Source organism: Hemicordylus capensis, chromosome 14 (assembly GCF_027244095.1).
Source record: "Hemicordylus capensis ecotype Gifberg chromosome 14, rHemCap1.1.pri, whole genome shotgun sequence".
NCBI lineage: Eukaryota > Metazoa > Chordata > Lepidosauria > Squamata > Cordylidae > Hemicordylus > Hemicordylus capensis.
The window spans coordinates 21,105,607-21,249,199 of NC_069670.1; the positions used below are offsets into that span (position 1 = coordinate 21,105,607).

The following is a 143,593-nucleotide window of genomic DNA, read 5'->3' on the forward strand; positions in this document are numbered from 1 at the left end:
GAGGAGGGATCCAAACAGGCCTTAGCCCAGCCAAGCCTAACACTAGCCACCACACCACCTTTGCCTTTCTACTCCTAAAAGCCTTTGCACAAATGACTAGAAGGAAAATTCAGTGATCACTTGTGAATCTCCAAGTTGCATCTTCACTCCCCCTATGTTTTTGATTATTGAGTGAGAAATTTACACAAGTGCAATCTATATTTATTTGAAGTATTACTAGGGGTTTTAAACAACAGCTTTCAAGAGATATTCTCCCCACCCTTTCATACAATAGAGAATGCCTCTTCTAATCCCATCTTGGAAGAGGTATTCCCTCTGTCACTCATAAAACAAGAGCACTATAATGGCACCAACTGCTATCTATGTATGGGAATGATCTACAAACAAAGAAAGTATTATTTTAGTCCCCACTTCTTAAATCTTCATAGATCATGGATTTTCTTTAATGGGGTGAGCACCCACGTTGAACCAGACATGTAAATCTACTTTCCTACCGTGTCTTCAATTGATTTGAAAACTGGGTCCCAGTTGCATTTGAAACATTCAGACATGTGTCCAATTTTTTTATTTAAAAAGTGTTCATTATTTTTTAGGCTGGGGATTTATAAAAAGTCAATCTGTGTTTCTTTCAAATACTACTGGGGTGTTAGGCACCATCTTAGAAGAAGCATTCACTCTCATGCAAAAGGGGTATATGTGATCTGATCTCTTCTGATCTTATCTGAGAAGAGGAATTCCCCTTGGTATCAGGTGTGAAAGCACCCTGAAAAGCTAGAGCAGTTTCCCAAAGAGAGCCTTACCTCTGGCATCTCTAAAGAAGTTGTTTTGGAGACTCTGGGCTGGCATCCTTGCAGAGCAAAAAAGAGTGAAGAGAAAAAGAAGGCTGGGGAGAAAAATTACTGTTTCCCTCCTCCTGCTTTCCACCCTTTAGTTTTCAGATTCCTTCCACACTAGCCTTTTTTTTTTAGAACTGCCACAAGAGAACTGCCACAAGTCCCCTCAGTCTTAACATTCTTTTCAGAACACTTTTGTTGCAGCTTTATAACCTCTGAATGCAACTGCAGCACCAGCCTGTCCAGTGTGGCCTGGCAAACAACTGTGGCCACAACTAGCAGGCATTCTCATCCCATGAGGAAACTGATGACGTCCTGCCTCTCTGCATTCCTTTCCCTGCATCTCCTCGTCCCACTGCTTATACACCATAGAGAATTATATAGATATAGATATAGATATAGAAATAATCTCTTTTTAAACATTTCAAAACCTCTGGAATTACAATACATAAAAGACAAAGCAGCAGGCGCAGCAAAAACATTTATGAAAAACTAATCTCATTTAAAAGCCTGTGTGAAGAGCCACATCTTTGCTTGTTTTCTAAAAACTGAGGTGGGTGCTAAAAACTGAGGTGGAAGCTGAGTGGGTTGTTCTCATTTTGTCTGGCAAACACAGGGAGGCTGGAGCTGTGAGGAGGGGAGGTCCTCTGCTTCCGACCGTCCTGGGAGCCCAGCCCAAGGGAATATGGTGCTGTCCATAGCATGTCATGGATTCCCTTTGGCCTGTGCTGGCCAACCGTGGCTGCAGGAGGGAGGACCTTCACACATGACACGGGGGGAGGGGCTAGAAACCAGCAGGACCACTCTCTGTCTTGTGGCGAGGGGTGCTCATGAGAACCAGCTTCTGGACGGCTTCTGGAACATAGGAACATAGGAAGCTGCCATATACTGAGTCAGACCCATGGCCCATCTAGCTCAGTATTATCTTCACAGACTGGCAACGGCTTCTCCAAGGCTGCAGGCAGGAGTCTCTCTCACTTCTATCTTGGAGATGCTGCCAGGGAGGGAACTGGGAACCTAGATGCTCTTCCCAGAGTGGCTCCATCCCTTAAGGGGAATATCTTACAGTGCTCACACTTCTAGTCTTCCATTCATAAGCAACCAGGGCAGACCCTGCTTAGCTAAGGGGACCAGATACCCCTGCTAACTGGGCAAAGAGGCACCTTTTTCATGTGGCAATTCTCTTTATTTAGCAGGGGGAGAGTAACTGGCCCTATCCACCCCCAGCACAGGACCTGCAGTGACTGTTGCTGGTGTCTATCTTATGTTTCTTTTTGGAAGGGCAGTATAGAAATCAAATCAAATCAAATCAATGAGTCATGCTTGCTGCCACAAGACCAACTCTGGAACTTCCCTTTTCCAAGGTGCCCATGGCATTGTGCCCAGTTTGATCCAGTATCGCTACTGCAAAGCTCAAGCCATCTTCCTTACATCCAACAATCAGCGAAGTAGTCCCATTGCTGAAAGACAATGCCTAGATTCTCTGTGCACAGAAATAGAGGCCAGAATCAGCAGTTTGAGAACTGGAGATTTCCAATGTCAGCTTATGTCCTTCAGCTTGGCAAGCAAATTTGCTGTCAGTATCGCCCTCCTTGCAGCCATCTATTAAAAGAGAAATCTCATCCTTTCTTCTTCTGTACCAACTGAATGATGATCCCCAGGCCTCCATTTTTGTTTCCATGGGGTGTGTGTCCCTGAATCCTCCCCAGATTTTAAAACTGATTTTAAAAAGTGTTTATAAATTACTTTGTATTGCATTTTTGTAGTCCCCCCCCCGCATTTTTGGGTGAGGGCGGGGGTCTGTGATGCTTTAATGTGTGATGTGTTTTTATATTGCGTTTGAATGCTGTTTGAAGGGGCAGCTAAGAAATAAAGTGAATTGCTAAGTTTATTATTGCTCCCTAGTCAGTGCCTGTAGGATTCACATTTTAAAATCTGCCACTGGATTAATCAGGAATATATCTTTAGTATATATCAAGGGCTTTGAACCCAGTAATCTAACCAACGAAGTGTTACCACCTTAATGAGAGGTTAAACAGAATCCCTCAGTGAAATGTTTTCTAACGCATGTGATTGATCTTGTTTCCTAAGTTGGGATGGAGTTTGGTTTCGAAGACTTCTGTGGAGGAACAACTGCCTATTCCTCCTATCCTTTTGCCGCTGCCACCACCAAGTAGACTTTTTGTATGGCTGGGTCCACTACAAAACCCCTTTGTCAAAAGTATCCAACCCACAAAAAAACTCACTCGTGTGGAAAGCTGGTGGCGAGAACCACACGGGGATCCTCTCCTGGGGGGAAGACAGTGGAGCCCTCTCGGGGGAGCTCGGCTGGCTGTTGCTGTTGAGGCGGAAGCATCTCTTGCTCCTGTCGATGCTGCTTTGGGTGAAGGCGCTGCTCCTCCTCCAGAGGGCGCTCTACCTCTCGCTACTTTCTCTCCCGCTTGAGCTGCTCTGCCTGTTCTTGGCGGAGTTGGGCAACCCGCTTCTTGCAGTGTTGTGTCCCCTGCGTACAAAGATGGTCTCCTTGTCCCCAGCTCCCAGCCCAAGAAAACACATAGACTTATTATGGGTAAAAGGGCCACAACTTTATTAACAGGAACAATAGACATGGCGGACTGGAACGCCAGGTGATTAATCACCCTTAGAGAACAGTGCGGGCCACTAGGCCCGAGTTAGGACTCTAACGTCCTACCCAGCGCCTCACTGGGCGACACACCATGGCTCAGGAAACGGGCAGGAACGCCCCGCCCAATTCCTTCAAAGCCAACCCCCCCTTTAGAAGAGGGGATCAGGATACTTCAAGGTCTTCAACCACCCAGGACTGCACAGCCCAAAGGTTGGTGAAGTCCTGAAGCAGGTTTCATGGCAATCCATTCTCCCCGTGCCGCACAGGCCACAAAGGAGCAATTGACCAATCAACCTTTTGAATCTCCAAGGGTGCTCACCGATGTTCTATCCCTCAACCTACCCCCCAACCCACACTGTTACTGCCATTGTGACCGGCCTAACTCTAACTAAACACCTGGGTACAGAACGGAGTAGGCGAAAATACCCCCAACAGTGGCCAATGCGTTGGGAGCAAAAAATTCCTACTCGATCCCCTCGGGCGACCAATCACTAGACCCGCTCTGCACCAAGGAAGGGAGGGAGGGGAATGCCCAGGCCGAACTGAGGAGCCTGGGGCGTGGATCGGCCGATCCCGGCCAAAACCCCGCCCCCAAACCTAAAGGGCCAATCGGCCTGCTTCTTGGGCCTCGTGCAGGGCAGGGCTGGGACAAACTCCCTCCCCTCTGCACGAGGCCAAGGGGAGGGGGATTCTAGGTGTCGTCGTGCCTCCAGCTGGGCAAGACCCTCCTCATCTTCTTGGCATAGATGGAGATCTTCTTCTTGTCCTGGGGCTTGCAGTGGAAGGGGGCTGCTCTTGGAGAAGGTCACCAAAATCCAGGTCCTCTCAGGGCTCGAAGAGGTCTGCTTGTTGGGAGAGAAGATGGGCATGGCTTAGTTTACAAAAGGGGCCCTACCTGCCCCTGAGAAAAGAAGGAGGCTTCTGGTCAGGGATTCCCAAAGGGAGCAGCAGAGAGGGCTTCCCCAGGTGCAGTTTGGCTTCAAGGCCTTCCTCAGGGAGCGCCATGTTTCCCTGGGGCAGGATTGGGGTGTGCAGGGCTGGCTCTGGAGAAGGCTCTGGGGGACCAGGAAGAGGGAGGACGTGGGCTCCTCGGAGACCCATGGTGGGCACAGAGCGGGAGCTCCCCAAGCCCAGAGCAGGGAGGGAGCTCTGCCGGCCCCATTTCCTTCAGGATGGACATTACCTTCATCAGAGGAATGGCTCCCATCGCCCTTGGCCCTGGATGTTGTTCGGCCCACCCTGCGAATGCCCAGTGGCAGGAGTGGCTTGATCTGCTCTGCCTGTAGAGAGAGGGAGAAAAGAAGGCCCTTCAGAGCTCTTCTGGGGACCCTGGATCCTGGAGGGGGGAGCTGGGGGGTGCCAGGCCACCATGGGGGAGCCAGGTGGAGCCAGGGGGAGTCAGGCCAGCATGGGGGAGACTTACCTCAAAGTAGAAAGGGGGCCCAATGGCCATGTTGAGCAGTAAGAAGCCAACGTTCTCTGCCATGGCTGCCTCCTCCTCATCCTCGCTGAACATCTCAGCATCAATGGCCTGTTGGACGAAACAGTCCCTCTGAATGAGAAGCTGGAGAGGACCTGAGTGAGTTCCATCAGGGATGTGAATGGACCCCAAACAAGAGCCCACCACCATGTCATTGGCTAAAAAGTGATGCTTCCCAGGGATGCCTGCACTCTGGGAAAATATCCTGTCTATGGCTGGTGGAAGTATGCTAACACCATGGAATAAAAAGAGAAGATAAAGCGAACGTGGAATAGGCCATCTCATTTACCACATCAAGGGGAACAATGCACATTCAAGAAGTCAATACAGGTCACAAGGAAAAACATGGCATTTTCCGGTTAAATGAGATGGCTTACTCAATGTTTTTCTTCCCCTTGTCTTTTTATTCCAAGGTGTTTAGAGGTATTGCATACTTCCCCCATCCATCGACTCGATAATTTCCCCAAACCCATACATACTTTTAAAGCAGAACTTTTGGGGCTGTTATATGGCGGTGGCTACTTTTGGAGTCCATACAGCCCCCCCCCCAATGCCACAGCCCTAGACGGAATCCTCCAGCCAGCAGCCCCCATGCCAGGCTGCTGAGAGCTGGGAGCCAAGACGGCGGAAGACCGAGGGGGTGGGGGGGCTTCTCTCCCATGTCTTTGTGGCAGCCTCAGGAAGGAAGCGTCCCCCAATGTCCAGAAGCGAGTCTCCTGGGGGGGGGTCACCCACTGGGTCAGGTGAGCCAGGTGGGGAAAAAGGGGTCTCCTCAGGGCGGGGACCTGCCTGTGGGCTGCCCTCCCCTGGCCGCTCAGAGAGGGAGGCGGCCCCACAGGTGCCAGGAGGGGGCTGCATGTGTGGACGCTGCTGACCGGGAGGGAGCTGAGGCCTCTCCCACTGACATGCCCCACCCAAGCCCAGCAGGGTACGGCAGGGGACCCCTTCTGCTGACCCCCAGACTGGATGTCTCTCCTTCTCGAGAGGGCACCACCCTCTCCCAAACTTACCTTAGCAATCCTGATGAGATGGGTCAGGGTGGGCTTTTCAGCGAGCATTGCTTGCAGCATCCTCCTCATGGACCTCTCCGGGGGCAGAAATGGGCTCTATAGGGGAGAGAGAGAGAGAGAGCCAGAGTGTGGCTGCTGCTGGCCTGAGGGGTTTCCCGGCCCCTCCTCAGGGCCCCCCAAAGCCCTGCCGGTCCTCTTCCCTCATGGGGGATCAAGGCGTCTGTCTGTCTCCATTGGGGAGGGGGTCTTATGCAGGCCCCCCTACCAAGAGAGCACAGGCCCAGCCAGAGGTGTCGATATTTACTTCTCGGTCTTCCTCCGGCTCTCCTCCAATCATGTGGCTCATCCAGAAGATTGACTCTGAGATGAGCTTTTGTTCTGTTTTTGCTCCCAAGCAGGGCTTCATTCCACTGCCAAACGAAAAGGAGAAAGATTAGAAAAATAGCCGGGGTGGGGGGTGGGAGATAATGCCAGGAAGAAACTGGCACAGGCGGGGGAAAGGATCAACACCCTAATCTGGGCCCCAATCCCTGTCCCGCCCACCTTAAGGAGGCAATGGCCTCTGTGCAGAGGGAGAAGAGGTGGTGGGGTACGGGGTCCTCCCAGATGTAGGCTATCTCCTCCTGGGAGGGAACAGAGAGCAGGAGGGAGTCACCCCAGAGGCCCTGGGGGGCTTCCCTTCTCCTGCCCCAGAAGCGCCGAGCCCCCTCTCCCGGCTGGGGTTCACCCTGTTCCAAGGACGGCTGCCTCCTCCCCGCTCACCCCCAACCAGGCCTCCCCTCCCGCCAGCCGACCCCTTTGCCTCAGAGTTCCCTGCCCCAAATCACTCACCAGCACGGCCTGGGCGGCCAGCCCTTTCGAAAACGGAAGGCGCTGCTCCCCCCTCCAGATGGCTTCCTGGCAGGCCTGGATCAGGGCCATCAGGAAAGTGATCCTGCCCCTCCGCTCCTGAAAGGGGCAAGCGTGGGGCTGTTAGGTGGGGAAGGATTTCCCCTCCGTCCTCCGGAATGGACCAGGCAGGCCCCCTTGGATGAGAGGCTGCCATCCCACCATTTCCCGGTACCCTGGACAAGGATCTGGGCTTCCTGGGGACCGTACTGGGTGAGGGTGGTTCCCTACCTTCCCTCCTCCTCCTTCTTTCAGCGTTCTGACTTGATGTACCCTCTGCAGCCTGGCGTGAATGAGATGGCAGGGGGTGGAAGCTGCCGAGTGGGGAAGAGAGGGAGAAGGCAGGACCGTGAGCGAGCTGTCCTTCCAGCCGGGCCACCCCCTCTCCTTCTGCCCCACCATCCCCCCCAAAAGGGGCTCCTCCTCACCTCCAGCATCCTGTACGGGGGGCGCTGACGGCCCGGGCTTGCTGCTCTCCCCAACTGGCGGCAGCGAGGGAGGCAGCACGGTGGGAGCAGGGGCCACCCGGTTCTTCCTCCCACAGATGCACCACCAACAGGGGCGGGCAGCTGGCTTGGAGGCTGTGGGCTCCGCTGGGGCATCCAGGGGGGCCACCCGACTGCTCCTCCTGGAAAAGAAGCCTCGGATCCTGCGCAACCTAGAAGAGAGCAGGAAGACAGTGAGAACGAGGCTCTTGGGCAGGAATGTTGGTGGGGTGTGGGGGGGGGCGAGAGGGAGCAGATGGAGCACATTCCAACTATTATCGGACTGTGGAATTGAGGCACCAAAGCCCACAGTGATGTTTGAGGATAACCAAGGTTGTATCCAGATCTCCCAAATGGAGAAAAGGAGGTCTCGAACCCAGCACGTTCCTATCAAGTACCACTATGGTCGAGACTTGCAAGAGAAAGGGGTGGTCCAGTCGAAGCACAGCCCAGCAGAAGAGATGCTGGCAGATGGATTAACCAAGGCATTGCCCAGAGGAGAGGTCTCGGAAACAGGATTCAGTGCATTGACCTTTTGCATCAACTTTGGGGTATCCTCAAACGGTTCAACCTGTCTCTACTCTATGACCCTTCCCCCTTTTAAATTTTTATTTAATCAGACAATACGTCAACATGAATAGTAAAACTGATACATAATGACATCCATTAACCATCCTTCCAGAGATGTAAATCATTAGATGGAGGAGAATGACTGAAATTATCTTGATTTGTGAACACAATATAATCCGACCATATCATGAAAAAAGACCAATAATATGGGTCAATTTTTCAGATAGGGCAATAAGCCACATAGACTGATACCAAGATGTCAAAGACATGGTTTTATGCTTCCAGTATTGGGCAATGGATAATCTAGCTGCACTTAACATGGAAACTGTAAGATCCTTAAACAATAGTGCCAAATTAGCTCCTGAAAATACATTTAATAGAGCCAACTCTGCTCTCATATCTAATCTCTGTTGTGTAATTTTACCCATTTTTAAAAATACCTCTGTCCAAAAGAAGAAAATACTGGGACAAGACCACCATAAATGCAAGTATGTTCCCCTATTTCCACAGCCGTTCCAGCATAGCGGGGACAAACTCTTATGAATGTGGGATAATCTGGAAGGGGTCAAATACCACCTGTGAAAGAGCTTCACAAAATTCTCTCTAAGGAAGAGGTAGAAAACACCAGCTTCCATTTCAGTATTCAATTCCATTGTGAGTTGCTAATAGTTTGTTGTAGGTCATTTTCCCAGGCCAACCTAAGGCCAATTAATGGATCAGATGTTTGAATTATTAGAATCTCGGATAATCTAGAAATAAATCCCTTAGACACTTATGAAGCCTTTAATATTAATTCCTCAAACATAGTCAAATTCCTCTTAGCCTGCTTAACTATATCAGGATGCAAAATAAAGGACTGAAACAGAAGAAAATTTAACCAAGAGTAATGCTTATTCATAAACTTCTCCCAAATAGTTTCGAAATCAATTGGCTTATCCAAATAATAAAAATCCTTTAATCTATTTGCAACACCTCCAAAAACACCAAGAAATCGAGAGGGTGAGTCTGAAGCTGGAAATTTAGGATGACTACATATGGATAACAAGGGGGAATATGGAGGTAGGAATTTTATGCCATTTCCCCCAGATCTTAAAAGTGGTTCTTAAAAACGGATTGATAACAGATTTAGAACTCTTAATAAATTCAAATATCAACAGTCTTAATATTACCGAGATGTTCTTCAGGAACCTGATATGACTCCTCAGCTATTTCCTGTTGAGTCACAGAATCCCTTCCTTTCCTCTTAGAGAGCAGATGGACACCTCTCTCTCTTCCGACCTATTCCTTATGTAGACCTTTGGATGGTCTTTCCTCTCCAAAGGTGTACTTCACTAATCAACTGAGTTAGTATTTTATTCTACAAGAATCTCCCGTGTCTTCTGTAAATAGCTGCAAGAACTAAACTCTGCAAAACCACTCTGTTAACTGGAGTGGGTAGCTCTGCTTAGTGCTCTGCTTATTAACTTTGGGATAAATATTACAACCCTCAACATGCCATGCCTTGAGATCAGAGTATTAGGTGCTTTCTAAATGAAATGGAATGGAAGAATTAAATCAATACTTACATAATCAGCAGGATCGCTGTTCCTCGACGATAAAAATTTCCAACACTAACACCAACACTAACACCTAACTAACTCAAAAAGAAAAACAAAAACCAAAAAAACTCCCCAAACTAAAACAGACACAGCCCAACCCCCTCCCAATCCCTCCCTCTCCAACGAATACTTTGAAACCCAAGAAACCTAACTCAATCTAACTACAATCTAACTAAATCTAACGCTATCAGAAAAACAAAATCTAAAAACTAACAGAAACTAGAACCAATCCCAACCACCTCCCCCCTCCCTATCCCAAACAAATCCCCGCTTCAAATCGCTTCGATATCCTTCCTCTACACTCTACTCAATCTCTCTCTCTTTCTCTCTCACAATCGCGCCCAATCTCTCTCTAAACGACTTTCGCTGCCACAGCCTCTCTCTCAGACACCTGCTCTCTTTCACTCTCACATTCATTCAAGGGAGCCAGAGATAACGGCTGCCCCAGGACCCAGGAGCGACAGGTGATGTCACAAAGGGGGACGCATCACCAGCTAACTGCCAACTCAACGGCCGCTGGTCCAAGGGTCTCTCCTTTCCAGGCCACGTCCTTGTTCCCCCCAAGAGGCCTCCGCCTTCCCCACTCTTGCTAGAGGGGCACTGTCCCAAATCCCTTCTGGGAGACCAGTGTAGACCCCCAAACATGGATGTAAGAAAAAACAAAAAGACCTTTGAAAGTTTAGAGTAGACCAACCAACTCAGCGACTCACGAGTAGACCCCAGCTGCCATACTTGTGAGTTGGTTTACTCCTGAGTATACCCTGGTAGCCTTACTCACAAGTAGACCCCGCTAAGCTTATTCGTGAGTAGACCCCGGGTGGCTTACTCATGAGTAGACCCCGCTCAGCTTACTCGTGAGTAGACCCCAGTTGGCTTACTCGTGAGTAGACCCCAGTTGGCTTACTCGTGAGTAGACACCCTGTCCGCTACTCACGCCGACCCCCCACCCCTTCCAGCTCCATGCTGTTTGAGCAAAGGCTTCTCCCAAAATCTTCCTATGATATTGTTAGTTCTAAAGGTGCCACCACGAACGCACTTATCGACAGAGCTTAAATCAACCCCTCACGTGGAACTCCCAGGGAAATTCTCCTGCTTTTGCAACTGAAAAAGGATAGGAAAAACTACCATGTGCAAGCTTACACGTGGTGATCAAACGAGAAGTTTCTGAACAGATGAGGCCTGTTGCAGCAGAGAGAAAAGCCCCCTTTGCTAGACGTAAAAATCAGCTTGGATAAGCTTGTAAAATGTAAAGAACAAGATGGGGGGAGCTTCATTCAAATGCTACACACTTCTTCAGTCTTAGGCCCCCTCAGCTTTTAGTTACCAGTAAAAATGGCAGACTTTAAGAATTGTGTTGACGCAGTTGCAAAAAACATGGATGTAAGAAAAAACAAAATGACCTTTAAAAGGTTAGAGTAGACCAACCCCCTCAGCGACTCACAAGTAGACCCCAGCTGCCATACTTGATAAGCTTGTAAAATGTAAAGAACAAGATGGGGGGGAGCTTCATTCAAATGCTACACACTTCTTCAGTCTTAGGCCCCCTCAGCTTTCAGTTTTTTAGTCTGTTAGTTTAGCTGCATTTTTCACATTTCAACCTGTCCAAGGTTGTTCATGGGTTTTGTTTTGTATTCATTGACTTGTTATCTGTGATTCCTGGTTCTTTATCTATACATTTATCAACTACTGCTGACCACTTAATACAGCAAGGTCTTATATATGCTGTTAAATTTAACTGTGTCTCACAGTTAGCATCTCTGTCTTTAGATGCCGTGTTCCTGGAAAATGGCCACTAACAGCTCTGAGGCAGCTTTCACTGCAGGTGCCTCAAGCCTCCATGAGGAGAGGAAGCTCTGGAAAATTATAATATAATCAATTGTACTAGCCTCAGAGTTTGATATGAATGTGAACATCCCTATTTTAACCCCCATCCACCACCCCATTCAAAATAAAAAGCCTGCTGCTGAGAGGGTAGGGGATAAGCCCCATCATATTCAGGGGTAAGGGCATGAAAGTGTGTATAAAGAGCTCCATCATCACCCAGGCATTAATCACCTGCTAAGACTATTAATAATGTACTCTTCCAATTTGGACATCTCCTTAATCTGCGATTGCAGTAGCTGTGGGGGAAGATCAACAATCCAGAAATTGCTAGATTTGAACTTGATGGCCAAAGATGTTGCAAAGTGGGCAAAAGAGTCAAGTCTGGTAATGGAGGCCTGCAACCCAGTGGAAATAAACCACCCTAGACCAGAACAAGACCATCCTCCTTTGGAGCTAGGCAAAGCCTTAAGCAAATATAAGGCAAAGCTATTAAGCTCAATATCCTCCATGGTCCAAGTTTCTAGGAGCTAGGATAGCCATATAGCTATATTCCAGGAGGTGGGCATGGGGCATATAATGAAACATGCATTGTTAGTTGGGGAATAAATCTCATAAGGGTGTTTATCAGCCCTTGACTCGCCAACTGCACTGGCTGGTGTTATGCTTTCCCCTGAGGCACTCTGATCCTTTTTGGACTCATTGAGCCTTTTGAGAAGCTATAGTTTGAGGTGAATCAGATTTTGTTGGCGGACTACTACCAAGAAGCGTTTGGTGTCTCATCTATTAATTGGTTTTTTGTTTGTTTTAATTGGTTATTAATTTCACAGCACCTGGGGAAAAAAAGTGGTGGCAACGGGGGGGGGGGCGGCATTGAGGTTAAAGGGTTATTAGATTTATGAAACAGAAATGGGGGCAATGGATGGCAGGCCATTTTGGGGATGGAGGGCTTGCCACCCCTATGGGGCTGCTTTTGTGTGCAATGTCACAAATTGTGCTCACTTAAAACTTGCCCTCCATGCATCCTTATTTGTTCTTGGTCTTTGAGGCCCAAATCAAGACAGGGAGGATAGAGCACAAGCAAAGATACTCCACTTTGTCTTGGTCCTATACTGCCTTAAGAACATAAGAACAGCCCTGCTGGATCAGACCCAAGGCCCATCTAGTACAGCATCCTGTTTCACACAGTAGCCTACCAGATTCCTCTGGGAAGCCCACAGGCAAGAGCTGAGGGCATGTCCTCTCTCCTGCTGTTACCCCCCCCCCCCGCAACTGGTATTTAGAGGTAATACTAAATATAGGCCATCTCTGAGTCTGGAGGTGGCCTATAGCCCTCAGACTAATAGCTGTTGATATACCTGTCCTCCATGACTGTATCTAAACCTTAAAGCCAAATAGGCTGCAGGCAATCACCACATCCTGTAGCAAAGAATTCCACAAGTTGATTATGCTTTATGTGAACAAGTACTTCCTTTTGTTGGTTCTAAATAGGAGCAGTTTCATTGGATGACTCCTGGTTCTACTGTTATGAGAGGCGGAGAAAAACAGCGAGCGCATAAGGGCATCCTGGAGAGACCCCTGAGTCCAGCCTCCCGTTTGGGGGTCTACTTGTGTGTTGCTGTGAGCTGCAGTGACACACAAGTAAAAAAACCAAGGCTAGCAGAGCGATTGCTCCGTTTACCTTGTTTAAGGGGAGGGGGATTTAATGAGGCTAGCTGTTGGGAGCTGCGCAGCTCCCGTTGCAGCAAACGATCGCCCCAAAGTGGGCTGGGCTCCCTTAGCCCACTTTTGGGTGATCGTGGGAATAGCCTCAGTCTCTCTCCATACCATGTCTCAGTCTCTCTCCATACCATTCTCTCCATACCATGCATGATTTTATAGACCTCTATCATGTCTCCCCCAGTTGTCTTTTTATAAAGTAAAAAGCCCCAGGTGTCGTGTTGTAGCCTTACCTCATAAGGAAGGTGCTCTAGGTCCCTGATCATCTTGGTTGACCCTCTTCTGTACTTTCTCCATTTCTATAATGTCCTTTCTGAGGTATGGTGACAAGAACTGTGCAGGACCAGGACAGTGTGGGGCATCTTTCTGCAGACACTTTCTTCACTGCTACAAAATAGACTCTAGCCTGTGCTTGGTTGGATTAACTACAATTAAGTAATTGACCTAATTGCTTCATCAGCAACTCTGTGTACATAGGGAGCCATTCAGGCTTTGTGGTTTGGTCAGGGTGGTTGATTGATTGACTGATTAAGTGTCATCAAATCGGTGTCGACTCTTAGCGATCACAGGATGATCTGTCTTCAACTTGGCATTTAAGGTCATTCAGTGGTGCATTCATTGCTGTTGTAATAGAGTCCATCCACCTTGCTGCTGGTCGTTGTCGTCTTCTTTCCTTCAACTTTCCCCAGCATTATAGACTTCTCAAGGGAGCTGGGTATTTGCATAAAATGTCCAAAGTATGATAGTTTGAGCCTGGTCATTTATGCCTCAAGTGAAAATTCTGGATTGATTTGTTCTATGATCCTTTTGTTTGTTTTCCTGGCTGTCCATGGTATCCTCAAATGTCTCCTCCAGCACCAAAGTTCAAAAGCGTCAATACTTTTTCTATCTTGCTTCTTCAAAGTCCAGCTTTCACATCCATAGAATGTCATGCCAAAAACCATTGTCTGAATGACTCTAATCTTTGTAGGTTATAGCATCTAAATATCCTTTCCAAGGCCTTCATTGCAACCCCACCTAGTCTGCAGCATATTTCTTGACTGCTGGATCCTTTATTGTTGACAGTCAATCCTAAAAGGAAGAAGCTATCCACCACTTCAATGTGTTCATTATCAATTCTCAGGCTGGTTGCTGTACCCGTTCTCATTAGTCTTCTTTACATTTTGTTGTAGTACTATTTTTTACTGTACTCCTTGACTTTCATTACTAGAGCTTGCAGATCATCCACATTCTCAGCTATCAGAGTACTGTCATCAGCGTAGCACAGATTATTGATGTTTCTTCCTCCAACTTTAAAACCACACTCATCTTGAATAAAGAAGGAGAAAGTATACAGTCTTGTCTTACTATTTTGCCTACCTGGAACCAGTCTGTTTCACCATGTTCCATCTGTACTACTGTGGCTTCCTGTCCAGTGTATAGGCTTCCCATGAGAACAATGAGATGTTCTGGGATGCCCATTTTCCTAAGGTCAGGATATCTAGGAGCAATTAATGGAATGAGATTACCCTCATTCCAAGGCATCAGCAGGTCTGCAGGGGTGTAACTATAAAAGGGCAAGGGAAGACTGTTGTCTTGGGGGGCCCTGCCTCGGGGGCCCCTGCCTCGGGGGGGTGCCCCAGAGACATGTCTCCCCCACCCAACGCCCACCTGAGCTTCCTTGAATTAAAAAAATGTAGAGGAAGGCAGTGATGGGGGCATTTTAAAATTTTGTCTCTGGGCCCACTCCAACCTTGTTATGCTCCTGCAGGTCTGCCAGACATTTCAGCAGGAAAACCCTTTGGAGTCATTTTATTCTCTTGGTCCTTATAGCAACTTGCAGTACTATTCAGCATGGTATCCTTCTGGGCTGCCCCACTGGAATGGGATTTGGAAGGAGGGGCCAGGTAATGGTGTCCTTTCGGGGGGGGGGGGTCAATCCTAGAAGGCGGTATTAGAGGACTACGATTCCATCTCTTGTTTCCCATTCTTTTCAGCATCTACTTCCATGTGTAGCAGTGAGAGAGAGATACTGAAACTGGACTGCATGATTTGAAGAGAGTATGTCTGGGCTGCTCAGACATTAAACTATAGCTATAAGAAAGCTGAATGTTGCATGTTTTCTATCTGAGTAACAATGTACTGCTTCCATTACTGGAGAACATAGGAAGCTGGCATATACTGAGTCTGACCATTGGTCCATCTAGCTTAGTATTGTCTAGCTCAGTATTGCTCAGTTGGAAGACTACTCTGAAGAGCAGACACAGCTGAGGAGTTGAGCAAGTTTTTCTAAACATCTAGCCTTTCCCCCTTCAAACTAACAGGAAGAGGGGGGATTTTTAGGGGCTGGTTTCTCTTTAAGGGGTAAGTCTTTGTGTGTGTGAGAGAGAGAGGGAGAGAGAAGGAGAGAGAGGGAGAGAGAGAGATTTGCCAGGGCTAGCAAACTCCAGTGTTCTAGTTTGTCTCTGCCTGGAGGGGGTGGAGTCAGCTAGGGCTGAGGGAGGCCCCACATTCTTTTGACATTCCTTTGGCTCACATCCTGTGTCTCAGTTGGAAGACTACTCTTTACATAAGAGGTGAAGGCCCGAGAGCACAGTGAACAGGGATAGCAAACAGGACATAGGAGTTTTGCAGGAGTTTAGCAGGAAGTGTGCAGGGGAGCCTGGAACATGCCCCTGTGATCACAAGGAGCCTGGTGGAGAAGAGAACGTACATTACACACCTTCATTTCTTCTACTCATTTTGACTGTCTTTTCAACAGCGCCAACTGTCAACTGCCATGTGCCAACTACACCCCACTCTCACCCGCAAGGCAGTGAGGTACAACTCAGTTTAAGTTAAGTGCCTAATGGGTAGAGGCTACCACCCAAATTGCAGAGGAATTGGGCAAAGGGCTGATTTTTGGTGAATTGTTGAAGTTTTAGTGTCTCTGGGGTAGATTTGGGGCATAGAGTGGGATCAGGGGGCAGAAGGGTGGGGTGGTAGTGCATAATGGGTGGAGGCTACCACCAAAATTTCAGGGGGATTGGGCAAAGGGCTGATTTTTGGTGAATTGTTGAAGTTTATGCATCTTTAAGGTCTCCCCCCATAAGGTATAATGGAGGTATATCGCTTCATGTCGGGGGGACAGCTGTGGCCTGGAGTGGTTGGTGGTAGTGTCCAAGGAAGGCAAGGTATCAACCAGAATTTTTTCAAAGGATTTGGGCAGAGGGCTGATTTTTGGTGATTTGTTGAAGTTTACGCATCTTTAAGGTTTTCTCCATAGGGAATCCATGTAGGTTTCAGCAGCCCCATAATTGCAATTGGGGGGCGCTGGGGTGGCCCAGAGTGAGTGGCGGTGTAGTGAACAGAGTGTGTAAGCCTCCTCCATGGGTTTCTGGGGTACAGAAGAAGGGTTCTATTGTACAGGGTACAACAGAAACCTGTACCCCATGGGTTCATGGGGTACAGGGTTCTTTTATTTCTGAGGTGTTCTGAGTGTAGATTCTCTGTTAGCAAATAAGAGTTGATTCATGGTTTGTATTGAAAATCTCATTTGCTACCAGAAAATCTACGCTCAGAACTTCAACAATTCACCAAAAATCAGCCCTTTCCCCAATCCCTCTGCAATTTGGGTGGTAGCCTCCACCCATTAGGCACTACCACCCCACTCTTTTGGCCCTGGGACCCATTTTTTGATCCAAATCTATTCGGATTGGGATTAATTCAGATCCAAATAGAATCTGGTTAGCTTAACGTCCGTTCCAGGCAAATTGATGGAAAGCATCCTCAAGGCTAAAATTGTAAAGCATATAGAAGAACAGGACCTGCTGGGAGTCAACAAGCATGGTTTCCGCAAAGGTAAATCCTGCCTCACCAACCTTTGGAGTTCTTTGAGAGTGTCAACAAGTGTTTGGATCAAGGTGATCCAGTTGACATAGTATACCTGGACTTCCAAAAAGCTTTCGACAAAGTTCCTCATCAAAGACTCCTGAGGAAACTTAGCAGCAGTCATGGGATAAGGGGACAAGTACATGTGCGGATTGCTAACTGGTTGAAAGATAGGAAACAGAGGGCTCGTATAAATGGAGAGTTTTCACAATGGAGGAAAATAAGAAATGGAGTCCCCCAGAGATCTGTACTGGGACCGGTGCTTTTTAATTTATTAATAAATGACCTAGAAGCAGGGGTAAGCAGGGAGGTGGCCAAATTTGCAGATGATATCAAGCTCTTTTGGGTAGTGAAATCCAAAATGGATTGTGAGGATCTCCAAGAGGATCTTTCCAAACTGGGGGAGGGGTGACAAAGTGGCAAATGCACTTCAATGTTGGCAAGTGTTAAGTGATGCACATTGGGATGAAAAATCCCAACTTCAAGTATATGCTGATGGGATCTGAGCTGTCCGTGACTGACCAGGAGAGGGATCTTGGGGTTGTGGTGGACAGCTCGTTGAAAGTATTGACTCAATGTGCGACTGCTGTGAAAAAGGCCAATTCCACGCTAGGGATAATTAGGAAGGGGATTGAAAATAAAACTGCTAATATTATAATGCCCTTATACAAACTTATGGTGCGACCACACTTGGAGTACTGTGTACAATTCTGGTCACCACATCTAAAAAAGGACTTTGTAGAACTGGAAAAGGTGCAGGAGAGGGCAACCAAGATGATCAGGGGCCTAGAGCACCTTTCTTATGAGGCAAGACTCATAACACCTGGGGCTTTTTAGTTTAGAAAAAAGGCAACTGCGGGGAGACATGATAGAGGTCTATAAAATCATGCTTGGTTGGTGTGGAGAAAGTGGAGGGAGAGAAAATCTTCTCCCTCTCACATAACACTAGAACCAGGGTTCATCCCATGAAATTGATTGCCAGGAAATCTAGGACCAAGAAATGGAAGCACTTCTTCACACAACACATAATCCACTTGTGGAATTATCTGCCACAAGATGTGGTGGCAGCCAACAACCTGGATGGCTTTAAGAAGGGTTTGGATAACTTCACGGAGGAGAGGTCTTTCAATGGCTACTAGTCGGAAGGCTCTGGGCCACCTCCAGCCTCAAAAGCAGGATGCCTGAGTACCAGTTGCAGGAGAGAGGGCATGCCCTCTACTCCTGCCTGTGGCATCTGCTGGGCCACTGTGCAAAACATGATGCTGGACTAAATGGGCCTTGGGCCTGATCCAGCAGGGCTGTTCTTATGTCTTCACAGACTGGCAGCGGCTTCTTCAAGGTTGCAGACAGGAATCTCTCTCAGCCCTATCTTGGAGATGCCAGGGAGGGAACTTGGGAACCTAGATGCTCTTCCCAGAGCGGCTCCATCCCCTAAGGGGAATATCTTACAGTGCTCACACTTCTAGTCTCCATTTCATATGCAACCAGGGTAGACCCTGCTTAGCTACGGGGACAAGTCATGCTTGCTACCACAAGACCAACTTTCCTCTCCTAAGTGCCTTCATCTTTATACAGACATACATGTTTTTCTTTCCCCCACTGTGTGTGTGAAATACTTATTTGTCTGATGGAAAACCCTAAAGTTTACATCATCTAAAACTACATCAGAGCTCACCCACTGGGCCTCAATATTTTGAATGGCAGGGATAAGTGAATTGCTGAGCATGTACAGAATGCCTTTTGTTCACTACTGAGTAAAACACATCTCTCAAACCTCTCAAACACATCTGAGATTAGAAGACAAAGCTCCTAGGCCACAGGAGGCCTAGGCATTCTTATTTAGGCATTCTTATTTAGAATGAAGCTGTTAACTTCTTGTTTCATCCAGAATGATGTCAATTTTGTCCCTATTTATTTGAAACCCACAGAATCACTGACTCTCTAGATGCAGTTTTCAGTTTTTTTCTATGGCCTCTGTAGCCACAATATGTGAGTGAAGTTTCACAGAATAAAGATAAACATTACCATCTTTGTTACATATTAAGTTGTGTTAAATGCACAACTACAATGGCTGGTCAAAACTTGGCAACCCTACCTAGACAGCTCAATTATACTTTGTTAAGATATTTTTTTCCTAATGTGTTGCCGAATCAACTTTCCCCAATGTAGCCCAAGTCTGATTTCTACTGCCCTTCACATCATGTTTCCACCTTTATTTGGCTTCCATCATGACTGCTTCTGACTGCTTTTGAGTCAAAGTAGGCTGCAAAGCAAACAATAGTTTGGATTTGCTACAAGCCAATTGTCTACAAAGCCATTATTCTGGCAAGGATGGTTGACAAATTTTATTTATAGCATTCAACAGCAGCTCCACTTTTATTTGTAACTCTCAGCTGGAAGACTGCCAGGGTGAAGAGCACTGTGTGAACAGAAATAATAGAATGAGAGACTTCAGGTAATTATGTCTCTAAAGCTGTTAACAGGATTGGCCATTTGATAAATGAGGGGATTTGGGACTGTTGTGGCTGACAAGCAGCTGTAAAATAGTTGGAGAACTGATGAGCTGTTTATCTCCATTGTACTCTGGAGAGGGCAGCTCTGTGTTCAGTTTTACACCCTCTTCATGTTAATTTAATTTCTCATGAATAATGTGCCAGCAGGACCAGTTCTAGAAATTGTGGTGCCTACTGCAAAATTAGGTTTGGGGGTCCTTAGTACAACTAATTTTCTTTGGGCTAAAGTGTGGGGAGGTTGTCAGAGCCTTGATCTTTCAGTTGCTCCTCTGCCTCAGCTAAGTTGGCAGCAATCTAAAACAAAATAAAAAGAACAGCCAGCCTCCAAGCAACTTCTTTCCTCATTTTTATTTGCTTCATTTTCATTGCTTGTCCAATCAAGCTGATTGGCAGGAGATTTAGGATGGAGAAAATGGAAAAAAAAGTCCTGACTCAGTGCAAAGCAGCCTACAATGTCCAGGGAAAATGTATGGGATAGAACTCCTGCTTTGCACACAAGGTGCCAGATCTTTCAGCTCTGCCCCATGGCTCTTACCTCTCCTCCTCTCTCGGTATTGGCAGAGGGCCGGGCTGTCAGAAATTCCTGCTCAAGGGTAAGGCTTCTGAGACTCTCTACCTCCCACCCCAGTTGCTGTTCTTCTGCACAGACATCAGCCCAGTATGAGCAGCCCCCCACAAATGCTGTGGCCCCCTGCAGTTGCAGTAGTTGCAGTATGTTTCCCAGTGTGCCCGCGGAAAGAGTGCTGATCTTTATGGCCAAATATTAGCTTAGAATTTCCAGGCCTGTTCCCTCATCCCTGTTTGCAGTTACTCTGCCAAACTAAAGATTTCAATCAAGCCCAATGTAAAGAAATGAACAATGCAACCCTGCACAAACAGTTATTACTCTAGTAAAATTTAGGAGGACTTATTGCTGAGTAGATGTATTTCGGAATGGACTGTAAGGTGTCTGTTGGGGTTTTGTGATTATTTAGCAAAGCACCAAGGAAGTTACCACTCCAGTTACTCCAGCAGAGTTCAGTTATTGCAGCTATTTCGAGTAACACACATGGAGATCACTGTAGAGTCTTAAGTTAACTAGTTTATTGGTGAAGTACATTTGGGATAGGAAAGACCTATTCTATCTGTCAGCTACATAATGAATAGGTCGTGAGAGAGAGCAAGGTGTTTCCATCTTCACTCTAGAAGGAATGGAAGAAGACTGACTTACTACAGCAAGTATCTGAGGAGTCAAGGCAGGGGTTTTAGAGTAGAAGCAATCAGGGACAGGTAAGGAGACCCTCACTATCTACCTCTACTCCTAATGCCCCTAGTGGTCATTAGGATAGTTGGTGCAAAAGGTCGATGCACTGGAACTCCATATCCAACAGTGTCTACCCTTTCTCACTGAAAGAAACATGAGATTTGCATAATGAGTTCACATTCAGTAATGTGTGCTGTCGAGTTGGTTTCGACCCCTGGCAACCACAGAGCCCTGTGGTTGTCTTTGGTAGAATACAGAAGGGGTTTACCATTGCCGCCTCTTGCGTAGTATAAGATGATGCCTTTCTGCATCTTCTTATATCGCTGCTGCCTGATATAGTACCAGTGGGGATTCGAACCGGCAACCTTCTGCTTCATGCGTCAAGCATTTCCCCGCTGCACCACTTAACGCTTGAGCCATTATGGCCAGTCTTTAATAGGATTATTATGAGCACCAGGTTTGGCCTCATTGCAAGATAGCTACTTGTGCAACTGGCAATCTAGTACCCCATTTCTAGCCTCCTGTGGGACACCAAGTGCAGTAGCTAGATTAAATGTTCCTGCTACTACAGTCTATCAACTACTTAATGCCAATCTGTGCATCTAAAACTAAAGCTTGTAGGTGTTCTTATAACAGCTGATCACTTTTTGATATTGAATTGATCACTCAATGGAAGGAATGTATATTTCCTTTAGGATTTCCCATACAAAATAACAGACCAAAAAAGCCGTAGCAACTCCAGATATTATAAAGTGAAGGCAATGAACTAAGTTCATCTTGGCATACTTGAATTTAGTAAGCTGTCGTCACCATCTCCTTACATAGGAAATTGCCTTATACCAAGTTAGACCATTGGTCCATCTAGCTCAGTATTCTCTTCCCTGACTGGCAGCAGCTGTCTAGCATTTTATTATTATTACAAGTAAATTTTAGCCCGTTGAATAACGGGCGCTAGGAAGGGAAGGGGCCCAAATTCGCCCTTCTGCCCGGATCTGGCGGCATCGCAGCCAGGCTTCGGCGGCAGCTCTGCCACCACCTTGGCCAGCTTCCCCCGCCGCCTCTTCCCCCTTCAATCAGCGGCCGGGTGGACTCTGGGGGCGCCACTGCCGGTCCGGTCCGGGCCGCCCCCACCTCACATTCCTGGCCGGTCTCCCCGGCCGGGCAAGGGCCCCAAGGACTCCCAGCTGCCCAGCTTCGGCGGCGGCGCCAGGTCTCGGCGGCGGCTCCGCCGCCACCTCAGCCAGCTTCCCCTGCCGCCTCCTCCCCCCGCCCGGCTTTGGCGGCGCGGCCAGGCTGCGGCCATGGCTCCGCCGCCGCCGCTTACCTGGCTTCTTCGGGGTGGCCGCTTCTGGCCGCCCAAGATTGCCACCGGGTCCTGCTGTTCGTGCCTCCCTTGCTCTGTTCTGGACATGCGCTTCACGCATGCCCAGAACAGGCAGGCACGAACGCACGCTTGGTGTCCATCCACAGATGGACACCAAGCGTTTTATTAGAGAGGATTATCATTATTATTACATTTCTATCCCGCTCTTCCTCCAGCGTGGGCAGAGCTCCTGCCCAGAGTGGTGTACTACATACTTAAGTTTCTCTTTCATAACAGCCCTGTGAAGTAGGCTAGGCTGAGAGAGAAGTGACTGGCCCAGAGTCACCCAGCTAGTATCATGGCTGAATGGGGATTTGAACTCAGGTCTCCCCGGTCCTAGTCCAGCACTCTAACCACTACACCACACTGGCTCTCCATTTCTAACAGGTATTTCCTCAGCCTTACTTGGATATGTTGGGTCTTCTACATATAAAGCAGATGCTGTTCTATTGAGATGGTACTCTATTGTTAACCTGATACAGGAGGACATTAACTTCTTCAGGTCTCTGCATTTTTAAAGGAAAGGTCAGATTGCAAGCTAAAGATTAGAAATGGCTGAGTTACAGTTCCTTGAAATGGTGATTTGACAGTAAATTTTCATTCAACAGTTTTCTCAGTGCAGGGGCCATTTTTATTTACAGGGTCCGTTGTATTGATTCCAGAAAGTGTGGAATCACATGCTTCTGGGCAAGCGTGGCCCTTGCAGTTTTTAGCTTTTAAAACAACAACAACTTTTTTTCCATGTCATATTAGCAGCACCTGACCTCCCATGGCTGTCTCATATTTGGCACAAAGATCGCAACTGTCTCTCTTCGGCCCAACGTTGAGGCTTTACACATGATCGGTGTGTAGAGCCTGCAGGGCTTCTGTGGTGAGAGCAGGCCATGGAGCTGCACTGTGGCAACTCACGATCACCAAAACGGGTCATGATCATGATCACCCCAACATCACTCTCATCTTGGGAGTTACAGTCTGAATTGGGTGGCAATTGAGGTAGGATAAAGATAGGCAAGAATGTTTCAAGTAAAACTTTGCTGAAGAAGTGAATTTTAAAAACAGAAAGGGAAGTGGCATTGCCAAGTTCCAGACCAATGGAGCAATATGCAGAAATATGGAGAATGAGAAAGTGAAAATAAGAGAACATTGGAAGCTGCCTTATACTGAGTCAGACCATCTCGCTCAGTATTGTCTACGCATCCTGGCAGCAGCTTCTCCAAGGTTGCAAGCAAGAATTTCTTCCAGCCCTATCTTCCCCATATCCTATATCTTACAATGCTCACACATGTAGTCCCCCATTCAAATGCAACCTGAGCAGACTTTGCTTAGCAAAGGGGACAATTCACACTTGCTACCACAGGACCAGCTCTCCTGACAGAGGCTGAATACTTAAAGTAAGGACTTTGAGTAGGAAGTGCCAAGGAGCCAGTCCAGAATTACAGAGTGAGATGACATGATGAGAGTGACAAGAGAGAAAGACGAATTGAGCAGAGGTAGTTCAGAATGAACAAAAGAAAGGAGATAACAGTAAAGGTCAAGGAGGACAAGGCCACTGTTACTTAAATGTGTGACAACTTGAGCATGAACAAAAATTCTAGCAGGAGGTAACAAGGACAGACAGGAGGTAACATATAGGCAGGGGTGTATCTAGGGAAAATAGCGTCTAGGGCAAGCACTGAAATTGAACCCCTGTCCAAACATCTGACATCCATCTTTCAGATAACCTTACCATAATATCAGCTCAAAAAAACAACTCCAGACACTTTAAGGAGAAACAGGTTGTAAGTAACACACATGAATACACACATACAACCACACATGTGGCACATGCGTGCCAGTCGCCTTCCCGAGGAAACGCAGTACATCCATGTACTGGGCATGCCTCCATAGAGCTAAGCAGTAAAAGCTCTCATTAGCAAATGCTCTGCCACCTCAGCACACCTCACTACAGGTTGCTGCCTCCAAGAAATTCAGGACAGCTTTCGCTTTAAAGGGAGATGGTTGCAATGGGAAAGCAACAGGCAGACTGGTCAGTAAACTTTATATCTAGTTTATCAAATGCACTAGTCAATCAGAATCGCAGCATGACTATTCAATATGTCTTTTAAAAACAATTGTGTTCAAAGTAAAAAGGGAGTTGCATTGATTTTTTAAAAGACATTCTAAAATATAACTTTTTTTAGAAGGCAAGGAAACTTAAGCACATCTATGTGGTATAGTGGTTAGAGTGCTGGACTAGGACTGGGGAGACCCGAGTTCAAATCCCCATTCAGCCATGATACTACTTGGGTGACTCTGGGCCAGTAACTTCTCTCTCTCAGCCTAACCTACTTCACAGGGTTGTTGTGAGGAGAAACCTAAGTATGTAGTACTCTGGGCTCCTTGGAGGAAGAGCGGGATAAAAAATGTAAAATAATAAAAATAAATAAATAAAAACTTGAGTACAACTCAGCTAAATTAAAGGCAATAATTTGCAGCACATTAACCACTTATTTCAAAAGACAAGCCATTTATCAGTATGGTAAGACTGCACAACACAGGGATGGCAGTACATTGCAAATGCAACATTTCTGGGTATGAATTCTTACAGCAGTGTTTTTAAAAATTTTTTTTTTTAAAACCTCACAAGTTAAAGGCAGGCACTTTCCAGGTTTGAAATCCCACAAACCTTATAATCAGATAGCTGGACAAATATGCAGATTAAGCTAGAGCTCTGTATAGAGAATTAAACAGCATGCCAGTGAATATTTCCATTTTATTCCTTGCCTCTCCCCACCCTTCAGTTTTGCCAGCTTACAAGGTATTAAACCGGGATGTTTTGTCCACTTACTTTTATGCCATCTATATCTGTTTTTTAAATGATCAGGTCCATGGCATTCTTCTGACTCCCTAGATCAGGGGGAAAAACTAGACTAGGGCCTGACAGGGGGCATTTGAGCATGTGTGTTGGCCATTTTTTTTAAAAGGCCACTGCACATGCTCAAATGGTCCCTGCGAGGTGTCCTATGACTTGCGAGGCCTCACAGAGGCCTTTTGAGCATGTGCAGTGACCTCCAAAATGGCTGTTGCACTGATCTTTATAGGCCTGAACAGGCCTGAAATTAGACCGGGATGAGCTACAGCGGAGTTCTAAGAGGCCGGTGGGGGGGGGGACCTTTACAGACCCCTCCCCCACGGCCTTTAGGAAGCCCCCCCAAAGGGGCTACAGGTTTAAAAAAAATTGGGGGGGAAACACACACCAATAATTCATGAATTGGGTGTGGGGTAGCATGGCACTGGCACCCACACAAGTGGCACCTAGGGCATGTGCCCTGGCTGCCCCCACTAGTTTTACCTATGGATATAGGAGATACTAGTTATCACCGACAGTGACAAAAAGAACAGCTCCTGTGTAAGTGGATTTGTACTAAATTATTTCAATTTAGGCCTTACAATTTTATAATTCTGCAACCTCAAAGGTTCTCAAGAGTTTAAAATATTAGCTACTGAATAGGTTTGGGATCTGTCTGTGCAAAGAAGGGGTGCATGGTGCCATAGTTAAAAGGCACACTGCAATATATTTTTTTACACTGTTTGAGCTTTTAATGGCATTTTACAAATGTCTCAGTGGTCAGTGTTTCAAATATACTGTAATATAAATAACAAAAGGAGAAAAATGACTACCACATCAGATTAGAAGCATATTGAGTATACCAGAGATAGGCAATGAACAATTTTACCATAGATATATAAATTTCTAAATATAACAGTACTGGAAAATAAAGATATATAGTAGAAAACAATATATGAATATATCAGATGAAAGATGATACGTTAATCAGTTACCAGAAATATAATTACCTAAGTTCTCCTGGTGAATTAGCTATGTCCTTGTTATTCACTACATAGTTCCAGTAGGGTTTCCATTTTAAATAAGATAAATTATCTCTGTTTTGGTGTGCACTTGTTTTTCACATTTTGTGTGCTTCACATTTTCCTAAATATCTGTTCTTTGCAACTAAGTAATCAAGATTTTTAAAGTGTGCTGCCCCAGCATAATTCGGGGTGCTTTTGAAGTATTCTTGTAACCAATCAAGAATTCTGAGTGTCTTTAAAAAGCTAAAAGCCTCAGGTGGAACTAGTCTGTAGTAACTGAATTTTAAAAATGTCTTTGTGCTTTACCTTTTCCAAGCCTCCAAGTGTGGTTATTGACCCAGCAGGAGGAGGGGGAATTTCTCTGGTACAAAATGTGCGTCTCAATAAGAGCTTGACCAAATGAACAATTAGCTCCATATGCAGGCAAAAACGCATGGGAGGAAAAGTTTTTTTCTTTGGTCTTGCCTGCTAGCAACAACGGGGAGCAGGTTTTTGTAACTGCCCAGTACCCAGCTTTAGAGGGACCTTGGACCAATGCACTAAATCCAATGGTCCAGTGCTAGGCAAGTCTTAGAGTGCTTGGTGGCTAGGAGTGTGCCCGGACCGGTCCGGCGGCTCGGCACGGAGGGGGGTTGTAGCTTTAAGGGCGGGGGGTAGTACTTACCCCCCCACCGCTCTTCCCCCTCCGGTGCTGTAGTTCTTGTAAAAGTTCCTGGGGCGGCAGCGTTCCTCCCTGCCGCCCCTGGCCCTGTCGTTAGCCCTCCAGTGCTCCAGTAGGCTACACGCATGCGCCTGTTCTGGCGCGCACACTTGTCGCCGCCGTGTGCGCGCTCCGTACGCATCACTCATCGACGTGTGACGTGTACGCAGCGCGCGTGCGCAGTTGCCGCCGTGCGCGCTGCGTACACGTCACACGTCGATGTGTGATGCGTACGGAGTGCGCGTGCGCACGCGGCAGCGAGTGTGCATGCACGCCAGAACGGGCGCATGCGTGTAGCCTACTGGAGCACTGGAGGGCTAACGATGGGGCCAGGGGCGGCAGGGAGGAATGCTGCCGCCCCAGAAACTTTTACAAGAACTACAGCGCCGGAGGGGGAAGAGCGGCGGGGGGGGTAAGTACTACCCCCCGCCCTTAAAGCTACAAACACCCCCCCGTGCCCATCCGGACCGGTTCGGAGGGATGCACATCCCTATTGGTGGCATCAGGAACCTACCAGAGCTTCTGGGTTTTCCCAGAACCTTTTTCTTAACTTTTGGGTCTTGAAAGTTGCAGAGTTTTCAACCAGCCAGTCTGTGTCTCAGAGCACAGGACAGGTATGACTCAGCACTAAAGTCTTCCACATGCTGTAGAACTGGTTTAGATCAGTCAGGGAAATTATCCATTAACCTGGCCTGAGTCAGGAAGGAAAAATTTTCCACTACCCACAATTCATTACAAGACTTTTCTCCCTTTGGGCACATATTGTGAGGTTTGCAATGGTGGCTAGAAGGCTCAAAAGTCTGTTCTGATTCTTGAAAAAATGTTTTTATATGCTGTAATGTTACCTGGATTCCCTGACTCCAATGCCCTTCTTTAAAGCTTTTTCCAATATAGAATTTTAAAAGCTATCTTGAACTTCTGCTTATACACAGGTTCACCAGGCATTGGCTTTGGAAGCTTATGGCAAGGACTAGGCATGTAGGTGGAACGCAGGTGGAACACAGACTTCACACTTCATGTAAGAACTATACTAAAGTTTTTGTTTACGAGTGTGATTGAAGGTTTCTGAGTATATATAAGCACAGCTCTGCTGGATCAGACCCAAGGCCCATCTCGTCCAGCATCTTGTTTCACACAGTGGCTCACCAGATGCTGCTAGAAGCCTACAGACAGGAGTTGTGGACATGCCCTCTCTCCTGCTATTACTCCCCCACAACTGATATTCAGAGGCATCTTGCTTCTGAGGCTGGAGGTGACCTTTAGCTCTCCAACTAGTCGCTAGACCAGGGTGTTGGCTGTCACCACATCTTGTGGCAGAGAATTCCACAAGTTGATTATGTGTTGTGTGAAAAAGTACTTCCGTTTCTTGGTCCTAAATTTCCTGGCAATCAATTTCATGGGATGACCCCTGGTTCCAGTGTTATGTGAGAGGGAGAAAAATTCCTCTCTATCCACTTTCTCCTCTCTCTATCCACTTTCTCCACACCATGCTTAATTTTATAGACCTCTATCATGTCTCCCCGCAGTTGCCTTTTTTCTAAACTAAAAAGCCCCATGTGTTGTAGCCTTGCCACATAAAGAAGGTGCTCTAGACCCCTGATCATCTTGGTTGCCTTTTTCTGCACCTTTTCTTGTTCTACAACGTCCTTTTTTAGATGTGGTGACCAGAATTGTACACAGTACTCCAAATGTGGCCACACCATAGATTTGTATAAGGGCATTATAATATTAGCAGTTTTATTTTCAATCCCCTTCCCTAGCATGGAATTGGCCTTTTCCACAGCTGCTGCACAGTGAGTTGACACTTTCAATGAGCTGTCCACCATGATCCCAAGATCCCTCTCCTGGTCAGTCACCAACAGCTCAGATCCCATCAGTGTACACGTGAAGTTGGGTTTTTTTGTTCCAATGTGCATCCCTGTACACTTGCCAACACTGAACCACATTTGTCATTTTGTTGCCCAGTCCCCTAGTTTGGAGAGATCCCTTTGGAGCTCCTCACAATCTGTTTTGGATTTCACTACCTTAAATACTTGGGTACAATGCGGTCAGTGACTGACTAATACCGATTAGATTTTGTGGACAACCCTTTAACATGACAGTTCAAATCTGTGCCCCAACAACTGATGCAGAAGAAGAGGAAGTTGATAAGTTTTATGCTCAAGTTCATTGACAGAACATGCAAGCAAGATGTGATGCTGGTGACTGGAGACTTGAATGCCAAATTGGAATAGGTAAGGAGGAAAACACAGTCAGCCTACAGGCCTAGGAAACAGAAAGGAAGCAGGGGAATGACTTAATAGTTTCTACCAAGCCAATGTTCTCTTCATTACTAACACATTCTTCTAACAGCCAAAGTGGCACCTATACACATGGACATCACCGGATGGAATACACAGAAATCAAATTGATTACATTATTGGTGCAAGGAGGTGGAAGAGTTCAGTTATAACAGCAAAGACATGGCTGGGGGCCAATTGTGGAACTGATCACAAACTGCTCATGTGCAAGTTCCAAGTCAAGCTAAAGCACGAAAACAAAGCTATCCAGCTTCCACAATATGATCTTGAGAATGTACCCACCATTTTCAAGGAGAACATCAGAAACCTCTTTGAAGTTCTAAACCTCATCGATAGGGAACCAGAGGAACTGTTGAATGAAATCCTTGTTAAGGATGAATGTGAAAAAAGACTGCCAAAGACCAAGAAACAGAAGAAAGCAAAATGGATGTCAGAACAGACGGTGGAAATTGCCCAGAAGAGGAGAGAAGCCAAAGTCAAGAAAAATAAAGACCTCAGGAAGGAACTTAATAGGGAATTTCAGAAAGCTGTTAGAAGAGACAAGGAGCAATACTACAATGACATTGGTAAAGACCTTGAGGATGGAAATAGACACGGAAAAAGCAAGTTTTCTGAAAGATCTCTGAACTCAGAGGGAGGTTCCAACCTTAAATTGGTATGTTAAGGGATGCCAAAATCTGTACAGCAGGGACGTCAACATCCAAGAGACTCTAGAAGATAATCCCTACTTGCAAGAACCTCTAGTACGGGAAGATGAAGTTAGATCAGCAATCCGGTCATTACCAAGCCGAAAGGCTACAGGAATCGATGGAATAGCTACAAAAATATGGCAGGCAACAGAAGAAGAATCAGTCACGGCTCTAGCCAAACTATGCCAGCAGATTTGGAGAACAACACAGTAGCCAACAGATTGGAAGAGGTCAGTCTACATACCCATACGAAAGAAAGGAGACTTAACAGATTGCACAAAACATCACACAATATCCTTAATTTCACATGCTAGCAAAATAATGCTCAGGATCATCCAACGCAGATTAGGGCCCTATGTGGAAAGGGAAATGCCGGATGTTCAAGCTGGATTCAGAAAAGGCCAAGGAACAAGAGACATCATTGCTGATGCACGCTGGATAATTGAGAAAGCCAAAGAATACCAGAAAGAAGTCAATATGTGCTTTATTGACTACAGAAAACCCTTCGATTGCATCAACCATGTCCAGATGTGGAATATCCTTAGGAAAATGGGCATCTCAGAACATCTAATTGTTCTCATGAGAAACCTATATACAGGACAGGAAGCTACAGTCCAGATGGAACATGGTGAAGCAGACTGGTTCCAGATCGGCAAAGGAGTAAGACAAGATTGTATACTTTCTCCTTCTTTATTCAATTTATATGCTGAAAATATTCTGAGAGAAGCTGGATTGGAAGAAGATGATTGGAAGAAGATAGATTGGCTCAAACTATCATGCTTTGGACACATTATGCGAAGATCCAGCTCCCTTGAGAAGTCCATAATGCTGGGGAAAGTTGAAGGAAAGGAAAGAAGAGGATGACCAGCAGCATTACGACAGCAATGAATGCACCACTGAGAGACCTTAAAGGCCAAGCTGAAGACAGATAATCCTGGAGAGAATCTATCTATGTGGTCGCTAAGAGTCGACACTGACTTGATGGCACTTAATCAATCAATCAATCAATCAATCAATCAATCAATCAATCATTCAATCAGTTTGGTGTGATCTGCAGATCTGGCCACTTCACTGCTTAGCCCAACATCTAGATAATTTATTAATAAATTAAAAAGCACTGGCCCAGTACAGATCCCTTGGGGTCCCCACTTCTTCCCTCCATTGTGGAAATTCTCCATTTATACCTACCTGTCTTTCAACCAGTTAACAATCCACACATGTACTTGCCCCCTTAACCCATGACTGCTATATTTTATCAAGAGTCTTTGATGAGGAACTTTGTTGAAAGTTTTTTGGAAGTCCAAGTATACTATGTCAAATGTATGTCCAAGTATACTATGTCAAATAATGTCAAACAGATCACCTTTATCCACACACTTGTTGACACTCTCAAAGAACTCCAAAAGGTTGGTGAGGCAAGATTTACCTTTGCAGAAGCCATACTGGTTCTCCCCCAGCAGGGCCTGTTCTTCTATGTGCTTTACAATTTTATCCTTGAGAATGCTTTCCATCAATTTGCCTGGAATAGATAGTAACCTAAACGGCCTGTAATTTCCCAGATTGCCCCTAGATCCCTTTTTGAACATTGGTGTCACATTTGCTATTTTCCAGTCCTCCAGTACAGAGCCTGATTGTAGGGATGGGTGAAATATTTTTGCAAGGAGGCCAGCAATTTCACATTTGAATTCTTTAAGGACTCTTCGATGGATGCTGTCTGGCCCTGGCAATTTGCAAGTTTTCATTTTTTCCAGACAGTTTAGAACATCATCTCTTGTCACTTCTATCTGACTCAGTTCTTTAGCCTCCATCCCCCCACAAACTGGTTCAGGAATAGGTATATGCTCAGTATCCTCTGCTGTGAAGAGAGATACAAAGGACTCATTTAGCTTCTCTGAAACCTCCATATCCTCCTTAATAATCTTTCACTCCATCATTGTCTAATGGTCCAACCACCTCCCTGGCAGGTGTCCTGCTTCTGATGTATTGAAAGAAGTTTTGGTTATTCCCCTTGATTAGCAGTATCCAGGGATATATCCAGGGATATGAACATTAGCTACTGTAAATGTTCTACAAACTCTCTTTTCCCCTCCCTTGCATTTCTTTTGCCAGAGTTTGTGTTCCTTTCTGTTCTCTTCATTTGGGCAGATCTTCCAATTTCAGAAGGAAGTCTTCTTCCCTTTTATGGCTACCTTGATGGTACCTGTTAGCCTTGCTGGCATCTTCCTGGACCTTTCTTCTTTTTTGGTATACCTTTCCCCCTTTGGTATACCTTTCCTCCTTTTTGGTATGCATTCTAACTGGGCTTCAACTATTGTGGTTTTGAGTAAACTCCATGCATTCTGGAGCAAAGTGACTATCCTGATTTCCCCTTTCAGTTTTCTTTTCACCATGCTCCTCATTTTGGAGAAGTTTCCTCTTCTGAAATTCAAAGCATCTGTGTTAGACATCTTTGGTGATTCTCTCCCCACATGTATGCTGAATTTGATCATACTATGGTCACTGTTCCCTAAAGGGTCCATGACACTGACATCACACACCAGGTCCTGGGTGCCACTCAGAATTAAGTCCAAAGTTGCCTTCTCTCTGGTTGGTTCCATGACCAACTGTTCCAGGGCACAGTCATGCAGCGTATCTAGAAATCTGACCTCTTTGTCATTACCTGACTGTTAATTTACCCATTCTGTGTGTGGGGGTAATTGAAGTCACCCATTATTACTGTCCTGCCTCTCCTTGACGCCTCCCTGATTTCCTTCTGCAACTCCCAGTCACTGTCGGCATTTTGATCTGGAGGGCGATAGCATGTCCCCAGTAGCACATTTCCTGTCAGGCCTCGTATTGTCACCCACAGGATCTCTGTGGAGGACTCCTAGGTTTTCTACCTTGTTAAATACTATCCCTTCTTTAACATACAGTGCTACTCCACCTCCAAGGTGCCCCTCCCTATCCTTTCTATAGAGTTTATATCCAGGGATAACAGTTTCCCACTGGTTCTCACTGTTTCACCATGTTTATGTTATGCCCACTATATCTATTTCTGTGTTAGCAACCAAGGACCCCAGTTCGTTCATCTTGGCTTGGAGGCTTCTGGCATTGGCATATAAGCACCTATACACTGAATCTCTTACTTGATGTATGCTGTCTTTCTTTTGACTCTTTGATCTCTTTGACCAGTTAGCATAGCCTCCTGTCTGCTCTTTATGTGGTTCTGCTCTGTCCCCTTCTGTTTTATCTGAATCTTTTATACCCTCGCACCTTAAGGGACGACATTTACCAAACTGGATACTGTCCAGCTCCTGTCAGCTATTCCCCAGGCATCATTTTAAAAGCTGATCTGTGACTTTTTTGATATTAAGTGCCAGCAGAATAGCTGACAGGAGCTGGACAGTATCCAGTTCCATCTTGGTTCAAGTGCAGCCCGTCCCTTTTGTGCAGGCTTTGCTTGCTCCAAAATGTATCCCAGTGCCTAACAAATCTAAACCCCTCCTCCCAGCATCAACGTCTCATCCACGCATTGAGACCCCTCAGCTCTGCCTGTCTCACTGAACCTGTGTGTATAACAGGTAGTATTTCTGAGAATGCTACCTTGGGGGTCCTGGACTTCAACATGCTATCTATCAGCTTAAATTTGGCTTCCAGGACCTCTTGACTACATTTCCCCACATCATTGGGGCTGACGTGCACCACGACAGCTATCTCCTCCCCAGCACTGCCTAACAGCCTAGTTATTTATATATTATTTTATTTATTTATTCACTTTCTATACCACCCTTTCCAAGATGGCTCAGGGCAGTTTACACAGAAATAACAAATGCATGATGCATTTGATGTCCACAACCTTTGCACCAGGCAGGCAAGTCAACATGCAGGTCACAAACCTATCTCTCTATACCTCTGATTGATTTGCCCACTACAAGGAGGCCCCCACTCCTTGTAATCCCAGAGGAGTATCCCCTGTGCAAGAGGATATGGGCTCATCATCTACAGAAGGGGTCCCTTCTGAAGGAGCATTCCCTCTTCCTCAGACTGATGTCCTCCTTCCCCAAGACCTTCATTCTCCCTGACAACCAAGGAGCTATCAGCCTTGGAGTGGGATGCCTCTACCACATCCCTGAAGGTCTCATCCATATGCCTCTCTGTTTCTCTGAGCTTCTCCAGACCCAACACCTTGGTCTCAAGGGAACAAACTTGTTCTCTGAGAGCCAGGAGCACACACCCATGATTTCTGCCCATAGAGCAAATAGTCATACATGTGAAACTCTATGCAATACGCTGGGAAGTGCCCCCTCCCCTGCTGGCTTTCTATCTTCATAACTGGTTTTGTTGACTATTTACAGTATTTAGAGATCATTTATTAGGAAGTTAGGTCTTAACTATTTAACTAGTTGAACTTCCTTTCTCAAGAATATGGAGAAGGGAGTAGTACTTAACTTCTCTTCCCACTGGGTTCCTTGTGATCAAGGGGACTCATTTCAGACTCCCCCACACACCTCCCTGCTAAACTCCATGCAAAACCCCAGCGCCCTGTTTGCTATCCCTGTTGGCTAAGCTCTGTTGGCTAAGCTCTCAGGCCTTCACCTCTTATATAGAGAGCAGGCTTCAAACTGAGACACATGAATGTGAGCCCTCCCACCAAGTGTGACTCACTACAGCCCTAGCTGACTCCTCCCTCTGACATCCTCCAGGCAGAAAGAAACAACAACTAAATGCCACAGAGCCCCCAATGCTCACCCTGGCAAATGCATTTGCTAGCCCTGGCAAGAAACAAACAGACACACACACTCGGACTTTTCCCTTAAAAAGAAACCAGCCCCTCAAAATCTCCTCTCCTCCTGTTAATTTGAAGGGAAAAGCCTTGATGTTTTGTTTAGAAAAGCTTGCTTACCTCCTGAATCCACTTCTGCTCTTCTCAGAGTAGGCTTCAAACTGACATAAATTGGCCATGTGGTACATTATTCTTCAGAAAACCCAGATATGTAAACATCTATAATGTAAATATGAATTTTTAGCTATGGGCTTTATATAATAGGACACAATAAATTTATCATGTGTTTGTGTAACTATTACATCTAAAAATGGTATGTTGCTTTTATCTGTATGACTTGTAAATTTTATATGTATATCCACTGTACTAACATCCATATCATAAACTGCTGGAAAATCGCCCGATTATCTTCAAATAGGATGAAAACATCGTCTATATCTCCCATAATGCCTAATCTTAGAAAAATATGGATTCACTGATGGATCTAATATGTTCCTAGATTCTAGCCTAGACATATATACATTTGCTATAGAAGTGCTACTCTACTGCCCATTGATACACACTGCTGTTGCAAGAATATTTTAAATCTAAAATCATTGTTTTCTAAGAATGTTTTAACAGGTCCAACAAAAAATGAGTGGGACTCGTTTGTTCTTAAATTTGTTTGTTTCTTTCTTCAGCCACTAATCTTGCACAATCATGTGGTACAGAAGTATACCTCCTCACACTAGGACTTCTCCCTTAAAGAGAAACCAGCCCCTCAAAATGGCTTTCCATTTGCTCACAAAAGATGTATCATTTTAAAATATTGCTGGACCTTTATTAATTCCAAACTCCTTGGTATTCTCTGTACTTTTATGTACTCTGTGGGATGGCTCAACGGCATAGGTTGTGATGATGTCATCCACCCCAATTCAAGATGGCAAACATTTGAACATTTAAGGCTGAAGAGGGCTAACTTGTGAGGATAGTAATTATAAATTAAGAGTACAGAGAAAGGAAAGTAGGCATATCTTACCAGAACATGTTTTGTTCTTTTTTCAGCTACTAGAACTTTCTGACGTGCATGATGTGGCTGGAAAACTACTATTTCAAAAACTCTGAAATGATAGACAGTGATGGTGACATTGGAGGTGGACCGTGTATGTTGAAGATGGATCCTCCAAAAAGAAAAAGAAGTCAATACAATTAGTAACATACTGCATGTTTAGTATTACTCATTGCATGCACTGACAGATATGAAACTATTAAAAGAATATCTACCTATTTTAACTGCATTAAAATGGTAACAATTGTTTTTTCCAAACATGAGAATACAATTGCTTGAGAAGCCCACCCAAATACTAATGGCCAGGGAAAACAGGCAGTCTCTTAGACAAAAACAATGTGAAAAGAATATTTATTAACCTGAAGGTCCTACTCCCTTCTGAATCTTCAAAACAGGAGCACTTTTCATTATGCTGCTGCATTCAGGCTTTGCATTTCTTTGTTGCACTGTTTACATTTTGTATGTATGCCTATCTTCCCCACAGGTACAGGAACTTCATTAAAATATTCTCAAATTGCTGCCATGAGAGGTGTTTCCCTTCTATAATGGAGTCAGAGTTCACTCAGAATAAGTTTCCTGAGGACTGCATGAATGTATGTAATGTAATTTTATTTACAGTCATTGACCAAACAGAGAGTAAAAACCAGTAAATGTTCTGCTCACTTTCTGTTTCACTTTTTATTTCTTTCCCCATCGCTTGCAGTTACATACAGACTTCTCCTCCTTGCTAAGATCTACTTTATGCCATCAAATTGTTTGTTGACTTTCTTTGTCTTTGCACTTTTAGATAGAGAGGTAAGGGCTTGACTTTGCACACCACCGTACCATCTACAGAATAGCAGTGATCAGGTCTCTCATCTCCATATACTGCTGTTAACAAGTATGTTCACAGAATATAATTAGAAGTTATGATTACTATTCATGATATCTTGACCCGAGTTCTTTTTAGCCTACTTTCCAGTAGGCTTATGAGATCACCTGGCACTGTGTGTATGTGTCCCCCACTACTTTGAAACGCCTAGACAAATATGAACCGAAGCAGGTACAGTTGTAGGGACACCTCAGCAGTGTAGTTTGTGATGATGTCATCCACCCAGATCCAAGATGGCAGACACAAACTTCTGAGGCGCAAGTGGGCTAACTTGTGAACCGCTTAACCAATTTGAACCAAATTTGCTACAGCTATAGGGACACAATGATGTAGTTTATTTTATTATTTATTATTTATTTATTTGATTTATATACCGCCCTTCCAAAATGGCTCAGGGCGGTTTACGATTAAAACAAGCCACTAAAACAATAAAAACTAAAACAAATTAAAAACAATATAGCAATTAACAATATAAAAACATTTTAAAATAGGATTAAACAGTTTACAGTAATTAAAAGCCCCAAAATCGGGTTAAAATTTTAAAAACCCTGGAAAGCCAGGCCAAACAAATACGTTTTAAGGGCTCTCCTGAAGACTAACAGAGAATTCAAATTACGGATTTCCGCAGGGAGCGCATTCCACAGCCCCGGAGCAGCCATAGAGACGGCCCGCCTCCGAGTCGCCACCAGACGAGCTGGTGGTAACTGGAGGCGGACCTCCTCAGATGACCTTAATGTGCGGTGGGGATCACGCAGAAGAAGGTGCTCTCTAAGGTAACTCGGGCCTAAGCTGTTCAGGGCTTTAAAGGTAATCACCAGCACTTTGTATTTTGCCCGGAAACATATCGGCAGCCAGTGCAATTGTTTCAAAATAGGTGTAATATGGTCTCTCCGGGTTACCCCAGAGACCAATCTGGCTGCCGCATTCTGAACTAATGGAAGTTTCCGAACTACGTACAAAGGCCAAGTAGAGCGTACAAACCACGTAGAATTTGTACGTACAAACCACGTAGAGTTTGTACGTACAAACCACGTAGCGCTCTACGTACAAACCACGTAGAGCGCATTGCAATAGTCAAGCCAGGAGGTTACCAGCTGGTGCACCACTGTTTTGAGGTCATCCTCCTCAAGGAATGGGCGCAACTGTCGAATCAGCCGAAGCTGATAGAAAGCACTCCTGGCCATGGCCTCCACCTGAGAAACCAGGGTGAGGCCTGGGTCCAGGAGTACTCCCAAGCTGCACACCTGCTCCTTCTGGGGGAGTGTGACCCCATCCAGCACAGGGAGATCTAACTCACTCCTCAGATTCTGAGCCCCCACAATGAGCACCTCCGTCTTGCTTGGATTCAGCTTCAATTTGTTCTCCCTCATCCAGCCCATTACTGCCTGTAGGCAGGCATTTAAAGAGTGAGTGCCATTTCCTGAAGATGAAAAGGAGAAATAGATTTGGGTGTCATCAGCATACTGATAACACCCAGCACCAAATCTCCTGATGACCTCACCCAGCAGTTTCATGTAGATATTAAAAAGCATTGGTGACAGAATGGAGCCCTGAGGGACTCCATATAATAGCTCTTGCTTTGAGGAGCAACTGTCACCAAGCTCTACCATCTGGGATCTACCCGAGAGATAGGAACGGAACCACTGCAAAGCAGTGCCCCCTATTCCCGGCCCCTCCAGGCGACCCAGAAGGATACCATGGTCGATGGTATCGAACACCGCCGAGAGATCCAAGAGGACCAACAGGGTCACACTCCCTCTGTTGATTCCCCGGTAAAGGTCATCCATCAGGCCGACCAAGGCTGTCTCAACTCCATAGCCAGCTCTAAAGCCAGTTTGAAATGGGTCTAGATAATCAGTTTCCTCCAAAACCACCTGGACCTGGTTAGCCACCACCCTCTCGATTACCTTGCCCAGCCAGGGGAGATTGGAGATTGGCCTACAACTATCCATCGCTGAGGGATCCAGGGTAGGCTTCTTAAGAAGAGGTCTAACTATTGCCTCCTTCAGACAATGGGGCACCCTACCCTCCCCCAGCGATGCATTTATGATATTAACTAGGCCATCTCCAACAATCTCTCCACTAGATCGAAGCAGGTAGGTCGGGCAAGGATCCAGAGAACAAGTGGTAGGCCTCACCGCTCCAAGCAGCTTGTCCACGTCATCAGGAGTCACAGATTGAAACTGATCCAACCTAACACTGCAAGAGGGATTGCTGGATACCTCCCTCACAGACCCTGCAGAAATAGTGGAGTCCAAGTCAGCTTGAATACAGGTGATGATGTATTTCATCATGTTTGTGATGATGTCATCCACCCTGATCCAAGATGGTGGGCATGTGAACATTTGAGGTGCAAGTGCACTAACTTGAGGACTGCCCTACCAATTTGAACCAAATTTGGTATAGTTGTAATGAGTGAAACACAGGGACATTTCAATGGTGTAGTTTGTAATGATGTCATCCACCTCAATCCAAAATGGCAGGCAATTTTGGTGCCTGGACCACACCCATCGTGAGCCCCCCTCCCCGGCGCAAGGCCCCCTGAAACCTACTTTTGGGAGTCCTCATGCCACACCAAACCTCTGTTTTGTTTTGTTTCAGCCGCCACACAGCCGAGGGTTGGCTGCTGGGGGGTGAGCCCTTCTCTCCCTTCCCGTAGTGGCCAGAGCGACGCTGGGCCTGTCTGTTTGGCCCAGCATCTCTTTCTAACTGTGAGGCATGCCTGTGCAGTTGAGAGAGATTGTCGCAAGCCCATGACATCACAGGCTTGTGAAGATCTCTCTCAACTGCGCAGGCACACCTTGCAGTTAGAAAGAGACACTGGGCTGAACGGAGAGGCTCAGCGTTACTCTGGCCACCACCACCGGGGGGGGGGAGGACCACTGGGCTCACCACCTGGCAGCCACCCCTCAACGTGGCAGCTGGAATTAAAAACAAAACAGAGGTTTAGTGGGGCAGGCACAGTGTGGCTGCCAGAAGCCCCCCCCCCGGCAGCCACATACTGGGGCCACAAGATCCAGGGGTTAGAGTGCCTCTGTCCTCTATTGTTTGTTTATTAATTAGTTGGTTTGAAGGGTCTGTGCTTCCACACTGGAATGGGATTTAGAGCAATTACATACATAGTAGGATTTAAACAGCTTCAGTAGACATGAGGAGGTCTTTCACATGATCAGAAACTGTGTTCTAGCCAGGTTTGGGAGCTGTGTGTGCTCCCAATTTTCGGTTGTGTGAAAGCAAGATAGGAGGAAACCCTGGATAGTTTCTCCTCCTACCCTGCTTCCACACAATCACTTCTACCCAGGTTTTCCGCTCACCTTGCTTCCACACAACTGAAAATTGGTAGCACACACAGTTCCCAAACCCGTGTAGAACATAGTTCTTGATTGTGTGAATGACCTCAGTGAATGGATCAGTCATCTTTTAAAGGCAGCTATTAAGATTGTCTGCCCGAGAAGGCTGCTGGATCCAGTAGGATTCCAAAAAGCCTTAGAAGCTTTCAATGCTGGTGCTGCCAGTGATTCTGTTGATGCCCTGGTGGGAAACTGGAACAGGGAACTCACCAGGGAAGTAGACACGACCATCCTTCTGACCTGCTTTAAAAGTGGCCCTTTGGTGTACAGAGGAGTTTCAGGGTCTGAAGCAGCAAGGTAGGTGACTGGAATGCAAGTGGAGGAGAACTTGGCTCAAAATTGAGAGGACACAGTAGATATTTGTAGTTTAGGCTCACTGTTGGTCTTCAAGAGAGCCCTAAAAACTAATTTGTTTGGCCTGACCTTCTAAGGTTTTAAAATTGTTTTAAGTATTTTAATTGGTTTTCAAGGGTTCTGAACTGTTTTAAACTTGTTTTTATATTGTTTTAAGCAGTGAATTTTAAATGGTGTTTGTTTTGTGTGTTTTTAAAACCTGTTGTGCACCGCCCAGAGCTTTTGGATGGGGCTGTCTAGAAATGTAATAAATAAATTAAATAAATTAGATAGAGAATTTTTATGAATCCATTTAATGAGGACTAAGTAGAGATGAGAATGATGAGAACATAGCCACTTTAGATATAGGTCACTGAAGCAAACAAGCCACTCGCATTTTAACAGTCCATTGGATACATTGGAGGCAGTTTGTAGGGGGTTAGACATTGTTGCAGTAGCTTAAGAAGGTTTATCCACTGTAAGAGACAACCTGCTGTTTTCTTTCTCTCTGTCTTGTGCTATGCAACCTTAGGGCACTTTATTGATTTATTTAACAAAATTGTCTCATTTATTTATTTATTTATTTGATTTCTATACCGCCCTTCCAAAAATGGCTCAGGGCCATTACACAGAGAAATAAATAAGATGGATCCCTATCCCCAAAGGGCTCACAATCTAAAAAGAAACATAGACACCAGCAACAGTCACTGGAGGTACTGTGCTGGGGGTGTATAGGGCCAGTTACTCTCCCTCTGCTAAATAAAAGAGAATCACCACATTAAAAGGTGCCTCTTTGCCCAGTTAGCAGAGGTTCTTTCCATTAAGAATGCTCAAGGCAATAAAAAACCCAATTAAAACAAAGTACTTCTTGATATCCCTGTTGGTAGTGGAAGGACAGAACGTAATAAGGGCAGAGATACATTGCATGTACGTAATGAATGAACTTATTACGAACAATGAACTTATTACGTTCATTGCATGAACGTAATAAGGGCAGAGATACATACATGTCAGAGATACATTGCATCCTATGATGATCATAGAATTTTAGTGTTGGGAGGGAACATGGACTGGAGGTCTTCTAGTGCAATCCCCTGCTCAATGCAGGAAATAGCTACAATACTCCTGACAAATGGCTGTCCAGCCTGTCTTTGAAAACACCCAGTGAAAGAGAGCCTACCACTGCACAGGGCAGACTTGAGTAGCTCTTACAGCCAGGAAATTCCTCCTACTGTCTAGCCTAAATCTGATTTCTTGTAACCCATTGGTTCTAGTCTTGCCCTCAGGATCAATAGAGAACAAGTTTGCTCCTTCTTCTCTGTGACAGTACGTCAGATATTTGAAAATGGCTTACATATCTTTCCTTAGTCTTCTCTAAGTTAAGCATACCCAGATCCTTCAACCATTCCTCATAGGACTGCTTTCCAAACCCCTCACCATTGTTGCTGCCCCACGCCAAATTTGTTTTCCAAATTTAGTGTCAAAACATAAAGTGCTGTGTTCCAAAGTGCTGTGTTCAAAATCATTTCATGTTTGGTTCTCCTCTCTACTAAAACACAGCAAGAAAATCTATAAGGATGTAATGAAAATGCAAAAAATGCAGAGAGAAAAACATTTCAGCTCTCAGCTGTGAAGGTCCCTTTGAAAACCAAAAAAGACAGAATAAAACTGAAATCTGGTATGTGAGGGAATATATGTATAGGAAACAAACATATAAAGAATGGAGGAACAGTTTTTGAACCTCTCTTCTGGCTCCCCCAAGTATCAATATGTTGAAATGTTATATAAAGGAGTTGCTCATGAAGAAAGAGGATGCTGACCACCCAAAAAACATCAAATTTGAAGTGACTTTTTCTTAATAGCGCAGAGCCATATTAAAATTCTCAGCCCTAACATGCCAGTAAGATTACAGTTTGTCGTATATCCATGACTGGTATCCAAAACCATATATACAAAGATATAAAAGTACAAAGTAGACAATAACAAGGGGTAAGATTATGGTAAAATAACTGGCTGGAAACTCTCTCATCATTTTAAGACCCAGCTAAGGTTTCCTTACCCACAATCTTATACCATGCCATCAAATCATGTTTCAAATTTTACCTATAAGAGAAATCGAGCTTTTAGTTTAATGATTTCCCTCTTACAAAATTTGTAGTAAGAGCAATTAAATAACAGGGAATATAAAAGCATTTCTTCAATTAGCAGCAACAAACTACAAAGCACATAGTGGACTCTTATACTTTCATTTATTCTTACACATTTTCGAGGGGGTCCAGTTCAATTCTTCTATTCTTCGTTGCTTCTTTATATACATGTAATATTATGTGTGAAAAAGTTCGTTGCTTCTCTATATACATGTAATACTAATTCACTTTATGTATGTAGTGTGTGTCAATAGATTTGTACACGGTTATTACTTAGCTTGTGGTCTTGTTTTCTGATCTACAGTACATTTTTTGTACTGTAGGCTAAAGGAATGGCAATGGGCAATGCATTTTCAAGGTGCAGCAAAAGGGTGCCCTCCTCTGGCCACTTTGTGCACTGCAGTGAGCCGGGGCTGGCTATAGGCATGCCAAAGAACAATGTGTTCTCCTGGTGCTACAAAAAGGTGCCCACTTGTGGCCACTCTGTGCACTGCAGGAAGCTGAGGCCTGGCAATGGTCAATGCCAGGAATGGCAATGGTCAATGCATCTTCCTGGTGTGGGAAAATGTTGCCCTCCTTTGGCCACTCTGTGCACTGCAGGAGGCTGAGGCTAGGCTACAGGAATGGTACTGGGCAATGCATCTTCCTGGTCTGGCAAAAGGGTACCCTCCTGTGGCTACTCTGTGCACTGCAGGAAGCTGAGGCTAGGCTAGGAAATGGAACCCTTTTGCTATGCCAGGAAAAGGCATTATCCATTGGCATTCATATAGCCCAGCCTCAGGTCACTGGAAGTCACAAAGCAGCCACAGGAAGGCAACCTTTTGTCACTCCAGCAAAATGCATTGTTCCTTGGAATTCCTATAGCCTAGCCTCGGCTTGCAGCAATGTACAAAGTGGGCACAGAAGGCCACCATTTTTGAAGCACCAGGAAAATGCATTACACATTGTCATTCGTACAGCAAATCCTCACCTGGCTACAGTGCAGAAAAGTGACCACAGGAGGGCACCCTTTTGCCACATCAGGAAAATGCATTGCCCATTGCCATTAATAAGTACAGCAATGTACAAAGTGGTGTTGGGGATGCCACCCCCCCCCCCCCCCCGTCATTAGACCCAGAGATACCAACCCTGAAGTATATGGAATTCAGGCCTGTGTCTGATTTCATTTTATTAAGACAGGAATTAATGCCTGGACTCAGGGTGAACTGACACCCAGGTCTCAACTGCTTTGTGAAGGAAGAGGCGATCCAGCATTGTATTGTGAAATGGGTACTCAAAGAAGCACAAGGGCTAGGCCTGAGCTAATCAATATGCTAAAATGTAACCCATTATCAGATAATGTCTGGAAGAAGTGAGAAGCTGAGCTCTCACTTCCTCCTGCAAGAAGTCTAGGTTAATCCTTGTCAATGATTGCTCTGCTATACTCAGTTGCTCTCTATAGAAATTCCACTCTAGGTAAAAAAAAACACCTGTAGATTAAATCCTTGTACTAACACCTTTTGGGATCAGGCTAGCAAATCTGGGACAAGAGAAGGTGTCCATTTGCAGCTCAGAGATGCAGATTTGCTTTGGGCAATGTCCCTCCCTCCCCTTCTAAGCTTACAGCTTACAGAAGATGGGATTCAGATCTCTCTGGACTGGCTGAATAATTAAAAGATGATATCCAGAAGGTAACAGCAAGTTGTCACCTTTTGGGACACAGGAAGGATGAAGATATTTGAATAGACTCTATGAGAGATCAAAGGAAGATACAACTATAAAGAATGAGGCTTACTGGACAGAGAGCTAGCTGTCTTTTGCCTACAAGCAATCTTGTGCCTACAAGCAAGACTTGCTCATGAGTAACCCAAGGGTTTGCTGCCCAAGCTGCGGGGCTAGAGGCAGGGCAGGGAGGAGGGACTGTCTTTTTGTGACTTCTGCTGCACAGCAAGAAGTCAAGAGTCCCCAGCCATGATACTCCCTAGCAATCTTGCCTAACAAGCATACTTGCTCAAGAGCCATCCCAGAGTTTGCTGCTAAGCAAACAACAAGAAGGAATTCTGTCCATGGACAGGAACTCTGTGACTTCTGCTGTGCAGTAAGAAGTCAAGACTTCCCCAGCCATGGTGCTCTGACTCTCAGCCTTGCTCTGAGCAAACTGCATGCTTGATCATCGCTCGAAAAAGCTCCTGTCTCCAGCCAAAGCCTCGCTCTTTTCCATGGTCCTAAATTTCCTGGCCTTCAGTTTCACAGGATGACCCCAGGTTCTAGTGTTGCAAGAGAGGAAGAAGAACTTCTTCCTATCCATCTTCTCCACACCATTCATCATTTTACAGACCTCTCTCATGTCTCCCCGTTGTCACCTCTTTTCCAAACTAAAAAGCCCCAGTCAGCAAGGAGAAGAATCAATCTGCAGTGGAGCTGGAGTGCAGGACCCCCAAGGCAGCACTCTCAGCAATGCTACCTGTTCCCCACGCAGGGACAGCCAGACAGGCAGAGCTGAGGAGGGGTCTCCATGCCTTGGTGCCGGGAGGAGGGGGTTCGATTTGTTAGGCACTGGCATGTTGGAGATGGAGTTCCAGTGCCTGGACCATTTTCACCAACTGTCCTAATGACCACTGGGGGCATTGGGAGTAGAGACCGCGAGTGAGGGTCTCCCTAACAATTCCAGCTGACTCTATTTGAGTACCCCTGATAGGACTCCTCAGGTATTTCCTGTTGAGTCTCACAATCCCTTCCTTTCCTTTTAGAGAGCAGGTGGAAATGTCTCTCCCTCCTTCCCTCCCTATTCATTATGTAGTTCTTTAGATTAAAGATTAGGTCTTTCCTAGCCAAAGTGTACTTCACCAATCCATCTACTTAGTATTTGGATCCTACAAGCATCTCCATGTGTCTTCTCCAAATAGCTGCAACAACTAAACTCTGCAAACCACTCTGTGACTGGAGTGGGCAGCTTCTTTAGTGCTCTGCTATTTAACTGGGGGGTAAAAAGCACAACCCCCAATATGGGATACATTTGGGGGCAAGCAAAGCCCGTGTGAGACAGCCACAAGCTCAGCAAAACTCACCACAAATGTTCTTCTCGGAAAACACCTCACTGGCGGTCACATTTCCCTGCTAGCAAAATGAGGCCTGCAAGAGTCTGCCCCCCCTAAGTTCCACCCACAAGAAGGCAGGAAGCCGGCCGCTGAGGGACGGAATGGGTGGCTTTGGTTTCTGTGGGTACCAGAACACCCCCTGTATTTGCCGCCAACTGCTGCAAAGAGCGCAACAGAAAAGACCGTGGCAGGTTGCGTGAGCCTCTCTTTTGATGGCATTGGAGAAATCTCCAGGAGTTGGTTTAATGAGCGGAGGCCACACCACCCATCAGGTTCAAGGTTTATTGTCACGACATGCTGGGTGCCTGAATACCCAGGAGACTTGGCAAGAGTTTTTATATTGATTGGAAACTATGAACTGGCTCCAAGGTTCCCTTTTTGCTCTTCGTAGACACGCAAGCCTGGGCAGACTCCGCTGTGTTTTGCTTCTGTGTGCTCTGCTGTAATAAAAGGGCATCTCTTACCAGAGAGAATTCCCAGCATAATACACTTTATTTCTTAGCCACTCCATAACAAATTGTTCTCTGGGCATTCAAACAGCATTCGAACATGAAAGAAAAAAGCACCACACATTAAATCATCACAACCCCCCCCCCCAAATAAAATTAAAGGGGGGGGGAGAAACCACAAAATACAATACAAAGCAATTTACAAGCACTTTTGAAATCAGTTGAAAAAACTGGGAAGGATTCAGTGGCGCACACCCCACTGAACACAAGTAGGCCAAGTCAAGAGGCACAAGACCTTTTCGGGAGGAATCCGAACGCCAGGGATACTCGAGAGATGGGATCAGCTTCCCTTCAAAAGACGGCCGGCTTGTGGGACTTTTTTCCACTCAGAAAAGGCTGCTTCAACTTTTGGTTTTGGAGGGGGGAAAGGGAAGGGGAGGTGGGGGGAACCAGAGGTTCACCTTTGTTTGGGGCGTAATGGCACAGAAGAGGTTTCACCACACAAAACACTTTTATTGCTCATTCAACAGCTGAGAAAGTTTCTGAAGGAACAAGAGAACTGGTCTTGTCACAGCATGCATGAATAAAATTACCCTTTGCTAAGCAGGGTCCACCCTGGTTTGTATTTGGATGGGACTATATATGAGCATTTTAAGATATTCCCCTTAGGGTATGTATGGGGCTGCTCTGGGAGGAGCATCAGAAGGTTCCAGGTTCCCTCTCTGGCAGCATCTCCAAGAAACCTTGGAGAGATGCTGCCAGTCTGTGCAGACAGTTCTGAGCTAGATGGACCAAGGGTCTGACTCAGTAGAAGGCAGCTTCCTGTTCCTATGTCATAACAGCAGTGGCACAAAGCTCTCATTTGACTTGCATGGCTCTCGCCACCATTATTGGGGGTTCAGGAGTTGGCCAATCAGGTGGGCCCTCAGCTGGTGGTGCCCAAACTGGCCAACCCCAGGTGCTGGCTGCCCCTGAAGGTTTTGGCCTGTTTTCAAGGGGATTTTTGATATCCGTTTTAGACATTTATTGAGACCAGAGTTCAGTACCTCTCCAGTTTTCACCACTGGCCCTCCTGACTTTGCTGGCTCCTCTGTGTCCTGATCATTGGTTGTGGGTGGAATTGAGACCCTAGAAATGGAATTCGTATTCGTATTCGTATTCACCCAGGACTAAAAAAGTGGTAGGGGACTGTGGAGCCTATTTATGAATTACTTTGTGGGAAATGCCATATTCAGAGGCTTGCCTGATCGCCTGTGGCGAGGGAAAATGGGGCTCAGGCAACCAAACTCTGAACCCTTTATGAAATGGAAGAGAGTAGCTCTTTCTTTCCATCTTCCGTTTCAGACCGATTACACAGAAGTCCGTCACAAGAACTGAAAAGAGGATCCAAGTGACGGCGAGAGTCTGCTGGTCAAATTTGATATCATTTTTTAAAGAAGGAAAGCCCCGGGAAGAAAAGCAAGTGCTGGAGTTTATTTCTTTCAACTAACTGAATGTTTACACCTGTATCAAGCATGAGGGGTTTTTTTATATTAATGTTGATGTTTCAGTTAAACACAATGTTCCTGCATTAATGGTGGCGTCCTTGTCTTTATTTTCCAACATCTGATGACCAAGTTGTATCTTATATGCTCTGTGTGTGTGTGTGTTTTGCAAGGCAGTTGGGGGATGTTGGTTGCTCTGTTTTTGATCCCAACAGCCGTCCATCCATTGACTGTCCACTGGCTTATTTTAGGTCCCTCCAATCTTGATTTATTTCCCTTGCAAGGCTCAACTCCTCTTGCTCCTTTCCCAATTCTTCGATGCAGAATCCAGCTGGGCGTAGCCACTTAGGAGACACCTTCGAATCATTTAAAAGAAAAGAAAAGAAAAGGCCGGGGTGGGGGACCAACCTGTTATTTGACTGCATGCATTTCTCGCCTGCTCTACCCTAGAGGTCTCTGGGGTATGTGGCAGGAGGCATCAGAAGGGTAGCTAGGGCAGAGGGGGCCCATGTCCGTCCCTCCCCCCGGCATCCGCTTGGAGTGAGGGAGATAATGAAGACAATAGGAAAGGGTGGAGCTTAGTGGGGGGGGCAAGTTCTTTGAACTCAATTGATCATCATATTAACCTTGCTCTTTATGGCTTTTCTCCGGAAGTGCTGCAAATTATGGGCTATGAACAAGCAAAAAAACAAAGCAAAGAATATCAGATACAGAATGGCAACCGTAGGGCTCCCAAATAACTGAAAATATGGAGATTTGCCTTTAGCACCAAACCAGCCAATTATTGTCAATCTCTAATTACTCCTAAGTACCATAGAGCATTTGTGCTGGCCCCCTTTGACATATTGCCCACAGCGGTTCTGTACGGTAGATAGGGACCGGTTTCCTATTCTGAATGCTAATGCCCATGTGATGCACAGGCCACAGAGGATATGGGTCATGTTTAATTATACTGCAATTTTTATAGGGTCTCATGTGAGACCCTATAAACATCTAATGACTAACATAGTGGAATAATTTACTATGTCGTATATTCGTAAAACTATATTGCTGCATGAGAGTGACACTATGTTCATTTCTTCATGTTTCTGCACTGTTCAAATACTGCAATAAATTTTATCTATCTATCCAAGCAACTCAGAGGATCAGACAATGCTGTACAAGTGCCACCTAAGAAGAGGCATTCCCCTTCTCTCCCACACAGGAAGGAGTGCCTCTTCTAGGATGGCTCCTCCTCCAGATCTCATTGAAAACTTAAACAAGAGATTCTGTTGATTTGTAGCCATAAGCAGATTTAACAATCTGATTCAATACAAAGCAATGAATTGACTAAGATTTCTTTAATCAGGCAACATGTCTAGCTCAAGCCTCCATGTACTTTTGGGTTCCTGCAGTTACTCAGAGGTTTGATTAAACTGGATTCCTGCTTAATGGAAACTGCAGAAGAAACATTCAGACATGTGTCCAAATTGCAAGTGGCCAGAAAGCACTTTCCAAAGAAGAGACCTACCTATGGATTCCTTGAGGATGGAATTTCAGTGATCTTGAGCTGGTATCTTTGGGAACAAAGAGGAGAAAAGAGAAATGTGAAAAAACACGAGGTCCTCCTCCTCCTCCCTCTTTCCCACTGTGAGTCTGAAAATGAAAATGACTCGAGGCTGAGGATGGAGCAAAGGAACTCAAGAACTGCCCTGCTAGATCAGGCCCATCTAGCCCAGCATCCTGCCTCCAAGAGCAGCCAGCCAAGGCCTCCGGGAAGATGGCAAGCAGTGCCCGGAAGCCGACAGCCCACTCTTGCTCCAGGCCCCATTGCACCAGATGTTCAGAAGGAGGCTGCACCTCAACAGGGCATTGAAGTCCCTGCAAGGGATACCCTCCAGCTGAAGGCCCAGCTGGGAGAGAATTCCGGGAGGTGTTATGTCGCCATCCTGGCTCGGAACCATCACTAGTCCTCTTCTTCAGACAGACGCATATTTGCATAAACACCTGAAGTTCAAGTCTGTGGTTCATAGATCTGCACTACTAGTCTAAACACCCGGATTTAGCAGTTGTCGCTCCGCTCCCCAGTGGAATCCTGGGAATGGGAGTTCTGTGAAGGAACTTGGGCTTGAGATGGACTCTAAGCATTCACTGGATCCCTCAATAAGGTCGTGCACACGGCCATTTGCTGCAGGTGGGGCGGACGTGGGGGCAGGGGAGGGTTAATCTTTTTGCCACTCATAGGCAGCCCAAGATTTGCCAGCCCAGGAACAAGAGAAAGGGGGCTTGGTGGGGAGGGAAGCTTTTTTCCTGTGTTTTACCTTTAAAAATGCTGCTGTGTAGCAGCAAAGGCTCTGCCCGCCTCCTAAACCATCACAGGAGGTGAGGTCGGGCACTGGAGGATGGCGGCGAAAGAGGTCCCTACTCAAGCCTGGCTTACTCGCAAATGACACAGAGAGGGCGATTTCGAGCCTCTGCATGCGAACTTTTTTCTTGACAGGAAAAAAGAATTAAGTTTCCCTCCAAGATGCCACTCCCCAAGATTTGCCGCCATAGGCAGCTGCCTATACTGCCTATGTGGTAATCCGCCATTGGATGGGAGGAAGCCAAGTCTGAGCTCACCTTCCCCCCAGAGGAGCTCACTCCATGGGTGGGACGTTCTGCTTGCGTCCCACACAACCCACACTGCTCCCGGCAGCACAAATCTCCGGAGGCCAGGAAGACAAGTCTCAGCCTCCGGGAATCCTTAAATGTTCACATGGGGCACTGAGGGATTCCCCCATGCGTCGGGCACTCTAGGCACCACCTGACTCTGTGTGTCACAGAGGATCCTGGCACGGGAGTGAAGGGCATCCTCGCTCCCTTAACCCTGGCTAAAGGCCGGGGTTAAAAGGTGGGTTAGGTGGGGCAGCCACGCCAGGATCGGCCTCGATCCTGGCACTCCACACGAGCAGCCTAACCCAGGCTGTGCTGCCCTAACCTGGACTAGGCTGCTTGTGAGAATCGCCTGAAGGTGGGTTGCATCTTCACAGCAAGAGGGCTTGCTTAGCATCTGCTAACACTCCAGGCCGAGCCAATTTGTGTTCTGTGGCCTTGAATCCTTGGGGAGATGAGAGGAGTGCGTTGCTGGAGCCCATCAAGACCAGCACGTCTGGCATCCTTGGCAAGAATTTCCCAGAGCCATTTAGATGGAGACGTATATGTAATTGATCTATCTCTCAATAAACCTAAGAATCCATCCCAGCCCTCAGCAGGCACCAAGTGGCCCACCCGCCACTGAGTAGCCATCAGCAGGGTGGGGTGTGCTCTGCTTTCTCTCCACTCCAGCAAAGGGGTCTGGGCCGGATCGGCTCCTGCGTGAAGAGAGACTGGGGAGGCTGGGCTTCTTCTCTCGGCTGCTCATCTCACCTGGAGTGGAAGTGCAGCCGGATCCAAAGGCAGCTCACGAGAAGCAGCAGCAGCAACGCCAACATGCTCTTGGAAGACCAGGGCAGAGTCTCCCTCCGGCATTTCTTAGTGGTTCCCACCGGTGAAGCTTTGAAAGGAAATGAAAGCGAAAGAGAAGAGATTCGCCTACTCAGCAATTACCACTCTTGACGGAGAACCCTACTCAGGGGCAGAGCTACCATTGAGCGATAGGGTTCAAAGAACCCGGGCCACCAAGGGGAGATGTCATGCACACATGGGCACGGCCCAATCAGTGAAGGCCCCGCCCCAGTCCTCCCAAATGCATTCCCAGCCAGCAAACTGGATGGCCGAGTGCATTTCTCCCCCACCCCCCACTTTCTCTACATCAGGGCTTCTTAACCTTGGGCCCCCAGATGTTGCTGGACTACAACTCCCAGAATCCCCAGCCACAATGGACATGGCTGGGGATTCTGGGAGTTGTAGTCCAGCAACATCTGGGGGCCCAAGGTTAAGAAACCCGGCTCTACATCAATGGAAATGAGCTCTGGGGAGCTTGCCCAGACCCGGGCATGCCCACACAAGCATGATGTCATTGTGCACGGGACGTCACTGGTGGGGCTGCTGGCATGGTAGGACACAGGCTGCCATTTGGCTTGCTCTGCCAGTGACTCCACTCTTCTGCCTTGATCCCTTCCAACTTCAGCAGAGGGACGCAGCTCAACAAGAGAGAACCACCCATTGGCCTTATGACTGGGGCAACTGGAAGCATAGCAATAGCGGCCATTTTCAGCAAGACTGGCTGTGAGGTGGGGTGCAATGATGACCCAGGGATGTGCAAGAGCTTGGCCTAGAAGCAAAGAAATCACAAATTCCACCCCAAGGAAAGCCAGATCCAGTGCTAGACCCTCCCCCCCCAGCTCGCAGCTCTTTGGATGAGGATCAAAACCTCCCTTTGAGGGGTTAGCTCCACTCACGAGTGCACAGTCTGACAGAAGACTGGAGTTTTTTGAGCCTAAGGTCTTCCCCAGTAGATTGGCTCTTTCATGAGAGTGCTAATCCCCAGGCGGCAAGCCACCATGGGGGCAGGAGTGTGGTTGGGTCTCCATGATGGTTTGGTCTCCATTACCTAGACAGGAAGGGCCAAGCCGGATCCAAAGAAAGCTCAGGAGAAGCAGCAGCAATGCCAGCAGGACCATGACAGCCAGGGGTATCTTGTAGCTTGTGCAGTTATGATCAGAGGAAGCTGTACCCACAGAGGAAGCTTGAAAAGGAAGAAAGAAAAGAGGTTTATTCACCTAGGCACTGATGCTGTTTCTTGATTTTAGGCATTGATTTGCAAGAATCTTTAGGCAAGATTTGATTTGCAGGGATCTTTAGGCAAGATTTGATTTGCAGGGATCTTGATTTGATTTGATTTGATTTGCTAGATTTGATTTGATTTGACTTGACTTGCATGATTTGATTTGCAAGAATCTTGATTTGATTTGCAAGATTTGATTTGATTTGATTTGCAAGAATCGCTAGGCAAGATTTTAGGCACTGACGCCATTTCCTGATTTTCTTGATTTAGTGGGCTCGTAGCCTGCTCTTTCATTGGCTCAGAGCAACTTATGGCAGTTTACAGCTGTTGAAAAACGAAGAATTTGGTCTTGCTCCCAGTTTCATTCGCTAAGTACAAGGCAGAGGGGCAGACTGCTCAGCAGACACCTTGCAGAGGGGGCCATCGGAGCTATTGGGGCAGACACCATTTTTGTGCAACACCAGGCTCTTCATAAGACACAAAGCAAGAGTGCTGTTTCCTCCCAAGGAAATGGAACCTTTGAGAGTTGACAGATGCTTCCCACCAGTCAGGGAAAGGAGAGCAAAAGAGCCAATAACTTCCACTGATGAGGCTTAAATTGAGTTTTAGCCTCTCTTATGAACACCTGTGCTTTACAAATGGGGAGGAGAGGTGTTTGTAATGTACACTGGCATTCTGATCAATGTAGGTGTTACATTTGTAAGACAGGCCTGACTGAAGCAAGAGCTGTTCCGGGTCTTGTATGTTAACATGGCATACAAGGGTTTTTACAATGGTGGAATCCCAAGCAAAACTCCTCACCTGCAGGGAACGGGGCACTCTTCTTCACACTCTTGCTGGAAGAGTTGAACCGGACTTCACAGGTGTAGAGCTTCCTGCTGTTCTGAGAGTCCACCATGGGGACGGAAAGCAGACTGATGAAGGTTAAGGAGCCGCTGCTGTTTTTCACCAAAAGCGTCCGTCCCTCTTGCTGGAGATCTCCAGAGATATTCCAGGACACCTGGACCAAGTTGGATGCTCCATGGACCACGCAAGCGAGATAGCTGCTGTGCAGGGACTTAGATGCTGAAGGGAGCAAAAGCATCACCCAGGTGCTCAGGGTGTAACTGTCTGAGGAGGAAAAGGAAGCAGAGAGTTCAGAAAGGGAGGCTTCCCTGGTTCAGATACATTGACCAAGTTTCAGAACTTAGTTGTGGTGGTGCTGCCATTTTCCAGCTTTGCTCCAGGAACAGAGGGGAATCAGAGGATCATGGGACACCCCGCCCCACCATCTAGTAAGAGAGAAGCAGTGAGTTTGCATTGGGCCTCTGGGAAGGCCAGGGCTGAGCAGCTGGGGCCATAATAGGCCCTCCAGGGGCCTCTTGCTCAGTATTTGCCTGACCAGGGCAACCTTTGGTATTTGCCATGCATATTAAAACCACATAAAAACCAGTGGCTAGAAGTATGTGTGAGAACTGCCTGCCATGGAGAAGGAAATCCCTAGAATCCATATACTCTGGGAATAATACAGCATTGCCAAAGCTATGCAGCTCCGAAGCGGGTCAATTCCCTGGTGCTGAAGACTGTTGAAGGCTTAAATATGTAGTTCAAATTACCACTGCAAAGCTTCACCTTGCAAAGGGGACAATTCATGCTTGCTACCACAAGACTGATTCTCTGCCCCGGTGCAATAGTCAGATATACATTTAAGACTGAAATAGAATACGTTTAAAATTGCCATTGATAGCTTCGCCCTGATTCCTTACCTCCGACAATCAGGGAAGTCCCATTGCTGAGAGACATTTTTGAAAAATCAAGCTTTCTGCCACAGAAATAGAGACCAGCATCAGTCTTTTGAGGACGGGAGATTTCCAGCGTCACCTTCTGTCCTTTCGCTTTGCAAACAAATTTACCAGACGTCTTGTCACAGCCATTCTCAGTTAAACGTGTTATTTCACCATCTCGTCTTCTGTACCAACTGAATGAAATTCCTTTGTCATCAATAACATCTGTAGAAGTGCACGAGATCTCAGCTGTGCCCCCAGTATCCACAAACAGGAGCCTCTCGGTCTGATATAGTAATAACTGGGCATGTAACACTGAGGAGATAAACAGAGAAGGACAATGTTTCACCTCCCAACATCTCCTACCACGAAAAGTCTTTAGAAAGCAAGGTCATCCCTGTCTGGAAATTCCTACATTTTGCCAAGTTGCCAGTAATAGAAACATGAGAAACAATGCACAGTTAAGAAACGTGCCAAATATTTCATGTAAATTACAGCATAGTTCTTCTAAGAAGGCATGGCAATGCAGCCAGTTTCTTAGATACAAAGTGGTCAAAGTGATGGGGAATTGTCTAATACAGGCTCATCAATGTATTATACAATGTAAGTGTATAAAGTTGATCCAGGCTTCTAACAAGAGTGTAAGGCCGACAGGCCAGAATGAAGTTGCTGTTCAAGTAAAAAAATGTGAGGTTCTCAGCCAAAGAGATAGTAAATACAAAGGATGCCTCTGAGAAGCAGACATTGCCTCAGTGAGTTGGCACCTTGTGAATACATCTGTTTATTCACCCAGGCCAATAAGAAGTAAGCCAAGGAGAAGAACAACAGTAGGTCCCAAGTTTGGCTGGCAATGTGTGAACACATCTATTTTTATGACAAAGATAGGTATGGAGAGCTGGTCTGATTTGTTTTTTATTTGCTTGATTGTATGTAACCGATAAAACTCAGGAGCAAGACAACTTCAGTGCACAGGGCAATCCAGATTCTTGGCTTGTGCGCTGACTTCATAGCTATGAATAAAGACTAATCACACACACCCTTGTTGTTCTACAATTTCTGGCAAACCTTTGTTGAACAGGAAGCCTTTTTTGCAGGAACCTGGTCAATCCTTTTGGGTCAGTACTGGATCAGGAACAGAAGACAAGGTTCTAGAGGAATTCCCGCTACAAAAGTCCATGAAAAGGGATTACCTTACATAAGAACAGCCCTGCTGGATCAGGCCCAAAAAGGCCCATCTAGTCCAGCCTCCTGTTTCACACAGCGGCCCACCAGATGCCTCTGGAAGCCCACAGACAAGAGGTTAAAGCATGCCCTCTCTCCTGCTGTTACTCCCCTGCAACTGGTACTCAGAGGCGTCCTGCCTTTGAGGCTGGAGGTAGCCTATAGCCCTCCAACTCGTAGCCAATAAGAACATAATGAGAACATAATGAAGCCGATTGCCAGCAGCCAGAGGTACATTTTAGAGCACGGACCTAAAGTCTTTTGCAACATCCCCCCCCCCCACACAAACATATTCCCATCCCACATATTTCTTTCCCCACTCCCCCCTCTGTCTCTAAAGCAGAGGTCACGCCCAGCCCAGGTCACAGCCATGCTTGGCATCTGGTGCAGTGCAGGCGGGTGGCACAGCCTAGTAACCACACCAACTGGGACAGACTGAAGAGGATTTGGGGAGCCCCAGGGGGTGTGGAGGCCCTGGGCTTTGGCCCAGAAGTCTAGGTGTAAGAGTGCCTCTGCCAGCAGCATTGCAAAATGAATAAGCACCAGCTACGTAGGTTATGTTTGTGGGTTATGTTTCGGGATGAGGCCGTAGGTCAGAGGTAAAGTATCTGCTTTGCATGCAGAAGAAGTTCCCAGGTTCAGTTCTAGGGTGAACTGCAAGTTCGAAGTTACCCCACAAAACAAGGCAAAACGTGGATTTTTTAAGCCCGGATATAATTCCGGCTACACTCTAACGTGCAATGAAAAACCTGAATTGTGTGTGAATTGCTTCCCGCTAGGGACTTTTGAGTAAATCTGGCCGATACATGAAAGCGCACCTCCATTCCGGAGGAGATGCGAACTAAAAGCCGGGTGTGAAAAACCTCCAGGAGGCTTTACAGATAGGGCCGTTACTCCAAATTTCCTCCAGAAGAGAGCATGTGCATTCACACACCAGCCAAACTTACCTTGAAGTCCATTCGAGATCCTTGGACCCACTCCACACACAAATCGGGCTTTGTCTTCCAAATCCTAGCTTATCTCGATGTATATCCAGGTTTTAAAAATGCTGGTTTTAAGGAGCTTGTCTGAAAATGCTGGAGCAAAATAGGGAGAGGCACTGACATAGAATCATTAACATGTTAAGAGGGATACACTCTTTTAGGAATGCAGATATAGGCTTTAGATATCTCTCCCACCCACCCCCCACCCCCATTGGCTAGAAGTAAAACACAGAGGCATGCAATGTGAACCTGCACCAAAAGAAAACCCCAGAGCAGAGGGGAGGGGCTGCTTCCCTCAATGCCGCGAGTGTAATTCGAAGTGGCTTCGCTCAACATTTAACCCGCAGCATGAAGCCCAGTGCGAAGAACTCCCAGGTAGGGTTGGGAGAGACTCCTGCCTGAAGCCTCAGGATCACTGTCATCAATCCTGAGCTGGACCAAAGGTTTGACTCCCTATAAGTGCTGTATCAGTGTCTCTTCATGCAACATTTTTAGTGCAACCCTACTCAAAAGAATTTCCACTGAGTTCAATCCGATTTCCTCCCAAGTAAGGGAGTATTGTATGTATGTTCTCCCTCCACGTAGTTTAGCACTGCAAGAGTTGCTTTGCTTTGCTGTTCAACAGCTGACTCAAAGGGAGATACAGTCTAAACAGCAAATTTGTGTGGTGATGCAAATGGCCTCCCCACATGCACAGAAACCTGAATTGAGCCCCCGCCGGCCCAAGCTGATGGGGGGGAGGGCTTCCGGGGCCTAGGGGAGCCACCACCAGCCCGCTGCCACTACGGTGTGTGACGTTACCGCCTGGCCCCCAATCACCCTTTTCCAAACTAGCAGGCTCCCCTGATCCTTAAAGGATCCCTTTGCAAGCATCCCCAAACTGGGTTGAACCAGGTTGATCCGAACTGGGCCCAGTTCAGCTCGACCTCGGACCGGCTTCCCTTTTAAGAGTTCAGTTTGAGGTCAAACCAGTCAAACCATTCTGGTTTGACTCAAAGCCCGGTTCGAGTCGAACCAGTTCACACACCCCTAGATACAGAAACACCACAACAGTGGTCACAGATGCTAGCAACTCCTGTACATATTTGCTGCAAGATTCCAGATAGATCTCATGCATGAAGTGTGACCAGGTACAAGCAGGACCAAGGCAACTGCCTACAAAACGAAGTGCGAAATCCCCAAAAAATAAAGTGCCGTGCCAGTACCAGAAGGAAGCCATGCAAGTCAAGGGGGTGATCTGATCCTCAGCAAAGTGCAAAGAAATGTCTCCAGAGCTCACCACTGTGCCACAGGCAACAGTGTGGAATTCAGAATCCAGAGCGGGTTTGACTGATTGTCACAGGTGAGTGTTGATCACCTTACTATATCTCCTACCCAAGTGCAAACTAACAAACACTCTTTCTAGCAACATGCTCCTCAGATGCCATCTTTGCTCACTTTATGTTCAGCTGTGTTTTACCAGAGCTTGTGCTCCTTTTGGTTCTTTGCAACTGGACAAAAACCCCTTTACACAAGGAATTTCCTCATTTTTTCTCACTTTCTTTACTTTGTTGGTTAAAAACATATGAACAGCCCTGCTGGATCAGGCCCAAGGAGGCCTATCCAGTTCAGCATCCTGTTTCCCAGTGGCCCACCAGATGCCTCTGAGAAGCCCACAGGCCAGAGGTGAAGGCATGCTCTCTCTCCTGCTGTTGCTCCCTTACAACTGGTATTCAGAGGTATCTTGCCTCTAAGGCTAGAAGTGGCCTATAGCCACCAGACTAGTAGCCCTTGATAGACCTGTCCTCCGTGAATTTGTCTAAGCTCCTTTTAAAGCCATTCAAGCTGGTGGCCATCACCACATCCCATGGCAAAGAATTCCATAGATCAGGGTTTCTGAACCTTGGGCCCCCAGATGTTGACGGACTACAACTCCCATCATCCCCAGCCATGTCCATTGTGGCTGGGTATGATGGGATTTGTAGTCCATCAACATCTGGGGGCCCAAGGTTAAGAAACCCTGCCATAGAGTAATTGTGCGCTGTGTGAAAAAGTACTTTCTTTTGTCGCTCCTAAATTTCCCAACCTTCAGTTTCATGAGATGATCTCTGGTTCTAGTGCTGCGAGAGAGGGAGAGAGATTTCTCTCTGGGTTAGAACAGGCGTGGTTAACCATGCTGGCATCCCCTAGGACCTGTCTGTAGCGTTTAAAATCTGTGGTGTGTGTTCTCTCTCAGCTTTATCACAGTTTTAAATAACTGCCAAGCGTCCTGAAGAGATCTGATCCTATTGATTCCCCTTTCCCCTTCCTTTTAACTGAGCCTCTTCGTGTTGCAAAGTTTCCTCATTCCCCATTCATTCAATAAACGGTGGCTGGGGATGATGGGAGTTGTAGTTGGAGCTGGAGGGCCAAGTTTGCCCACCCCTGTTCTAGACCAAGACTGGAAGACTGAATGCAACAAATATTTATATACCACTTTTCAACAAAAGTTCCCAAAGTGGTTTACACAGACAGAAATAAATACATCTAAATAAATAAATGAAATGGCTCCAGGAGCTGCTGTCATCTGCAGAAGATGCATCATCCGACTCAAACCTCCGACTCATCAATTAAGCCTCCGATACAAGCCTTTGACTCACCATCCGCTTCAGCTGCAGAAGACGGCACTGTGTGTAGGAGGGACATCATCCGACTCAAGCAACCAAAACACCCTCATCTGCTCCTGCCAAGTGTTTTATCTAAATCACAGCCAACTTCTCCCAAGTTGTCAGATTGCAGAAGAATTCAATGATCCTAATTTCCAGAGGCAGGTTAAAGCAAAAGAAATCTTACCTGGGGAGGACAAGAGGAGATACTTGGCCAGCAACCACATCCCAGAAGAAATAGTCTGCTCCCAGCATCAACAACCTGCAGCTTCAAATGAGAGGGTTTGGCCTCTGATGCCCATTTCTTGTCAAGAAGCACCTCCCTGTGGTCAGAGGTGCAGTGTGTGTGCCAGCAAGGCCAATGAGGTTCCAGTCCTAGGCAACCACAGAGCGGGAATCAGCCTCCAGCATTTCACAGAACTCCTTGCACTGTTTTGTTATCAGAGACCAGCCATCACAAGAGTGCAGGTGACTCTGCTTCAGCTGGATTAGTTGTGATTTCCAAGTCTTGGGTTTTCTGCTCCTTTTCTTCATCATCCCCTCCTGTATTTGCAGGTTTTGTGTGACACTAAAGGATAGCTCATCCGTTAATCTGGTTTTAGGCATCAGAAAAGCACAGATTTTCAATTTTGGGATGCCAAGTTAAGTATTGTATATTAAGCATTTTTAAGTAGATTAAGTATATTTTGACAAAGAATTGGGAAGGATTGTATCGTATCTCTCTGCTTGCATGATTTGAAAGAGAAGCTACTGAGGAGGCTTCCAAAGGTCCTCGTTTGTGCAAGACAGTATTTTTGTATGCATAGAAATTGGGAAAAGACAGACATCACAGCACACTGAACTAAGAAGAGATCTTTCAGTCAGCCAGACTGCGTCAGAGTTCAGAAGCTGAAGGGGCTACGTGATGTGTGCCCACTTGCTTGGGATTCTTCTCCTTTTTCTGCACAGTAAGTATTTTGCAGTGCAGTCCTAACCATGTTTACTCAGAAGTAAGGTCCTCAGAAACAAATAGGACTTACTTTCAAGTAAGTGTGCTCTCTACAACACAACCCTATGCATCCTTAGAAGTACTCTACCCTAATACTATCCTTCCAGATTAGAGAAATACAAACACGTTCAGTTGAATAGGTCACTGAACCTTCTTTTCATATTGTAATGTACATAGGAAGCGGCCATATACTGAGTCAGACCATTGGACTATCTAGCTCAGTATTGTCTTCACAGACTGGCAGCGGCTTCTCCGAGGTTGCAGGCAGGATGTATCTTTTCATATTATGATGATTAGCATAAGGATTAATGTTACGAAGTTCAGATTATGAAGTTCAAAGTGTTTCGGATATATTATTTCTATAATAGCAATAGCAATAGCAATAGCAATAGCACTTACATTTATATACCGCTCTATAGCCGGAGCTCTCTAAGCGGTTTACAATGATTTAGCATATTGCCCCCCAACATTCTGGGTACTCATTTTACCGACCTTGGAAGGATGGAAGGCCGAGTCAACCTTGAGCCCCTGGTCAGGATCGAACTTGTAACCTTCTGGTTACAGGGCGGCAGTTTTACCACTGCGCCACCAGGGGCTCTTGACAGCATTGTCTTCGTAAATATTAAACGGTATGTTTCAGGCACGGAGGCTGCCGCCCAGTAACCAGATGTAGATGCCAACAGAGAAATCAGGCACGCACACACACACACACACACCCTGCAGGATTTCCCAGCACCGCTAGCAGGCAGCCAGGCAGTCTGCATGGGCTGTACCAGTCCCAGGCTCACCCACATGGTGGCAGGGATAACACACTCTCATGAACGCATCATGTAATCTGCAGAGATGTTTTCCCTCCACTTAGTTTTGCACTAGATCACTCGGGAGTTTCTTTGCTTTCCTTCACAGCAGCAGCTCATTCACAGGGAGGCACAGAAATACCACAGCAGTTGACTCAGGTGTGGGCATCTCCTGGAGAGGCCAGAAATATCACCTGTGACCTTCCAGATGGAGCTGCCGTGTGGAAGACGACGTGGTACAAAGAGGAGCAGGACGGAAGCCTGCGCATGATTGAGCCAAGTTACAACGAGAGAACAGCAGGAGCAAAGGTCCGTAAAGCAATTCTGAGGAACATAAAGCAATTCTGAGGAACATACATTCTGAGGAGCAATTCCTCAGGAACATACAAAGAAAACACTCTGGGATTTATTATTGTGCCACAATCATCAATAAAGCATTCAGAATCCTGAGCGGGACGAGGCTCATCATCAGAGGTGAGCAGCCCGGCACGTTTGGGAAATGGTGGTTGTTTGTTCTTGAATGTCTCCCCTACTCAACTGCAGACCTGCTCCAGACAGCTTGCAAGTGCCACCCACCCCACAAATTAAAACACAAAAGATTAGATGAAGTCACAATAAAGCCTCAAACAATAACCAGCCAAACAATTCAATCGAAGAGGAGGGTGCAATCATGGGAAAGCAGGCTTTGAATTAGTCCTCTGCACACCTTCAGTGGCGCAGCGGGGAAATGCTTGACTAACAAGCAGAAGGTTGCCGGTTTGAATCCCTGCTGGGACTATATCGGGCAGCAGCAATATAGGAAGATGCTGAAAGGCAACATCTCACACTGCGCGGGAGGAGGCCGTGGCAAACCCCTCCTACCAAAGACAACCACAGGGCTCTGCGGTTGCCAGGAGTCGAAATCGACTTGACGGAACACTTTACCTTTACACAAAGCAAGCTAATGCTCTACAGGAGGCCTTTAAAATAAATGAGTATATATTTTTTAAATTCCTGTTTCTCCCAAGGCAAAATGACAGAGTGAGGTGGTCTCTGTGACTGGAGAGAGGGCCTTTCCGATGGCGGCACCATGCTTGTGAAATACCCTCAAACGACAGGAAACTGCCTCCTGCAGAGTCAGACCCTGAGTCAATCTAGCTGAGTATTGCCTGCTCTGACTGGCAGCATTTTTAGGCAGGGGTCTTTCCCAGGCCTACCTAGAGGACTGAACTAGGGACTTCTGCATGGAAGGCAGGTACCCTGCCATTGAACGATGTCCCCATTCTGGCTCTCCCTGTCGAGACTATTTGCCTGGCGGCTCCAGGAATTAGATTTAGATGCCAGGTTCAGGTTGTCCTCATCACCCAACCATGTATGGAACAATTGCTGCTTCCTTGTGCCGCTCTTGGCTTCTTCGAACAAAGAAGCAAATGCTTCTTTGAACAAAGGCTTCTGCAAGAGCTTGTACCAGAGTATGCGCAGAACTCTGAAGAGGAGATTCTGTGGTGGTTTTCTGGATTCTCGCTTGTGTGAGGGGCGGCACCAGTGGAAGACCCCCACTGGATTTCATCTCACATTTCTTGCGTAAGATCCTAGGAACATAGGAAGCTGCCATATACCGAGTCAGACCATTGGTCTATCTAGCTCAGTATTGTCTTCACAGACTGGCAGCGGCTTCTCCAAGGTTGCAGGCAGGGATCTCCCTCAGCCCAATCTTGGAGATGCTGCCAGGGAGGGAACTTGGAACCTTCTGCTCTTCCCAGAGCAGCTCCATCCCTTAAGGGGAATATCTTCCATTGCTCACATTTCTAGTCTCCCTTTATATGCAACCAGGGCAGACCCTGCTTAGCTAAGGGGACAAGTCATGCTTGCTACCACCAGCCCAGCCCTCTTCTCTTAGTGCAAAAGTAAAGCAGGCAGCAACCTTCAAGGGCAACCAGTGCCCAGGGTTGGCCAGTTAGGGCACCACCAGCTGAGGGCCTACCTGATTGGGCCAACTCCTGAACCCCCAAGAACAGTGGCAAGAGCCATGCAGGCAGAGGCGTATCTAGGGAAAAGAGCGCCTGGGGCGAGCACTGAAATTGTGCCCTTGTCCAAACATCTGACACCCATCTTTCAGATAACTTTACCATAATATCAGCTCAAAAACACAAGTTCAGACACTTTCAGGAGAAACAGGTTGTAAGCAACACACACGCATACACACACACACAACCGCGCATGTGGCACATATGTGCCACTCGCCTTCCCAAGGAAACGCAGCACATCCATGTGCTAGGTGTGCCTCCATAGAGCTAAGCAGTGAAAGCTCTCTTGAGCAAATGCTCTGCCACCTCAGCACCCCTCACGACAGGTTGTTGCCTCCAAGAAATCCAGGGATGGGTTGTTTTCTGTCCAAACAGCTTTTGCCTTAAAGGGAGATGGTTGCAATGGGACATCCTGGGGGGCCCCAAACAATCTGAAATTATCCAGCAGCTTACAATAGGCTTGGATCCAGCAGCCTGATCAGGAAGAAGCTGGAAGTTGCAACTAGCCACAGAACAGCAAAACAGTGTGATATTCAGTTTGTTTTGTGTGTGTTTTAAGCACCACACAAGTTAAAGGCAGGCACTTTCCAAGTGTGAAATCCCACAGGCCTTATAGCCTTATAATCAGATTGGTTGACAATATGCAGATAAAGACAGAGCTCTGTATAGAGAATTAAACAGCATGTGAGTGAATATTTCTATTTTATTCCCTGCCTCTCCCCTCCGCCCACCCTTCAGTTTTGCCAGCTTACAAGGCATTAAACGAACATTGTCTTTTTAAGGGATGTTTTGTCCACTTACTTTTGTGCCATTGATATCTGTTTTTGCAATGCTTGGGTCCCTTGCCAACAACTTTGCATTCTTCTGACTCCCTAGATCAGGGAAAAATCTAGACTTGGGTCTCGCAGAGACCATTTGAGCATGTGCGGTGGCCATTTTTGTTTTCAGCAGCCTTTTAAAAAAAAAATTAAAAATGGCTGCTGCACATGCTCAGATGAGCCCTGCGAGGTCCTATGCCTTGCCAGGCCTCACAGAGGCCTTTTGGGCATGTGCGGCCACCGCCAACATGGCCACCGCACTGATCTTTGTAGGCCCAAACAGGCCTGAAAATTAGCCCGAGACAGGTTGAGGCAGTGATCTAAGAGGCCGGGCGGGGGGGGGGAACCCTTGCAGACCCCGCTGCAGCTCTTAGGAAGCCCCCAAAGGGGCTATCCACGAATTGGGGAGGGGTTGGGGGGCAGCATGGCGCTGGCGCCCCCGCCCAGTGGGCTGCCCTCCCTCTAGCTTCACCTATGCATGCAAGTCAATCGAGGGCTTTGTGCCACTCCTGTTATGACATAGGATCAGGAAGCTGCCGTATACTGAGTCAGACCCTTGGTCCATCTAGCTCAGTATTGCCTACCCAGACTGGCAGCAGCTTCTCTGAGGTTGCAGGCAGGAGTCTCTCTCAGCCCTCTCTTGGAGATGCTGCCAGGGAGGGGACTTGGAACCTTCTGATGCTCTTCCCATCCCTTAAGGGTAAATATCTCTCAGTGCTCACACATGTCTCCCATTCACATGCAAACCAGGGCCTTTGAATTGCAAACCAGGGCATTTTGCTTAGCAAAAGGGACAATTCATGCTTGCTACCACAAGACCAGCTCCTCCCTTTGTTACCTGGGAGGCCCAGTTACCACAAACCAAAACAAACAAAGATGATTGAAGGAAGCAATAATCACCATTTATTGAAAAACCAGCGCTGGTGGCCCCTCCCTGAGCTTAACAGCTAGTCAGAGAGACGCGCGCAGCTGCCTGGGTCACAAGTTTTTATACTTTGGCATAACTACATAGCTGGGCGTCAACATTCAGCCCTGGGGACCAATCACATTATTACACATCGTATACATTCTTGCATATGCATGCTTTGAGGCTGGGCCTCTGCCCCAAGCTACGTGCAGTTTCGATTTCACAGAAGGAAGCTAGAGATAACTAACAAAGGCACTTCCTCATACCTTAAGGTTAGCCCACTTCAACCTATCACACGATGCCATGTTAATGAGGAGCCCTGCATCATTGTCCGTCATATTACAAATATTATAATCATTGCTAGTTAGACAAGCATTCCTCTTTGGTACAAAGAAACATTTCTACTGCCTATTGATAAGCGAAACTGTCTTCCTCAGATGGCCTTGAAGTGTTATTTTTACAGGCCTTTGCTTTTTCAAGAGATACAAGGGGGGGGGCTCTTCCTCCTCTAGCTTGTCAGCAAATTTATGGCTTTACAGCTCGCAATTTGGCAAGGCAACTTGCAGACTCTATTAACCATTTCTTGACCAGTGCAAAGACACTTTCCCATTCCATGAGAACAAAGTGATTACAAAGCAGCTTTCAGAAAAGGCATTTTCCCCTCATTCCACACCTTAAGTCTGGCATCCCTCTTTAAATGGGAATCTGGTGTCACTGCAAGGGTTTCAGGGGATGTTCCCGCTGACCTGTGTGAAGGAGGGGGATTGCCCAGCAATTAACTTGGGAGGGGTGCCCTGTTCAGTTGGACCTGGGTGCCGCACAGGGCTTCCTCTTGAATCCTAACATCAGCTTTGCTTTCATGAGTGCAAGACACCTTTTTCTCATGCCGAAGGGTCTTTTTGACCCACCAAATCTAAGAAACAAGGCCTGAGAACAACCTACCATACCATTTCTGGTCATCTTTCTCAACACTTTTTTAGGAACCCCTAGCATCTCCATCCTGGCACTGTCCTCCTTGGCGGGGGCTCCACTTATTCACGGTATCCCCCTACTCTGCCTCGTCTGATGCACACCTTGACTGGGGTGAAATCTCCTGGAATATTGGTGGGGAGACATCTCGGGACCAGAAGGACGCTGACATGGTCGATGGAGAAGGAGTCTTCAGCATCTGGAGTTTGAAGCTGATGTCTCCAGAGTTATGGACCCAAGGGATGTCTTACTCCTGCTCCATCCAAGAAAACAGAAACATCAGTGCTGTGCTGTCCACACAGACAGTGTCCACAAACACAGGTACAGGATGATGGAGTCCCGCATCTGTGGGGGAATTTATATTGGCTAAACCCTATCATCATGGGTAGGTTGGGGCTACTGTTTTCCACTTGTGCAGAATGGGAGCCAATGACCAGCTGAACAAAGGCTTTGTGGGAAATGGAGGTTTGAAAGGGAATGCTGAGGAAGAGAGAGCGCTTTCATTATTCTGGGATGCAGCACCCAACATAAAGAACAGCAAGGGAGAGAGAGAGAGGGCAAAGTTACATCAGGAAGGTAGTGGGTTTCAGATGGGTGAGGGTGTTGAGCATGGAGGAGTAAAGGTCATTGACAGGGCTATATTGGGAAGATCATTGGATGAAGGTCGTTGAAGGTTATTGAATTTATTGGGAAGGCCATTAGTCATTGAGTGAAGGTCAATGAGTATTATTATTATTATTATTTTTACATTTATATCCCGCTCTTCCTCCAAGGAGCCCAGAGCGGTGTACTACATACTTGAGTTTCTCTTTCACAACAACTCTGTAAAGTAGGTTAGGCTGAGAGAGAAGTGACTGGCCCAGAGCCACCCAGCAAGTCTCATGGCTGAATGGGGATTTGAACTCGGGTCTCCCCGGTCCTAGTCCAGCACTCTAACCACTACACCACACTGGCTCCTATTGTATATTGGAGAGGCCATTGAAGTTTGTTGAATGAAGGTCATTGAAGGTCAATGAGTATATTGGAGATGCCATTGAAGGTCATTGAGTGAAGGTCAATGAGTATATTGGGAAGGTCATTGAAGGTCATTGAGTATATTGGGAAGCCACTGAAAGTCATTGAGTGAAGGTCATTGAAGGTCAATGAGTATATTGGGATGACAATTGGAGATCACTGAGTATATTGGGAAGGCCACTGAAGGTCATTGAGTGAAGGTCATTGACAGGGGTATATTGGGACAGGAAAGGAAAATTGGGGGAAAGGCCACAGGGAACATGGAATTTAAGGACTAGGAGCTTTTGCTATATGCAGAACTTATATGAAAGCTTTCTGCAGCAGAAGTCTAGATACAGGTGTCTAGATACAGAAGTCTAGATACAAGAAAATGAGGCACCATGGAAGGCCAGAGAAGGTAAAGCATCTCCCTCATGCTTCCTAAAGGCACTCATCCTTTCACAGGACAGGAAGCACTTTGGTCAAGAGGTTTCAGCCACAACCAAATAAAAACACTTTGATTTTCTACCATAAAAGGATATCTTGATGGTACAGAATACAGCCACGGAAAGGCCTTGGCTGCTTGTTCCCGTACTCTGCATTCAATTCACCCAAAAGGCAGTCTACTTGCTGACCACCCTTCCTTTCTCTCTCTCCCTCTCCTTTAACAGGAAACTGTGCTTCTATGTTATATTTGGGGATCCGCCGTTTTTTCATCCTCCTCTTAATCCCGGCTTTTGCCTTGATCATCAGAATGCATCTTGCCCAAGGTAATGCGTCTGTAAAATAGAGTGCATTATATCCAGTCATTGTTCAGGTGTGAGTTATCCTTTTCTGTTTCTTTTCCCCACCCAGGAAATGTAGAACAACCTGCAGATCAAATACCCATGAGGGAGATCCCAGAGGTAAGCGGCATCCTTGGATGCTGAGATGTGGAAAAGAGAATGAGGAGAATGAGGAGAACTTGTCTTGTAGTAGTGGGCATGAATTCTCTCCTTTGCTAAGCAGGGCTCACCTTGGTTTGCATTTGGATGGGAAATTAAATGAGAGCAATGCAAGATATTCCCACAGCTCAGAAGAAGAGCATCTGCTTTGCATGCAGAAGGTCCCAGGTTCAGTCCCTGGCAGCATCTCTAGGTAGGCCTGGGAAAACATTCAACTGGAGAGCTGATGCCAGTCAGTGAAGACAATACTGAGCTAGAAGGACCAGGGGTCTGACAGCTTCCTGTGTTCTTATGAGAAGGGTTTGGAAAACTTCTGTGAAAGCCTTTGGACTATCCAGGGGTTGGATAACAGGAAGTGAGAATCATGTAGGACTAAAGAAGAGGGGAGAGAGAGGAGACACTGGGGCTATTTCCATGATCTGCAAAAATCGGGCTAGGGGAGACTAGCCCAATTTTTGCAGATCGTGAGAACCTCCAGGCTCGGCTGCGAGCCCGGTGGTTCTAGAGCGGGTAACCCGCTCAAGAACCCCTGCCTCAAAAGCAGGTTTGCAGAGCGAGCACTCTGCAAACCTGGTTTTCTAGCTTGTGAGTAGCTGCAACCCAGCTTCATGCCGCACCTACTCACGAGGAGACCCCCGGAGGGGAGGTGAAAAGGCACTCGCACAGGGCATGCTGGAGCTTGCAGGGGCCGATTGTGCCCCACTACCCCCAGCCCCCGCTGGTTCCGCCACGGAGCCAGCAATCATGTGGGCAGCCGATCCAGCCGCTCAGGGCTCCCTCTCCTCTCACCGCCCCAAACCAGGTCTCACCGATCGTGAGACCAGCTCAATGTCTGGGACTGTAACTTATGCTGATGAAGGAGGCTTTGGAAACATCACATGATAAGGTTTCTAAAAGGCGGCTTGGTTGATTGCCTTAGAACATAAGAAGAGCCCTGCTGGATCAGGCCCAAGGCACAAAGCCCATCTAGTTCAACAACCTGTTTCACACAGTGGTGCACCAGATGCCTCCAAGAAGCCCACAGGCAAGAGGTATGTGCACGCCCTCTCTCCTGCTGTTGCTCCCCTGCAACTGGGACTCAGAGGCATCCTGCCTTTGAGGCTGGAGGTGGCCTATAGCCCTCCAACTGGCAGCCATTGATAGACCTGCCCTCCATGAATTTGTCTAAGCCTCTTTTAAAGCCAGCCAAGCTAGCGACCCTCACTACATCCTGTGGCAGAGAATTCCATAGATTAATTATGTGCTGTATGTAAAAGTAGTGTACTTCTTTTTGTTAGTCCTAAATTTCCAGGTCTTCAGTTTCATGGGATGACCCCTGGTTCTATCATTGTGAGAGAGGGAGAACAATTTATCTGTGTCCACTCTCTCCACTCCATGCATAAATTTATACACCTCTATCTCCTCTTTTCCAAACTAAAGAGCCCAAATGCTGTAGACTAGTCTCATAAGGAAGGTGCTCCAGGCAGAGGTGCTCTTATGCCTGGACTTCAGGGCTGAAGTCCAGGTCTTCCACACCCCCTCGGGGCCAAGTTTCAGGGCCTCCACACCCTCTCGGGGCCTACAAAGTCTTTCTTAGGTGCACCTCTGGCTCCAGGCCCCTCAGGGGCAGATTAAGCTCTTTTCCGATTCTGTAGCTTTGCCCCATAAGGAAGGTGTTCCAGTCCCCTGATCATCTGTGTTGCCCTCTTCTTCATCTTTCCCAGATCTACAATGTCCTCCTTAAGATACAGTGGCCAGAACTGCACACAGTACTCCAAATGTGGCCACACCATAGATTTGTATAAGGGCCTTTGCTATGGGAAAGTGGGGTCCAAGTAACTAGGCATGAAAGCTTTTTTTTAAATGGAAGAAAATGTGTCCTTCTTGTTTCTTTCAAGCCCTTGATATGTCAGAATTAGCAGTGAGAGATATGGGAGGTGGGAACTGCAACATGTTTTTGTGCTAGTAGAATCTCTGGACACACCTGCAATTTTGTACAAAGCGCCGCCTTTGGTCTGCACCACTTCTGAATTGGTCCCTTCTTGTAAGTTGCCTTTCCAATGGAACATGCCCAAGATGGTGTTCAAGTTGAGGAATAGCAATAATGTAAACCGCCCTGAGCCTTTTGGAAGGGCAGTATAAAAGTTTTAATAATAAATAAATAAGAAATAAGAAGGCAAGCAAAGCTGATGCTGATGGTTGGTCTTGTGAATGTGTCACAGAAAATGCACTAGAAAAAAAAATGCAGAGATGAGAAATCATTAAAGAACTAAAGATCCATTGTGGGGGAGACTTTGATCTTCCTGTTTCCAAGTGATTATGAGAAGTGAGTAACAAAAACCGAAAGGTGATTCATATGGATTGACGTCGTCTCCTGGAAAACATACCATTTTTAGAAGAAGGGGAAAGACACAAGGGAGCAAAACAAATTCCAGGGCATTGCATCTTTTAACTTGCTAAATGCAGAAGCTTGCATTAAACACAACTTTTTCCACGGACTAGTTGTATCTGTCATGCGTGTGTGTGCGTGCATGTGTTTGGACATGCAGCTGTATCTCATTGTCCATGTGGGTTCCATTCCTATGGAATTCCTTGCCACGGGATGTGGTGATGGCCACCAGCTTGGATGGCTTTAAAAGGGGCTTAGACAGGTCTATCAATGGCACCTAGTCTGATGGCTGTGGGCCACCTCTAGCCTCAGAGGCAAGATGCCTCTGAGAACCAGTTGCAGGGGAGCAAGAGCAGGAGAGAGGCCATGCACATACCTCTTGCCTATGGGCTCCCCAGAAGCATCTGGTGGGCCACTGTGTGAAACAGAATGCTGGACTAGATGGGCCTTCTTGGGCCTGATCCAGCAGGGCTGTTCATATGTTCTTATATGATCGTGGGTAACAAAACTGAGGATAATGAGTCATTGAGTCTCTGGGATCATGGGGGTTAAGATCCTAGACTTTTAAAACAGACCAAATGATTTATTTATTTTATTTATTTTTTTACATTTTATATCCCGCTCTTCCTCCAAGGAGCCCAGAGCAGTGTCTTACATACTTAAGTTTCTCCTCACAACAACCCTGTGAAGTAGGCGAGGCTGAGAGAGAAGTGACTGGCCCAGAGTCACCCAGCTAGTTTCATGGTTGAATGGGGATTTGAACTCGAGTCTCCCCCGGTCCTAGTCCAGCCTTCTAACCACTACACTATGCTTTTTGTCCACAACACCCTTTTGACGTTCAACTCCTTTGCACGAGTGACGAGAAAAATACTTCCAATACTTCCAAAATACCTCCAGGGAGACTACATGTGTGATCACTGTAAGAGATTCCCCCCTGGGGATGGAGCCGCTCCGGGAAGAGCAGAAGGTTCCAAGTTCCCTCCCTTGCAGCATCTCCAAGATAGGGCTGGGAGAGATTCCTGCCTGCAACCTTCGAGAAGCTGCTGCCAGTCTGGGAAGACAATACTGAGCTGGATGGACCAAGGGTCTGACTCAGTATATTGCAATTTTCTATGTTCCTATGAGATTTGCGGACCAAATTTCACAGGCATAGGTAAGATTAAGCAGGCAGGAAAATCAGGACAAAATTGAGGAGAGCTGGTCTCATGGTGGTAGCAAGCGTGAATTGTTCCCTTTGCTAAACAGGATCCAACCTGGATTGCATTTGAATGGGAGACTACATGTGTAAGGATTCCCCTTAGGGGATGGGGCTGCCCTGGGAAGAGCCCCTGCACTCAGAAGGTTTCAAGTTCCCTCCCTGGCTTCTCCAAGATAGGGCTGAGAGAGATTCCTGCCTGCAACCTTGGAGATGCCGCTGCCAGTCTATGTAGACAATGGGAGTTAAAGATTACAAAACCCTGTTTGGATTCAGCAATATGTCAGAGCATCAAAAAAAAAAAAAAAGAATCCATATATATATATATATATATATATATATATATATATATATATATATATATGAATATTTAAATATAAACTCTTCTAACCATTCAGTTTTATTATGATTATATTAAAATATTCATATATAATATTTGGATTCTTTTTTTCTTTTTCTTTTTTTGGATGCTCAGTATGTCAGCTTCCTATGTTCCTATGGACTTACCTCATCTTCTGCTTATTTCTTATTTCTTTATTTAGTGGATTCCCCCCCCCCCCGTTCATTCATTCTTTTAACATATTTCTATACCACCCCAAACTTGCGTTTCTGGACGGTTGACAATTAAAAATCATTTCAACGTTAAAATCATTTAAAACCCAACATTAAAAGGATTAAAACTAGAAATCTAACCAAAAGCCTGGGTGAACAAATATGTCTTCAGTGCCTTTTTAAAACTTGCCAGAGATGGGGAGGCTCTGATTTCAATATCCTACTTTCTTGGCCTTTCTTCTCCGTTAGTGGATCAGCATCTTTCTTGCAGAGGCTCAGGGGAACTTACAGAGATGCTTAGTGTTGACGGAGAACCCAGCGATTGTGATCTTTCGCCCTGTTTCACTTTCAAACCACAGGATTGGGCTGGCAGGCAGCCCAACAGGACAGGCTTGCAGGCGGTTTGCAGAGGCGGCGTCTGGAGTGACATAGGCAGGAGCTCTTCTTTGCGGTACTGGCCACTGTGCAAGATACAAATCAATAAATGTGGTTTCTTCCTGAGGAAGCCACCATTTTCACAAGTTGACTCAAACTTTCCACCGGCCAAGGACAGCAGAGCGAAACAGTTTGCATAGAGGAGACCTTTAAGTTGTTTTTGAAGCTCTCTTGTGAATTTCTGCGCACTGCTCCTAGAAAAGAGAGGCATTTGTAATGCAAATGAGCATCCTGGGACAACGAAAGGTGAGCATTGAACGTTCACAGGATGACCTGGACTGCTTTAAGCCCCACTGGGGACTCTCATCCTGACTAACACAGTGTTTACAGAAGGACATTGCACTCTGTGTTTTTTTAAATTAAAAAAAATTAAAAACACATCTTTTAAAAGAGGCTTTTTAATGTTCCATCTTTGGTTATATCTGGTAGGTTCCTTAGTTTTTAGTTTGTTATTATTCTCAGTTTTTTGCTTTTAAAGCAACTGTTAATTTGAAACTTAATACTGATTGTGGTTTTTAATAGGGGTGTGCACAAGTGGATTTTTTTGTTTTGATTTGTACCTGAACTGAAACACCCCCAATTTGTTTTGGGTCCGAATCTGACACATACACCCCCGAATCACCCCAGATTTGATTTGTACCTGAATTTTCTGAATCTGAATCTGAATCGACTTGGATTTTAAAAAAGGGCCCTGGGGCCAAAAATGTGGGGGGGGGGTAGTGCCCAATGGGTGGAAGCTACCACCCAAATTTCAAATCCACTCTCATTTGCTACCAGAGAATCTACTCTCAGAACACCTCAGAAACAACAAAACCCAGTGTCCCATGGGCTTGTGGGTTTGGGGGTGGTTGGCACCCTATGTGCACTACACCACCACTCGCTCTGGGCCACCCTGGTGCCCCCCAAGTGGAGTTATGGGGCTTATGAAATCCCCATTATTCCCTATGGGGGGATGCTTAAAGATGCGCAAACTTCAGAAATTCTTTAAAATCACCCCTTTCACAAATGTATTTGAAATCTGGATGGTAGCGGGCACCCATTAGCGCACTACCACCTGACCCACTCTTGTGCCCCCAAAGCCCCCTTTCTGCCCCAAATCTGCCCCAAAGACATGCCAACTTCAAAAATCATTTCAAAACCACCCCTTTGCACAATTTCTTTGAAATCTGGATGGTAGCTTCCTTGTACCCATTGGGCACTACCACCCACCACAACCCACTCTGGGCCACCCTGGTGTCCCCCACGTAGAGCTATAAGGTTGCTGAAATCCCCATGATTCCCTATGGGGAAAAACTTAAAGATACGCCAACTTCAAAAATTCTTTAAATACCACCCCTTTGCCCAATTTCTTTGAAATCTGGATAGTAGCTTCCACCCATTGGGCACTACCCCCCACCCCACTTTTGACACAAAATGGAGGTCCGAATCTCTGGATTTTTTGGATCCAAATCGGGGTGATTTGTTTTGTACCTGAATCTGGGCAATTGAGGGCAGGGATGATTTCTTTTGTTTACAAATCACCCGAATCGGCCAGATTCGGGTACAAATCATTTTGTACCCGAATCGTTTCGCACATTCCTAGTTTTTAAGCTGACTTTTAACTTGTTTACTTAATTTGGTTAATTGTATTACTTATATTGTATATAATATTTATTTTATTGTTGTGAGCTGCCTCGAGCAGTACTAGAGGGGTGGGTTATAAAGATAGATAGATAGATAGATAGATAGATAGATAGATAGCAGAAGGCTCCTTTGCTAGAATGAAGGCTGGAGCTTGTGTTCCAGATTAGTATTGCATTGGTGCAAATATGCTTGTGCAACATGCTTGTTTCACGCCTTGTTGTTTTTAAACGGAACTCTTGTGCAAGAACACAATTCTGCACAGAGGTGCACCTAGGTAATTTTGGAACCTGGACTTAAAGACCTAAAGGCCTTTGGAGCCCCCCCTCCCACTGCAAGTTAAAGTGTCATTCCCCTACACACACACACACACACACACACACACACACACACACACACACACACAGTATTTTTAACACGTGGGGTTTGAGGGCACTAACAGTACTGTAGCTAAACTCACAAGACTATAAAACAGGTCTATTTATGCAAATATGCATTCGCAGAAACATTTCAACATGCAACTTAACATATTCCCACCCCACATATTTCTTGCCCCACGCCCCCCTCTGTCTCTAAAGCAGAGGTCATGCTCAGCACAGCTCACAGTCACACTCAGCCGCCTGGTGCAGTGCAGGCTGGCGACGCAACAACCACACCACCAGGAACAGACTAAAAGGGATTTGCGGGAGGGGGGGCAGGGGGAATGGAGGGCCTGGAATTCAGCCCAGAAGTCCAGGGTAAGAGCACCTCCGGATCTGCAAATCCCTGCTTTTTAATGCAGCTAGGCGATCTTCTTGTGCGAGTAGAGCTTTCTTCACCAACTTTGTTAGGGTGTCAGCCAGAATTTTTATGATGGCAAAATCACAAGCTAAATCCCGCAGCTGTAGGGAATGGGGAATTCTTCTTCACACTCCTGCTCAGGCTCATAGCTACGCGAGAGTGGGCTCATGTTCACCCCTCTCTCCAGTGGCCGCTCATGCACACCAGCCACGCCCCCTTCAGTGACATCACAGGCAGGAGGTGTGGCCAGCACCCCGGAAGGGTCACACGTCTCTTTGGATTTTCCAGCCGCCTTCATTGTCGACTGGGAAATGGATTGATTGATGGACAGATTGATTTATATGCTGCTTTTCATTAAAATAATCTCAAAATGGTTTAAAATATCATTAAAATAATGCATAATTAAAATACAAAAGTGCAGCTAATATAAATATAAAAATAATATCTCTTTAAAAATTTAAGAACCCATTAAACAAATAATACATAAATGACAGGACCCTTCCGGGTGCTGGCCACACCCCCTGCTTGTGATGTCACACACAGAGGGCGTGGCCGGCAACCGGAAGGGCCAGATTTGGTCAGATTTTGGTCAGGAGCACATTTTGCAGCCAGCTTCATTGTCAGCTGGGTGTTTTCTTCATTCTCTCTCCAAGTGAGGGAGAGAGAACATGTAGCCAACAACGAAGCCACAGGGGCGTAACTATCCTAGGGCATGGGGAGACAGTTGTCTGGGGGCCCACTGCCTTGGGGGGCCCCCCAGAGGCAAGTCACATGACTGACTCCCCCAGCCGTGCACCGGCCCGGGCTTCCTTCAGTTGTATTCATCCTCCGAAATTGATGTGAGTGTTAAGACCTGGAGCTACCAGAACAGCATCTCTTTCTCTAGTACCATTCAATGACTTGCATCGTCCACAATTGACAAAACCTTTAAAAAAATAATTTAGGATGGCACATAGGAGATATATATATATATATATATATATATATATAGAGAGAGAGAGAGAGAGAGAGAGAGAGAGAGAGAGAGAGAGAGATGCTTTTTGTTACCACTATTCAGCTTCATTTAAGATTTCTTTCCTTCATCAGCTGAGCTTCGGGGGGGCATTTTAAAATCTTGTCTCTGGGCCCACTACTACCTTACTATGCCTCTGCAAAGCCGGATGGGAACAAGGCCAACTGGACTTCAGGGGAGGGGCAAGGGGCAAGCCAGACATCTCCCAGGAGCTGGGCGGCTCGTGTTCTTTGAACCCCTCCGCCCGATTATAGCTCCGCCTCTGCTCCCACTAGGAGAGTTACACCTGACTTCACATGTGTTGAGTTTCCCTCTGGTGAGTGAGTCCAGCAGGACACGAAGGAGGCTGAAGAAGATTAAGGAGCTGCTGTTTCCCACCAAAAGGGTCCACCCCTCTTCCTGGAGATCTCCGGAGATGCCCCAGGACACCTGGACCAATTTGGACCAATGGTCTGGTTCGGTAAATGTCAGCTTTCTATATTCCTATACCAAAGGTCAAGGTAAAGTTGTGCCCTCGAGTCGGTGTCGACTCTTGGCGCTCACAGAGCCCTTTGGTAGAATACAGGAGGGGTTGACCATTGCCTTCTCCAGTGCAGTATGAGATGATGCCTTTCAGCATCTTCCTATATCGCTGCTGCCTGATATAGGTGTCTGGGAAACATACCAGCGGGGATTCAAACCAGCAACCTCTTGCTCCCTAGGCAAGTTTCTTCCTCACTGCACCAATCAGTGGCTAACTGTAGGTTATATGAAAATTTCATTTGGCCAGGGCCCAGTTTAGACCAACGGCCATCACATCACCGTGACAGGCAGTGTCCACCTCTTCAGATGAACACAGCTGTAACTCTGAGCAGTGGGGGCGGTCAAGTAATGTCCTCAGGGTGGGATGTCCGGCCCATTTTGTAATGCTATGTGGCCTTTTAAGTTTAATATTTAATTATGTTAATGTTTGAATTGGTTTTATATCATGAACTGCCCAGAGACCTTTTTGTATAGGGTGGTATATAAATGTACTAAATAAAGAACAAAAAACAATAACAACATAGCTTAGGGTCTCAGTGTGTCTTATTTTTTAAAAAAAAAAACTTTATTAAAACAAATTTACAATGCTAAACAATATTGATTCAAACACAAACAGCAAAGCATAATACAACAAACCACAATTCCTCAATCCATCCACACACTAATATTGTCTCTGGTAGGTAAACAACCATAATTTCCCCATAAAGAATAAAATCTGACCAAATTACCTAAAAAGAATCATTTGTAGTCTGGTTTGCACGGGACCGAATAATATGGGTTATCTTTTTTGAGACCACAGTATGCCGTAAGTTCTTGCAACAGATGTCCATCGGGCAGGTTTGATTTTTCCATTGTTTGGCTATAGCTAACCTGGCAGCAGTTACAATATATATATATTAATTTTTTGAATGTCACATCTGTATTGACCCCAGAAAATAATTTACTAACACCAACTGGGGGCATAATCCTATTTTCTGGTTTGTAATCCTGCACATCTCTGTGAATACCTCTGTCAAAAAGGATAAGACCATAGGACAGTCTAAGTGTGACATAATTCAGCCCTGAATCTAGGAATCCTTCGATTTTTCCAAGGTGTCTGTGATGGAAACACTAGAAAGCACACACTTAAAACAGTGCAAAAAATATTTCATATAAAACTCTCCCAAGGTGTTATGTGTATAGTATTGGAAGTTGGAACTCAGCCAATCCAGTTGCTCGGATGCAAAGCATCAGTTTTAAGCATCATGCAAAATATTACCTGTGGATGAGAAAATGAGGTATGTGGCCAGGAGCCTTGCTCAAAGCAGAAGGACCCAGAAGCACTGTCCCCAAGCCTGCAGTCGGTGTATGCAGCTTTAAGGGAAAGAGTGTTATACATCACACAAATTTACAAGAAAGGAAGACCTTTCTGAGTAATACTGGCTATCTTTAAGAAAGACAAAAACTACACATACTAGGATCAATGAAAGGCAAGGTAAACTACCAAAAAAGATCCATGTATTATGGATCATCTTCGATACGTATTATTTATCCTTGATTGATTGATTGATTGATTTGATTTCTACACCGCCTTTCCAAAAATGGCTCAGAGCGGTTTACACAGAGAAATAACCAATAAATAATAAATAAATATGATGGATCCCTGTCCCCAAAGGGCTCACAATCTAAAAAGAAACATCAGATAGACACCAGCAACTGTCACTGGAGGTATTGTGCTGGGGGTGGATAGGGCAAGTTACTCTCCCCCTGCTAAATAAAGAGAATCACCACGTGAAAAGGTGCCTCTTTGCCAAGTTAGCAGGGGTTATTATTTATTTGATCTATTTGTATACTGCGCAAAACTTATATCTCTGGGCATTTTACATTAAAAATAATACCAATTACATGTTAAAAACGATTACATCAGTATGTACTTAAAAGCCCAAGTGAACAAATGTGTAAGATATATAAAACAGTAATTTGATGTGACAATAACAAAATACACCTGTATGAGTTATCCAATAAATCAGAGAGATGAGATCTAAATTCCCTGCTAACTGGGCAAAGAGGCACCTTTTACCGTGGTGATTCTCTTTATTTAGCAGGGCGAGAGTAACTGGCCCTATCCACCCCCAGCACAGTACTTCCAGTGACTGTTGCTGGTATCTATCTTGTGTTTTCTTTTTAGAATGTGAGCCCTTTGGGGACAGGGAGCCATCTTATTTATTTATTATTTCTCTGTGTTATTATGTCTCCGCCCTGAGACATTTTTGGAAGGGCTGTATAGAAATCAAATGACTATTATTATTATTATTATTATTAATCTTATCTTGAATCAAGAAATGCATGTATATAAGCATATCCACAAACCTACAAAATGAGTAAATAATACATAGGCATGTATCACTTGAGACAAGCTGGTGGTTGCATGGCAGGAAGGGAGAGGCCTAAGGAATGTGAGAGCAGTCTGTAAGACATGTGTGAGCACTGGAAGAGATTCCCCTTAGGGGATGGGGCCACTCTGGGAAAGGCACCTGCTTTCTTGCATGCAGAAGGTACCAAGTTCCCTCTCTGGCAGCATCTCCAGATAGGGCTGAGCGAGACTCCTGCCTGAAACCTTGAAGAAGCTGCTGCCAGTCTGGGTAGACAATACTGAAAAAGGTGGACCAATGGTCTGACTCTGTATGTGGCAGCTCCCTATGTTCCTAAGGAGGCGAGAAGTCATAAAGGGAGTCTGAGACTGTATGCTGGTGAATGAGTCTTTGGCTAATTTCATGACTAGGCTTGTGTATGTCTGGTTGCCAGTGGCAAGGGAAAATGGGGCCCAGGCAGCCAGACCCTGAAGGTTTTTTACACTGGGAATTCAGCCTTCTTTCCCCCCAGACCCTTCATCTGTCAGAAATGGTGATGAGGGATATGGGTGCGCAAATGAGAAAGGAAACATGTTTATGGCATAGTAACGTCCGGGGAAACATCTGCAAGGCTGTGCAGAGCACTCTTTGAGTCTGCAGTGCATCACTTCTGAATATTTCTTTAATTGTGAGTTGCCTTTTGAGTGTGGAACTTGCCTAAGATGAAAATGAGCAATAGCAATACAAAAGCACCCAAGCCACTGTTGTTGAATGTTGCGGATGTGACCCAGAAAAAAGCAGTGTTGATCTGAGGATCTGTAGCAAACAACTAATCCAGCATCCTTGGTGAGTGTGACTTTGACCTTTCTGTTTTTTTTCTTGACAGTTGAATATACAGAAATCCGTTACAAAAATTGAAATGTGATTGATATGGAGTGCTAATAAAATATCACATCAGTTTGGGAAGAAAGGAAAAGGCACAAGGGGGGGAAATAAATTCCAGACTGAAAATAATAATAATAATAATAATAATAATAATTATTATTATTTTATCTTATTTTATTTTTTTTTTAAAACCAGGAAAATCATGACCATCAATCATGCTCTGCACCCCCGCAGTGATGTCGATAGGCTCTACCTCCCTCGCAGCTCAGGTGGAAGAGGAATGCTGCAAGTCCATCAAACGGTAGAGGAGGAGAAAAGAGGCCTTGAAGAATATATCAAGGACAGTGAAGAAGATGCACTTCAAATGGTCCATAATGCGAAACTATTCAACACCAATGAAACAAAGCAGGCCTACAAGAAAGAACAAGTCAAGACCCGAGGAAAAAAATGGAAAAATAAGCCCCTGCATGGTCAATATTTGCACAATATAAGTGGAAAATCAGACATCACCAAGACCTGGCAATGGCTTAAGAATGGCAACTTGAAGAAAGAAACAGAGGGTTTAATACTGGCTGCACAAGAACAGGCACTAAGAACAAATGCAATAAGAGCAAAAGTCGAAAAATCAACCACAAACAGCAAGTGCCGCCTTTGTAAAGAAGCAGATGAAACCATGGACCACCTAATCAGCTGTTGTAAAAAGATCGCACAGACTGACTACAAACAAAGGCATGACAAAGTAGCAGGGATGATACACTGGAACATCTGCAAAAAATACAAGCTACCTGTAGCCAAAAATTGGTGGGACCATAAAATTGAAAAAGTTGAAGAAAATGAAGATGTAAAAATATTATGGGATTTCCGACTACAAACAGACAAACATCTGCCACACAATACACCAGATATAACTGTAGTCGAGAAGAAAGAAAAACAAGTTAAAATAATCGACATAGCAATACCAGGGGATAGCAGAATAGAAGAAAAAGAAATAGAAAAAATCACCAAATACAAAGATCTACAAATTGAAATTGAAAGGCTGTGGCAGAAAAAGACCAAAATAATCCCAGTGGTCATTGGCGCCCTGGGTGCAGTTCCAAAAGACCTTGAAGAGCACCTCAACACCAGAGGGGCCACAGAAATCACCATCAGCCAATTACAAAAAGCAGCTTTACTGGGAACAGCCTATATTCTGCGACAATATCTATAACAACAGCAACAACATTGACAATAAAATTCTGGCATCCCAGGTCCTTGGGAAGGACTCGATGTCTGGATAAAACAAACCAGTCAATAACACCTGTCTGACTGTGTAAAATAATAATAATAATAAAAATAATAATAATAATAATTCAATTTCTATACCGCCCTTCCAAAAATGGCTCAGGGCAGTTTACAAAGAGAAATAACAAATAAGATGGCTCCCTGTCCCCAAAGGGCTCACATTCTAAAAAGAAACATAAGACACACACCAGCAACAGTCACTGGAAGTACTGTGCTGGGGGTGGATAGGGCCAGTTACTCTCCCCTTGCTAAATAAAGAGAATCACCACATTAAAAGGTGCCTCTTTGCCCAGTTAGCAAAGTTTAAATGTTTAAACTTGCTAAATGCTGATGCTTGTATAATATAGGAACATAGGAAGCTGCCGTATACTGAGTCAGACCATAGGTCCATCTCACTCAGTATTGTTTACACAGACTGGCAGCAGCTTTTCCAAGGTTGCAGGCTTCTTACAAGTTCTTACTAGGCAAATGGTGCTACATCCTCATTGCCCAGCGTGTTCTAATGGCCAAGCTATATCTGCCATGCCTTTTGTGTTTGCGCATGCACATGGAGGCAGATTGCACCTTCTCATGAGACCACACTTTGCTCTCTGTCCCAACAAGGTTCTTTCCATTGGCGCTCTTCCAGTGAGTCGTATGTCATTCAAATCTTGAGCTGTTTCCCCTTGAGATGCTCGCCTCTTCTTCCTCCCATCCTCATTCCTTGACGGGAAATCCAGCTTGGCATAGCAAATGCCTTCCTGTTTTGCAAGAGAGAAAGAAACTCCATTGCTTGATTGATCGTTTAGTTATGGACAGAAGAACAGCCCTGCTAGATCAGGCCCAAGGAGGCCCATCTAGTCCAGCATCCTGTTTCACACATTGGCCCACCAGACGCCGCTGGAAGCCCACGGGCAGGACTCTCTGGCCAACGTGAAGGATGCAATGATTCATCAATTAACTGGGTGATTATTTGATTTGGCTGGTTTTGATTGATTGAATGATGACTACAATGATGACTACATTTACACAAGTAAATGTTGTAAACCGCCCAGAGACGTAAGTTTTGGACGGTATAAAAATATGTTAGATAGATAGATAGATAGATAGATAGATAGATAGATAGATAGATTATTCTGGCTGGTAGATGCCATCTTAAAAGAGGCACTCTCCTCATCTTGCACACAGGAGGGAATGCCTCTTCTTAAATGACCCCTGTTGTCACATATAGTACAAACACCATCTCAAAACTAAGAAAGTTTCACTGACATTCATTGACAAGTATCTGCAGATTTAATAAATTAATAAATACTAATACAATTAATATAGTATGTGTGTGTGTGTATAGCAATAGCAATAGCACTTACATTTATATACCGCTCTATAGCTGGAAGCTCTCTAAGCGGTTTACAATGATTTAGCATATTGCCCCCCAACATTCTGGGTACTCATTTTACCGACCTCGGAAGGATGGAAGGCTGAGTCAACCTTGAGCCTCTGGTCAGGATCGAACTTGTAACCTTCTGGTTACAGGGCGGCAGTTTTACCACTGCGCCACCAGGGGCTCATATATATAGATAAGTAGATAGACACTGCAGAGGGCTGCACATGGACCATTCTGGGTGCTGGCTACGCCCCTTCATGTGATGTCAGATGCAGGGGGCGTGGCTGGCACACATGGGGGGGCCACTGGGGAGGGGGCGAACATGAGCCCTCTCTCCCCTAGCTACGTATGTGCCTGTCTTGTGGCAATGAATTCCATATAGCAATGGAGTCAAATATCATTTGTGGGTGTGATGAGAAGAGACACAGTTTGTGGAGGACAGGGCTTATTGTTCTCATTATCTGGTGACTGACCACTGAGGATGTAATTTGTGATATTACCGAGATGGGACGGGTAAAGCCGAATCCCCAAAAAGGTGAGGAGAAGCATCAGCCAAAGCAGAACGCCACCCACAGCCAGGGGCATCTTGATGTAGCTTGCGCAGGGATCATCTGCAGAGGATGTTTTAAAAGGAAGAGAGATGAGCGGTTTGTTCGCATCTAGGCACTGATGCTGTTTGCTTCTTGATTTACTGCGTCTTAATTTATCTGTGGAGTGGCCTTCTGTCTTGCTTTGTTTCTCAATTTAGCGGGTGTAGATGTCTCTCTTCCTTGGGCTCAGAGCAGCTAGGGTCAGTTTCCAACTGTTCACAGGACTCAGCAATGGAGTCTAATGCCCTGTTTCAATTTCAGGGGTGGGCTGAACAGGACAGGTCCCAAAGCAGGGTATAATCCTGACTGATCCAAAAAGGCATACCAAAGCAATACAAAAGATCAGGAAAAACTAATATGGTGTCTGGAGACAGTTGTGGGGGATAGTCAGCCTGTTTCATCTGGCCTCTTCCCCCACCTCCCCACCCCTTCCTTTCTTGGAGGGGCAAGAGGGATTTGCACCCCTAGGCCCCAATGAAGCCAGGACTTGCTTAGTTGGAGTCAATAAGGGCCACACTATGAATGTACCGCAGATAACAAACTGGGCGCCTGAGCAAATCCGTACCTGGCCCTTTGCCCTGGTGTGGGATGGCCCTCACTAGGAGGAGTTAGGGACCTTGTTGCAAGTTTGTTATCTGTGGTGTGGTGTGGTGTGGTGGCCACCTCCTAGTGAGAGCCATCCCACACCAGGGCAAAGGGCCGGTAACTGATTTGCTCAGGCGCCCTGTCCTGACCTCCTTTCACCGCAAGGCTTCACCCCACTGAGGGGGGAGCGGTCCAACACATCCCAAACCCAAGCTCGGAGCCGGTGAGTCGCATCCCACCCCCGAGTGGGGGTCATTCCCAGCCCTCCGGGCTGCCCAAACCCTGAAGGGCTGTTCCTTGACCCCCACCCCGAATGGCCCTCCAGCCAAACACCAATACTGAATCTACCTACCCAACACCCGCGCTCTCCTGCCAAGTGACCGGTTGTTCTACGGTGCCTGCCCACAACCCAGCTCCGAAGCCTCAGTAAGAAGTAGGCGGGAAAAGGCCGCACCTAAAGCCAATCTGGCGTGGCCCAAAAAGTTCCTACTTGGCCCCCACAGGCAACCGGCTGTTTCATCTGACCAATTCTGCCCCCCCTCCCCCCCTTTCTTGGACAGGCAAGGGGGATTTTGGGCAACTGTAATTTCTTGTTCCTAGGTGGGCTGGCCTGGTTGGTGGTCGGTGAAAGCTACAGGTGAGGCTTTTGAACTCCTGGCCCTTATAAGGGCGAGTAGCACCAAGGCACAGCCACCAAAGTGGGGAGGCCAAAGGGGGAGGCCTTCGGGGGTGGGACCGAGAGCTGGGGCCAACCTATTGTCTTGGACTGCTGGAAGGAAGACGCCTGCTCACTTCATTGTGGTCTAGTATTTAGTTAGGCCTGGTACAGGTGTGTGTCTTGGGTTGAGCAGAGATGGGGACGTGGGGGACGACTGGAGCAGTGGTGGTGGGGAATCGACGAAGATATGGCGTTGGTAGGCCAGCGGATTGTTATAGGGGAAGGGAATTCAGAAGTATAATTGCTGTTTCCCCTTCCAGCAGGCCTACCACCTCTTTGACCTTGGAGAGCAATGCCAACCACCCACAGAACCTCACCGTATTACTCCGTAATGCCAGGCCAGTCCAAAAAAAAATCTGAGGTAGTCCATGACTTGATTATGGGTGAAGGAGCCGACTTGGTATGTGTCACAGAGATCAGGTCGGGAGAGGCTAGTGGTCCGGTTTGGACCCAGCTTCTGCCAGAGAGTTCCTCCATGGTAGAGCGGGTGAGAGGAGGATGTGGGTGGGGAGGTGGTGTGGCTGCGGTCTATAAGAATACCATCTCCCTTACCAGGATTCCTGTCAGGGATTTTGCCTGCACTTCCAAGTGAGTTGAGGTTCTCTCCAGAATCTGACAAAACTCTAAGAGGACCTCAACTCACTTGGAAGTAGGGTATTACAACAATTTTTTAATTTATTTATTCATTCAGTTTCTATACCACCTTTCCAAAATTGGCTCAGGGCGGTAAACTGTGAATGTTTACAATACAATACAATACTTAGCCAGCATAGGTATGAGGATTTTTAATGTTTTATGACTTCAGTATTGTAAATACCGAAGCTGTTCTCATGATCACTGGAAAGCGGGCTAAGGGAGCTCAGCCTGCTTTCAAGGGATCGTGGGAACCACCGGGCTCGCAGGCGAGACTGGTGCTCCCAAGGCGGCTAGCCCACCTAATTACCCCTCCCCTTAGATGAGGTTAATGGAGTGAGCGCTCTGTTAACCTCATATTTTTGCTCGTGTGTCGCCACAGTTTGTGGCGACACACGAGTAGACCCCCGACTGGGAGGCTGCAAGCATTCTCCCGGGCTCAGGGGTCTCTCCAAAATGCCCAGCATGCTCACGCGGGGCACCCTGGAACTTCCAGAGACCGCGCAGCCCCCGATCCCCCCAGCCCCCCCCCCAGCTCCGTCACAGAGCCAGTAGTTGTAAGGGCGGCTGATCCGACTGCCAAGGGCTGCCGATTGATTGTCTGTGGGGAGAGTAGCCTATCGTGTGAAGTGCCTCCCTGTAAAGTATTGTATTGCATTGTAAAATCCACAGACATGTAGTAATACTGTACTTCCACGTGAGTTGAGGTCCTCTTAGATCCTTGTCAGATTCTGGAGAGGTTCAACTCACTTCAACTCACTTGGAAGTAGAGAATTGCTGCATATATCTGAGGACTTTTACAATACTTAGCCCACATGTGTGAGGATTGTAAATGTTTTATTATTGTTGTTGTTGTTATTAATTCGATTTCTATACTGCCCTCCCAAAAATGGCTCAGGGTGGTTTACAAAGAGAAATAATATATAAATAAGATGGATCCCTGTCCCCAAAGGGCTCACAATCTAAAAAGAAACATAAGACAGACACCAGCAACAGTCACTGGAGGTACTATGCCTGGGGGTGGATAGGGCCAGTTACTCTCCCCCTGCTCAATAAAGAGAATCACCACAGTAAAAGGTGCCTCTTTGCCAAGTTAGCAGGGGTTAACAGGGTTTATGACTTTTAAAAAACCTATCTTAATTCAGTTTTAAGCCATTGTATGCAGCATTCTTATTTTTTTAAAATTAAAATACCCATTTATATTCTTAATTCAGTTTTAATCCATTTTATGCAGCATTCTTACTTTTTATTATTAAAATACCCATTTATATTCTTATTCTTGGGAGTTGTAAATTATAAGCTAGGACCACATTAGTTTTTCCGGTTCTTTTGTATTGCTTTGGGCTGATCAGGACAAGTCAGCAAGCAGCTTGCAGAGGGGAGCAGAGAGTGGTGAGACCTGTTTTTCTGGCATAGTGACCACTGTGCAAGGTCCAAATTTAAAATGTGGTTTCCGCCTAGAGGAAGCCAACATTTCACAAGTTGACTGAAACTTGCCTCTAGGAAGAGAGAGAAGAGCAAAACAGAAAGGAGTTTTCATATATGCGGCTAAAGTTGCCTGTGAACCTCTCGTGTGGAATCTGAACAGTGCTAATGGGGAAAAGAAGCATTTGTAATGCAAATGCGCCTTCTGGATCCAGCTGGCTTTGCATTCACCTTACAAATCTGGTTGAAGCAAGAGTCTCCCCAAGTCTCGTGAGTGGAAAGGATCACTGTTTTTACGGGAGCGGAGTCCCAGGCAAATCCCCTCACCTGCAGGGAACAGGGCACTCTTCTTCACACTCCCGCCAGAAGAATTGAACCTGACTTCACAGGTGTAGCTCTTTCTGCCCGTCTCTGAGTCCGTGAGGATGGAGAGGAGACTGATGTAGGTTAAGGAGCCGCGGCTGTTGTTCACCGAAAGCATCTGTCCCTCCGGCTGGAGATCTCCAGAGATGCTCCAGGCCACCTGGACTAAGCCGGACACCTCATGGACCACGCAGACAAGATAGTTGCCCTGTGCCACCGGGGATGCTGGGTGCAGAAACGTCACCCAGGTACTCCGGGTATAACTGTCTAGTGAGGAAAAGAAAGCCGGGAGTTCAGTCAGGGCAGCCACCGCGGTTCCATTGTGTGGCATCTTCGGGCTATTTCGGAACTCGATCTGGCTGCCTAGTTCTCAAGCTCTGTCAGAGGCGATCTTCCCCACGGACCTTGGGGATCTGGTCCGTGGTCTCAGTTGTGGGGCCCACAGCTTCTCCACAAGTTCAGGCTGCCATCCACACGCCCCGCCCCACCCCACATTGCTCAGCACTCTTCTCCCACCTCTTACCGATGACTGCCCCCCTGTCCTGTCCCGTCCCCCAGGCCCAATATATATTCCTAGCTCACAGTGGATGTGGCCCGTTGACTAATTCCAAATGGACAACCTCCTCCCTCCCTCCCTCCCACCCTCCCTGAGCACTCTTCTCATCCCACCCACCTCTCGGATCTCAGTCCCACCCACCACCCACCCCACCCCCGAAACAAGCCCAGGAGCTCCAATGAACTCCTGCAATGTTTATTTATTTTATTATTTATTTATTACAGTTCTATCCCGCTTTTTCCTCCGAGGAGCTCAGAGCGGTGTACATCCTTATTTTTTATCCTCACAACAACCCTGTGAGGTAGGTTAGGCTGAGAGAGATGTGACTGGCCCAGAGTCACCCAGTGAGTTTCATGGTTGAATGGGGATTCGAACTCGGGTCTTCCCAGTCCTAGTCCAACACTCTAACCACTACGCTATGCTGGCAGTGGCACACAGACAAAAGCAGCCCCCCCCGGCAGGTTGCACCCCTCCAGCCTCAGGCTGTTTCCAGCACTCCTCAAATCCGACCTGCGCCCTCCAGGTGGCCGGTTGCCAAAAAATGTTCAAGGGGGACCTCACAGCATGGGGGGGGCTTGTGGTGGTGGGGGAACCTCTGAAGTCCTTCAGGTCCAGGCTCCAAAATAACCTCGGTGCGTCACTGAGCTCTTTTGGGGGGGCAGAGATTTCAGGGGATATTGGGCCAAGTCCCCATAAACTATAGGGCAGTGATTGCCACTGATTTTCAAGCAGGGGCCACTCTGGCAAAACAACAACCCTAGCCGGATGCAGCAGCGGCTATTCACAGGCACGGTCCCACTACCAATCAGCATGGGAATTTTGACCTGCTCCATCTCCGACCTGGGCTGGTTTACCCTTCCTTATAGTTAGAGTATTGGACTAGAACCAGGAAGGCCCGAATTCGAATCCCCATTCAGCCATGAAACTCACTGGGTGACTCTGGGCCGGTCATGTATATCTCAGCCTAACCTACCTTACAAGGTTGTTGTGAGGATAAACGTAACCATGTACACTGTTCTGAGCTCCTCGAAGGAAAAAGCGGGATAGAAATGTAAGATAAAACATCAGAGTCATTTTGCACCATGCTGCTCTCTCCGCTCAGCACTGTGCTTTCCTCAAGCTTAAGGGCGACACTTCCCAGCATGCCGTGCACACCTCCCAAGATCAGGGGCTCAAGAGGGCTCCGTTTCCCTTAAAGGACCCCCCCCCGGAGTGCTGGGCAAGGCACAGCACGGTGGGAATGATAGCCTCTGCACGGTGCCAGGGGGACCATGCCGAGTATTCAGCTTTGGCCAAAGCTTCACACAGGCCCAATAAACAATTAGCCAGGGCAATGCATTTAGGATTGACATGGGCTGCCACTGCCCCCACCCCAGGCCTCACAGTGAAGGACACCACCATAGGGAGTTAGCATGGTGTAATGGCTAGACCCCCAGATGTTGTTAGACTACAACTCCCATCATCCCCAGCCACAAAGGCCATGTCTGGGGATGACGGGAGTTGTAGTCCAACAACATTTGGGGGCCCAAAGTTAAGAAACCCTGGGCTAGACAGCTAGACAGGGACAGGGAGATCTAGGTTCTGATTCCCACTTAGGGAGCACATGTGCCCATGCTGGGCAGCACCGAGCCTGTTCACACAACCGCAGATTCCTGGATAGGATAGGAAAGGGTTGAGCCAGGAAGCTGTGGTCGTCTGGGGCACCAGGAGTCCTCCTGACCTGGCTGCTCTGAACCTGGATAGCCCAGATCTGCTACCCAGGTTAAAAGTGAGGCAGGACGCGAATGGAACCCACCCTACCTTTTGTTTTGGTTAGGGGTGTGCACAAAACCGGTTTGCCTGGTTCGGTTCGAGTCCTAACTGGACTTGAGCTGGACCGGGCATGTTCGGTTTTGGTACCCCGAGCTAGAACCCTGGTTCAACTTGAATTCGAGCCAGTTTGGGGTTCTAAAGTGGGGGTTTAAAAACAAGAACACCTCATTGCTGGGTTCAGTGGCCTCTGTGGGGCTGCAGCCATGGCTGGGGGGGGGTCTTCAATGGTCCCCCTCCCCCCACCGGCCTCACCCTGGTCTTCTGTGGGCCAGTTCAGCCCATTTTGGCCCTCTCTGTGGTCTCTGCGGCTATTTTGGAGGCCGCCACACATGCACCCTGGCCATTTGCATCGCCAGGTCATGACCCCGCCACGCAAGTGGCCAGGTCGGATGCATGGTGGCCTCCAAAATGGCTGCTACAACCACAGAGAAGACCGAAATGGCCTGAAAATGGGATGAACCAGCCCATAGGGGGGAACCACCAGAGACCCCCCACACACACCATGGCAGCAACCCCGGCAGTGAGTTTACATTTTTTTTAATCCACTTTAGAATCCCAAACTGGCCCCCAAGTTACCCCAGAGGGGTTCAGCTGTGAGTTTTTACTTTTGTTTTAATTTTCCCTTTAGAACCCTGAACCGGCCCCAAACTGGCCCACGAGGGTTCGGCTTGAGCTCAGGTCCAGTTCAAAGGCGAGCCCTAGAGCTGACTCACTTCAATGGAGAACTGGCTCAACCTTGAGCCAGTTCGTACATCCCTAGTTTTGGTGGTCTGTAGCACCGGTGCATTTTAAACCATGCCCGGGCAGTGGCCATCTTAACCATAGAGTTGGGTGGAAAACAGGGCCAGGGAGAGGAGTGCTCCTGCTGAACTCAGAGCTGCTTCTCTGTTGCTCACACAATGCATTGTGGGATGCTGGCGGACCCAGCTTGGGTTTTCCTTCCCTCCTGGAGTGTTCAGCAGCCTGATTGTTTGGGGTAAGTAGACACAATCAGGGGCTTGGGTCATTTGGGAGGCAGAGGGTGCCCCCCCTCCAGCCCACCCCCATATGACCATGAGAACAGGCTCTCGCTCTCTCTCGCTCTCTCTCTCTCAGTGTAGCCTACAGGACAAGGTTGTTATGATCAAATCAGAGCACAGAGAACTGCAGATGCTCACCTAAACTCCTTGGAGGAAGGGCGGGTTATAGCTGTAACAAATACTTGGTATTAGGAATCAATATTCGGAACAGAGAGAGGTCTGGGAAGCCATGTGAAAGCTAAGCATGTGTGAATCCGATCACTTCCCTGGTCCTGGAGAGGATCGCACACCCTGTGTAGCAAACTGAAGCATATTCTGTATGCAGTCTGTTGAATAGAGAACTGGATCTGGTCCATACAGAAACATATTCTGCTTTGAAATGGCCACTGCACTTAGCCCTGCTTCCTCACCTCCAATGATCAGTGACGTCCCATTGCTGAAATTCAAAAGTCTGTAATATGAATGCGTAGCACAGAAGTAAAGGCCAGCATCTTCCTTTTGGACATTGGCAATTTCCAGTGTCGAGTTTCCTCCGTCAGCTCTGCAGCTGTATCTTCCTGCCTTTCTCTCATCAAAGCAATACCCGATTAAAAATATTATTTCCCGGTTGCTACTTTTGTACCAGTGGAATGGATATCCACCATCTCTCATTTTATCTACAAAAGTGCATGACAGCTCAGCCTTGTCCCCAGCATCCACAAACTGGAACTGCTAACTGTGAAACAGTGACAACTGAGCCTGTAACACTGGGGACGTAAGCACAAGAAGGAACATTGTCAGTAATTTTTCATCCCAAATCCTTCTACCACATAAAGAATTTAGAAAGCAACATCATCCCTGACTGAGAATCCCTAGATTTTGCCAATGTGCCTGTAATGGTAATCCTAGAAACTGATTGCCAGGCAATCTAAGACTGACAAAAAGAAGTACTTTTTTCCACACATTGCATAATTAACCCATGGAACTCTCTGCCACTGGATGTGGTGCTGGCCACCAGCCAGGATCGCTTTAAGAGGGGCTTAGACAAATTCATAGAGGACAGGTCTATCAGTGGCTACTAGTCTGGTGGCTAGAGGCCACCTCCAGCCTCAGAAGCAAGGTGCCTCTAAATACCAGTTGCTGGGGAACAACAGTAGGAGAGATGGCATCCCCTCACCTCTTGCTGGTGGGCTTCTCAGAAGCATCTGGTGGGCCACTGTGGGAAGCAGGATACTGGACTAGATGGGCCTTGGGCCTGATCCAGCAGGGCTGTTCTTATGATATGTGTACTATAATCTTTATGATATGTGTGCTGTAATCTTTAGTGGCATTGACCATGATAAAGATTATTTGATTTGATTTAGAAAAAAATGGGGCACAAGTAAGGTAAAAATATATTTAACTTTATTACTTTACAGAAGGGGCAGAGGCAACCAGATTGAACAGCTAAGTTATAAAAAAAAAATTCAAACAATATATGATGGAACACTCGGCTTACTAATTGTTTAAACATTTCTGGCCTGCCCATTGTAGTCCATTCGCAACCCAACACATCCCTGTCCCCACCCCCACCCGGTCTGTCATCTCAACTGATTCCACCTGCCATTCAATCACACACACCAGCCCACAGCTGTCACAAATGTCCACATTCAAAAGGCTATGCCAGGGCATGACACAATGCATAGTTAAGCCTGCACAAAACATTTCATCTCAAGTCCAGCTAAACTCTCCCAATGGATCACTGAAATCCAATCGGGCCACTGGCTCAGATGCAAAGCATTAAGGTTCGGGTTAGACCATAAGGCAAAATATTACCTGTGGAGGACAAAATAAAGAGGCACTTGGCCAGTAGCATTGCTGAAAGCAGAAGCACCCAGAAACACCAGCCTCAAGTATGTGCATCTGGTGTGTGTGTGTGTGTCTGTGCAGCTTCAAGGCAAAGAGTCTTAGAGATGATGCAAATTTCTTGTAATGGCACAGCTCCAAGTGGGTGGTGCAGAGTTGATGCTGGATAGCTTTAAGAGAGGGCGGTGAAGCTTCACTCCTGGGCAGACACCGAGGTGGAATCAGCTCTGGTCCTTAGCTGAGCCATTGGGACACAGGTCAAAGAAGAGACCCTTTCACCTGCAGGTCTGCTTCAGATTCCAGAAGGGGAAGGGAACTAGAAGATGCTTGCCCCTCTTGGTGAGATTCTTCTGCTTGCTCTGCATAGTAAGTATTTTCAACATCCCATCTGCTTCCGGATTTCTCCTCCCATCAATTCCAGCAGGGCTTCTTTTGTTGGTGGTGTTTTCTCATCTGAGCATCAGAATGCTCAGATTAGTGAGATGAATGGACACAGGTTTTATAAGATCAACCCAATCTTTTAGAAATTGGAGAACATAAGGAATGTCATGCATTACCACAGGGCTGTTCAACATTAGCCCTCCTGAAGATGTTGGCCTACAAGTCCCATAATCCCTGTCTATTGACTGCTGTGGCTGGGGATTGTGGGAGTTGTAGTCCAAAAAACATGTGGAGGGCCAAAGTTGCCACAAGATGTTCACCTTTGGTTCACCTTTCCCATAAATACGCAACCAGGGCAGACCCTGCTTAGCTAAGGAGAAAAGTCATGCTTGCAACCACAAGACCAGTTCTCCTCTCATGATTTATGTGGGTTAGGAAGATGAAAAGTCACAACAGAAGGTAACTGAAGTCCATGTAGGCCAACTCCCTGATCCTGGGAGAGTGCTGAGTTTTCCCAGTTCTCCCACAGCAGCTGATTTGGGCCACTGTACATTGTGTGAATGTCCCCACTTCCTTCCCGTTTCCCCTGGGTCTGGGTGCTTGAATTAACTCAGTATGGACCTGTTTTAGTCTGTCGGATGTAATATACAAGTTGCTCTTTCGTTCTGTTCAAAGTTGGGTTTGTGCTTAGCGTGTCATTACTCACACAGAGCTTAAGACAGGAGAGGGATAACTCTCTAATAAACAATTTGTGATGATCCTTTTCAGTCCTTTTGAAGATTCCCTTGGGCTAAGCTTCTCCATCCTGGCTCCTTCCTCCTTGGAGGGGGCTCACCTTAACCACATTACCCCCTCCTATTCTGCCTCATCTTGGATCCACACCCTACTTGGGATAGAATCTCCTGGACTAGAGTGGGAACACTTTGGGGGAAAGTGGGAACACTTTTCAGAACCAGAAGGACAGAGCCATTATTTATTTATTTTAATTTATTTTATTTAACATATTTTTATACCGCCCCAAACTTACGTCTCTGGGCGGTTTACAACAAGATTTTTAAAGAAGTAAAACATTAATTAAAACAAGAGATTTAAAAACAAGAAATTTAAAATACAATTTAAAATTTTAAAACAATATTCTAAAAACAACATTAAAACAATCAAAACAATATCAGTTAAAAGCCTGGGTGAACAGATGTGTCTTTAAAGACTTTTAAAAAGCTGACAGAGATGGGGAGGCTCTTATTTCGAGAGTGCATTCCAAAGCTTCGGGGCAGCAACAGAGAAAGCCCGTCCTGACATGATGGATGCGGGAGACATGATGAGGATTCTTCAGCATTTGGAGTTGAAAACTGATTTCCCCAGAGGTCAGAGGGATTTGGGAGGAGAGCTGGTCTTGTGGTAGCAAGCATGAATTGTCCCCTTTGCTAAGCAAGGTCCGCCCTGATGGACAGGGCATGAATGTAAAAGCCTTGACTGCTTGCTCCTCTACTCTGCATTAGTAAGGACTAATTACTCCTAATTAGTTAGTAAGGACACAGCAGCTTGTACCACCATTCCTTTCTCTCCCTCCCTTTTTACAGGAATCTTTTGATTTTATATTTTGAGACCCGTCATTTGATCTGTCTTTTATCATTCATTCATATCAAATTTGTATACCATCCCAAACGTTCATCTCTGGGCGATTTACAACAACATAAAACAAGTTAAAACACAGAAAATAAAAACCTTAAAACAATCAAAATTAAATTAAAGTCAAATTTAAAAGCTTGGGTGAAGAGATAAGTCTTTAGTACTTTTTAAAAGTTGTCAGAGATGGGGAGGCTCTTATTTCAACAGGAAGCATATTGCAGAGTCTCGGGGCAGCAACAGAGACTCTGGGATTTTTGATGTTATATTTTGGGAGCCACCATTTTGTCATCCTCCTGTTGATCCCGCCCTTGTCCTGCTTATCAAAAAGCATCTTGCCAGAGATAAGGTGTTTGTAAGATAAACTGTCTTAGATCCAGCCATGGTTCAAGCATTACTCAGATTTTTCTTCTTCTCCTCTTTTTCTTTCTCCCCACACAAGACATGAAAAGCTTCCAGCAAATCAAAACCCATGAGGAAGATCCTACAAGGTAACTTGCATCCTTGGATACTGAAATGTCAAGAAGATGTATCTCACCACCTAGAGATACACATACCAGGAGGTTTTTCACACATGGCTCTATGTCTCGGGGTACCTGAAGAGCGAATCTGATTCGAGGCATTTTAATTTGAGGGATCAGATGGACCAATCGCATAGCCATCAGCACCTCCATCAACACCTTCAGAGAAAGCAGAAGCCCCGGAGCTTTTTTCAAAAGCTGCTGGAAATAGAGGATTGGTTTTTTTTACCCTGGACATAACTTGGGCTAATCTAGAATTTGCAGCCTCCCTTCAGAGAAAAACAAAGCCCTGTCTGTCCTGGGCCCTGATAGCCCGCAGGGAGGTCGGGTTAAATCCAGCGAAAATGTGGACTGGCACACTCCAATCAGGGGGAGAGAGGCCCTGTCTGTAAAACCTCCAGGCAGCATATAAATATGATAAAAATAAATAAAACAAGAAATAAATCGAATGTGCCAGGCCTCATTTTGAGAAATGCCTGGAATACGAATACAATGAATATTTATATACTGCTTTCAACAAAAGCTCCTAAAGTAGTTTACATAGATAGAAATTTTTTTTAAAATGGCTTCCTGTCCCCAATGGGTTTGTAACTTTGTAACTTTGTAACAATGACCCACTGACTCACTGTAACTTTGTAACTTTGTAACTTTGTAACAATGACCCACTGACCGAATGACCCACTGACCCACTGTAACTTTATAACAATGACCCACTGACCCACTGTAACTTTGTAACTTTGTAACAATGACCCACTGTAACTTTGTAACTTTGTAACTTTGTAACTTTGTAACAATGACCCACTGTAACTTTGTAACTTTGTAACTTTGTAACTTTGTAACTTTGTAACTTTGTAACTTTGTAACTTTGTAACTTTGTAACTTTGTAACTTTGTAACTTTGTAACTTTGTAACTTTGTAACTTTGTAACTTTGTAACTATGACCCACTGACCCACTGTAACTTTGTAACTTTGTAACTTTGTAACTTTGTAACTATGACCCACTGACCCACTGTAACTTTGTAACTTTGTAACTTTGTAACTATGACCCACTGACCCACTGTAACTTTGTAACTTTGTAACTTTGTAACTTTGTAACTATGACCCACTGACCCACTGTAACTTTGTAACTTTGTAACTTTGTAACTATGACCCACTGACCCACTGTAACTTTGTAACTTTGTAACTTTGTAACTTTGTAACTTTGTAACTTTGTAACTTTGTAACTTTGTAACTTTGTAACTTTGTAACTTTGTAACTTTGTAACAATGACCCACTGACCCACTGACCCACTGTAACTTTGTAACTTTGTAACTTTGTAACAATGACCCACTGACCCACTGACCCACTGTAACTTTGTAACTTTGTAACTTTGTAACACTGACCCACTGACCCACTGTAACTTTGTAACTTTGTAACTTTGTAACAATGACCCACTGACCCACTGACCCACTGTAACTTTGTAACTTTGTAACTTTGTAACAATGACCCACTGACCCACTGACCCACTGTAACTTTGTAACTTTGTAACTTTGTAACAATGACCCACTGACCCACTGTAACTTTGTAACTTTGTAACAATGACCCACTGACCCACTGTAACTTTGTAACTTTGTAACAATGACCCACTGACCCACTGTAACTTTGTAACTTTGTAACAATGACCCACTGTAACTTTGTAACTTTGTAACTTTGTAACAATGACCCACTGACCCACTGTAACTTTGTAACTTTGTAACTTTGTAACTTTGTAACAATGACCCACTGTAACTTTGTAACTTTGTAACTTTGTAACTTTGTAACAATGACCCACTGTAACTTTGTAACTTTGTAACTTTGTAACAATGACCCACTGTAACTTTGTAACTTTGTAACTTTGTAACTTTGTAACAATGACCCACTGACCCACTGTAACTTTTTAACTTTTTAACTTTTTAACGTTGTAACGTTGTAACGTTGTAACAATGACCAACTGACCCACTGTAACTTTGTAACTTTGTAACAATGACCCACTGACCCACTGACCCACTGTAACTTTGTAACTTTGTAACTTTGTAACAATGACCCACTGAACCACTGACCCACTGTAACTTTGTAACTTTGTAACAAAAACCCACTGACCCACTGACCCACTGTAAGTTTGTAACTTTGTAACAAAAACCCACTGACCCACTGACCCACTGTAACTTTGTAACTTTGTAACTTTGTAACAATGACCCACTATAACTTTGTAACTTTGTAACTTTGTAACTTTGTAACTTTGTAACAATGACCCACTGACCCACTGTAACTTTGTAACTTTGTAACTTTTTAACAATGACCCACTGACCCACTGTAACTTTGTAACTTTGTAACTTTTTAACAATGACCCACTGACCCACTGTAACTTTGTAACTTTGTAACTTTGTAACAATGACCCACTGACCCACTGTAACTTTGTAACTTTGTAAATTTGTAACTTTGTAACAATGACCCACTGACCCAATGACCCACTGACCCACTGTAACTTTGTAACAATGACCCACTGACCCACTGTAACTTTGTAACTTTGTAACAATGACCCACTGACCCACTGTAACTTTGTAACTTTGTAACAATGACACACTGACCCTCTGTAACTTTGTAACTTTGTAACAATGACCCACTGACCCACTGACCCACTGTAACTTTGTAACTTTGTAACTTTGTAACAATGACCCACTGACCCACTGACCCACTGTAACTTTGTAACTTTGTAACTTTGTAACAATGACCCACTGACCCACTGACCCACTGTAACTTTGTAACTTTGTAACTTTGTAACAATGACCCACTGACCCACTGACCCACTGTAACTTTGTAACTTTGTAACTTTGTAACAATGACCCACTGACCCACTGTAACTTTGTAACTTTGTAACAATGACCCACTGACCCACTGTAACTTTGTAACTTTGTAACAATGACCCACTGTAACTTTGTAACTTTGTAACTTTGTAACAATGACCCACTGACCCACTGTAACTTTGTAACTTTGTAACTTTGTAACTTTGTAACAATGACCCACTGTAACTTTGTAACTTTGTAACTTTGTAACTTTGTAACAATGACCCACTGTAACTTTGTAACTTTGTAACTTTGTAACAATGACCCACTGTAACTTTGTAACTTTGTAACTTTGTAACTTTGTAACAATGACCCACTGACCCACTGTAACTTTTTAACTTTTTAACTTTTTAACGTTGTAACGTTGTAACGTTGTAACAATGACCAACTGACCCACTGTAACTTTGTAACTTTGTAACAATGACCCACTGACCCACTGACCCACTGTAACTTTGTAACTTTGTAACTTTGTAACAATGACCCACTGAACCACTGACCCACTGTAACTTTGTAACTTTGTAACAAAAACCCACTGACCCACTGACCCACTGTAAGTTTGTAACTTTGTAACAAAAACCCACTGACCCACTGACCCACTGTAACTTTGTAACTTTGTAACTTTGTAACAATGACCCACTATAACTTTGTAACTTTGTAACTTTGTAACTTTGTAACTTTGTAACTTTGTAACAATGACCCACTGACCCACTGTAACTTTGTAACTTTGTAACTTTTTAACAATGACCCACTGACCCACTGTAACTTTGTAACTTTGTAACTTTTTAACAATGACCCACTGACCCACTGTAACTTTGTAACTTTGTAACTTTGTAACAATGACCCACTGACCCACTGTAACTTTGTAACTTTGTAAATTTGTAACTTTGTAACAATGACCCACTGACCCAATGACCCACTGACCCACTGTAACTTTGTAACAATGACCCACTGACCCACTGTAACTTTGTAACTTTGTAACAATGACCCACTGACCCACTGTAACTTTGTAACTTTGTAACAATGACACACTGACCCTCTGTAACTTTGTAACTTTGTAACAATGACCCACTGACCCACTGTAACTTTGTAACTTTGTAACAATGACCCACTGTAACTTTGTAACTTTGTAACTTTGTAACAATGACCCACTGTAACTTTGTAACTTTGTAACTTTGTAACTTTGTAACTTTGTAACTTTGTAACTTTGTAACAATGACCCACTGACCCACTGTAATCCCAGCAAAATCTTTGAGGGCTAGGCCTAATGGTTTAATTAAAAAAAAAAAGTATTGCTGAGATGCTTGACTTCAGATCTGCATCCCCACCTACGTATGGGCATGTGGGCAGGTTGGAACACACTGCTAGGTTGTTAAGCTGGGCACCCATGCCTGCATTTTGTCAACCAATTAACTTAGGCTTGGCCGCTAATCGGAGAGTCTGGTTATACTCAGCAACTCTCTCTTTGGAATCACAATGCTCATGATGGGGCAGTAATTTCAAGACTAGGCTTCTTCCAAGCTCTTTGATTGTTGCAATGATGAATGAATCCAAGACCAGCATTTTCCCAATTTCATTGATTTTAAAAATTTGATGAGATCATCTTAAATTCAGAATCCTCTTCCATTTGAGTAAATACAGGGACTGAGTGATTGATTGATTGATTGATTGATTAAGTGCTGTCAAGTTGGTGTTGAATCTTAGTGACCACGTAGATAGATTCTCTCCAGGATGATCTGTCTTCAACTTGGCCTTTTAGGCAGGGGCGTATCTAGCGTAGGGCAGGCAGGGCACTTGCCCCGGCTGCCACTTGAAGGGGGGCGCCATTTCTTAAAATAAAAAAAAAAGGCCACCAAAAGCAAAATGGCCACCGCGCATACTCATATGGCCTCTAAGAGGCCCTAGGCCATGCCAGGCCTCACAGAGTCCATTTGAGCATGTGCAGTTGCCATTTTGTTTTCAGAGGCCATTTAAAAAATAAAATAAAATAATGGCCACCACACATGCTCAAATGGTCCTGCACATGCTCAGATGGTCCCTGTGAAGTCCTAGGCCTTGCCAGGCCTCACAGAGGCCATTTGAGCATGCGTTGCAACTTCCAAAATGGCCACCACACTGATCTTTGCAGGCCCGAACAGGCCTGAAAATCAGCCCGGGACAGACTGTGGCGGTGAATTAAGAGGCCAGCGGCAGGAAGGGGAATGGTGAGTTTGTCTTTGGTAGAATACAGGAGGGGTTTACCATTGCCTCCTCCCACGCAGTATGATCTGATGCCTTTCAGCATCTTCCTAGATCGCTGCTGCCCGATATAGTACCAGCAGGGAGTCGAACCGGCAACCTTCTGCTTATTAGCGAAGCATTTCCCCGCTACACCACTTAAGGTGACATGGATCAATAATACCTGATTTAAATAAAATAAATTAAAATGTTGTATTTACCACATTCCAGAGAAGGCTCAAGGAGGTGCCATAACTCTGTGACATTGAATATCTTTGCATCTATGACACTTTGAGCGGGGGGAAATGGATATCAGGGCAGATACCTACCTGAGATCTTAGAAACCCACCTCACAGTCACAGTGGATCACATTTTTCTAGATAGACCCATAATCTGTGCTTCTGAGCAGATCCTGCTAATACCTGAGAGATTTGTGACAGTCTATTTTGTTAGAAACCATGGTTTAGTACAGTGTTTCTCAACCGCCGGTCCGCGGACCGGTGACGGTCCGCGACGAGTTGAGTGCCGGTCCGTGCCTCCTCCTGCCACCGGCAGCTTTCCCTTCCTGCCCCCGCTCTGCAGCGCTTGCTCTCCCCGCCAGAAGGAGAATAAAAGAAATGAGCACAATAAGCAGCAGTGAAAAAAATTAAGACTAGGTCTCCTTTTCTTGCAGTAAACTTCACAAAAATAGACAACAGAGGGGAGGGAACAACAGGGGCTCTCCGTATCTACACATCAGCTACACGTCATTCACGAAAGCATGTGCTAAAATAAACTCGTTAGTCTTTCAAGATGCCACAAGGTTCTTCGCTATGTATTCGAGCGATTTAAAGCGCTCACCCCACTGCTCAATAGCCAGTTGCCATTTCTTCGACTATCTGAAGCCTTTCCGTCTTGGTATGCAAATGAGAAAGACGCATATACCCAAAGAAAGGAAACTAATTATAAAAAAAACAACCTATATGCTGTTGATTTTCAATTGTGCACCCAACACAGATCTGCAGACGAGCTTGAGGCACCTACCAGGAACTGATACCCGCCCCCGCCCCGTCTTCTTCTCTTTGCCTGGAGCAAGGATTTTGTGTGAACCAAGGCACCAACGTGCTAAACGCGGCATTTCAAACGCTATGGCAACAATCCCATGCAGACTTGCTAGGCAGCAAGTCCCACTCCAACAGAACTCAGTGCGATTTGCTTCCGAGTAAACATACATAGGATTGGGTTCCGCGTGCGTTTGGTAGTCCTTACTGACAGAAAAGTACACGCATCCTTCCATGCCTACTAAAAACCATCCTTGTTGTTCTCCAACCAACGATTGCATTTGTCATTTAGCATCCAGAAAGTTCTTGTAAAGCAAGTGTTACTTAATAAAACCTCTTCGACTGATCAAAACAAGGATCGAGGGGGCGGAAATCATTACTCTTCTGGGGATCACTCTTAAAAGCTTGCACGCACGAGCACAAATACAGAGAATAGAATAAGCAGCGTTTACCTTGTTCATCCCATTCCCCATGGCGCTAAGCAACCTGAAACTTTAGCACGAGAAACTGAAAGCAGTCTAAGGAGAGGAAGCTGCGAATTAAAAAAAATAATGCTAGGGGAAAAGGTGGAGAGAAATATTTACTCCCGTATGAGTGCGCAGTTCAGTACATAGGCTGTTATACAGTTAATTACTATTCTATGCAAGTGTTATAAGATTTTTTTATAACTGTTCAAAGGCATCAGTGGAACATGACTTCCAGCAACCCCTTGGAAATTCTGTCGGAGTCCCCGCTCTGCAGCGCTTGTTCTCCCCGCCGGGCTCCCTTCCTCCCCATCATTTTTGAGTTAACTGCGCAGGCGTGCCTCGCAGTTAGGAAGCGACGCCGGGCCAGACAGCAGGCTGCAGCGCCCCTCTTGTATCAGCCGCCGCTGCCAGCGGGGGGGGGGGGGGGTAGAAGGCTCACTCACCCCCACAGCCATCTCCTCTGCCGTGCAGCAGTGGCGAGCCCTGGCAGAAAAGCATGTGGGCAAAAATGATGGGGAGGGAGGGAGCCCGGGAGCCCGCAGGGAGAGCAAGCGCTGCAGAGCGGGGACTCCGACAGAATTTCCAAGGGGTTGCTGGAAGTTATGTTCCACTGTTGCCTTTGAATAGTTAATGGTAAGTGATAAACTCAGGTTGATTTGCAATGCAATTCAACGTTTGGCAGACAACTGGAGCCAGGGCACTGTTACACTAATGGTCTTACTAAGGGAACGAGGGTGTGACACAGGAAATAACATACAAAGACACACATGGCAAAGATATAATCCAAAGGTATTTTCAGTCCTGATATCTTTAAGATACAAAGAGATCCTTCTTCTTCATAAGTTCCCCACTTGAGTCCTTAAGATGCTTTTTGCCTTCTAAGTCTGGGAACACGTCTGTCTACCTTCAATATCTGCACAATAAAAGCCTTGCTGGATCCAGTAAAGGTCTAATATTCTGCTTCCCATAGTGGATAACCAGATTTGGGTTTTATGCATGTATATCCTCCCACCCATCCGCCAAGTGCAGGGTGGCATTCGGTAGCTCCATTTTATTGCATTTATTGCATTTTATTGCATTTTTTTGCATTTTATTCCATTTTATTGCATTTATTGCATTTTTAATGCATTTTATTGCTAAGTTTTTTGTACAGATTTTATTGTATTTATTTTATAAGAATTTTAAATTCAATTAATTTATTTTAATTTTAATTAATCTTGGCCTGCCAGAACTTCAAAAGTTAAATTTTAATTTAATTCATTTTAATTAATTTCACTTTGCTTTAATTAATTGATTGATATTAAGTGGGAAACTGTACACGAAGAATGTAGCGGTCCTTGAAACTCCGCACAAAAAATTTAGCGGTCCTTGACTCCAAAAAGGTTGAGAAACACTGCTCTATATAGTATATAATTAATTTTACCATGACTGCAATGGCAGGACATTTTTTTTCTTTAACCAAAAAACAAAAACAAAAACCAGTCCTCCTGGATTTCAAATAAATGAGGAGGAACTAGTGGTAAATATATGACTAGATCAGGCAACGCTGATTGGAAATTGGTCTTCGATATTCTGAGGTGATTCTTCTGATGTTCTTATGCCCGTAATGAGAATTCAATCGAGACATGACAGAAATTTCACCCTCACTCCCCGACTGCCATATGCCTTAACATAGGGCCCTAGGGTGCCACATCTTTAATTGTAGTGTACAGGCAAAACAAGGGTTGTACAACATACAAAACAAGGGCACTCAGCGTTCCAGGTCACCAACTAAATCAACAATGGTAGAGTCACTCTGACTGGGTGGGGAGACGGTTTGGGCACAGATGGAATGCCTAGATTGGATTCGAGAATGTGCTGTTGGCCAAAACGTGTCCCATACTCTTTGAGGGCAAGGTGTTCCTGCAAACCACCCCTTCCCTGTGCATATTGAAACCTGAATTCCCAGAGTGTATTGGTGTGACCCAAAACTCATCATCCAAGATGGTGCAGACAGGAACATAGCAACACAGGAAGTTGAGTCAGGGAAGCTACTAAAAGGATGAAGACTTCCTTCAGCTCATTGAAAGTGCCAACTCAACGCGCAGCAGTTCTTTTCACAGTTTGCCCCAGGAATGAATCAAATTTCCCCACTTATATTTGTGATCAATGATGTTTATCCACAAATAAACCCCACCCTTGACTTGGTTTCATTTGCAAAGCTTGTGTTTTCCGATTCTACGGTTGCACTCACAGGTAGGTTCCCTGCTCTGAGCAAAGAGGCACCTTTTAAAGTGGGGGGCTCTCTTGTATTTAGCAGGGGGAGTCAACTGGCCCTATCCATCCCCAGTATAGTATCCCTCCAGTGGCTCTTCCTGGTGTCTCCCTTATGTTTCTATTAGACTCGGAGCCCTCTGGGGACAGGGAGCCATCTATATATTGTTTTCGGTATGCTTTGAGATTGTGTGCTTTTATTTTTTCTGTGTGCTTAGCCTGAGATCTTTTTTTGAAAAGTGGTATATAAATATTTGCAGTAGAAATTGGTCTGTACATTCAGTTGTGAGGTGTTAGGATGATGTGGTGTTGAGTTAAAAACACATGAGAGTAGGTTGAGCCCGCCCCCCGCCCCCCGTGGTGCATATGGAGAGTTGGGTGGAGGCCTGGGAAATCCTCTAAATTCATTGTCAGATGAGACAGATGGTGATATGGACACAGAATCGGATGATGCAAGATGACACCAGAGCCATATTCATTCCGAGGTAAGCTTTATTATCTCCCATGCGTTAAGGGAGACTGCAGCAGGAGATTTAGCGAGGGGAGCTCATGTTAACTCCCCCTCCATTACTGACATATAAATAATACAGCAGAGCATTGAACACAGAAAAAATGAAATGCCATTGAAGAGGAGGAGAAAGGATGCGGCATACAAAATGCTCGACAGGGTAGCATGAGAACAGGACTGAAGCTCGCCAGGCGGCATGATCCTTTGTTTCTTAAACGATCATTCCAACGAAAGGCCGAAGGGATTTGGTTTTACTTCTGGCAGGGGGGCAGTGGGCAGACCTGCTTGGTCTGACCTATCCCTGAACCCCCACTAGATCCCCCACTACTGCAACAGACGGACCCCCCGCTGCCTCCACCACTGGACACTACAATGGTTTTCCCTCCTCCGCCACCACCGGACCCTCCACTAACACAAATGCCGCCAGAGCCCCCACTGCCTCCTCCACTGAGAATGCTTTTTGCACCTCCACCTCCTCCACCGGATCCTCCGCCGATCACCTTAATGCCACCGCCGCTGGACCCACCTCCAGTGCAACATCCGGACCCTCCGCCACCTCCACCTCCACCTCCACCTCCTCCTATCACCTTAACTCCGCCACCACCAGATCCTCCTCCACTACAACAACCGGACCCCCCGCTGCCGCTACCGCCTGACACCACAATGGTCTGGCCATCTGAGCTCCCTCCACAGCAAATTCCTCCTCCTCCTCCACCACCACCACCACCACCCCCTCCACAGATTATGGGAATCTTTTGCTGGCAAATCCCACCACCCATGCCTCCTCCGTATCCTCCTCCTCCTCCTCCTGATGATCCCTGGGTTTGGTAGCCATTAGGGTGGTTTCATGCTTGCTAAAATTATCCTATGCTTCTCAAGTCTCACACCACTAGAAGCAGACATGTCTATTATCCATATGACTGTTCATTTCAGGACAGTGAATATGGCTTGGGAAGGTGTCCCCAGGTGGCAGCAGTGGGTATTGCAGCTTCCAAGAGACTGTTGGTTGAATATACAAAAGTCTGAACATCCTTTATAAGCAGTTGGACTATCTAGCCCATTCTTGTCTGCTCTGAAAAGCTCTCTAAGATCTCTGGCAGAGGTTTTCCTCATTCCTACTGGTGAAGGGCCTTTAGCTGGACAGATCAGAGACTGAATCTCGGGAGCTTCTATATCAGTTCTATCTACTAAACCAGTGTTTCTCAACCTTTTTGGAGTCAAGGACCGCTAAATTTTTTGTGCGGAGTTTCAAGGACCGCTACATTCTTCGTGTACAGTTTCCCACTTAATATCAATCAATTAATTAAAGCAAAGTGAAATTAATTAAAATGAATTAAATTAAAATTTAACTTTTGAAGTTCTGGCAGGCCAAGATTAATTAAAATTAAAATAAATTAATTGAATTTAAAATTCTTATAAAATAAATACAATAAAATCTGTACAAAAAACTTAGCAATAAAATGCATTAAAAATGCAATAAATGCAATAAAATGGAATAAAATGCAAAAAAATGCAATAAAATGCAATAAATGCAATAAAATGGAGCTACCGAATGCCACCCTGCACTTGGCGGATGGGTGGGAGGATATACATGCATAAAACCCAAATCTGGTTATCCACTATGGGAAGCAGAATATTAGACCTTTACTGGATCCAGCAAGGCTTTTATTGTGCAGATATTGAAGGTAGACAGACGTGTTCCCAGACTTAGAAGGCAAAAAGCATCTTAAGGACTCAAGTGGGGAACTTATGAAGAAGAAGGATCTCTTTGTATCTTAAAGATATCAGGACTGAAAATACCTTTGGATTATATCTTTGCCATGTGTGTCTTTGTATGTTATTTCCTGTGTCACACCCTCGTTCCCTTAGTAAGACCATTAGTGTAACAGTGCCCTGGCTCCAGTTGTCTGCCAAACGTTGAATTGCATTGCAAATCAACCTGAGTTTATCACTTACCATTAACTATTCAAAGGCAACAGTGGAACATAACTTCCAGCAACCCCTTGGAAATTCTGTCGGAGTCCCCGCTCTGCAGCGCTTGCTCTCCCTGCGGGCTCCCGGGCTCCCTCCCTCCCCATCATTTTTGCCCACATGCTTTTCTGCCAGGGCTCGCCACTGCTGCACGGCAGAGGAGATGGCTGTGGGGGTGAGTGAGCCTTCTACCCCCCCCCCCCCCGCTGGCAGCGGCGGCTGATACAAGAGGGGCGCTGCAGCCTGCTGTCTGGCCCGGCGTCGCTTCCTAACTGCGAGGCACGCCTGCGCAGTTAACTCAAAAATGATGGGGAGGAAGGGAGCCCGGCGGGGAGAACAAGCGCTGCAGAGCGGGGACTCCGACAGAATTTCCAAGGGGTTGCTGGAAGTCATGTTCCACTGATGCCTTTGAACAGTTATAAAAAAATCTTATAACACTTGCATAGAATAGTAATTAACTGTATAACAGCCTATGTACTGAACTGCGCACTCATACGGGAGTAAATATTTCTCTCCACCTTTTCCCCTAGCATTATTTTTTTTAATTCGCAGCTTCCTCTCCTTAGACTGCTTTCAGTTTCTCGTGCTAAAGTTTCAGGTTGCTTAGCGCCATGGGGAATGGGATGAACAAGGTAAACGCTGCTTATTCTATTCTCTGTATTTGTGCTCGTGCGTGCAAGCTTTTAAGAGTGATCCCCAGAAGAGTAATGATTTCCGCCCCCTCGATCCTTGTTTTGATCAGTCGAAGAGGTTTTATTAAGTAACACTTGCTTTACAAGAACTTTCTGGATGCTAAATGACAAATGCAATCGTTGGTTGGAGAACAACAAGGATGGTTTTTAGTAGGCATGGAAGGATGAGTGTACTTTTCTGTCAGTAAGGACTACCAAACGCACGCGGAACCCAATCCTATGTATGTTTACTCGGAAGCAAATCGCACTGAGTTCTGTTGGAGTGGGACTTGATGCCTAGCAAGTCTGCATGGGATTGTTGCCATAGCGTTTGAAATGCCGTGTTTAGCATGTTGGTGCCTTGGTTCACACAAAATCCTTGCTCCAGGCAAAGAGAAGAAGACGGGGCGGGGGCGGGTATCAGTTCCTGGTAGGTGCCTCAAGCTCGTCTGCAGATCTGTGTTGGGTGCACAATTGAAAATCAACAGCATATAGGTTGTTTTTTTTATAATTAGTTTCCTTTCTTTGGGTATATGCGTCTTTCTCATTTGCATACCAAGACGGAAAGGCTTCAGATAGTCGAAGAAATGGCAACTGGCTATTGAGCAGTGGGGTGAGCGCTTTAAATCGCTCGAATACATAGCGAAGAACCTTGTGGCATCTTGAAAGACTAACGAGTTTATTTTAGCACATGCTTTCGTGAATGACGTGTAGCTGATGTGTAGATACGGAGAGCCCCTGTTGTTCCCTCCCCTCTGTTGTCTATTTTTGTGAAGTTTACTGCAAGAAAAGGAGACCTAGTCTTAATTTTTTTCACTGCTGCTTATTGTGCTCATTTCTTTTATTCTCCTTCTGGCGGGGAGAGCAAGCGCTGCAGAGCGGGGGCAGGAAGGGAAAGCTGCCGGTGGCAGGAGGAGGCACGGACCGGCACTCAACTCGTCGCGGACCGTCACCGGTCCGCGGACCGGCAGTTGAGAAACACTGATATAGAGAATAGGGTTGTGTGAACTGGCTTGAGGTTGAGTTGGTTCACCATCAAACTGGTCCAGCTTGAGGGCTCCCCACTGAGCTGGATCAGGCCCGTGTCCACTGAGCTGGATCAGGCCTGTCTACTGTGTATCATTTCCCTCTTTTGCTCATTGCAACTTGAAAGAGTTTTTGAGGGCCCAATTAAGATTTGCCTCCAAGGCAAGATCTCAAGGTGAGGTGGAATTCACAGGATGCCCTGGGCCTGAAGCCCTTTTGAAGAGCCCTGAAGAACCCTAGGCACGTTGTTGAAATATGGAACTGGTGCCCAAAATGGCTATGCTGTGTCCTGTCCCCTAAAGTAAAGTTGTGCTGTCGAGTCAGTGGCGACTCATGGCAACCCCAGAGCCCTGAGGTTGTCTTTGGTAGAACACAGGATGGGTTTACCATGGCCATCTCCTGCGCAGTCTGAGATGATGCCTTTCAGCATCTTCCTAGATCACTGCTGCCTGATATAGGTGTTTCCTATAGTCTGGGAAATATTCCAGTGGGGATTCGCACCAGCAACCTTTTGCTCCCTAGGCAAGTTACTTCTCCACTCTCTCCCTAATATCCATGGCTCAGGTCTCCCTTTCTTCAAGCCTCTGGCATCTCTAGTTAACGGAGCGTAGATAGCAGAGCTCAGAGAAAGCAAAGTGGTATATATACATGCAAACAATAATATTGCCTCCACCTAATCTATTTTCATAGATTATAGTTTTTAATAGTTTTTTAAATAGTTTTTACACTATATACAACTGAGAAAATGAGTGCCAAAATCTGCTACAAAGAGCTGTTTATAAAGAAGTGTGACACGATCTCTGAAACACGGTTGAAGATCTATATGGAAAATCATCTTGCTGGGACTAAAAATCTAAAGAATTGGGTGGAAAAATCAAGAAGAATTTTGGCATGGTAAATGTTCCAAAGTGGGGGTCCTACATTCCTTTACGTTCTACACGAGTGATACATGTCCAGGTGAAAAGATGTCGGGATCACCCCACATAATCTAGATAGGTGTAAAATTAATGGTACAATAAAATAGATGGAGACTGTTTTTATATGAGCAGCTGCTTTTATGTGAGCAGTGCATCCTGGGATGCCGGAGTGGGAAAGTCCCAGCATCCCCCATGGCAATAGCCTTTGCCTGAGGATTATGGGAGTTGTAGTCAACACCGTCTGGGAATCCCTCTTAGAGGGAACACTGACTCCAGCTCCCAACTGCATCCTTCACTGCAACGTCACTTGTGTGAGCGCAGAGCTGGTGAGAGCACAGATGGTCACCGCTCATCTGCACTGCTCATCCTGCCTCTCCCTCCCAGCCCGCCCTGACTCCCAGTTGAGGTCGTGTGAAAGACCTCCGGATGCCAAAGAGCCATTGAGGAATCTGGATCACTAATCTTTTCCTCCAGAACTGATTTCATCACATCTCCTGCTCCCTCTGGTGACGAGAAGAAGTCGGTTTTGTTTCTTTCCAGCAACTGGAACAACAACAAAAAATATCACACTACTTGGAGAGAATTTATGGAAAGATGGCCTTCCAGTAGCGAGCTGGAATTGTTCCCTTTGTTAAGTGGGGGATGCACTGGTTTGCATTTGGATGGGTTCCAAGTTCCCTCCCTGAATCTCCAAGATAGGGCTGAGAGATATTCCTGCCTGCAACTTTGGAGAAGAGCCCTGAAATGGCCTGACTTCTCATTTGGGAGGCAGCCGGGCTCAAGGAAGGAGCTGTTGCCACCACCTCCCCTGCCTTGGTCTCACCCCTCAAGTACCTGCACCCTACTGGCCGCCCCCGTGTCCGGTATCATCCCCACTGGGCAGCAGCAGTTGAAAAGGGGGAGAGATTTAAATTGTGCGGTAGGTTGGCAGGTGCGGGGCAGCGGTGGGGCTCTGGGGAGGCCCCCCAGAACATTTGGAGGCACCCCTGGAGACAGGAGGCCATGGACCAAGTCCCCAAGATCCGTGGCGAAGTCCTCCTCTGGCAGAAGGTGTCAGGTTTACTCCCTGGCAATAGGCCTAAAAGCAACTCCTGCCTGTAACCTTGGAGAAGCCGCTGCCAGTCTGGGTAGACAATACTGAACGAGATGGACCTATGGTCTGACTCAGCAGAAAGCCACTTCCTAGGTTACTATGTAAGTGAACTATACCTGCCAGCAGCCGACTGAACTGAAATATTCTAAGGAACCAGAAGATGGTGCTGGAGGACTTGATTTGGCATGGATGATTCACCCAGGTGAAAGAGCTTTGTAACAAGAGCTAATTGGGCTGTCTCAGTCAGGCGCATGGGGTGCTGAGGTGTCCCAGAAACCACAGATCACGTTGGAACAAATTATCCTGGATTTAGTACATGAATACAATGTACAATCGCAAACGAAACACAAGAGCAACAACGGTAATGGCCACTTAAGAGCCCCCAATATCCCCCTGCTAAATAGGAGAGCTGTCCCTTTAAAGGGTGCTTCTTAGCCCAGTTAGTTGGGGGGGTTCCCAAGGAGGGCCGGACAGGGGTTCCCTGTCCCTAAAGGGCTCATCATCTTTAAAAACAAAAAGACTACAGAGACACCAATAACAGCCATTGAGAGGGATGCGATGCTGGACAGAATAGAGTCAGTTGCTCTGCCTCTCCTAAAAGCAAGGAAGTCACCATTTGGAAAAGCGATATTATGCTAGGCCAAACAGGAACAGCCGCTCTCCCTCTGCTCAACGCAAGAGAGCCTCCATTTTGAAACGGTGCCCATTCTTGGCTTGGTGAGGAGAGGCTGCTTAACAAGGCCAACCTTTGCTTGGGAAGCAGGAGGGGTACTATTATTAAGTATAAGAATCTATCCTCTGCTTCTCAACCAAAAGGTTCCTAAAGTGGTTTCCGTAGCAGCAGGAATGAGAAGCTGGTTCCCTGCCCCAAAGGGACTCCCAACCAGGGATGGAGGCATCATTGCACGGATGGGTTCAAACAACCCGAGCCATGCCCCTCAGGGGCTGCACCTTGGACTCCAGCCGTGCCCCCTGTGTCACACGTCATATGCAGGGGTCAAAGTTTTGCTCACAAATGGCTCTGTTTTGAGCAGTTTAGCCCAGAGACATCTTCCTAGCCTGGCCGGGAATGCTCCTGCCTGCCTTTTTAAGCCAGGAGAGGCGCTCCCAGCCATGCTGCAAACACAGCGCTGGCCAGGAATTTGCTCAGAAATGGGGCATGTGGCCCATTTCTGAGGAACAGGGGCCACCGTTGGCCTCCCTACATGCCTGCTCCCAAGCCCAAAAGAATACCAAGGATGACGCCCTCATAGCAGCCACTGGGAGGGAAGCCATCCTGTGCTGAAAAGGGATGGCCATTCTCACTCTGCTCAATGCAAGAGAGCCTCCATTTTGAAAAGGGATATTGTGCTGGGCTGAACAGGAACAACTGCTCTCCCTCTGCTCAATGCAAGAGAGCCTCCATTTTGAAAAGGGATATTATGCTGGGCCGAACAGGAACAGCTGCTCTCCTTCTGCTCAATGCAAGAGAGCCTCCATTTTGAAAAGGGATATTATGCTGGGCCGAACAGGAACAGCTGCTCTCCCTCTGCTCAATGCAAGAGAGCCTCCATTTTGAAAAGGGATATTATGCTAGGCTGAAGAGGGGCAGCTGCTCTCCCTCAGCTCAAAACAAGACAGCCTCCATTTTGAAAAGGTGCTCATTCTTGGTGAGGAGAGGCTGCTTAACAAGGCTGAACTTTAACTGAGGGGGGAAAGCTTGTTTATTATTTAGGATTAACCTCTGCCTACTCTGCTTTTTAACCAAAAAGTTCCCAAAGGGGTTTCCAGAGCCAAAGGGATGGCTCCTGGCCCCAAAAGGGCAACTAAATCAAAGAGGAAACCCGAGGGAAACCCCAGTTACAGCCACTGGAGTTGGGGTGGGACACCATGCTGGACTGGACAGTCGCTCTTGCCCTGCTCGATACAAGAGAGCCTCCATTTTGAAAAGGTGCCCATTCCTGGCTTAACGAGGCTGAACTTTGACTGTGGGAGGGGAGCTCATTTATTATTTATGGTGCACCTGGCCTCTCTGCTTTTCAAGGGGGGAAGTTCTCGTAGTGGTTGCCATAGCGAAAGCAAGGAGAAGAGGGTTCTCTGCCCCCAAGGGGCTTACAGTCTAAAAAAGAGAAATGTGAGGGAGACCCCAGCAACAGCCACTGGGAGGGAGGCCATGCTAGGCTGAAGAGAGACAGTCTCTCTTGCCCTGCACAGTGCAAGAGAGCCTCCATTTTGAGAAGGTGCCCATTCGACCTTTGCCTGAGGCGTGGGAAGCTCATTTACCATTGACTGAGCACCTGTCCGTGCTGCTTTTGAGCCCCAAAGGCTCCCAGAGCAGATTCAGTAGCCAAAGGAAAGAGAAGATGGCTCCCTGCCTCAAAGGGGCTCTCAATCTTTCTTTCTTTGTTTGACCCCCAGCAATAGCCAATGGAGGGATTCCATTGAGCTGGGCTGAATAGGGCCACTTGCTCTCCCCCTGCTAAATATAAGACCGGGCACTTTGAAACGAGGAAAGAGAGCTGGTCTTGTGGTAGCAAGCATGACTTGTCCCCTTTGCTAAGCAGGGTCTGCCCTGGTTTGCATTTGAATAGGAGACTACATGTGTGAGCACTGTCGGAGATTCCCCTCAGGGGATGGAGCTGCTCTGGGAAGAGCATCCGAGGTTCCAATTTCCTTCCCTGGAAGCTTCTCCAGGTAGGGCTGAGAAAGACTCCTGCCTGCCACCTTGGAGAAGCTGCTGCCAGTCTGTGTAGACAAGACTGAGCTAGATGGACCAATGGTCTGACTCTGTATATGGCAGCTTCCTATATTCCTATGTTCACACACACACACACACACACACACACACACACACACACACACATACACACCCCATCCATCCATCCTTCTGATTATGAATTCAATGATGAAGAGAATTTAGATTCATTAATTTATGGATGGGGAGAACTCAAATATCCATTCCCTAGAGCCCTAATCTAATTTATATGTACATGTATGCACATAATCTACATGACACACAATCTCTCTCTCTCTCTCTCTCTCTCTCTCTCTCTCTCTCTCTCTCTCTCTCTCTCTCTCAGCTTCCTGAAGTCTAAGGGACAAGTTAAGATCTGAAGAAAGATACCTCGAGTAATTGATGCTAGCAAAATGGCCATCTCCAGCATCTTTTTAAAAACAGAAAAGAAAAAAAGAGCCCAAAAGAAACATATGTACCACATCTGAGTCCCTCGTTGCCAGCTTCTGGTTTAACAGATCCCTGGAATAGAGCAGAGCTTGAAAACTTCAAAATCCACTGCTGGTGGAAATTTGATAGTTCTGATCTAAGCAAACCAGGCAATGGCCTTAATACAAAGTAATTCTTCTTATGCCCTCAGAGAACATACTTGATATGAACCAATGTGTTATTTTGGTGCATTATGCACCTCCTATTATTGGAGCAAAACCAGACTAGGAAAATATCACCAAGGTGCCAGGCATGTAATTTTAAAAAGGATGTTGTGGGGGTGGGTGGACCTCATCAAACAGCTTGTGTTTAATTGTGCACGTTCTATACTCACATGCTCTCCCACACTTCTACAAGCATCATCAGCAGCTTTGGGTGATTGAGTATTACCTCATGTCAGATTACCTGGCTTATGCAACTGCAGTGATCAAGAAAAGTTTATTGGATTCATACAAATGTACGAGGCTTCCTCCTACTGAGTCAGAGCCTTGGTCCATCTAGGTCAGTATTGTCTACACTGACTGGCAGCGGCTTCTCCAAGGTCTCAGACACAGAAGGGTCTTTCCCAGACGTTCTTGGAGTCATTATTGTTCATTATTGCAACTATTTGTTTACTGCTTTTCAACAAAGGAGTTATCAAAATGGTTTACACTGAAAAAGAAATATGAGGGTCTCCTATCCCAAAAGGGCTCACAACCTTAAAAAGATATTCCCATTTTGAGAATAGCTCCCACACGAAGATGTGCAAATTTGCAGCAATGTTTTATTTATTTTGGCACATTTATGTCTTAGTCTCACTCTTCTCCTCTCCTGTCCTCAGAGCAAGATGGGCCCTGTTTATTTAGCATCTTTCTATACTCCCTAGACAGTGCACATAATTTAAAACAGGAGTATAAAACAGGATAAAAGAGAGCCAACATGGCGTAGTGGTTAGAGTGCTGGAGTAGGACTGAGGAGACCCGAGTTCAAATCCCCATTCAGCCATGATATTTGCTGGGTGACTCTGGGCAAGTCACTTCTCTCTCAGCCTAACCTACTTCACAGGGTTGTTGTGCGGAGTAATTTAAGTATGTAGTGCACTGCTCTGGACTCCTTGGAGGAAGAGCGGGATATAAAATGTAAATTATAATAATAGTAATAATAATAATAATATGAGCAAAACACCATCACAAAATAAAACAAGCAGTTAAAATTAGATAATTAACTAAAATCCTTTGAAAACAGGTTATCTTAACAGTCCCTTTAAAAGCAACCCGAGATACGAATCTCTTATTTTGACAGGGAGTGCATTCCATAAAGTGAATGTATTTTAACTATATAAAGTTAATATAGTATTGAACAGATGCAGTATAGACCACCCAAAAAAGGATAAGAAAAATGACCCTTGTTTATGATGCTAAGCTTCCCCATCTACAAAAATGTCTTCTTCCCAAAATCACCTTGTTTCATGCGAAGACTTTGTAGCACCTTTGAATTTCACTCAGTTCCTAAGAAAATGCTTGAATCATATCTGCTCAGCAGTCAACCAAGACACAGAATAACCAGAGATTCACCCAGAACTCCAAGGACTTTCCTGAAAAGCCAGGTTCTGACCACACACCCAAAAGGTGAGCAATGTAAGGACTTGATTAACTAAAGGCGGGGAGTTGTCCTTCACCATGAGGTGTCTCTAAATCATCTAGAAAGATGTGCCTCAAGTCTTGTGCCTCAAGACAGTCCAGTTGGGTGACCCTTTCTTCATCTCAAAGATTGGCCAATGTTTGTTGATATATGGGATTTTGACACACCATCACATTACAAATGTCAACTTCCGGGTAGTGATGAGGTATCATATTACAAAACCAATTCCATTGTTCCCTGGTGATACCTAGGAAATGTTCATTGGGGTGGGGCCCATCAATTAAAAGGTTGCTCATGGAAATCTTGTCTCAAACTTCCCAAAAGAGGATTATTTGTTTCCAGAAGGAAGAAGAGATCATATAAAAAGGTCTCATGCTCAAGGACCCAGACATAAACTTGTAGCTGTTCCTACCAGACGTGTTCCTGTTTTGGATCTTGGTAAGTCCAGAGATTATTTCTTCAGTTCCATGGCTGGGGTGGGAATGGTAGTTTTTCAGAAGGTTGTGGATGACTTAGGTCTTCAGATTGTGTTTTCAAGGGGAACAATGGTCCGTCAAGTAAGAGTTATGTAGAACTATCCTGGAGACATTTTGCTAGACTGCACTGAAACTTCTTCAGTTCCTCCTTCAATTCCTTCTTCAATGCCTCCAAATACCAGTTTCAGGGGAGCAGCAGTAGGAGAGAGAGCGTGCTCTCAGCTCTCGCCTGTGGGCTTCCCAGAGGCATCTGGTGGGCCACTGTGTGAAGCAGGATGCTGGACTAGATGGCCCTTCTTGGGCCTGATCCAGCAGGACTTTTCTTATGTCCTTAAGTCCTTGTAGCCTGAGGAGGGATTTCTAAATTCACTTTAATATCTGAGGACAAAAATTAAAATAAAAGCCATACTGCAGGCTCTGGTTGTTGAGTCCCTTCTGAAACCTGCAGAAGCATGTGTGTGAGTAAATTAGGTGTGGAATGAAATTCTGATGTTCAAATCCAGTACTGATAGTCAAGAAAAATCTCTAGCTAGCTTGGAGCTGAGTTATCACTAGGGATGTGCACAAACCAGCAGATGGCCAGTTTGGCACAGCGGGGAGGGGTTACCTTTAAGGATCAGGGAGGGTGCTTTTAAACCCCACCCCCAGCCTTAAAGGTGAAAAATCCCACATCGAACTGGCTGAACAGCCCGAACCACCCGAACCACCCGAACCGCCGGACATTCGAACCGGTTTGGCAGTCTGCAAAAGGACCGCCAAACTAGTTCATGCATATCACACATCCGTCCCCTGTATCTTGCCAGTCTGATTGAGCAACAGAAGGGAGGATAGTTCTGCAATTCAAAGGCGTGGTCTACTCCGAGGCTTGCCCTGCAGACACCAGAGCTCAGGGGTGTTTCTCCCTCGCTCCTAGGGAGATTAGGAAGCACAGGTGCCATCCCCACATGCCCATTTAATCAAGAGGGCCTGCCTTTCAGGAAGACAGAAGGGAAGAAAGCAGATGGGAAGATGGTATTTAATCTCTGAAGCTTTGGAGAACCACTCTCTGTCAGTGAGTAAGATGACTTCATACTGAGTTAGATGGAGCAATAGTCTCAGTAGAGGAAGCTTCCGATGTTCTATGTTTCTAGAGCGTTCCAAACTTGGAGTGCTTTCAGCATGGGGATTTAAGCAACCCTTGTGCAGAGAGCACAAACAAAGCAATCCTCAGGACATTCCTTGTCCAAAGTTCAAAGCTATTCCCCATTTTCTGTTCCAGTTCACCTGATTTGTGGGGGTTGAAAAAAGCGGGGAGTGCATTCCTGAGCCATGGGGCAGCATCAGAGATGTCTAGGGAGACTTGAAAACTGGACATTCCCTGAAGAGTTTTGTTCCTTCCTTCCTTCCAGGTTTCCCACCTCGACAGACGTCAAGATGTGCTCCCGCCAGGACCGAGGATGCCACAGAGGGGGAAGCTCCTGCCACGATAAGGAGAGCTCTTCTTGCTGCAACAGAGGAAGCTCCTCCTGTTCTGGGGACAAGATCTGCCCAGATGTGAAGCCCCTGCCCACTTGCCAGCAGCAGCCTCCTCAGGTGTGCCCACCCTCATGCCAGCCTCCCGTGGTGTGCCCACCCCCTTGCCAGCAGCAGCCTCCTAAGGTGTGCCCACCCCCATGCCAGCCTCCTGTGGTGTGCCCACCTCCGTGCCAGCAGCAGCAGCAAGTGAAGCAACCTTGCCAGTGGCCACCTCAGCAGAAGTAGAGAAGACAACACCAGAAGAACATGTGTTGGGCAGTCCAGGACATCAAGTTCACTCCTGCATCATCTCCAGCTCAAGGATCTGGTTGCTGTCTCTTCTGGATGCACTAATGTAGCCGCTCTCTGCTGGGAGGGGTCCTGAAATTCTGGTGCTTTTTCCCCATGTGGCCATAAGTGGCTTGCAAAATGTAATCCTTGACCCTTGTGCGATCAATGAGTGCCATTAAAATGCATGTTTACATTTCATTTGAGTTCACTGGTGCCTTCTTTGTATTACGTTTGTGGTTTGGAGGACAAGCCAACATCTTGAGAACCTCAGTTCTTTAAAAGGTGAAGGTGGAGAGAAACCAAGTTCCTAGCCCTTATGAACAGGGCTTGAAGCGGGGGCGGGATGGCAGTCTTTTCAGGCAGACTGAAAGCCTTCCCAGCAGTTTCGGGGAAAGGTTATCAAGACTGTTCTAACAATGGGGATGGGCTCAGTGGTGGTTGGGTGTCAGCTTTGCACGCAGAAGGTCTCAGGTTCATCCTCTGGTGGAGATATCTCGATTTCTGCCTGGAACCTTGGAGAGCTGCTGCCAGTCAGTGTAGACAATACTGAGCCAGATGAGGAAAGGGTCTGATTTGGTAAGGCAACTTCCTAGCTTCCTATGGCTATTCCAATGGCTATTAGTGCTCCATTCATTCATTTCAAACAATTCAATCTTGAGGGACATCCAAGGTGACTTGCATAAAAGGTTAGCAAACTATCGTTAACAGTCTAACCTGACATTAAAAGAACACACTCAAATACTAAATAGCAAGATAAGAAGTTTTATTAAGAGCAAAATTATTACAGGTAAACACCAAATGCTCAAGAAACACCACCTAGAGATGTACATATCAGGTGGTATAAAAACTTGATAGATAGATAGATAGATAGATAGATAGATAGATAGATAGATAGATAGACTGACTGACTAAATCAGGGACCAGACAGTTATTCAGTTCCAGGAATTCATTCCAAGCAGAAGGGGAAGCATGGGAGAAAGGGCAGAGGTATTTTGCAAGAGACACAACAGAGCTTGTTATGCAAAAGAGTGCCCCTGTGTCCTTTTATGTAAGGCTGAAAAATATTCTATAGGTTTCTCAGAGTCCCTGGAATGGGGCTGGCAGGGGGTCACTGAATATAGCAGATGGGGTTTTAAGCATGGGGATGCATGTCAGGCCATGCAAAGGGGTCCAGCAGCAATGCCCTCTCTCCCTGACTAAAGCTAACTGACACCCGTTTCCCATATACTGGAGTCCAGCTCAGATCCTGTATGTTATGCATCTATATTTCTGGTACAATCATTTACAGCCCCACATAGTGTCAGTGAGAGCACCCAGAAAGGGCAATGAGGGACATCACACTTCTGTGAACCACCTTCTGTGAATCTGGCTACCGGATGCAAAACATCGGTGTGATTATCAGAGAAAAGTAGATTTATCTAAAACTCATCAGAGTTATTTGGAGTTCTAAAAACAAAAGGAGTAATATATCTAAAAGGTATGTCACGATAAAAAGAGCACATAGCCGCCTAATGGTGCAGTGGGGAAATGACTTGACTAGCAAGCCAGAGGTTGCCGGTTCGAATCCCCACTGGTATGTTTCCCAGATCGGGCAGCAATGATATAGGAAGATGCTGAAAGGCATCATCTCATGCTGCGTGGGAGATGGCAATGGTCAACCCCTCCTGTAGCCTACCAAAGACAACCACAGGGCTCTGTGTGGTCACCCTTAATTTTCAAGAGCACATGGCCATCTCAACATCCCCATTCCTACAAGGGCACAGTCTCTCTAGATAGGGGACACTCCTAAACCTTCCCTCCAATACCACAGAGGGCAACACATCCAGCTGGAACAATGTCAGGGCTCTTCTATGTGTTGGGTATGTCAAAGTATACAGATGTTTAGGCGGTTTTTGTAAAGGCTTTACAGCTCCAAACCTCATGTAGTTGATGCCCAGCTTAGATATCTCTGGTGTTGCATATCAATAATACACCGTGGCATTATCATAACCCCGAGGGAGTAGAGATTCCATTGATAAGCCATACAATTTCAGCTTTCTAATGATTAGGTACATCTACACTTGATCTTATCCACAAAGATCAGGGGAGCTAAGCCAAAAGGAAAGTAGATCAGCTTCAACCCAAGTTGAAGATATAAATCCAAGCACAGGTCTCTAAACTTAATAGGCCAGCTTCCAGTCGCAGCATAGCATTAGAAACACAACAGGGGGGTTGAAAAATAGCTCATAGAAATTTGGACTGGACCCTCTCCAGTGAACAAATCATTATATATACAAATCTGAGAGCCATAAAGAAGCTGTGAAATTACCTTGGCTTGGAAGACCTTAATAGCAGCTGGAACGTATCTATCCACTGAGGAGGAGGAGAATCTCAAAATTGCAGTAGTTGATCTCTGTGCATTTGTTAATAATGGAGTTAGTTTGCTCCTTCCAACTACATTTTGCCTGGAAGATGACCCCCAAATAGTTATATTGCATTGTCTGCACTACACTAACTCCATTAACTGATGGACAATCGTCAGCCAGAACTCTCAGCATTTTCTCATCCCCACCAAAGACTGTGACAGCAGCACAGCGTTATCCGCATAAAGAAGAATAGCTAGATGTCTGCTGCAAAATTTGGGTGTGTGTGTGTGAAATTCCAGATTAGAGAGCCTGTCCACCATGTCATTAATATAGTAATAAAACAAAATGTGGCTAAAATGAAGCCCTGCCAGACTTCTGCGTGAAAGGGGCTTGTTAGGTGTCCTGGAGGGTTGCCACACACTCTTAGGTTCAAACCTCTATAAGGTTTTTTTTATTAACAGAAGTAACCTTCGGTCGACTGAAGAATTTGATAATTTCCCCCATAATTAATCACAAGGAATGTGATCAAAGGCTGCCTTAAAGTCAACATAGGTGGCATAGAGTGCACCCCTCGGCTTGTTCCTGTACTTATTTATTAGACTCCTCAGGACCAAACCCTGATCTCCGGTGGAAAGTCAAGCTCTGAAACCTGCCTGCTCATCTGCCAGTACACTTTCTCGGATAAACCAGTAAAGGAGCTTCCAATGAAGGTGTCTAGCGTAGAGTTTGCCAATTACAGAGAGGAAGCTAATCGGCCTATAATTAGCTGGATCAATTTTGTTTCCTTTCTTGAAAATTGGGATCATTATAGACAAGTCCCAGTCATGATGTATACATGCAGATTGGTCAATGAACGTGAAGAGAGACGCCAGTGATGGAGCCCACCATGCCAGCCTAGATTTTATCAGTTCAATTGGAATACAATCACCAGATCTTTCTCAGATCTTTGTTGCCCGACCAGTTCATTAATCTCCCTAGGGGTGACTGGGGGCCATTCTGGGATGGAAGAATCCATCTGGTCATCTCTTGTGTAGGAACAATTTGGGACAGTGATAAATTGGGCACGAAAATGAGATTCCCATAATCCAGGTGGGGTCAAGTAATAATCTGGGACTGATTTGGGGCTTATTCTCACTCTGACTAATGACCAAAATCTAGAGGAATTTTTTAGCCTAGAGGCCTGTATCAGCATCTACCAGGACTCTTTCATTGCCATTTTTTTTCTTATGTCAAATCAGAGTTTTAGACTGTTTTTTCAGGGCCATCACCAATTGAAGTTGAAGCCTTTAAATTGAAACCTTCAAGTTGAAGTGGAAGTGGAAGTGGAAGCCTTGCTTCAACTCACGTTGTGAGGTGTCTTTAAAGCATCCAGAGAGATGTGCTACCAATGGCATGATCCTATTGGAAGTCCATTTCTTCATCCCAAACGCTGGCCAATGCACATATTTGTTGATATATGGAAATCTGACACAGCTCATTCAATTACGTAGCACACTGTCATGCCATGAAATATTATGAGTTGCTGCATTGCAAAATCAATTCCACTATTGCCTGATATTACCTAGAAGGTTTTCCATAGGATGAGGCCCATCAACTGAAACTTTGCTCATCATATGGAAGCCCAGAATTGCTCACTAGCATTTGCCAAGAGAGGAAACTTCATTTCCTGAAGGAAGAAGAAGGAGACCATATAAAAAGGTCTCATGCTCAAGGATCCAGACAGACACTTGGGATCCTTCCTGCAAGACGTATTCCAGTTTGGGATTTGGGGTAAGTCCTAAGATGCTTTCCTCAGTCTCATTGAGAAAATGTGAACTGTGATTTTCCAGCAGGATGGGGTGATTGAAGTCTTTCAATTAGGTGTTTTGTTTTGTTTTGTTTTACGTTAGATATCTATGCAAAGAGCTGTACCTTGGAACATTTTCTAGTCTGATCAAAATATGCCTGGCTTTCAATTCCTCAGTTTTATCAAAAGAGGAACTTTGAAAATCTTTTTGGGATTTGTGGAGAAAGGATTGCCAATATACAGGATCTAGTGACTGTATAGGAAGCTGCCTTCTACTGAGTAAAACCTTTGGTCCATCTGGCTCAATATTGTCTACACAGACTGGCAGCAGCCATTTCTCCAAGGTTGCAGGCAGGAGTCTCTTTTGGCCCTATCTTGGAGATGCCAGGGAGAGAACTTGGAACCTTCTGCATGCAAGCATAAATGCTGTTACCAAGGTGGCCCCATCATCTAAGGGGAATAACATGCTCACACAGGTAGTCTCCCATTCAAATGCAGACCAGGCCAGGCCCTGCTTAGCAAAAGGAACAGTTCATGCTCTGCCACTGAGCTACACTGGCATCTGCTAAGGGGAACACTTTACAGCAGACAGTGCTCATATGTAGTCCCCACTACAAATCCAAACCCCGGCGAGCAAGCTCTTGTCATCAGCTCCTGAAAAACCAACAGCCTGTGGTGTTTTATTTATCTTATGTAATTGCCTTGTTTTAATATTGCAAACCACTTTGGGTGCCTTTGTCAGAAAGGCAAAATAAAAATATAACAAATCAATCAAACAATCCATCCATGCATCAATTTCTGCTACCACAAAACCAGCTCCCTTCCCCATCTGTGTTGGGCCTTTCCTGAAGAGTTCTTGCTTCCTTCCTTCCTTCCTTCCAGGTTTTCCACCTCAACAGACGTCAAGATGTGCTCCCGCGAGGACCGAGGATGCCACAGAGGGGGAAGCTCCTGCCACGATAAGGAGAGCTCTTCTTGCTGCAACAGAGGAAGCTCCTCCTGTTCTGGGGACAAGATCTGCCCGGATGTGAAGCCCCTGCCCACTTGCCAGCAGCAGGCTCCTCAGGTGTGCCCACCCCCATACCAGCCTCCTGTGGTGTGCCCACCCCCATGCCAGCAGCAACAGCAAGTGAAGCAGCCTTGCCAGAGGCCACCTCAGCAGAAGTAGAGAAGACAACGCCAGAAGAACATGTGTTGGGTGGTCCAGAACATCAAGTTCACTCCTGCATCATCTCCAGCTCAAGGATCTGGTTGCTGTCTCTTCTGGATGCACTAATGTAGCCGCTCTCACTTGGGAGGGGTCCTGAAATCCTGGTGCTTTTTCTCCATGTGGCCATATGTGGCTTGCAAAATGTAATCCTTGACCCTTGTGCAATCAATGAGTGCCATTAAAATACATGTTTTACATTTCATTTGAGCTCACTGGTGCCTTCTTCGTATTACGTTTGTGGTTTGGAGGACAAGCCAACATCTTGAGAACCTCAGTTCTTTAAAAGGTGAAGGTGGAGAGAAACCAAGTTCCTAGCCCTTATGAACAGGGCTTGAAGAGGGGGTGGGATGGCAATATTCCCTGGCAGACCGAAAGACTTCCCAGTGGTTTTAGGGAAAGGTTATCAGACTGGTCTAACAATGGGGATGGGCTCAGTGGGCGGGCATCAGCTTTGCACGCAGAAGGTCCCAGGTTCATCCTCTGGCACCATCTGCAGTATGCAGACATTAAAACGACACCCTCAAATGGAAATCAGCAAGATAAGATGTTTTATTAAGCGGGGTGATGGTGGGGGGTTGGACATTACAGTTAAACTCCAGACACTCAGGAAACTAAATCAGGCTCCAGACAGGTATTCAGTTCCAGGAATTCATTCCATGCCGAAGGGGCAGGGAGGGAGAAAGGGCAGAGAAATTTTGCAAGAGGCAAGACGGAGCTTGCTATGCAGGAGAATGTCCCTGTGTCCTTGGATGTAAGGCCGAAAAGTATTTCTATGGGCTTCACAGAGCCCCTGGAATGGGGCTGGAAGAAGGTCACTGAATAGCGCTGAAGAGGTTTTAAGCATGGAGGTGTCAGGCCACACAAGGGGGTAAATGAGCAACTCCCCCTTCCCCTACTGAAGCTGACATCTGTGTCCCATATACCCAGTTCACATCCTGTATGTTTTGCCTCTGTATTTCTGGAACATCCATTTATAGCCACACATGGCGGCAGTGAGAGCAAGAAAGGCAGTGAGGGATGGTCATGCTTCTGTGAATCAGCACAACAACACAACCACACTCCCAGGGCTCCCCAAACGGCTCGCTGTCTAAAAAAAAAAAATCAAGAGAGACACCAGCAACAGGTGCTGGAAGGATGCTGTGCTGGGGCTGGATAGGGCCAGTTGCTCTCCCCCTGCTAAATACAAGAGAATCGCCACTTTAAAAGGGGTCTCTTTACTCAGTTAGCAGGGGACCTGCTAGCTTTTAATTTGCTTTCTATCATTTAAGGTTTTAATAGTGGTGTTTTAAATGGGAAGCCACCCAGAGATTTTCATTCATTCATTCATTCAATTTCTATACTGCCCTTCCAAAAATGGCTCAGGGCAGTTTACACAGAGAAATAATAAATAAATAAGATGTCTCCCTGTCCCCAAAGGGCTCACAATCTAAAAAGAAACATAAGATAAGACACCAGCAACAGTCTCTGGAGGTCTTGTCTGGGGGTGGAGAGGGCCAGTGACTCTCCCCCTACTAAATACAGAGAATCACCATGTGAAAAGGTGCCTCTTTTTTATATGGGGCAGTAGTATATCATTGTGATAGATCAATAAATAAACATATCCAAAACACCCCCTGATGAAGAACACAACCACATCCACACTGTAATGTTCAGCCTTCTGAATGTTAAAGACAACAGAAGGCAGGGGTATCAAGCTACAGTCTGTGTTTAACTCATTTCAAGAGACCTGCTCGCTAATAAATTCTGTTGCGAAAGCAGATAGCAACGTATTGGTAAGGCAGATTCAACAGTATGACTCTTCTTTACTCATCCCAGCTTGGAAGAGAACAAGATGTAATAAGGGTGGTTTTGCCAGAACCCCAGGGCCCTGAGTGAGTGAAGTAGGCCAGGAGAGCTGGTCTTGTGGTAGCAAGCACGGATTGTCCCCTTTGCTAAGCAGGGTCTGCCCTGGGTTGCATTTGACTGGGAGACTACATGTGTGAGCATTGTAAGTTATTCCTCTAAGGGGATGGGGTCACTCTGGGAAGAGCATCTACGGTCCCAGGTTCCCACTCTGGCATCTCCAAAACAGGGCCAAGAGAGACTCCTCCTGCCTGCAACCTTAGAGAAGCCACTGCCAGTCTGTGTAGACTATACTGAGCTAGATGGACCAAGGGTCTGACTCAGTATACGGCAGCTTCCTAATCCCACAAAAAGAGGTCCTGAAACCTTGAGGATGACAAATGTCACCAGATCACACTCACAACATGATAACAAGGTATCCCCAAGTGATTTTTTTTTAAAAAAATGGACCAAATGGGAAAAGTGATTTCCCAGGAACAAGAAAGTTACCAAGGAACTTTTCTTGGTACATAAATAAAGTAAATAAATGTAAATGTAAATGAAGGCAGTGGGAGTGGATGTATCCCACAAATGGTTGCCAAAACCCAGAACTTTGGACATAGATTCCACTCTGTTCAGTGGACTTTAGAGTGAAGCGATTCCACACTTTAGAGTTATTCCACTCATTACATGAAGTGATTCCACTTTAGGGAGAAGTAAAGTGATTTAACTCTGTTCAGTGGACTTTTGAGCAAAGACCTGTCCATGTATTCAGATCATCATTGGAGGTTCTTCTCTGAGTACCTCCATTCTCTGAAGTTAGGTGGGAGGGTGATCATATACAGGGCCTTCTCTGTGGTGGCCCCGATTGTTTCAATTCTAGGCCCAGAAAGGCTTACCTGCCGACTACCCAGTTGTATTCTCTTCTATACTGGTCAGACCTCACTTGGAATCTGTATCTAGTTCTGGGCACAACAACTTAAGCAGAACTTTGATAAACTGGTTCAGAGGAGGGCAGCAAAGATGTGAGGGGATTGGAAACCATGTCCTATGAGGTACAGTTGAAGGGGTTCCATCTTTAGCATGGAGAAAACACTAGGGTGGGATAGGTTTGCTGATTTCCGATATCAGAAGGGCTGTCACACAGAAGAAAGAGCCTGTTCACCCTGTCCTAAGGAAGGACTAGAACCCCTCAGGTAAAATGTCAAGGGATCAGATTCAGGCTAAAGAATCTCCTAACCACAATGGCTGTTAAACTGTGGAACAGTCTGCCTCATGAGATGGCGAGCTCTCCTTTGCTGGAGGTTTTCAAACAGATATTGGAGGGTCATCTGTCAGGGATGCTGGAGCAGATTCCTGTACCGAGCAGGGTTTGGACAAGAAGAGCTTAAAGGTCCCTCCTGATTCTAAATTGCTATGATTCTATTGTTCTATTTCTGTTTGGCACCAGGCAAAGACTTTGTCAACTTCCCAGGCTTATTTAAACTTCAGCCAAATCGCTTTTTTATCCAAAGGTACAATTCTCATCTAATGTACAGTGGTCCCTCGACTTACGTAATTAATCCATTCCGAACGCACGTTCGAAGGTCGAAATTTTCGTAAGTCGAAGAGCGCACCACGGAAGTCTGGAAACATTCGTAAGTCGAGGAAACCGTATCTAAAAATTCGTAGGTCGAGTAAGCTGAATCTAAACTGGCAACTACTTCCGGTCTTTTTTGTCGCTCGTAACTCGAAAACATCGGATGTCGAGTAGTTCGTAGGTCGAGGGATTACTGTATTCAAAACGCCACCTGATGAATAATGCAGATCATGCTGTATGATTTCACCTCCCTGACTCCAAAAGGAGTCAATTCCTAAGAGCAGCCAAATCAGAGTGGTTATTATTACAACATTCCCATTTGGACATCTTCCTGGGGGAACCTGTTCCACAAAGTAAAATGTCACCCATGGTTTTCACACGATAGCACCTGGTTTTGTTCATTTTTATTTTTTTTTAATTGCTGTTCGTTTGATGTGATTGATTGATTGATTGATTGATTGAAAGGTGGTATACAAATTTAACAATAAATGAATAAATAAATGTGTAGAAACCTCTATCCTCATGAAGACTTCCCTAGACTCATGTTCACTGTGAAGCATCTTTAAAGCATCCAGAAAGACGTGCTTCCAAAAGCATGATCCTACTGGATGTCCCTTTCTTCATCCCAAACATTGTCCAATGCACATATTTGTTGATATATGGAATTCTGACACAGATCATTCAATTACATAGCACACAGTCATGGCATGAAATACTATGAGTTGGTGCATTGCAAAATCAATTCTACTATTGCCTGATATTGCCTAGAAGGTTTTCCATAGGGTGAGGCCCATCAATTGAAACTTTGCTCATCATAGGGAGGCCAGAATTGCTCACTAGCATTTGCCAAGAGAGGAAACTTCATTTCCTGAAGGAAGAAGAAGGAGACCATATAAAAAGATCTCACACTCAAGGATCCAGACAGACACTTGGGATCCTTCCTACAAGATGTATTCCAGTTTGGGATTTTGGGTAAGTCCTGAGATGCTTTCTTCTGTCTCATCAGGAAGAGGGAAACTGGGATTTTTCATCAGGATGGGGTGATTGGTATCTTCCAATTAGTTCTTCTTTTTTTCTTTTTAAAGAAGGAAATCTATGCAAAGAGCTATCCCTGAGGACCTTTGCTAGTCTGATCAAAATATGCCTGGCTTTGAAATCCTCAGTATACCAAAAGAGGAAATTTGAAATTCTCTTCAGAATTTGTGGAGAAAGGGTTGACAAAGGGTTGACATAGAAGTAGTTCCTACGTAGTCTAGGGACTACATAAAAACATGGTAAGCTGGCTGCTACCGAGTCATACTCTTGGTCCATATAGCTCACTATTGTCTACACAAACTGGCAGCAACCACTTCTCCAAGGTTGCAGGCAGGAGTCTATCCTGGCCCTATCTTGGAGATGCCAGGGAGGGAACTTGGAACCTTCTGCATGCAAGCATAGATGCTCTTCCTAAGGTAGCCCCATCCCCTAAGGGGAACATCTCACAGTACTCACATGTAGTCCCCCTTACAAATCTAAACCAGGATGGACCTTGCTTTGCAAAGGGGACCTTTCATGTTGGCAACCACAAGACCATCTCCCGTCCCAATTTGTGTTGGGCCTTCCCTGAAGAGTTCTTGCTTCCTTCCTTCCAGGTTTTTCACCTCAACAGACGTCAAGATGTGCTCCCGCGAGGACCGAGGATGCCACAGAGGGGGAAGCTCCTGCCACGATAAGGAGAGCTCTTCTTGCTGCAACAGAGGAAGCTCCTCCTGTTCTGGGGAGAAGATCTGCCCGGATGTGAAGCCCCTGCCCCCTTGCCAGCAGCAGCCTCCTAAGGTGTGCCCACCCCCATGCCAGCCTGCCATGGTGTGCCCACCTCCGTGTCAGCCTCCTGTGGTGTGTCTACCTCCATGCCAGCAGCAGCAGCAGCAGCAGCAGGTGAAGCAGCCTTGCCAGAGGCCACCTCAGCAGAAGTAGAAAAGACAACACCTGAAGAACGTGTGTTGGGCGGTCCAGGATGTCAAGTTCACTCTGGCATCATCTCCAGTAGGGATGTGCATGGAACTGCGGCTGGGCGGTTCGAAGGCGGGGGTGCCACTTTAAGGGCAGGGGAGGGTGAACTTACCCCTCTTGCTGCTTTCCCCCCACCGGTGCTCATTGCTGTTAAAAGCCTGCGGGGCAGCAGCATACCTCCCTGCCACCCCTTCCCCCTCCTTGGCCAGAAGTGGCTGGAAGTTCCAGGCTCACGTGCGCCCGCTGCATGCATGTGCATGCACGTCAGACGGGCGCCCTGTATTTCTGGCTGAGGAGGGGGGAGCAACGAGCTCCAGCAGGTGGAAAGCAGCAGGAGGGGTATATCTTCACCCTTCCCCGCCCTTAAAGCGGCACCCCCCTCCATCAAACTCTGAACCGGCCCCAAGTTTGAACCTGTTCGGAAGCCCATAAAAGGGCTTCCGAACAAGTCCATGCACATCCCTAAACTCCAGCTCAAGGATTTGGTTGCTATTTCTTCTGGATGCACAAATGTAGCCACTCTCTGTTGGGAGGGGTCCTGAAATTCTGGTGCCTTTTCTCCACGCGGCCATATGTGGCTTGCAAAATGTGATCTTTGGCCCTTGTGTGATCAATGAACACCATTAAAATACATGTCTACATTTCACTTGAGTTCACTGGTGCTTTCTTTGTGTTGCGTTTGTGCTTTGGAGGATAAGCCACCATCTTGAGAACCTCAATTCATTCATTCATTCTTTCGTTCGTTCATTCATTCGTTCATTCGTTCATTTATCACATTTCTATACTGCCCAGTCCATCCAAAGGCTCAGGGCACTGTAGAACCATCAAAAACAAAAAATAAACCAACAGCCATTTAAAACCATCAGCTTCAAACAACCGATTACTGTATTAGTTACAGTCAAAACGAAAAGCAAACAATCATATAAAACCATCAGCTTGAAACAGTATAAAAACAAGTTTAAGAACAATTTAAGAACAGTTTTTAAAAAAACATTTAAGAACAAATGGAAAAATTTGGAAGGCCATGCCAAACAAATAGGTTTCCAGGGCTCTCTTGAAAGCCCTCAATGAGCTTTCTATGAATGAGCAAACTATGAATTTCTGTCAGGAATGCATTCCACAGCCCAGGAGTAGCTGTGGAGAAGGCCTTGTTCCTAGTCACCACCAGATGTACTGGTGGTAACTGGATAAGACCTCTCCAGATGACCTCAAAATGTGGTGGAGATCATACAGAAGAAGGCACTCTCTAAGATTTCCTGGACCTAAGCCATTCGGGGCTTTAAAGGTAATACCCAGCACTTTGTATTTTGCCCAGAAACATATCAGCAGCCAATGCCGTTTGAGAGCAGGCATAACATGGTCTGTCCGGGTTGCCCCAGTCTGGCTGCTGCATTTTAAAGTAACTGCAGTTTCCAAACTACATACAAAGGCAGCCCCACGTAGAGTGCATTGCAATTGTCAAGCCTGGAGGTTACCAGCCAATGCACCACTGTTTTGAGATCATTCTCTTCAAGGAATGGTTGCAGCTGTCAAATCAGCCAAACATGATAAAAAGTGTTCCTGGCCGTAGCCACCACCTGAGATACCAGGGTGAGGCCTGGATCCAAGAGCATTCCCAAGCTGTGTACCTGTTCTTTCTGGGGGAGTGTAACCCCATCCCTCACAGGAAGCTCTATCTTATCCCACAAATTCAGATCCCCCACAATGAGCACCTCCATCTTGCTTGGATTCAGCTTCAATTTGTTGTCCTTCATCCAACCCATTATTGCCTGTAGGCAGGCATTTAGGGAACAAGTACCATTTCATGATGATGATGATGATGAGGAGGAGGCAAAATAGATTTGAGTGTCATCAGCATACTGCACCAAATCTCCTGATGACCTCACGCAGTGGTTTCATGTAAATATTAAAAAGCATTGGTGACAGAATGGAGCCCCGAAGGACTCCATATAATAGTTCCCATTTCGAAGAGCAACCGTCACCAAGCTTCACCATCTGAAATCTACCCAAGAGATAGGAGAAGAACCACTGCAAAGCAGTGCCTCCTATCCTCAACTCCTTCAGGTGATCCAGAAGGATACCATGGTTGATGGTATCCCAGAGAACCAAAAGAAACAAAAGCGTCACACTCCCTCTGTCAATTCCCTGGTAAAGATCATCCATCAGGCCGACCAAGGCTGTCTCAGCCCCATAGCCTGCTCTAAAGCCAGTTTGAAATGGGTCTAGAGAATCAGTTCCCCATTCCAAGTTCCCATGAGGACATCAACGAAATCACATGCAGTATCAACCTCAAAACCCTCCAAGGCTTTTTGCAATCCTACTGGATTCAGCAGCCTTCTTGAGCGGACCATCCTAATAGGTCCACCACCCCTGAAGGGCTAGATTGTGGCCTCAAAACCAACCTTAACCAGGAAGTGGGCCATCCATGACAATGGGAAAACCACAGGATCCACCACCCAAGGAACACCCCCCCCCCCGATCCAAAAATATATACTAAACTGAGTGCGTGGCCAGCAACATGAGTTGGTCCAAAAACTAATTGGGATAGACCCATAATTATCATGGCCGCTATGAACTCCTGAGCAGCACCAGACAAGTCAGCCTCAAAGTGGATATTGAAATCCTCCAGCACTAAGATTCTGGGAGACTCCAACACCAACTCCAAGACCAGCTCAGTTAGGGCATTAGTTGGGCAGTGGGGTGGACGACACACCAACAGAAAACCCAATCTATCCCTAGTCCCCAGCCTCAGAAATACACACACAATATAAGTCAATTGTCTCCCAGGGGCCCTGGTAAAGGAGATGTTATTCTTATGGACCACAGCCACTCACAAGCACACACCCCGCCAACTTCCCCTAGCCTGCTCCACAACAGAGTATCCTGGTGGGAGAAGCTGGGCCCAAACTGGGCCACTAGCCTCCGGCAACCAGGTCTCAGCTATACATTCCAGGTCAGCTCCCTCATCCGCGATCATATCATGGATGATTTCGATCCTATTCTGCACTGACCTGGCATTACAAAGAAGCACCTTAAAAAGTGACGGAGGTGGGGGGGAGAAACCAAGCTTCTAGCCCTCATTAATAGGGCTCGAAGAGGGGATGGGATGGCAATCTTGTCAGGCAGACTGAAAGACATCCTAGCGGTTTCAGGGGAATGTTATTGAATCAGGTCTGACAATGGGGATGGGACCATAGCTCACTGGAAAAGCATCTGCTCTGCACACAAAAGGTCCAAGGTTCAATCCCAGGCAGCATCTCCAGGTATTGCTGAGTGAGATTCTGGCCTGATTTGGTATAAGGCAACTCCCTATGGCTATCAGGAAGGACTCCATGCATTCCTTTTAAAAATTTGCAGTGCCTTTCTGTTGAAGAACATCCAAGATGACTTGCATAAAAGGTTAGGAAACTATAATTGAAACAAAAGACTGATCAAAATCTTTCACATTTATTGTATTTCAATAAATTTGTATTTCTTGGAAAGTATTTCAAATCTGACATTAAAAGAACACTCTCAGATTGAAAGCAGCAAGATAAGAAATGTTAGTAAGGGGGAAAAATTACAGGTAAATGCCAAACACTCAGTCAATCAATCAATCAATCAATCTTTATTACGGTCACAGACCAGCATAGCCAAACACTCAAGAAAACACTGCCTAGAGATGTCCATATCAGATGGTATTAAAAATATGATAGAGATTGTGTTGTGGAAGATAGATAGATAGATAGATGTGTGTGTATGAGAGAGAGGAAGGAAGGAAGGAAGGAAGGAAATCAGGCACCAGACAGGTATTCAGTTCCTGGAATTCATTCTGAGCAGAAAAGACAGGGAGGGAGAAAGGGCAGAGAAATTTTGCAAGAGGCAAGACAGAGCTTGCTATGAACAAGAATGTCCGTGTGTCTTTTGATGTAAGGCTGAAAAGTATTTCTATGGCTTTCACAGAGCCCCTAGAATGGGGCTGGGAGAGGGTCACTGAATATAACAGATGGGGTTTAAAGCGGGGTGGGAGGGGCAGGCCATTCAAGGAGATCCATGAGCAATGTCCCCTCTTCCCTATTGTGGCTGAAACCTGCGTTCCATATACCAGTTTAGATCCTGTACGTTTTGCATCTGTATTTCTGATACACCCATTTATAACCCCACACCGAGTCGGTGAGAGCACCAGAAAGGCCAGTAAGAGATGGTCACCATTCTGTGAATCAGCACAACACAGCACCATACCCAGGACCAGGGGCGTAGCAAGGTTGGAGGGGTCCCAGAGACAAGATTTTAAAATGTGCCCCTCGCTGATATACACACACAAACACACTTCACAATATATAGTGCACTCACACTCACATCCCCATTATGAATACAGTGAAAATCTAGTACACATTGAATCTAGTTTTTTTACTCTCTACTCCTGCCAATAGACTCAACATAATTCATAGGGGCTGCAACATGGGCATGTGGGGAGTCATGTGATGTGCCTCTGGGGGGGCCCTTGAGGCAGTGGGGCCCCAAGACGACTGCCTCCCCTTGCCTAATGGTCGTTACGACCCTGCCCAGGACTTCTGAAATGGGCTGCACTTAACCCTCCACGGAGGACCACAACAAAGACCATGAAGCCAACCTTCAACTCACATTCACTGTGAAGCATCTTTAAAGCATCCAGAAAGACGTGCTTCCAAAAGCATGATCCTACTAGATGTCCCCTTCTTCATCCCAAACATTGGCCAATGCACATATTTGTTGATATATGGAATTCTGACACAGATCATTCAATTATGTAGCACACAGTCATGGCATGAAATACTGGTGCATTGCAAAATCAATTCTATTATTGCCTGATATTGCCTAGAAGATTTCCATAGGGTGAGGCCCATCAATTGAAACTTTGCTCATCATAGGGAGGCCAGAATTGCTCACTAGCATTTGCCAAGAGAGGAAACTTCATTTCCTGAAGGAAGAAGAAGGAGACCATATAAAAAGATCTCACACTCAAGGATCCAGACAGACACTTGGGATCCTTCCTACAAGACGTATTCCAGTTTGGGATTTTGGGTAAGTCCTGAGATGCTATCTTCCGTCTCATCAGGAAATACTTTTGAAGGGGCAGTATATAAATCAAATAAATTAATTAAGAAATAAAATAAGATGGGAACTGCGATTTTCCAGCAGGGTAGGGTGATTGGAGTCTTACAATTAGTTTTTTTTTTTTTTTTATTAAATGATAGAAATTAGTTAACCCACTGCTGAATTCAGTCAGCAGAGAATCCTGATGACTGGTCAGCTAGCATATAAATCACAATCTAATGACCAAAGTTTCAACCACATCAAAAAGCTGTGTCATGTTGAACCAGGAAGAAGAGCTTCAGAATGAAATTTCTCAAGGAGTTTTCCTGTATAGCCCCAGCTGTTGTTCTACTAAAATATCAACCAAAGAGAAATTCAGAATGAATATCATAGTTCCTCCCAAAGGGCGGAGGCAGGAACGGGGACGGGGACATCTGTGAACCTTCAAGGGAAGCCTAAATTAATTTCTGTAAAGACAGGGGACATTTCACAGTAGGGTTCTGCATTTTTTGGGCCCAGTCATCCCTTGTGAAAAGTGACTCCCACACCCCACTTGGTGTTAGTTTGGATAGACTGTGAAATGGGACAAAAACAATTCATCCATTCAGAGTGAGGGCAAGAAGCAATGCCCTCACTCTGATTTGGCTTTGGGAAATCACCACACAGCCAAATTTGATTGGCCATGTGGTAATAACCAGGCTGACATCAGAATCCCTGATTGGTTGTCCCAGCTCAGCAGCGAAAAGAAGAACTCTAATCTGAAAATAGCAGTTAAGCAGCTCCTGAGAAGGGGACGGTGAAGAGGAGTGCCCCAAGTTATTATGGTGACTGAGATGGGGGGGCAATATATTGTCTTGCCCATGTCCCTGGTGGTAGGCCAAGCCCCCTTCCAAGACCAATTCCTGCAAGCTTTCAAAATGTGTGGGGTTGGGGAGAAGGAAAGGCTTCCAGAAGCCTTCTCTTGAAAGGGAGGACAATCACTCCGTGCAAAGCTTGGCAGGGCCAGATTGCACCCAAAGAGGCAGATATGAGGGGCATTTTACCACCCTGTTCATGCCCCAATCATCTGCTGCCTGAGGCAATTGCCTCCCCTTGCCTCATGAAAGGACCATGAATGAAAGAGAATAAAAAATAAAAAAATTGGACGAGGTGGGTCCTTCGGATAATGTTTTGATGACCTCAGTATTAATATTTTGATCACCCCGAGCTCTCTTTTTCCAAATGAAAATATTCACCACCCAGCACAGCTCAGTCTTCATTTTGAGCATGTAAATTTAACCCAGGGAATCTGTGTTCAGGCTTGCATGCAGGGGTATCCATTCTGAAATGAAATGAACACATGCATACATTCCAGGAGCAGTAAAATGAGTATTGTGTTCTGAATGCATTCCTCCTCTGTGAACCAGGACATGCTGAACGCTGCATGGGCATCGGCAGAACCAAATGTATTATTACATTTGAAATGTGATGCTATAAAACCAGAGATGAGGTTCATACTGAAGGAAGGCCATGCCCGTCTTCAGGGCTCCTGTCCATCCTTTCTGTGCTTGCCAGATTGTCCCAGTCAGAAAAACAACTCCAGTTGTTCCCAAATTATCTTCTGGAGAGAACCAGAAATGCCAGCTGCCCAGAGGCATGAACTGGGTTGATTTCAAAGAACTACAGAGGAACAGAAAATCATCATCTTATTCTCAGTCTTTTGCTTAAAGCAGCAGGGGTTGTCTACAACAACAACAACAACAACAACAATTTATATACCGCTTTTCGACAAAAATTTCCAAAGCGGTTTACACAGAGAGATAATAAATAAAGAAGATGGCTCCCTGTCCCCAAAGGGCTCACAATAATAATAATAAAAGAAACATAAGATAGACGCCAGCAACAGCCACTGGAGGTCTTGTGCTGGGGGTGGATAGGGCCAGTTATTCTCTCCCTGCTAAATAAAGAGAAACACCACGTTAAAAAGGTGTCTCTTTGTCCAGTTAGCAGGTGAAATCTACAGTATAACACATTGTCTATAACACATTGTCCATCTCTGCCGTAAGGCCTTATTCAGTCATTTCTTGGACCCGACATCCCACAGGCAAAGAAATATCTGGATTACCCCCATTAAACATATTACCTCAGTGCTGTTCCATATACACTTGCTTCTGGTTCTGAAGCCCAGTTCAGCACTGGTATTCATCCAGACTGCCTACAATGATTTAGGAGCAAGAGATATGAAGGACCAATTTTTCCCAGCATGTGATGCCCCCATACTGAGGCTGTTGGCAAAACCAGAGATCCCTGGGCAGGAGAGGGTTAAACCAGGGATTGGTTTAATTGGGGAACCATGCATGCATGTGTCAGTTGGGGAACCATGAACTCACCTGACCTAGCAGTGCCAAACCTGGGTAGACCAGATTCGCTACCCAGGTTAAAAGGAAGGTAGGAAGACAACCAAGACTGTCCTACCCTTTCTTTGGATATCTGTGAGTACAATTTGAAATAAATGTGGCTTGGGCTGCCAGCAGCCATGTTTATCATAGAGTTCTGCAGTACTGAGGTCTGACTCTCCTGTGCTCCATGTTGCATTATGGTATACTGGAGGACCCAGATCAGATTTTCTTCCCTCCTGGGGAGCATGGCACCCCAATCATCTAGGGGGTTGGGTAAGTGAACCCAACCAGGGGTACAGGTCATACGACAGGCCTGAGGCATGGGCCTGTCTCCCCTCCAGCCCACCCCACACATGGTCGTGAGAAGAGGCTCTCTGTGTTGGTCATTGGAGCCTTCTCTGTGGTGACCCCGCCTCATTAACGGTGTTTCAGTGGGTCGCCCAGACATTTTTCTTCCACTGTGGTTTTAGGCTGCAGTCCAAAATCGATTCCAGGTAAGTCTGAGAAAGACTCTTGTATGTACTCTCAAGAGCTGCTGCCAGTCGTCGTAGACAATATTGAGTCTAATGGACCGAAGTTCAGACTCAGTAGGTAACTGGGCAATGGGAATATTTTAACATGTTTTTGTTTATTTCTTTAACGTATTTATATTCCACGCAAAATGCAAGCCTCTGAGCGGTTTACAACAATACAATAAAAACAACAAATAATAAGGTGAAAACATAACAATATAAAACATAATGTTGCTTTTAATTAAACTTTACATATCAAGCAAAATATCCAGCAGAGTTGTAATTACCATGAAAGCAATCAAAGGAAATTATTGATTTGAAAGGAACGAGTCCTACTAAGCAAATAATAACAGTTCTTTTGCTAGAATCATTTGTGCTAATCCAAGCAATCGAGGGAGAAGCTCAACAAGTCGATAATTAAAGCTCTGTTCAAAAAGGGACTTTCCCCAAGGCTAGGAAAATGGTATATAAGCACGGCCAGTTCCTTAGATTCTCCAACAGCTTTTCTTGACTTGCACCTTCTCACGTCTTTTCCCCCTCGGATAAGGTAAGTCAAACAGCACAGGGCAACTTCTTATATGGAAAAGAAACGCCGTGTTGAAAGATCTTGAGCTGATGTACAACATCAGATGTACATGGACTCCTATCATTGATGGGGTTGCCTCTGAGGCTGGAAGTGGCCTATTGCCATAAGCTGATAGCCATTGATAGACCTGTCCCCCATGAATTTCCCTAAGCCATCCAAGATGGTGGCCATCACTACCTCCCAAGGCCAGACCAGTGGTCCATCTAGCTCAGTACTGTCTACACTCTTTAAGATTTCATTTCAAATTTTTGCATCTGAGTATTTCTATTTGGAACAGAGCTGCCGCAACCAGAAATACTCTACCACTCATCTAAAGAGCCAAGATTTTACTGGCTTTCTCAAAGCTGTGATGGAGTCGGAGGAGTGGATCCTACTGGGAGAACATTCCCAAGTCTTGCTACATGCTATTTTAGACTATTTTTAGCTTCATTTTGTTTGATATATTTCTATACTGCCTCAAACGCAAGTCCTCGGGGCAGTTTTCAAAAAAATAAAAACAGCCAATAACAGATGAAAACATTTCAACAGATTAAAAAGTTAAAACTCTTAAAACACAATTAGAACAACTAAAACAGTATCTAATTAAAAGCCTGGGTGAACAAATGTGTCTCGACAGCCCTTTTAAAAGTTGTAAGAGATGCGAAGGCTCTTATTTCAGTGGGAAGTGTGTTCCAAAGCCTTGGGCCAGCAATGTAGAAGGCCCGTCCCTGAGTAGCCATCAGACGAGCTGGTGGCAACTGAAGATGAACCTCTCGAGATGATCTCAGTGGGCGATGTGGTTAATAGCAAAGAAGACATTCTCTTAAATACCCAGGGTCCAAACTGTTTAGGGCTTTATAGGTTGTAACCAAAACCTTGTACTCTGCCTGGAAACTTACTGGCAGCCAGTGTAGATCTTTTAAGATAGGAGTGATATTGTCTCTCCGAGATGACCCAAAGACCAACCTGGCCGCCGCGTTCTGGACGAACTGCAGTTTCCGGACTACGTACAAAGGCAGCTCCACATAGAGTGCATTGCAGTAGTCAAGTCTGGAGGGGACCAGCAGTTGTACTACTGTTCTGAGGCCATTTATCTGCACTATTTTATATTTTATGACAAATGATTTTGTCATAAATGACAAAAGTATTAAGCGAGCATTTCTTCATTCATTGGGATTTCAGTCTAGGTAAGGTTTTCATCAGGAACCAACAAAGGCCAACCAGATGCCTCCAGGAAGACCAGAAGTGAAGCATGAAAGCAGAAGCAGAAGAATATAGAGCGGTTGACAGCTATGCTAGGATTAGTGTGCCACTGAATGCCAGGCACTGGGGAGCAAACGCGGGAAGGGGCTATTTGGAATGGAAACATTTGGAATGGAAACATTTAGCCCTGCTTGTGGACATCTCAGTAGTATCTTGTCCAGTGTTGGAAACAGGAGGCTGAACTGGAAGGGTTTTGGTCAGATCCAGCAGTTCCCTTATGTTTATTCTCATAGAAACATAGAAAAGCCACATCTGCACCCCTCTGTCCTCATCTCCATACAAGAGGGTTCCCATCAGGGTTTTCTCTAATAGGAATCCCCTGATGTTGTTGACTACAACTCCAATTATCCCCAAGTAAGAGGCATTGCAGCTGGGGATTTGGGAGTTTTAGTCAACAACATCTGGGAATCCCTGTTAGAGGGAACGCTGGTTGCCACCCTGAACCTTGGGTGGCTTCGGGGGGGAAATTTCTCAGCTTGAAGTATACGCATGGCTGAAATCCAGGCCTGGACTTTGAGGGGACTGGGCGCCCTTCTTCTCCCACTATTTTGCTCTGCTATCCTCAATATGAATTCATTGGTTTCCTTCTGTCTCCAAGCAGCCTCTAATATGATGCCATTTCCTTCACATTCTCAATAAAGCTTCTGCTGCATACTTGCAATCCGTGTTCTCTTGGTTTTTGAACTGGCAGCTCTGATTTCCGGGAACAGCAGCTTCCGTGAGTCTTGTTAGCCCAGAAACCCTTCTGACTGTGACTGTGACTGGCAGGAGCTCTCCAGGGCTTCCGGCTGGAGTTTTCCCCAGCCCTACCTGGAGATGCTTCCAGGGACTGAAACGGCAGCCTTCTGCATGCAAGGCGGATGCTCCATCACTGATCGATGGCCCCAACCTCAAAAGTGGCGCCCATGAGCCTCCCATCCAGGCACTGACCACACCAAGAGTAGCTTAGACCTCCCCCAGTCACCCCCACCCCTGCTTTGGTGGACAGGCTGGACTTCTCTTGTCTGCCTGGCCCCATGCCAGGGCCTGCGGCCAGGCAGCAGTTGGAGGGAGGGCCTCCCCTGCCAGGGAAGAAGGTTCCTCCCGTGGCAGATGTGAAGGTGGTGGAGGTGGAGCCAGCTTCCAGTCCAGACAAATCCACCTTGCTGCCCACCCGGTGGGGGGTGGGGCCCTAAGTAATTTTGAATCCACTCTCACTTGCTACCAGAGAATCACCTAAAAACCACTAATCCCAGTACCCCATGGGCTTGAGGATATGGTGGTGGTTGGCACCCTATGTGCATTGCATCACCACTCGCTCTGGGGCACCCGGGCAGTTCGACATTCAAAGGTGGGGGTCTCACTTAAGGGTTCAGGGGAGGGTGCACTTACCCCTTCCTCCGCTTTCCCCCCACTGACGCCCACGATTTCTCAAGTGCTACCCGGGAGCAGCATACGTCCCTGCTGCTCCGTTTGTTCTTCGGCAGGAAATGGCCAGAAGGAGCTGGACCTGAACATGGACACACACGCGTGCCAGCTACTTCCAGCCAAAGATCAGAAAGGGTGGCAGGGAAGTACGCTGTTGCCCGTAGGACTTGGGAAATACCTGGTGCCAGCAGGAGAGAAGTGGAGGGAGGGGTAAGGGAACCCTCCCCCACAATTAAGGTGCGACACCCAGCCGCCATTGAGCCACCCAAACCTGGTTCCATGCAGATCTCTAACTCTTATTCCATCTAGCTCAGGATTGTCTACACTGACGGGCAGCAGCTCTCCAAGGTTTCAAGCAGGGATCTTTCCCAGCCCTACCAGGAGATGCTGCCAGGGACTGAACCTGGGACCTTCTGCATGCCAAACAGATGCTCTACCACTGAGCTTCTGTCACATCCGCGCAGTTAGGGAAACTCAAAACCTTTGAACATGAAGAACACTCAAGATTGAATCCGTCCATTCCTCTGGCAGGGGACCTAGGCTGGGCTGTCACATCCCTGCAGATGCATGGGTAACCTACTTTCAAGCATAGTATGGGATGTCTGCCCCTGAAGGAGTGCCCCTTTTCCTATAGAATTTCTACCGATTTCCTCACTCAGTTTCCCTCAAGGAGGTTTCTAGATAGGGACCCAACCCAAACCGGTTAAGACCCTGGGGTTGGATCAGCTACCCTCTGTACTGTTAAAATCAAATTTTGAATGGTGGGCTCCTGTACTTGCAAGATTTTTTACTTATATGGATCGTACTGCCTGTATCCCAGAGGAGAGGGGTACAACGGTGATTGTTCCCATATATAAGGAAGGCCAACACTCTGACCCTTCTAAATATTGACCAATCAGTCTGCTGAGCATTATTCATAAATTATATTCTAGACATCTATATGTTAACCTCACGGACTGGTTGGAACAGGAGAACATAGTAAGGGAGGAACAGGAGGGGTTTATGTCTATTCGGATGATTCTTGATCAGGCCCAAGTTCTACAACATCTGGCTGAAAAGTATTCACCGCTGTATGCAGCTTTTAAGGCAGGGTTTGACTCCATTTGTAGGGAGTGCTTGGGGAGTAAACTTGACAATTCCTCTATTGATCATCAGCTGTTTCTCATCTGAATGTTGCATGAGAACATCTCACTTTGGGTGAGTTGCAATGTCTAATGACATCTGACCCTGTCTGTACCCACACAGAAGGGAGTCAAACTGGGATGCATTTTTGCCCCACTTCTTTTCAATCTTTATTTGCACTTTTGGATAACCCAGATTTCCACCCTCCTAAATTAGCCAGTAAATCTATCACAGTTCTGCTTCATGCTGATGATGCAGTTATTCTATCTAAATCATCACACCTGTTGACACGAGAAGAAGACTATTTATCTATAAATGTCCAAAAGTCTTAGATCATGAGTTTTGCTTAAAAAACAAACAAAGAAAGATATCTGGTGGATTAATGGGGAGGTAATCAATCCAGAACTTTCACTCGAGGCACAAATGACCAGGCTCAGACTATCATACTTGGACACACTATGCAAAGACCCAGCTCCCTTGAGAAGTCCATAATGCTGGGGAAAGTTGAAGGAAAGAGAAGAAGAGGACGACCAGCAGCAAGGTGGATGGACTCGATCACAACAGCAATGAATGCACCCCTGAGAAACCTGAAAGGCCAAGTTGAAGACAAATCATCCTGGAGAGTATCTATCTATGTGGTTGCTAAGAGTCGACACGACTTGATGGCACTTAATCAATCAATAGATCAAGTAAGGACTATAAGTGGGATACCTGGGAGTGGTTTTCAGTAAAAATGCTCTTTGGAGGGAGACTTCCTTCGCTGGTGGTTTCCCCAGCAGCTGGCGTCCTCAGTCCACGGAGTATGTTCAGAACATGCTCCCTTTGGTTCTTAAAATAAACAGGTCTTCCCAGGGTGGGCCGGTAGGGATGGAAGGATGGCTGCTTCCTGGAAGTGACTGCCCTCTAGTGGCTATGGGCCTGATTGCAGTGGAGTGTTAGTAGTAATTTACCACATCATTGCTTCTTCCTCCTTTGAATGGTTCCAATCCTTCACCTACGTCACCTCAGCAACCTTTACCGCATGCTAGCGAGGTAGTTGTGCATCCTCCCCAGAGTGCAGCTGTGGTCCTGAGGTTTATTGATTGATTGATTGAGTGATTGATTTATCAAATTCGTACACCGCCCCCAACTTTCATCTATGGGCGGTTACCAATAGCATAAAACCAGTTAAAAATATATACAAACACTTGAAAACAATTTAATAATTTAAAACAGAACAGAACATACTTTATTTCGGTCATTGCCAGAAACATTATGACACACAACAGAACATAATTTGCAAAATAAACCAGAGATTAAAATCCAAAAATATTAGGAAGCTGAGTAAGTTTTCATTCAGACAGAAGGGTTTCTGAGGACTCAGGGGAGAGGCAGCTGGGAAACAGAAGGAAACTGATGAATTCATATTGAGGATAGCAGAGCAAAGTAGTGGGAGAAGAAGGGCGCCCAGTCCCCTCAAAGTCCAGGCCTGGATTTCAGCGATGCCTCAGACTTAGGTTTGCCGGTTCCTGGTCATTATGATCAGTCGTTGGACGTTATGGGGTCTATTGGCAGATGCTCCCACAGGGTCCCAGGAGAGAGCTTCTTCCAAGATATCCACACCTCCACTGGCCCAGAGCTCCGTAACCCAGACCTCCCCAGGCAACTGATCCTACAATCCCGGAACCTCCAATGGCAAAGGGAGTGATGCCTCCCACATAGACCAGCTTGCAGCTAGCGCATGTGATGGGTCATGGGACGGTAAAGACGAGGTCAGGTGGCACGAACGTGACTTCTTCTGGGGGGATCCGGTTGATGGGTTGAGGGTTGACCCCAGCCAGGGTGCCGAGCTCTCTGGAGCTTGTGCTGCCTCCTAGAGAGCCCAGGGCTCCAGCACCAATACCAGAGCCAAGGCATCCATAATAGGCAAGGCCCCAAAAAACGGGGCCAAAATCCCCAAAACCACGACCCGTGGAGATGACAGACATTGCTGGGGAGATGGAGGTGAGTCTGAAACAGAAATGAATGAACAACACATTACGGTGAATTGACATTCACTCAGGGATGGGACCGAACCCTCAGAGATATTTCTCCCAAGTTTCTCCTTGGTACCAATCCACAAAGACCCCCAACACAGAAGCAGAAAGGTTTGTGACTGTCTTGATGGAGTATACTTCAAGCTGAGTAATTTCCCCCCTTTCTATGTTCAAGCCAGTCAAGGTTCAGGGTGGCAACCAGCGTTCCCTCTAATAGGGATTCCCAGATGTTGTTGACTAAAACTCCCGAATCCGCAGCTGCAATGACTCTTACTTGGGGATAAATGGAGTTGTAGTCAACAACATCAGGGGATTCTTGTTAGAGAAAACCCTGATGGGAACCCTCTTGTATGGAGATGAGGACAGAGGGGTGCAGATGTGGCTTTTCTATGTTTCTATGAGAATAAACATAAGGGAACTGCTGGATCTGACCAAAATCCTTCCAGTTCAGCCTCCTGTTTCCAACACTGGACAAGATACTACTGAGACGTCCACAAGCAGGGCTAAATGTTTCCATTCCAAATGTTTAGCCCCTTCATGACCTCAATGGGCGATGGGGCTTGTAATGAAGAAGGTGATCTCTTAAATTATTATTATTAAATAATAATAGGTTGCGAAAGAGTCCCTTGCTCAAGCCCCCAAGTGAATCTATAGCAAAAGTGAGATCTGAATCTGGGCCTTCTCAACTCACACTGTTGACCCCTACAGCGCAGTCACTCCCCATCATGGGGGTTTCCATCTCTCAAAGCATGGTGATACGGATGAAAAAGGAGGAATGGGGTAGAGGCTGGGTGCCCCGGAAGGAATGTGGTATTATTGTCAGTCTGGGGAAGGGAGGGACATTGCACAGCGTTACCAATTGAGTGCCAAGAAGGAAACCATCAGCTACAGCCTGCACTGAATCTTCTGGAGGCTCCCAGAGCATGGTCTAAAAGCACTTGTTACAGCCACCTTGGTGATGCTAAGCAGGATTTGGTGTGGTCAGTGCCTGGATGGGAGGCTCAAGGATGCCACTTTTGGGGTTGGGGCCTTAGATCAGTGTTGGAGCATCCGCCTTGCACGCAGAAGGCTGCCGTTTCAGTCCCTGGCAGCATCTCCAGGTAGGGCTGGGGAAAACTCCAGCCAGAAGCCCTGGAGAGTTGCTGCCAGTCAGAGTAGACACTATTGAGCTGGATGGAGCAAGGGTCAGACTCTGTCGAAGGCAGCTTCCTGTGTGTTCCTAAAAGAGTGCCACGTCCCCCGTAAGTTTTCATTCAGACAGAAGGGTTTCTGAGGACTCAGGGAAGCAGTTGTTCCCAGAAATCAGAGCTGCCAGTTCAAAAACCAAGGGAACACCAATTCCAAGAATGCAGCAGAAGCTTTATTGAGAATGTGAAGGAAATGGCATCATATTAGAGGTGGCTGGGAGAAAGAAGGAAGCTGATGAATTCATTTTGAGGACAGCAGAGCAAAGTAGTGGGAGAAGAAGGGTGCCCAGACCTCTCAAAGTCCAGGCCTGTATTTCAGCCATGCCTCAGCCTCAGGTAGTGATGTCTCCCACATAGACCAGCGAGAAGCTAGCGAAAATTATGGGTAATAAGATGATCATGAAGTTGTCAGGTAACCGGAACATCATTTCTTTTGGGGGGATCCGGTTGCTGAGTTGGATGACAGACATTACTGGGGAGATGGAGGCGAGTCTGAAACAGAAATGCATGGACAACACATTACGGTGAACTGACATTCACTCAGGGATGGGACTGAACCCTCAGAGACATTTCTCCCAAGTTTCTCCTTGGTACCAATCCACAAAGACCCCCAACACAGAAGCAGAAAGGTTTGTGACAGTCTTGATGGAGTATACTTCAAGCTGAGAAATTTCCACCCTTTCTTTGTTTAAGCCAGTCAAGGTTCAGGCTGGCAACTAGCGTTCCCTCTAACAGGGATTCCCAGATGTTGTTGACTAAAACTCCCAAATCCCCAGATGCAATGCCTCTTACTTGGGGATAATTGGAGATGTAGTCAACAACATCAGGGGATTGCTGTTAGAGAAAACCCTGATGGGAACCATCTTGTAAGGGGATGAGGACAGGGGGGTGCAGATGTGGCTTTTCTATGTTTCTATGAGAATAAACATAAGAAAATTGCTGGATCAGACCACAATCCTTCCAGTTCAGCCTCCTGTTTCCAACAGTGGACAACAAGATACTACTGAGAGCTCTGTAAGCCCGGCTAAATGGAAGTAGCCCCTTCCTGCTTTTGATCCCCAGTGCCTGGCATTCAGTGGCACACTAATCCTAGCCAAGCCGTCAACTGCTCTATATTCTGAAGAACAGAAGACTCAAGATGGAATTTCCACTAAGCTCTGTGTCAACGAGACTCTATCCAAACACCACCAAGAAAATGGACTTACCGGCTTCTCTGAGAAGATGCAGTGAAGATAGGAGAGTCGAATGAAGCTGATGGAAGGACAGAGGGAATGCAGAGCTTTTATAAAGGTCCACCAGCCTCCCTTGAAGTTAGGATGCTCCATCACTCCAGCTAACCTTTTATTGGGTTGTTGTTGACACTTCTTTATTCCCTGGGCCAAAATGAGCTTACCAAGCAGAAAGAGTGAATAATAGCTACGCTGTTTGTTTTGACGCCATGTTAATCATCCAATGCCTATTTATCTCAGTCTCCTTTCTTCGACTTCAACTTGACTGGCTTCAGTTTCGAGTGAACCACTTAAAACACCTCAGGAAGGGACTGGGGCTCATTAAAGCACTTCAAAAGTCATCCATTCTCCCTTTTGCAGGAATGAGTGATCTGCATGTGATGATGATGAGCTTTTTGCAATGTCCGCAGTGGAGGGGTGGATATCTTGGAAGAAGCTCTCTCCTGGGACCCTGTGGGACCCCCACCTTCCATGGGAAGATAGGAAGCTGCCTTCTGCCTAGTCAGACTCTTTGTCCATCTAGCTCAGTATTTTCTACACTGACTGGCAGTATCTCAGATAAGGAGAAGCAGCTTACGATCAATGGAGGAATTGGCAAGTTTACTCCCCAAGCGCTCCCTAGAAATGGAGTCAAACCCTACCTTTAAAGCTGCATACAGCGGTGAATACTTTTCAGCCAGATGTTGTAGATCTTGGACCTGATCAAGAGTCATCCGAATGGACCTAAACCTCACCTGTTCCTCACTTAGGATGGTCTCCTTTTCCAACCAGTCCGTGAGGTTAACATATAGATGTCTAGAATATAATTTATTAATAATGCTCAGCAGACTGAAGGGTCAGAGTGTTGGCCTTCCTTGTAGATGGGAA

The 143,593-nt window shown here is 46.0% G+C and overlaps 3 protein-coding genes and 2 long non-coding RNA genes across 19 annotated transcripts; 3 read left to right on the forward strand and 2 right to left on the reverse strand.

The window, feature by feature from the left end:
- Positions 1–4,882: 4,882 nt before the first annotated feature.
- On the reverse strand, positions 4,883–24,941 carry LOC128337667 (uncharacterized). Of its 4 annotated transcripts, XM_053278925.1 has the most exons (8): positions 24,826–24,941; positions 13,264–14,338; positions 7,266–7,495; positions 7,069–7,151; positions 6,781–6,897; positions 6,254–6,359; positions 5,950–6,045; positions 4,883–4,990 (listed from the first exon to the last, which is right to left on the reverse strand). In XM_053278925.1, the coding sequence occupies exons 2-7, from the start codon at positions 13,266–13,268 to the stop codon at positions 5,987–5,989; spliced, it is 600 nt and encodes a 199-aa protein (XP_053134900.1). In that variant the 5' UTR covers positions 13,269–14,338; positions 24,826–24,941; the 3' UTR covers positions 4,883–4,990; positions 5,950–5,986. The 4 variants fall into 4 exon arrangements, with proteins under 4 accessions (XP_053134900.1, XP_053134897.1, XP_053134898.1 ...); XM_053278922.1 differs by having other exon boundaries at positions 7,069–7,495; XM_053278923.1 differs by lacking the exon at positions 24,826–24,941 and adding an exon at positions 19,928–20,016 and having other exon boundaries at positions 7,069–7,495.
- Positions 24,564–47,150, forward strand: LOC128337669 (uncharacterized). Of its 4 annotated transcripts, none has more exons than XR_008312390.1 (5): positions 24,564–25,386; positions 27,483–27,568; positions 35,346–36,229; positions 41,464–41,581; positions 46,921–47,150. It is a non-coding gene; the product is annotated as an uncharacterized LOC128337669 (long non-coding RNA). The 4 variants fall into 4 exon arrangements; XR_008312391.1 differs by lacking the exon at positions 41,464–41,581 and having other exon boundaries at positions 24,570–25,386; positions 35,346–35,942; positions 36,137–36,229; XR_008312389.1 differs by lacking the exon at positions 41,464–41,581 and having other exon boundaries at positions 24,567–25,386.
- On the reverse strand, positions 45,378–58,638 carry LOC128337664 (uncharacterized). 4 transcript variants are annotated; one of them, XM_053278905.1, is made up of 8 exons: positions 58,526–58,638; positions 53,493–53,825; positions 52,549–52,857; positions 51,574–51,708; positions 50,448–50,574; positions 48,571–48,616; positions 47,687–47,730; positions 45,379–47,416 (listed from the first exon to the last, which is right to left on the reverse strand). In XM_053278905.1, exons 1-6 carry the CDS (start codon positions 58,563–58,565, stop codon positions 48,571–48,573), a joined length of 990 nt encoding a protein of 329 aa, XP_053134880.1. In that variant the 5' UTR covers positions 58,566–58,638; the 3' UTR covers positions 45,379–47,416; positions 47,687–47,730. The 4 variants fall into 4 exon arrangements, with proteins under 4 accessions (XP_053134884.1, XP_053134880.1, XP_053134883.1 ...); XM_053278909.1 differs by lacking the exon at positions 51,574–51,708 and having other exon boundaries at positions 45,378–47,416; XM_053278908.1 differs by lacking the exon at positions 47,687–47,730.
- A 510-nt stretch (positions 58,639–59,148) lies between these two features.
- Positions 59,149–93,786, forward strand: LOC128337663 (uncharacterized). Of its 6 annotated transcripts, XM_053278903.1 has the most exons (7): positions 59,149–59,285; positions 60,233–60,432; positions 64,835–65,144; positions 66,488–66,586; positions 66,672–66,721; positions 90,914–90,994; positions 93,078–93,786. In XM_053278903.1, the coding sequence occupies exons 1-7, from the start codon at positions 59,243–59,245 to the stop codon at positions 93,081–93,083; spliced, it is 789 nt and encodes a 262-aa protein (XP_053134878.1). In that variant the 5' UTR covers positions 59,149–59,242; the 3' UTR covers positions 93,084–93,786. The 6 variants fall into 6 exon arrangements, with proteins under 6 accessions (XP_053134878.1, XP_053134877.1, XP_053134875.1 ...); XM_053278902.1 differs by lacking the exons at positions 90,914–90,994; positions 93,078–93,786 and adding an exon at positions 71,125–71,757; XM_053278900.1 differs by lacking the exons at positions 90,914–90,994; positions 93,078–93,786 and adding an exon at positions 71,235–71,757.
- LOC128337673 (uncharacterized) lies at positions 68,496–69,237 on the forward strand. Its single transcript, XR_008312396.1, has 2 exons — positions 68,496–68,845; positions 68,913–69,237. It is a non-coding gene; the product is annotated as an uncharacterized LOC128337673 (long non-coding RNA).
- Positions 93,787–143,593: the final 49,807 nt, after the last annotated feature.

What these genes read in the sequence shown, in the direction of transcription:
- LOC128337667 (XM_053278922.1), bottom strand. An exon ending in AAGAAGGAGGAGGAGGGAAG is followed by an intron (nt 6,898 to 7,068) that starts GTAGGGAACCAC and finishes TGCCCCTTTCAG; the next exon opens with GAGCGGAGGGGCAGGATCAC. An exon ending in TGGCCGCCCAGGCCGTGCTG is followed by an intron (nt 6,360 to 6,780) that starts GTGAGTGATTTG and finishes TTCGTTTGGCAG; the next exon opens with TGGAATGAAGCCCTGCTTGG.
- LOC128337664 (XM_053278908.1), bottom strand. Translation starts at nt 58,565, where the DNA reads ATGTGGTTGCTGGCCAAGTATCTCCTCTTGTCCTCCCCAG. An exon ending in TCTCCTCTTGTCCTCCCCAG is followed by an intron (nt 53,826 to 58,525) that starts GTAAGATTTCTT and finishes TTATCTCCTCAG; the next exon opens with TGTTACATGCCCAGTTATTA. An exon ending in GAGTGCCCCGTTCCCTGCAG is followed by an intron (nt 51,709 to 52,548) that starts GTGAGGAGTTTT and finishes TTCCTTTTCAAG; the next exon opens with CTTCCTCTGTGGGTACAGCT.
- LOC128337663 (XM_053278899.1), top strand. Translation starts at nt 78,662, where the DNA reads ATGACCATCAATCATGCTCTGCACCCCCGCAGTGATGTCGATAGGCTC.